The sequence below is a fragment of the Strix uralensis genome, chromosome 5, assembly GCF_047716275.1.
Source record: "Strix uralensis isolate ZFMK-TIS-50842 chromosome 5, bStrUra1, whole genome shotgun sequence".
NCBI classification, from domain to species: Eukaryota; Metazoa; Chordata; class Aves; order Strigiformes; family Strigidae; genus Strix; species Strix uralensis.
The window spans coordinates 49,277,185-49,421,363 of NC_133976.1; the positions used below are offsets into that span (position 1 = coordinate 49,277,185).

The following is a 144,179-nucleotide window of genomic DNA, read 5'->3' on the forward strand; positions in this document are numbered from 1 at the left end:
GGATGACTAATTTTATGACCATGTAACCTCTAGTAAGCACAAACCCTGTATTAAGTGTGGCTGGATTAATTGAGGCAAAGCAGAAAATTCTCCAAAAAAGCCCATGTTTTTCTACAAAATTTATTAAACTCTTGCTCTCACACAAAGGAAAGAGAGATAGACAGAAAGAAGAGGAAAAGTTAATTCTGATTGAACTAAATAAAGTCATGAGAGACAATTTTGTTCAGTGAAACATATCCCATAGGCTAAGGTGAATAACTGCATTTAATGCTCCCTTCCCCAGGAATTAATGAAATGGATTTGGGCCAGCCTGTTCTTTTTCTCTTTCTCTCTCATTTTCAGTACTACTGATGTGAAATTTAATCTTATAAAATTTCTATGGGTGTCTATATCTTAGATTTAACTCAATGTATATGCGAATGCCTGATAGGAGTTCTTTCTGAGTTTTCCTAAGATTATGAGGGAATTATTTCCATCTGGCATCCTTAAAATAATAGCCAATATACTTTACAGGAAGTATATTTTGCATTTCAAATGCAGAATTACTCAAGCAATGAGTAAAACACTGCTAACTTCATAGGCTGAGTTCATATCAGACGGTACTTCTGTATGGTTCAATGCTAAATTTCACTTAGTGGAAGAGGGTGTCATTTTTTATTAGTATGATGTGGAGTGGTTTTTTTAATCAGATAAGGCCCTGTGAATGTTAAGAGTTTCAACACAATCCTTATACTCCTGATGAAAATGATCTGATCTAGTTTGTTAGCAAGTAATGCTTGAATAAGAAGTTACTTGTATCTGAGATCTAGTTATTTTTAGTCTGCCTGTACTCTAGTCTGAGTTTATACAGCTTCATTCACTCAAGAGAAGTTCCTAAAGGTTTTTCTGGGGGGGGATAGCAACGGGAGGGTGGGAACAGTGTAGTAGTAATTCCTTAGTCATTTGCAGGCTTCCTTTCCTACTAAGTACAATATTTATACACTCTATCTGTAGTTGTCAGTTTAACACATTATGGATTCATATAACAATTTTGTTCATTTTAAAAGGATCTGATTATGAAAACTGGCAAAACTGCAGTTTTATAAATAAAAATACTTTTATTATCTTGACATACCTAATCCTTGAGCTGAGCAAGGGAAAAAAGAGTTAACAAGCTAACTATGTCTGAAGTGGCTACTGTTGGCTGTTCCTTACAGTATTCCAGAAATGTTCCATATGGAAGGAAGCAGATCTGATACGTTTTTTCAAGAGGGAACCAAAATATAAGAAGACAAAAATAGAAGGAGAATCTTCTGTCATAATTAGAAGCATTTGGTCCCTCAGGTCTGAGAACTAAAGTTTGCCAAGAGAAAAAGAGTAAGTTTCTTAGGGAGGGACAGTTGCGAGGAAGTAGAGATGACAGTAATATTATCAGTCTCAGATATGAGAAAAGGTTGTCAGTCATAATAATAAAATATGTTAAATCAGTCTTTGTCACTAAGATTTTTGAAGAATAAATGCAATTGTGCTTTTTTATTTGCCTTCATCATTTATTTTTTTTAATTTATTTTGTAGTATTTCTCCACTGGGAGGATACAGAGTTAGCATTTACATACAGAGTTTATAAATAACTGAATAATTACATATATGAATGGTCTGCTACAAATAATTGTCATTATTTGCATTAGTACCATATCTTAATCCAATTTCAATTACATTCCAAAAAAGTTTGGTTATGATTTTGAACAGAAGGCTGTGTGTCATGGTCTCAGTTAATGAACCTGTATATTCCTCTTCCACCTAGCCTGTCATGGCTCTTTTTCTGTATTTTTTTCCCTGCTTGACCTGTTGATGTCACACACCTCTTGCAGTCTGTAGGAAGCTCTGTAAAAACCTACACTCAAACCATATCCCTTCATCCCATTAGGCTGAGCTGTACATCTGCAAGCAGCTAAGTGGACCTAGCAGCCTGCCAGAGCAGGTGGAGGTCAGCTCCTGCCTCACCCAGCCCTCCTCCCAGCTCCTTGCACCCAGGTCTGCCTGGGAAAGGCCTTTGTGTTGCTGCCTCTGGGGCTTACTGGGTCCTCCTAGCACTCTTCTGCTTACTGACGTGTCTGCTCCTCCACTGTGGAGAGGAGAAACTTTCTAGGGGCTAGAGAGAGTTAAGTGGAAGGACATAATGGAGGCATTGAACATTGAACTTGGTGAGGATGAGCAAAGGAGAGGAGGGCAAGGGGAAGAATGGAGACATGCAGGACCGTGTGGTTCAGGGCAGTAGGAGATTTGGGTGAGGGGTTGTGTTGGGTTTGTGTGTGTGTGGTGGGGGTTTTGGTAGTGGGGGAGGGGGTTACAGTGGTGGCCCCCTGTGAGAAGCTTCTCAAAAATCCTCGAACACCAAGTTGGACCCACCTCTGGTCAAGGCCGGGCCAATTAGCAATGATGACCCAGTCTCTGTAATAACATATTTAAGAAGGGGAACCTGGGAGGAGGAGTAGTGAGGGAGATACATATGCAAACACAAGGGCAGGGGGAGTGTGTGGAGGTGCATGGGAGGAGAGACCCTCCCCTGCAGTCCATGGAGGTCCATGGTGGAGCAGATGCCCACCTGCGGCCCATGGAGGACCCCACACCAGAGCAGGTGGCTGCACCCAAAGAAGTACAAGACTCTGAGGGAAGTCCAATCTGGAGCAGTCTGTTGTTGAGAGGATTGCAACATGCAGGAGGGACCCACGCTGGAGCAGTTTATGAAGAGCTGCCACCCATGGGAAGGACTCATATCGGAAAAATTTTGTGGAGGACTGTCCCCTGTGGGAGGGACCCCAAGCTGAAGCAGGGGAGGAGTGTGAGGAGTCCTTCCCTTGAGGAAAGAGCAGCAGAAACAACAGGTGACGAACTGACTGCAATCCCCATCTCCTGCACTGATGCAGGACAGGGACTAGAGAAATTGGAAGCAAAGCTGAGCCCAGGAAGAACGGAGGGGCGTATTGAAGGTGTTTATAAGATATGGTCATACTTCTCACTGTTTCACTCTGTGTGATTGTTAAATTAAGTGCTGGTGGTGGTGGTGTTTGAATGAAATTGATGTTCTTTTTCTTCCCCTAATGAGTCTGTCTTTTGCCTATGACCATAATTTCTGAGCCATACCTCAGTCGCCAAGCCTTTTGTTTTATTTTCTCCTTCCCATTGCTGAGGGGGAAGGAGTGAGCAAGTGGCTGCATGGTGCTCAGTTGCACTCTGGGCTCAAACCTCAAGAACGAGGCCTGGGCATACCACCATTGAGAATGGGGAAGAGAATGGTCACTGAAAGCCTGCCAGAAACTTTCTGAGACTCGGTATTGCTTGTGGAGACTTTTTCAGTATTGCTTGTGGAAGCAGCAGTGCTGGGACCCTGGTGTCCCCACCAGCTCAGAGCTATGCTGGTTCTTTTCTACCCACTCCTATGACCTGATTGCCATGGAAAGGTTTCATTTTCTTCTAGCTTTCATTGAGATCAATGGAGAGCCTGAATGTCAGCTGAATGGATATTTCTCTCTTTCTGTTTGAAGTCTGCTAACAGTTAAGCTACCCTGAAATTTACTTTTGATCCCGTAAACTTAGTGAAGGCAAGAGATATGGCAGAATTACAGAGAGGCCTTGATTTTCTCTTGGTACTTGGGTGTTACCTCACTAAGTAGATTCCCATTTGTAGATTCCCAGGTCTACAACCTATTTCACCTATAAATGTACTGCCATTTCAGAGTTTGCCCTACTTCAGTGCTTGTTGTGGCTTCTAGCAGTAGGTGATCTGTACATATTTTTAATTTAAATCAAAATACACTTCTTGCCTGAAAAGTTTCAAACTTTAAATGACAGTTGACTTACATGTTTACAAATACATTGAAATGTGAATAGAGGGAGTTAAAGTATACAGCTCAAAATCTCTTAATCTCTGCTTTGTGACAGGGTCTGCTTTTCAGAAGTTATGGAGCAAAATGTTATGGTCTTCATTGGGTGTTTTTAATGCTTGATAATTAAGTGAAGTTTTAAGCATCTTAAGGATACTTAAATTTAATTAAATAGGTTAATTAAATCTTTTGTGAAATGACATTGCTCCTGAAAAACTTGCTGAAATTTTGGTACTAATAACAAGTTAATGTTTTTAAAATATATTTACATGATTAAAGTCCAAAGTAGGGCCTTGATACTTTTTTTTCTCTTAATATTAAAAGTTTATTACATGAAACAGCTATATTTTCAGTAAAATCTTTATTCACAATATAAACACAGTGTCTTGCTTGCCTGATCAGAGAAATAAAATACTAGTGAGCATTTTTTCTAGATCAGGAATACTCAGGCATGCCACCTGAATAAGCTTCTTGCTGAAAAACCTTTGGAGTCTTTCCTTCTTCTTAGCATCATGTTTTAACTCCATCTGCCACTTTGTCCTCTCAGAAACCCACAGCCAGTGCTGATAACATCACCCATACACTGACTTCTAGATTAGATTTGGAGAAAGCTCATGATTAGATGCTTGAACAGTAGCCCTTTTTATCTGTGGCTTATTTTATTCTGGGCTTGTTGTGCAGTCATGATGGAATACCAAACAAAATGAAGACTTACAAAAATCCTCATCTGAATGTTAGTGTCTAACATCTCAGTACTCTGGTATTTCCTTCCAAATTAGTTGATGTTTTAATATCCCAAAGAGCTTAGTCGGTCTTTTGTTGAGCTTGATGATGTGTAGCTGGGAAACTCACTGGCTGTATGAGTTGTTCCTTTTGGTTCAAGGCTCATGTCATATTGCAGCTGTTTGCTGCCTTCTACAAAACAAGTTGTTGTAAATAAACATAGACTTAGAAATACTACTCTGAATCTTAAGTAACACAGGAAAATTATTCAGAATATAAACTTTGGTATGAGCTCTTCCATGTTGGCTGTCCTAAAGCGGCATTCTATATAGAGATTCTCTTCAAATACTGGGAACTCCAATAGTTTCCACAAAGGAGGGAGGACATTCATTTTTATATGGAATATATAGAATTTGTGGTATATAAATGATAACACATAAACTATAAATTTTCCTAATTTTTTTCTACATTAGGGATCACTGAGCCCAAGCAATTTTAGTCTTTTGTGCTACTGGAAACCAGTAAAGAATTTCACTAAGTTCCCCCTTTTCCTTCCACATCACCTATCATAGTATTTGTTTTCAATTTTCATGTGTTTTTGTGGATTTTTTTCACTGCCCAGTGAATAAGGAATAGAAACCAAGCTCCACAGATTAAACTCAAACACTGAAAGCACAGTATATGAGTAGTTTTGGAGTAAGGCTGAACATATATTTTTGTTGTAAGGATACAGAGTTAAACTTTTCTATATTTTCTACACTGTGATGGGTCAGAAAGGAACATTTGCTCCTTGGGAAAATTAAGGCAATATCTGGAAAAAAAATACAGGCTATTCAAGCCCAGGTTTCTGACTCATTGTGTGTCCACTCACTGGTCACACACACTGCATAATGCTTTGCCACAATGCCACGTTAATTCACTCTTAAAAGATTTAAAGCCCTTTATTTTCTCAGTCTCCCCAGCAAATTGCAGAAAATTATTTTATGTCTCAGTGCCTATGCAAAAGCAAAAACCCGAACCCCACAGAAAACTGTCTTCAGGGTAAAACAGACTGTGCATTGGATCTGAGCTTTCCAGTCATTCTTCTGAAGGGTGAAGCAAAGGTATTTATTTAGTGTATCATATCCAACAAATCTCTCATTAAACTGGAGGAATGTAATTACAGAGTGTATTACATTACCCCACATTTAATGAAGGGTACAGGGCCACAAAGTATGAAACATAGAGAAACAGGTCCTGAAGAAAAGACATAGTGTGGGTATAGTACCCTTTAGAAAGTGTGAATATTGTTCTGTATTTTTTCCTACATCTCATTCTATTTACAATTTTCTTTCTCCACTGTGTTTTTTATTTGTTGTTCTTCACATCACTTAAATCACATCTTCACTACTTAAATCTCCCACATCCCACACCAAAAAGCACTCTAACCTTCTCTGAAAGGTTAGGATACCTTCTATCACTTTGGTAATAGAGCTGCTAAATGTCAGCGGGGGTTGGACTGGCATCCCTTCCAACCTGCATTCTTATCCTATGGTTTTGATTTGGTTCTATGGTTTAAACACAGTCAAGGGAGCATGTACCTCCAAGTAGTCCCACTTTGGGGACTGAATTGCACCTTTTATGGTTCAGCTACTGCACTGGGTTTATGTGTGGTAACACATGCCTGAGAAAATAGATGTTCATTTCTTCTCCTGTTAATCATTCAGCTTTCTTAATGGGCTGTAGGAAAAAAATCAAAAGCAAAATAATCCACATCCCGCAAGCATTTTGCAGTGTCTCTGCCAACAATGGAGAGCTTGTTCTTTCATCCTTCCCTAAAACCCTTTACATGAGACACTTCTGCTTTTTCTCGCCTTCAGCTGAGACCAGTCTGCTGTGTCCAGCCATTGCAAGCTGGCATCTGCACAAGAATGTTTTATCGGGCTGTGCATGTTCAGATGAAATACGCTCCAGTGTGCTCTGCTGTTCTTGTGTGTCTGGGTAACTGTGTGCCAGGGCAGAAGGAGAGGAGCAGGCCACTCACAAAGGGCAAGCTGGCACTTACCTAATACCATCTGAATTTTGAATGCCGGGAGGTATGTCCATGTGGTTGTGGATAGAACTTTAAGCTTGAGTTTGACTTTGCACAGGCTGGCAACCTATAGACTACAGATTAATGATGGATACTGAACACCTCCCTCCTTCCTGTGTTGTCATTCAACCCTGCACTTACTTGCTCCCTATCTCCTCTCTGCAGTGGAGCTAACAACAGCTTCCCAAATAATCTTTGCTGCAATATCCAGTTTCTGGTTAAAATCCAGCAACTAATGAGCTGCATGGTCTGCTAACATTGTCATAATTGCTGGCATAGATAACTTATAAGAGAAAGCCCTATGGTTTGGGGAATTGTATTCCTGGAAAAAAGTGTGAAAAATAAGGAAGTCAGAAAGGCGTGTTCTGAATCAGACTACAATCCTAAGGGACAGTCTCATTAACAGTGCTTGCTGCCAAAAGTTGTTTCACTTGCCTTCAGAACTGTCTGCATTAATGACTACCTCCACTTGGAAGTCATTTACATAAAGTATTGTTCTCATGTCACTGCTACGGATAGCAGTTCCTTGCTAGGTGAGATGAAAAAGAAACAGAGCAGGTTGCAAACAAATTCAGAGAAAGCTGGTTTTAACACGATGGTGGGAAGGATGAAGTATTCCTCCCATAATGTCCCCACCATGCACAAGGGCAAATACATCACCACTGGGGATGCCCTTACACAGGTAGGTATCTACAGTGAAGGTGCTGATCTGTGCTAAGGTAGTCTGTGCTTCACTAGGTCTCATCATTTGATGTGCTTACTTGTTTCCCAATGTTTCCTGGCAAACATGGGTCTATGGAGAAAAAGAAGAGGAAATCCAGAGATTTCCTTCTTGAGGAGAAGTCATAGGAAAGAGGAAATTGCAGACCTGCTCAGTCTCTGGGCTGGGCAGCACTTTTCCATACCCTCTAAGGGAAAAGTGTGGTGTCCAGCCCATGCGACTGGCAGTGAAGATCTTCATACAGCTAGAGAAGTCACCTGCCTGTCTGCCAAGTCTGCTGTTGCCACACTGCTCCCACCCCTGTCTTGAATCTGCTTCAGGTGCCTGGTGGAATATAAGCAAATACAAAATAGTCAGCCTGAAACATTTCATGCTCTCCTTGAACTTAAATGGCTTCCCAGAGAAAAGAAAACCATTCACATATGTAATGATACTTAGGTGTGCTTTACACTGCTCAAAAGGAGCTGCTTTTGTGCTTTTGGCTTGTGACACAGAATTGTTTAGAGAGATTTTGTCTGAAAAGCAAAACTTACCGTATGCATATCCATTGGTAACACAAGCCATGTTTTTACAGACAGTTCTAATATACTTTGATTAGGCTAGTGCTCCAAAGGGTGCTAGGCTGTAATGCTATCATTTGATAGTGAGTGACTCTTCATCTCAGCAAGAGAGAAACCTAGTGTAAAGCTTATGTCTGAAAACATAGCTTTCACTACAGTCATCTGCTGCTGAAATGCCAGTGCTTACTGATCTCGTTCCAATATGACTCAGAGAGCTCTTTATTGTTTCGACTTTTTTTCCTAAAATATAAAACTTTCCTTCTTTAGGGAAATGCTGTACTATCCGAAAAATGCTTATTTTTTAAAGTCACATACAATTACAATTTTTCAGAAAGTCTAAGGAAAACATCTCATGAACATTTCTGTTCAATATGTCTGATGGGTTCTTAACAGAAAACTTCAGTAGCACATCAACTATTCAATGTTTGGCGAAGATACAGTATGGCTGCTGAGGTTCACAGTGACTTTCTAGCTGAAAAGCAAATCTGAAACGGTTATGTCTAATTTAATCATAACACATTCAAAAAAGAGAGCCTCTCAATATGCAACATAATTTTGTTGATCGGAGCCACTATATGGCTGAACTCAGTTGTTGACTGTTGATTTAGTTTTAGTATTTTCTCATTTGCAAAGATCCCAACTTGTCTTGTTCTGGACCACTGCTAGTTGTAAAACAAAAGTATTTCAATACTTTGGAGAACAGTAATTTAAAGAATAAAAATAAACCATCACACATAGTGCTGTGTTCTTCAAAAGGTAACAGAGTTCACAGAAAGTACTTTGACCCAGAAAATACATAAGCAACAGGAGATAACTGTTATAGTATATATATTGTATCAGAGAAAAGTAAAATTTTGAGAGATTCTATTCTAGTGTTTTGGCATGCACTGATCAAGGCCAGAGAAGTAAGTAAATACTTTCATATTATTTCAAATAGCAGCCATTTCAAGAATGTACTGCTAATCTATAGACAACACCTTCTGGATATATTTGAATATGTTGGAGAGTCCAGAGGACAGCAACAAGTGGAGACTGCTAGAAACATGGCCTGTGACGAAGGACTGAAGTAAATGGGGTTGTTTAATCTGGAAAAGGCCAAAAAGATGCAAGTTAATAGACTTCAAAGAAGACTTCTGAAGAGAGAAACAGGATAATCTGTTCTACATTCTTTAGGGAAGTAAGTAACATACTGCAACAAGGGAGCTATAAGTGAGACACTAAAGGACATTGTTATAAGAGTAAAGATTGATGTTCAGTTGAGTAGACCCAGGAAGACCATGGGCTCTTTATCACTGGAAGGTAAAAATTACTTGCTTCAGGTCTGACAAAGATACCACTGACTCTATTGGATAGGAGGATGGGCTATATTTTAGCCTGGTTTCCTAAAATACCAAAGTAAGAAACTGACCAATTTTAAAGCTTTACAACCTAGTAGGAACTCCTGATAAAACATTTCAGAATGTATTTTTAGACACCTGGGAGAGGAGAATTTATAGATAGTTGTAAGAAGGGGGAAGAAAACAGGTGATATCTCACAAGCTGAAATGCCTGTCTTTTATAACTATGAGGCTTATTCATCTTTTTAATCTTTGTTATGCTACCTACTTAATATAATGAGGTTTATCTAGACCCACCTTAACATGCTAAACCTGAGTTAGATCCACATAAGATTAAATACTAGGTTTTTCAGAAAATTGATTAACAAGGTTTTTTGCTGAAAACACTTTAGTATTTTTGTAAAGCTCTGTTTGACAAAATGGTCTAATTTGCTATTCCTGGATGTAAGCAGAAAAGGTCAAACAAGAGTTGAAGAGAGAAACAACCAGAAGTGGCTTAAGTTTAAGAAAAACAATTGCAAAAGATTGTGAAGAAAAAGGAAAAAGGAAAAATACAATAGTCCTTGGAATAGTGCAGATACTATGCTTGGCTGAACTTTAAATGGAAAATTTTTGTAGACACTAATCGATTTTGTACACAGTAAAGTATATATTCCCAACAGATGGATAATATGTAACTGGTGTTATTTTTCTAGGGAAAAAACTTGAACCTTTGTCCTCAAGTTTACAGTGGGAAGTGATTCTGCACATCACTACTTTCAGCAAACAAACTGACTGACTCAAAAGTTTTTTTTGAATCCAGAGGGGTAATGTTTTAGAAAAAGCATTTTAAAGCTCTTTTCTCTTCTGTATCTGTTTCCAGCTGCAACGGCCAGTGGATTTGGTTATTTTTGCCCCACTGGTGTTCTGAGGTCCTGACTGTCATTGAGAAACACTGCTTGGAATGAACAAAGTGTGCCTCATATAACTGGAAATTAGGGAGGGGTTTCATCTTCTTGATTATCGTAAATCTAGTTTCTAGGGAATAACTTAAAAACTGGAGGTTGTGCTTTGATGTTTCTGAGGATCATATGCTATGACCAAGTATCAGCTTTTGTGTTGCTATGCTCAGTCTACATGCTTATTCTTTGGATGGGTGATTTGCCAGCTGGCTCTGTTGGCATGTTTGTTTGTTTATTCTTAGTAGCAGACTGCAGTCACATGATTGCCACAGGCTATGATGTGATTTTTCACATATTCAGGTGTCCATTAGCAGTCCTTTTCTGGATGTTGTCTCTCCCTCCAGAGCTGTCAGAATCTATGATGAGAGAGGTCCTCAACTCTTAGAGTGCTGTATCACCTACCTCAGCTTCATTTATCAAATGCCAGTGGGTTTTAAAGCATTTCAAGTTGACCTGGCTGACTTTGTATCAAAATGGGTGAGAAATGCTTACCTGAGCTGTTCTGCCAGCTTTGCTCTGAAAGCAGCAACCTCAGGCAGAGGAGCTGTGATAAATGGTGGGAAACTGTAACACACACAGCCTCTAGAGATTTCTCTGCAGATAATTTTTTACTAGAGCTTTAGCCTTGGTTGATTTCCAGAAATGCTAAGCTTCAAAACATGTGTTGAAACAGAAAAAAAACTTGTAATGAGACTGGAAACAATTAATGAAGAATCAGTCACGAATTAAGCTCAGTTCAGAAATGTATTTGGTGGGTTTGAAAGCAAGATAAATACCTTACTGACACAGCAGAGAAGTATTTAAGGTCAGAAAAATGGTTGTGAACAGAAAGGATATTTCACACTCTTCAAAGAAAAAAACTTGTGTTTTCTTGTTTTGCTGATTCCCCCTTGAACAGATTTTTACATTTTCAATAAGAGTAATATCTTATCAAGTAGACAGCAGGTTTTGATATTTCAGAAGCTTTATTTTATTGCCAAAATTGTATGATAGCTGCCTCTGTCTCCTGCAGTTGAACTCTTCCCTTATTAGAGTACTGTTATCACTTTATAGAACCACACAGAATAGTTTGAACTGGAAATGAAATTAATATTTTACATAATGACAGTTAATAGTTTTCTGCATTGTAAATTTGCTTTCATATCTCTTTCAGTTCAGATTAAATGGATATTTCCAATGTACAAGTTCCATTGTAAATTGGCAGATTAAATTCAGGAATCTCTGTGTGAAATTCTGTGGTTTATATGCAAGAGTGTAATATAATTAACCAATTAATACGAATTAATAATTTGCTACTTTCTCCTCTTCTTTTATGTGTATTCTTTCCTTCTAAAGAAGCTACAGAATTCCAGGACCTATAAGTAAGTATTTCTTAATTATATAATTCACAAGACTGCATGACTCTAAAAAATAAATGACCTGCAAACCTCCAAAACCTGATCTCTTGAGTGCAGAGCTGCTGTACAGCGTGACTTTTTTCTTTGATGTTGCATGCTGTCAGTATATACAGAGCTAGGCAGATTTAGTAGAATTTAAAACATTAACATTTTTGTGAAGGCTATATAACTTTTTTGCTACTGTACAGTTTCTCAGTTATTAAATTTTTCTAATCTTAAAAATGTAGAAAAGTAAAATTTTGCAGTTTATTTTTAAGTCACTGTCATGATATTTAGACACTGCATTTACAAAACCATCAGGAAATTTGACAACAATCTCAGGCTTCATTCAGTTGGACTGGCTTCCTGCATTGTTTCTTATCTTTACATTTTCTTTAGAAATGTTGCCCTTTTTTTTGTAAGTTTTTTGAATGCCCTTTTCTTTTTCTTTTTTTTTTAATATTGGATATCAGGCACCCACTGTCACTGCACACAAGAACAACAGTTATCCTTCCTGTTACTCAATAGCTTAATCATTAAAGTGTTTGCCCAGGAAGGAGGAAAAATTAAATCAAAAGGCTTCTCAACCTCCTGCTTGCCAGAGAGCAAGGCTGCGCTCCTTTCTTCTCTCCTCTCCCTTCGAATCAGGGTTGCTGTGCAAAAATATAGTGCAAGCCTTCTGAAATGGAAGATAAAGACAGGCATGGCATGGCTTCCTGCAGCCTGTGGAGCATCACTGCTGGTGCAGGGTGAAGAGGCAGTGGACACTGTTTGTCCTCTAAGGATGCTGCTTCCCTCTTGGTGTCTGACTGGTCAGAGCATGCAGGCCTGGCTACTGGATGGCTATAAGAAGGTTCAGGTGGTGTTGGGTGGGTGTGCTTCATGTCTCAGGTCAGGAAAGACATACTGCTCCTCAACCTTGGTCAACACAGGAAGGTTTGGTAATGGATATGAAGTGGTGGGAAGAGCACCAGGGTTGAGTCAATTCATGGTTGGAGAGATGAGGGTCACTGGAGGTGGTGGGGATGCAGCAAGAAGAAACACAGCAAAATGAGCTCAGGCTATAATCGTTCTGGGCAAGACCAACAAGAGGTTCATCAGAAGGAGAGGTTATAATTCAGTCAGTCTGTTCAGGCAGTTTTATCAACAGGAACTCTATGAGAACTGATCACACAAACAAGCAGCTGATTAATTTGACCAGCTGTTGCTCTTAAATCTGATGGGCAGATATTTTTAGAGGAAAATAGTGTTAACATACCTATGCAGCATAACCTTTTTTTTTTTCTCTGAGGAAAATCTTGCGGGGAATTTCAATGTTTGCAGCCTGCATGCATACAGTTGTGCAGTACATCACATTAGCAGTACCCCAGTTATAGCTGTACCATGTCCACATCTGGTGTCATGGTGACCTCACCCTTCATTCAAGTTACAAATACAGCAACTTTTGGGATTAAGCCAACTGGGACAATTTCAGAAGTCCAATCTTTTGCTAAACAATTTGAAGTGTTTTCTTCCTAAATTATGTAAAAACTGCTAATGGTGGGGCTGCTAAGGACAACTGGGATACATGAGGCTTTAATTGCAGAGTATGACTCAACAGGAGAGCATTGGGAGTTAGGGTGGTAGCTGGAGGAGGGACTGGATAGCGACAGGACACAAAGTTTATGTGTACAAGAGAGAAAAGCTGGGGATTTGGGGAGTTTCTAGTTATGGTCCAGGTTGAAATGCAGAAGACTTGTTTGAGTCATGCAACCCAGAGCCAGATTTTGACTCTCAGTGAAATAACCTTGGTGGCCTATATGGAAAGATAGATGGATTCATTATAGGTGCCCCCAGGGACATGGTAGGTGTGTATGGTTCTGGCATGTGCAGCCATGGAGCAGGAAGGGTGATGGTGCTGAGCTGTCTATGTCTGGGGAGTGCAGCTCAGGGTGGGGTGCCCAGAGAGCCTTTTGATCAGTGCATGGCACTTGGCAAACCTGAGGCTCACTCTTGCCAAGGGCTGGATTTGTGAAGAGATTCTGTAACGTGCAATCATTCCTTCAGGGTGTATAATTGAAGTTCATAGTTGTTACCTGTAAAGTTTGCTACATCCAAACACTGCCTCCTCCTCCACTCCCCCTCCTCCATCCCACATACATGCACACACTACATTATAGGTACATTAGTATGCCTGCTTAAAACTTTGCTGTGTATCAGTGATTCTATTTGAAATGCAGTGAGTAACCAATTACAGCATGTAACAGCATCGTTCATTTGCATAACTCTTTGATCCAAAGGTTAAAGCATTTAAAATCAAGAAAATGCAGTGCTTACTGACTGAGGCAATTGGATTCCTCTGGAACAGTACGAAACAAGGCTTAACAACAAACTGCTGAGCAGTACCACCATGTTGATGGGACACTTCTTCTCCACTTCTGGCAAAAGAATAATCACCCCAAAGAACTCATTGCATTATTCTTGGGGATGTGATTCAAAAGATTTAGATGCTATGTCTCTGCATTCACTGATGCTATTAATTGGCTTTGAGACACATCCCCCTTTTGTCATTTCTAAAGGTGAAGGCTGTTCTCTGTTTTGTTAATGATGACAGCATTGCCAAGAAAAAGCAAGGTCTAAAATATTTAACTTTAAGAACATGACAGATTAAATAACCTGTGGGGTCCTAATAATCATCAATCACAATGTAGGAGATGACAAGGTGAAATTTCTAAAATGACATTTTATCACTTGGAGTAGTCACTTAAACTGACAAAAGCTATACATTCTGCTCTGCAGCTTCTTTACTCTAATTGGGCCAATTTTACTATCATGCTATTATCCTGCACAGCAGAACTGGTGACAAACAAAGAGGCTTTTGTGATCTCACTTGAATATTTTTCCATGAGCTCAAGAAAATATCTTCTTTGCCAAAAAAGAATGAAAATTTTCACTGTATTTTGTGACTGGCCAGAAGCCCAAGGCTCACGTCTGTCTGGAAAAAGTATAATATGTATTTTTAGTTCCTGCTTGCTTATCGTGGGATCTTGCAGAAAGGGCCACAAGTCAGGGGAACTATAATCGCATTTGGTATTTTCCCTGTTATATGTTTAAATAACTTTCCTCAGGATATGGTAGAGGAAAAAGAGGGCTAAACTTCCATTCCCTCACTCTTCCCAATTTTGCCAGTCTGCTTTAATTTAGCCTTATTTTCTACTATGCATCAGCACATAATGATTTGCTTTAAGCATATAACAACATGAAACTTGCTTGTGTTAGCACAGTCTTCAGTGTAGTTATTGGGAAACTTAATCAATTTTAGAAATGTTGGAACTTTGGAAGAAAATTTATCATCAACAGCTACATGAAGAGTAGTAAGGAAGTGGCTCTATAAGTTGTTAATGTAGCATGACATCCTAAAACAACCCATCTCATTAAATAAAAGCATCTTATGTATTGCCATTCAGAAACTTTGGGCAAAAATATGTTTAGTAACATGTTTGTTAACATGGAATAAAATTACACCAAAAATTGTAAGTCAGACTACTGGAAACATTATGGTGGTGTCTCTTCGGCTGAAGAGTTACATCTGTTTTCCCAGACTTTCACTCTTACCCTTTACTCCATCTAAGTATATTACAGTTCACAGAATCATAGAATCATAAAGTAGTTTGGGATGGAAGGAAATTTTAAAGGTCATCTAGTCCAACTCCCCTGCAAGGAGTAGGGACATCTTCAACTAGATCATGTTGCTCAGAGCCCCACCCAACCTAACCTTAAATGTTTCCCGGGATGGGGTATCTACCACCTCTCTGGGCAACCTGTTCCAGTGTTTCACCACCCTCATTGTAAAAAAATTTCTTCCTTATATCTAGTCTGAATCTACCCTCTTTTATTTTAAAACCATTACCTCTTGTCTTATCGCAACAGACCCTACTAAAAAGTCTGTCCCCATCTTTCTTGTAAGCCCCATTTAAGTATTGAAAGTCCACAGTAAGGTCTCCCTGGAGCCTTCTCTTCTCCAGGCTGAACAACCCCAAGTCCCTCAGCCTTTCCTCATGGGAGAAGTGTTTCATCCCTCTGATCATTTTTGTGGCCCTCCTCTGGACCTGCTCCAACAGGTCCATGTCTTTCCTGTGCTGACGACTCCAGAGCTGGATGCAGTACTCCAGGTGGGATGTCATCAGAGTGGAGTAGAGGGGGAGAATCACCTTCCTTGACCTGCTGGTCATGCTCCTTTTGATGCAGCCCAGGATACCGTTGGCTTTATGGGCTGTGAGCACACATTGCCAGGTCATGTTGAACTTCTCATCAACCAACACTCCCAAGTCCTTCTCCACAGGGCTGCTCTTAATCCACTCTTCGCCCAGCCTGTGTTTGTGCTTGGAATTGCCTCAACCCATGTACAGGACCTTGCTGAGGTTCACGTGGCCCACTTCTTGAGCTTGCCCAGGTCCCTCTGAACAGCATCTTGTCCCTCAGGTGTGTCAACCACACCACTCAGCATAGTGTTGTCTCAAACTTGCTGAAGGTGCACTTGATCCCACTGTCACTGATGAAGATATTAAACAGTACTGCAGACCCCTGAGGGACACCACTCATTACCGATCTCCATCTGGACATTGAATGAGATTACCAATTACCAGCTCCTGACTTCAGCAACAGTTGTTTTGTTATCTAAGAGCTCTTACATATCATTTCCAGGTACCCTGCTGTTAATGCTGCCTTCTTGAACTTTCATGGCAAGCCTGCTTCTTTTTTGTTACATTAATGCTGCTTTCCATAGGAAGTATGTTAATTTCCAACCTCTGCAGCTACGTGGTGCTCACCTAGCCCTAGCTGAACCGAGTGACCATCGTACCTCCAACCCACCTGAGCCACCAAGGCTGCTCCTCAGGGTATGACTTTTACTGCACCATCAGTGCAGAGTTCCACTGCTCCATGGCCTTCTTCAAGCCCATCAGCTCTCCATTTCTTGCTGTGTCCAGACCAAGAGCCACAGCTTTCATTCCTGTCCATGTCCTAAATTCTGTCAGCCCCAAATCCTGTTCCCCTGTCTTCCAGCCCATAACCCTGCTCTCTGCTCTTTCTCATCAACCCTATATGTGCCTCACTCCTATCTGTAACCCCCCTATATCTGATTACTGAAGCCTCGCCTTTCTTCCAAGACTACTTACCTCTCTCTGAGGTAGGTTGAAAGCCTCAGCAGGTTTATCTCTTCCTCTTAGGCTGGCATCCTTTCATTCTCTCTCAGGAGCAGAGAGGTGCCAGAGCTTCCTGAGCAGCTGTTTTTCCTCCCAACCTCATGCCTTGTCCTGGGCTTCTTACTGAAAAGCCACAATAAACTGTTGAAACTTGAAAGGAAGGATGCCATCCTTATGGGATAAGCTCTGGTCTCAGCTGAAAAACCCTGCTATTTGTAATAAATTTTTGAGTTGGTAAATGCCACTTACTGCAAAAGAAGTGCATCAACAACATTCAGACTTTTTAATGGTAAATTAAAATCCCAATACATAGCTAATAGCAAGAATGTAACGCGAAAAACTGCCTAAAGTAGGGCACAAACAAATTTAAGCTCATTAGGGAGCTACAAGAAACTTTTAATTCTGAAGCTGGAATAATTTTCATAATCACAGATACACTACGGATCAGCACTGAAGGCTGATAATGAGTACATATACTTTGGTGGCACAAGGCTTCAAAATGCATGAATAAGAAATGAAATGTATTATGAAGGAGTCTGCATCTAGTAGCATACATCCCGGCAGAAAATTCTTCCAGGAGATGACACAACTTAAAAAAGGGTCTTAAATGGGTCTGACACAACGCAATATACTAATTATTTGGCAGTGCATAATATCTTTATTTAGAACAATAAAGTATATGTATATAATGTAAATTCCAAATTTGAACTAGTATAAAAAAGGATCTGGGAAAACATCTATCTTTAAGAGGACACATATATACATACACATCACATTTTATAAACTTTGTTGATTACCTTCAGTCAGAATGTAACTATGCAAGACTGTGCTGATATTTACATTGAAATAAAAGAATTTGCCCATGATACAACCAGCAAACATCTGCGTCTCTATCACTAAAGAGTCTGAAGTTTCTGCGTTCCATCAATTTGATAACATAATAGCAACATGCCATCATTACTGTAAATCTGCATTTAATAGACAGTTGAATTAGATTCCTGAATTGAAGAACATTGGATAATTCTTAAATGTAAATCTAACTCAAAATATCTGTATTTTACATATACAGTTAGCTTTTCAATTGAATAGTTGTATTGTGTGTACTGAACAGTTTTAGCGGATTACAAAGAGAGAGCAACAGAGAAAACAGAGCTGGTGAAATCAGAATCTAAAAAATGTGCAGGTTGTACACATACTCCATAGTATAGCACATTTTATGAGCTTACTTATAAAATGACCTTGTGAGGAAATAAGTACCATTAATATATTCAAGTAAACACACACCTAAAGTAACACATTGAGTTACTCAGTATATCACGATCTGCTTTTTACTGTCACAAGGCCACTATAATTGCATGCAAAGTTCAACTACTCCAAAGGAAAGCTAAAAATGTTAGTTTCTCACAAAGCCACAGATACCTGGAAAATTTTGTTGACTTTTGCATAAAATATACAACACTCATTTTTCCCCAATTTCATTTTAAGAGAAAGGGTGTTCATTTTCTAACTGTGTTAATGGACAGCATCTGTCTACCCAAAGAGAAGACTGAAAAAGTGATCACTCTTCAGAAGTTGAATAGCTTACAACCGGATAAAGAAGCAACTAAAGAGACTATTTCTGCCATCCCTACTTCCACTGAACAGTAACTTATTCTATTTCTATTGATTTCAAAAACATCTTCCAAGTCAGTAGTCTTTCAAAATTTCACCAAAGTAAGGGCCTCCTCAGTGGGTAGACAAATTGGGCACAGAAACTTTCAAATAATTTCATGATCACATTTCCAAGTGCCACACCATCCACTGTATCCACAAATGTCTAGAAGTGTCCTGCTTTGCAAAATGATCGTGAACACCCAACGTTTTGTTCAGATCTCTCAAAAGGGGGTGCAGAGAACAGGAAAACCATGAGCTCCAACAACAGGTCTGCTACTCCATGTGTCATATGACTTTGGTGCATATGCAAAGAACTATGTTTGTGACGTGAAGTTGGAAGGCTTATACATGAATTTTCTTTCTGTTCTCATGTAGCCTTAAATTTGCCTTGCTGTATGGAAGAGATCAAAGTATCTGACATCATTTGAAAGTGACTTAGCTACTATTTTAAGATGTTTCTTGGAAGGTGAACATTTTGTAGCAGTCTATCTGGGTTTAAATTTACAACTGATATTTTCTATAGTATTGAATAGTAGACTAAGGAGCCTAAAGCATCATGCATTTTGAATATCAACATGTAATTCGGGGCACACGAGTGTGCAACATCATTGTATATTTGATTTTCTGGAAAAAAATGCATTTAGGAAAACTAACATTCTTATGAACAAAGAACATTAATAAATACAGGATTTTTCTTTAAATGATTCTAAGAAAAATGCAGTAGAACTTCAAGCATAAGCTTGCTTTGAGGACGTATTGTATAGCCACATGAAGTATTTAAGGTTTCTGTAAAATGTGTAAGGATAATTGCTTCCATTTACTGTGGATATTTTTCTGTTCTGTCAAAACCAATACGCAGTTATTCTCTGCATTACCCATAAGGTGAAAATTTCCCATCAACTAAGTCATGCTGACATTTCTTTCAGGGTAACTTAAATAAGTTTGAAACACAAAGTCTGAGGGCCTTGCAAGTAAAGAACTACACCATGTCAAATGAGACTGAGCTGCAGATAGGGAATTTTGTTGTTTGATTTTTGCAGAGCTAAAATTTGGAAAGCGCTTCCTTTTTAGAAGTGATGAGCAAAGTTGATTATTTCTTATAAAGTGGTGAGTGCTCCAGCATCTTCTGAATAAAAATGAAGGCCTAATTCTCACAGTAAGCTTCTTTTGATCTAGTTTAAATTCCTCAGATGATGCAAACCCCAAATCTCTGTTAAACATTGATGGAACTATGCTAACTATACTAGCTGAGTAGGGCTTGAGGACCCTTTTCTGACTTCCAGGAAGTGCAAAAAGGTCTCAGTATAAATAAAAAAATAGTTCCATATGATCAAATCAATTCACAAGAAGTTCTGATGTTGGTCTCAGGAGTGTCAAAATTCCACACAGAGTGGCACACATAATCTCTGTCATCAAATACAGTAAGGTTTTTAGGTTTTTTCTTTTTGGTAAGCATGAAGGACAAATCAGTTTTACCAATAACACACACACACATACACACATGCATGCACACACACACACACACACACACACACATATATATGTATGTTATAATTTTTTTATGCATGCTTCTTAGAGGATTAATCAGATTATTAAAATTTCCACAACAATTCTTAAAAAATTAAGTAAAAATTAAAAGACCATTTAAGTCTCTATTTTAAAGAGAACTGCAACTTTATGCAAAACATTAAAAGGGTGGTGTTGGGTTTTTTTAAGTTTTCAAGTTACTTAAACTAGAACTCCTGCTGACCTGGTCAGTTTAATGACAGATGACAGTGTGTCATCTGAAGTGAGCCACCTTTACCATCTGAAGTACAAACCCCTAATATAGATAAATAATTCATACCCATTATCTGGAAAGAGCCAAGATGAAAAGATGCACAACTACACTTGTAACTTTTATCATGGTATTTTTAGGATTTACTTGAAAATGCATGTCTGTACATCAGTCCTGTACAGATTCCATAGATGCTACAACAGCAATAGATGCAGATGACAAGTGGGAAACAAAGCCTTTCTCTTTTGTTTCAAGAGAATTAACTTTAAGAGTGGAGAATTCCAGGATATTAAAGCTTACTAATCACTTAAAACACAATGCAAACATTAATTACAGCTGATGTAAGAAAAAGCTAAATACACTCAGTTTTTTTCAGATTTTCCACGCTATACATTTAAAGACAAGGTCTCAATGGCATGCATCCATCTTCAGCATTTAAAATGCATTTCATGGGTTTGTCTTTATTCTGATGTTTGAACGCAATTCAGACTCTTTACTTTCCCTTTCCTTGGCATGGCTGGAAATTTCACCATATTCACATACCCAGCAGTTACTCTTAACGCTTTGAAATTCCATGAGGTACAGTCACCTCCTGTTTAGTTTGTCTCCATCCAGTATTTGCTTCTCCTGAACAGAGACCACCAATGCTGATGAATTCTTGAGGCTTTCTGGGGTGGGCAACCAGCCACCTGACAGAGACCACATGTTGCTGTACACATGACCTTTGCCAGGCATAAACACAGCTCCTTATAAGTAAAAGGCTAGAACACAGGTCCATAGCATGACTTTGCTTTCAAGTTTTATATACAATATTGAAGAGTATATTATCTGTATCCATTTCTGCGTTTTCTGTCAGTTCAGAGAACTCCATCTGAAGACACCAAAGTAGAGGACACAGAACTTAAATTAAGGATGCAAAGGTGTTTATGACTTTCAATGATTATACATGGTTGGAGGCATTTGAAAGATGCTTTTTTTGAGGACATGTACTTTGTTTGCCAGAGTCAGTTGCAAGTAATAATGCAATTAAAAATCCCCAAATGCCACACAAGGTAGATATTCACATAAGATACAGTCCTGCTAAGTGCACACTCTTCTTGTCGTTGTTCAATTCAGTGTTGGTTTCACAGTAACAAACACAAATTGTCCTCATTTCTGTATCATGTCTATGGAGTCATGGGCAGCAACAACAGATGCAGACTCAGTCTGTCACTCCAGAAGGAATACGAATGTGCTTAAAACTGCTTCATTTATGAAGCGAACATGGAACTGTTACCTGCCTGAAGAGAAAAACAGAAATTATAATTTTGCTGATTAGTTTTCCTCTCTGTAATTAGTAATTAAGGAGTAGAGCTTTTCCAAACATCTAACATAGACATTTTTTCTTATAATTTTGGAAACAGATATATTCATGACACTTGCATAGACATTCCTTTATTCTGAAAGAAAAATTATTGTTATTATATGTACTTTCCTGGTCTAAGAACACACTTGCCTGCAAAAGCTCACTGATGTCATCTAAGGTGATGAAACAACTCTCATGGTCTTACAGAACTGTTATGTTTGTGCATTTTGCTACCTGGCAATCTCTGGCAGCAAAATTCCCGTTGAAGTCATCAGACAAGCCAATATCAAACTGAGTTTACATCTTTGGAAAAATCAAATTACTTGTCCAATGCAGTGATGATTTCCCTTCTCAGTGAGCAGATGTTAGAACAAAGCAGTTGAGGAGACTGGAAAGCTCTCAAGTTGTAGATAACTTGATCACAACAAACACTTTGGAACACACCTGAGAGTGACCGCTACAAGATGAACTGCAAAACCTGGATTGCCTGTTATACTCTTTATGCTGCTCTTTCCACTCATGATATAAAATGAACCATTCAGCGCTGCCTGACTCTTCCAGACCCTTGTCAGAGATGCTGTGGGTTAAGTACAGCAGAACTCCTGCTGTAAGAAGCCCCTTGCCAGAGACATGCTCTGTTCTGCAGAGGACAGCGGAGACCGAGAAAGCTCACTCACCTTTGCTGCTCACTCTTACATACTAAAGCAAGAATGATGTTTCTGATAACGCTACAGATACTGCAAACTGTGCTGAGCAAGCAACAATTAATAGAAGTTCAGCTCTACTTGGCCTGTTCTCCTACACTCACCTGCTAGTTTAAGGATTGTGGTTTTTAGGTCACGCTGCTTTGAAATAGCTGTAGGACAACAGCTGAAAACTCCACTGTATTGGCTCTCACGCCAAAAAGGAGAAGTAGTAGCTGTCCTTCATTTTGGAATTCTGATATCTTTCATTTTGTAACATTCAGGTTAAAAGTCAAATGCCTAAATTAATGGTACAGGATTAATTGCATCAGCTGCTAAAGATCTCAGGTGCAAATGAAGCCTACTGATAACAAGTTTTATTTTATTTTTTTCCCAAATTGGACTCTGAATCAGTTTATATTTCAGCAGCCAAGTTATTAAGCCTATGGTAAGACTCTCAACCATAACAACTTACCAGTACACGAAACAGTAACAGTGTTGAGGGAGAAAAAGCAACAGCTACACTTGTAGATGTTCTTTTTCTTTTTGCTGCAACATACTGAAAAAAAAAAGGTACTTTATTACTACAGTGCTGGTGTTTCAAGGAAATAGAATGGAAGAGTTTATCAGTTAGTTAAAATAAAAGGGAACCCAAAGTATTAGAATTTATGTTTGCTATTAGGTCTTCCTAGTTATAGTTGAATATTACAAATTTCTCAGGGAGGAGGAATTAAAAACCATATGCCATATATTTAAGAAGATGTCTGATGGAGAATGTAACTTGCTTAAATTTCCTGTTAAGGCCATCTCCTGCATTTAACTATTTCCTCTTTCTCTTTTCCTGCTATAAAGCAATGTTTTATATTTCCTGTAGAGTTAAAAGGAAGATGCATGTTCCATTTCACAAGTTTTAATACCTGTGAGGATGAAGTGCAGGATGATTTGTAGCAACTAATATACTTGGTGAATATACAATCTTCCATTCTATGTACTGTACATGAAGAACATTTGTTTTAAGAATGTATTATTCTAGAAAGTTTAAACATTGAAAATTTCATCTCTGTGACCAAACTGCTAGATCAGAACCTCACCTGTTACTGCCTTCAACAGCGGGCAGCACCAGGCATTTCACACAGTGTGAGAATCCTAGAGGATAAAATGTGACCTTCTGCTATCTGCATCAGATGTTTCTCTTAATCCCTCGTAGTTAAAATTTGACCCAACACCCTGAAATATGAGGTTAAATAATACTCTCAAAATGCTTTAGCATGAACTATTATAACTTAAAACTTCCCTATGTCCTTTTCTGAATTTCACAGACTTCTTTGCCCAAGTCATGTCCAAGCAACTTTGAATGTCTTCAACTGTTATTTCCAAGGTATATTTGATTGACTGAGCTACACAGAATTTTTTCTGCTTAAAAATCAGATAAAGCAGTGTTTACATATGAATAGGGCTGTGAATCATTTCAGGCTGACCTTAGGAAGTTATTAGGATTTGAATGAGTTCTCATTAATTTTCTATGAACATCAAAAAAAAAAACGGAAAACATAGATGTTTATATACACATAGCCTGGGGAATGTAAAGAAGTGAAAGAACATAAAAATGTTAATGTAAAAAATATTTAGAGGGATTTAGGAGCACAGTCAGGAAGACATTGTTTTTGATATATTTACATAAAATCAAACTAACTTTTCAGAACACAGCAAATACCAAAATTCACCTCTTTTTTGTTCCTTCCCCTATAGGTCTCTGCAATCGTTTCTCACAGTGTAAGGATAAGGACAGATAAAGTAAAAGTAATGTCCCCTTAATAAAATTTTGTATGCAGAACTCTCCTCCATATCAGTTTTTATATTTAAACTAGAAGCTCCTTTAAAGGACACACCCTAAGCACATGTTTTTCTGCTACAGCAAGACCTTGTGTTTGGGGTTTTTTTGTGTTTAACTTAGAGCTAGAGAGAAACCTTCAGGAAGTAGCTCTCAAAGATAAACTTACATTTGTTACATATACATATATAAAGTGAAACAATATACCTTATCTCATTTTCCTCTTGACAGTCATGACACTGTGTAGTTTCATCACTTTCTGGTCTGGATTTAGGATGTGTTTTCTAGGAAAAAAATGCATTAAATATAAATATTCTAAAGCTTTCTTTAACAACTCCTTAAACAATGGTTGTATGTTTCAGTTTGCTTCAGATTTTCAATATCAAAGTAATTTTGCAAAATGTAGGCCAAATCTTGTCCTCTAACACACATCTGCTACTGGTATAATTTTACTATCAAAGCCTTTGTATTGTGGGCAGGGCCACAAGGGGCAAAAGCAAAAGAATCCTCTTCTCTAGATATAATAGAACTGGAAAATTGGGGGAATCCCATGTTCTAAATATCCAATGAGACACCTATCATGCTGATAAAACAGGATTTGCACTTTGGTGGTGGAATTCAGGAATTTGACAACATAGATTTACATTTGAATGTCACACAGTTCAGTAAAGATCAGGACAGATGTCTCTTGTTTTCAAATGCAGAACAGTTTTGTTCTTCCTACCTCCCCATAGCTATGAAATGTAGTATCACTATGTAAACAATTAAATGCAATATTTCTTACCTTCCAGTATATGGCTCCCAAAATAAAGCCAATAAGAAGAGACAGCAGTGATGTCAGTGCTATGCTGATCCCTTGCAGGCTGGAGCTGCTAATGAAGCCAAGTGCCTCTTCTGTAATTACAGATGTTCTCATTAGTGAAGACAGATTTATAGCAGAAAACTATCTTCGGGGCAACATTACTAGCAAGAGTACTTTTATGCACCACCTACATAACAGCTTCTTAAATAGTAGAACAGATATTTCATGTACATGAGGTACACCTCATACAAAATCTCGCAGGAAATTTTTGGCCACAAGGATGCTCCTCCCATTTCTGAAACAGCTATGTTGAATAGTTCAACACTAATTCTCTTTTTGTCATTTGTAGAGAATTTTCTCTTTCCTACACTTCAAAGTTTAGGGTTTATCAATTTTTAAAGGTCTTATTTTGTAAGATGAAGGAATTCTTTGGAAGAGAATACATCTGTCACTTTGTGCATTTGTTTAAGTTCCATAAGACACATCCCACTGACTGCAGATAGACACTTTGCCTTGTCACTAATGAACGACCAACATGAGGCCTCTCGAGGGAGGTTAATTTAACAAAATAAGCCTGACTTCACTTCTAATGTCTGTCTGGAAAGGTCCTGCTGACTTCAGTAAGATCAAACGTTTGTACCTTGAAGTCTAGCTGTGTGATATTTTGTTGTAACCATTTCTTGATAGCTTTTTACACTTTATATGGAAAAGCCCCAGCCCTCGTCTTCTATGTACACAAGCAATTCCATTCCCCTCACAGGGAACTGTATGCATGCTGAGACTAAAATGTGGCCTTCCAGTTATTTAATCAGGAGCAGGATGTGAAAATTCCTACAGAGTCACCCTGGGGTCCACCTCCTGAAATGCAAAGTGAGCCACAGGAGACTGCTAGTTTAGACACCATTCACCCAGTTTTAGTTCCTTTCAAGATTTGGTGTCTGCAGCTCAAATGGTGGGTGTATCGTCAGATTACAGGAAAAAGAACCAAATTACAAGCACTGGCAAAGTGTAGGTGATTAGATACAGAAATGAAAATGGACTGGTAGCACTAGAAATTTGTGACTCATGCAAATAGTAAATGTATAAGTATGTACCATATGATATACTGGGTCAAGCAATGTGCATTTAGTACATTATTAAACAGCCTCTGAGTAAACACTTTAGTTTGGAAAGGAGCATTCTCATAATTAACTAGCAACTCATTTTCAACTCTCTGAGATTTTCTGGTTGACATTTTGCTAGTTTTTACACAAATGTTCTTTTTATCTCTGAAATTTAGCTGTGTTTTCTAGACTCATGGTAGACAGAACTAAAAACTAAGAAAACAGAAAGTCCGTATCTTATATACTCATATTCTACATATATCTTTCTATCTCACACTGTTTACAAACTGTAGGTTCTCACTATAGGGGCTTGAATTTTACTTACATCCAGAAGATTTGGCACAGTAAAAGGAAACACTGGTCAAGCAGAACTGATGCTTGCTTACTGTGAAAGAAATCTGTCTACAGAGGAGAAAGGAATGATAGCAGACAAAGTTCTACAGAGGTGAACATCAGCTGGAAAATAGAGGTCATCAATTAATCTGCCGCTGTCTGCTCAGACATTAAAACTAAGAGCAGAAATTAACTGGAGGGGCGTATCTCTTCTCAAACTGTTCATCCCAGGTTAGGCATAGAGGAGGTTTGCTTGCAGAACTGACCTTCAAGAAATCTGGACATACTCAAGTGGGGTAGAGCCAGCATGAAGATCTCTGTACTGGGTCTGGCTGAGCCAGAATTGATTTTCCCCTATAGCAGCCCTCATGGTGCTGTGTTTTATGCTGGGAGCTGGCAGGGTGTTGATAGCACACTGGTGTTGTGGCTACTGCTGAGTAGTGCTTACACAGCACCAAGGCTCTTTCCGACATTTCCCCCCGCAGTGGGACGGGGTGGGCAAGATCTTGGGAGGGGACACAACCAGGACAGCTGACCCAAACTGACCAAAGGGATATTCCATACCATATGGCGTCTGCTCAGTATAAAGCTGGGAGAAAGGAGGAAGGGAGGGGGGTCACCCTTGGTCCTCCGAGGCAACCACTACGCGTATTGGAGCCCTGCTTCCTGAGAAGGCCCGACATCGCCATTAACAGGAAGTAGAGAATAAATCTGTTTTCTTTTTTGCTTCCGCGTGTGGACCTTGCTTTGCTTTTGCTTTGCTTACATTAAAACTGCTTTTGTTTTACCCACAAGGGTTGGGTTTTTTTCCTATCTTATTTTATTTTCTCCTTTTTGCCCTGTTGAGAAAAAAAAAAGGGGGGGGGGGGAAGTGATAGAGCTACTTGGGGGGTACCTGGCCAAGGTCAAACCACCACAGTCTCAAAAAAAATTCCTGTCATTACTTTATCTGAATTGTAGTCTCAGCACATTCTCAGAAGAAAATTCCAATTGCTTCTGTGCTCGAGTCAAGAAAAATGCAACACTGATTTGCCTAATACCATTAGCCATTCCTCCCAGTGAGAGACCACTGAGTTATACAACTGAATTATGCAAAACCCATGGGTACAGCCATGTTTTCTCAATTCTGCCCTGCAAACTTCAGGAAAAATGGAAAAGTGAAATAAAAATCAAAGGAGAAACTCTTCAGGTCATACAGAGCATAATTTATTTGATAACATGTTATGGTAGAGTGTATAACCTCAAAAATCCTCTGCCTACTCTTCAATGCTGGGCAGCATGTCATGGCAAGCATGCTGATTTTTACATGATCTTCTAGAGAAATGCTTTGTATGCAGGGCAATCAGTGATAGTCTAGCACCCTCATTTTTACCATTATTTTTCACAAACTTTAGAGAGTCTTAGACAACTGAAGAGCTTCCTTTACAATGAGGTATCTAAAAGTGGAAAAATCTGATTTTTGAGAAGATATCTCCAATGCTGATGCTTTTTTCAGCATCAAAAACTGAAAAGAATTCATAATTATCATTCCATGTGGGGACCTGAAACCCAGGGACAGAGCCTAAATACAGTCAATTGTGACAGACTCCTCAGCCTACCTCTTAAAAATGACAACAGATTTTTTTTCATAACTTGATAGTGTATGAATTAATTTGAAAGTTAAGTAACCCATAACTACCTTAAAAAGCAAACAACAGATTATTTAATTTCACTTTCAAGTCCAGAAAAAGTCTCTTGAAAGATCTGGAGAGAATGAAATGCATCATGGCAGGTTTCTTCGTGTGCCTTTTATTTATACTAACATCTAAAACAGAACAGGTTGTAGAATTTTCAGTCTGGAGAATCTCCTGGGGACCTGTGTTCTAATGAAGAAAAGGGAAATAAGGAAAACAAGCTGGCTGCCAATAGGTTTTTATTCCTTCCAGAGGGACCTTTTCCTATGTTAGAAACTTTAAGAGTTCTACACAGAAAGTTAAAAAGCAGTTGTAAAAGCAGAGTAGGAGAAGGAAGAGGAGGAACCAGGTGTATCAGTAACTGTGTGAACTCCTTGGGCAATGCCAGAGGAACTGCTAGCTTTGCAGTTAGTATATTTATTCACTTAAAACAGACTCTATCAAGCAAGGTGCAAAAGGAAGCAGGCCAGCATCTCTCAGAGCTCTCACTCTGCACCTTGTGGACTATTCCCTAAGGGAGTGAGCTCATCTGATGTTGATTTATACATAGTCTTCATTGACTTTGGGATGTTAAGCTGTGAACAAAATATATTAACATGAAAAGCCACTCAGCTACACAATGAAGTTATTGAGCTGCTCTCCACCTTGAGCCATGTGTGTAGGTTTAGCAACCAGTTAAAACACTGGCTTGATTTTTTTGCCGTATATGTCTCAAAGGAATTTTCAGTTTACTTCTGCTCAGCTCCAACACAATTACCACTAGATCTTATCTGTAAAAATGCAGAGCAGCTCTCACCTGTTCATTAGGGTTTTCCATTAACTATAAAGTTGGAACAAGAGAACAAAGGCACAGAGGCAACACCAATTGCATTAAGTCATGAGTGCACATTTTCAAATTGTTGTGCAATTACTGAATTAAACTACAGTATTCTTTGCTTAATTATAGAAGGACACCTTCCTAAAAACAGTTACAGAGATCTCTGTGTTTACATGTTCTTTGAGCTGTTCAGTACTGAATAATATAGCTAAATTACTGTTAGGAAATTATAGGCAAAAATGGAAGAAAGCAACACAACTTTCCGTAAAAATATAAATAATACCATGGCACTAAATTGAGTGAGAAGGGTTAGTAACAGCTAGTAAGTTCAAGCTTTAATCAGAGCAACATGAGATTCATCTGATGGGAAAAAAACATCACTATTTATTGTTTGGTTCAACCACTGAAAGAAAAGATCAGGACTCAAGACTTCTTATTCTGACACTAGTTCTTTACATAGGAACCAGCTCATCTGAATTCTCTAGCGTATGCATGGTATAACAATCAAGAGAAATATCAATGAGATTGGGACTTAAACAGTTATTGGAATTTAAATTGGACTATAGTCATGTAGCACAAAGAGAAGAAAACAAACCAACCTAAATAAATTGGCGGTGGTGGTGGTGTCTGAGATTTTTATGGGGGAAAAGATGGAGTGGGAACATGGCACAGATCTACATTCAGTATTACAAGGATGAAAATGGGATAACTGTTCCATTTTACACTTAGTTGGGGTAAGACTTTTGATGTAGATTTAGTCAAGATTCTACTCTATTATAGTAGTTTATTTTTATTGCTGTGTAATAACAATGAAGTCAGGAAATATGACTCAACAAATGTAGCAACAACATTAAAAAATGTAATTTAGCTAATTTATATTATATACAATTTCTATGATAATTATTTCACAAACGATTTTATTAGATTATGCACTTCAGGTTTATCTAATTAGAATTTGGACTTAAGAGCAGTTCAAGTCGTCTAACTACACAGACTTTACTAATAAATTCAAAATTTATTATTAATCTGGAGGGGTTCTTTTGCAAACAGTGAATGCTTCTAAATGAACTATAAACCATGAATTTTAAATAACTCAATTTAAAACTGTTTAAAATTAGAGGGTCATTTAAAAAAAACCCAAAACCCACATTACAGTAGTTTGTGTCCGGAGATGCTTTTTTCAGGTTTCCTCTCTTCTCCAAATGTTTTGCTTTCTGAAGTTTAAATCTAGTGGTACTGTTCTGAGGACAGTACTGAAGCCAGCAGACAGGGTCCCCTGTGCTGGGGAGTCTTCACATGGGAAGCAATAAGGTTTATTCATTGTTGTTCCTTCCAAGAACGTAGGGGTTAAGTAAAAAAGAAAGCTTACTCAGCAATAAAGCCAAGACAAAACTAAAATCAGTACTTAAGACCATTTTCAGGGAGTCAGACAGAGATGCCAATAAAGATGCCACAGATCTCTCCCTGCAAAAAACTCCAAACAAATAACTAAAGTGTAACCAGGCAGCATCCAATGTCCAAGTTAATGTAATTTAATCTGATTACGAGTTCAAACTGTCCCCAGCTCCAGACATGCAGACCTCATGTCATTTCTACATCAGACGGTTAACTGATATCCAATTTTCCAATAAATTGCTTAAGAGAATGATAATCAGTTAAAACACACCTGTACAGCATATGGCCAGCCAAACAATTTTCTTACGGCATTATTTTAATTAGGCTTTTTTCCTACTTGATTATCAGTTCCAGTTATAACAAAAGATTGATAAACCTGCTTCTGTACTCCCCTCCACAGTACAGACACAGGTGCCACACTCTGTTGCGCTGCCTGGCATCCCTCCTGTTACTGTACTGGGTCAAACTCCTTTCATCTGAACTGCTCCTGTAATCTGTCTTTTGGCTCCTTGATCCATTCCCATTACTTCAGGCTACAGCTGAATATTTTTCCTCTAGCAGCAAGAGCAAAAATTATCACATGTTCAGACCTGAGAGACACAGGTATGTGCTTTTTAGCCCCCTCCTGGTGCCTCATAATTGGCCCTGGGCTCATCAGGTTATTTGCAGCCAGCTCTGTGACCTCTTGGAGAGGAATTTACAGCAGTGAGACTTCTCTGTTACAGGGAAGAAGGCTGGCAGTCAGGAGTCAAAGGTGTTTTTTGTTTCAACCTTATACTCAGAGGGTTTTGGGGAATGATGACTTAAGACCTTCTCTTAATTAGAAAGCAATCAGGAAGGGCTTCAAATATGACAGCAGCTATGAGCCAGCTAAGGGGTGGCATGCATGGTGACAAAACCCCCGAGAATAACTAGACTACACATTCCCAAGAGAAGAAGCATGAGAAGAAAGTCAGTCTTAGTAGTATCTGTCCCACCATCAGGAACTACCACCATGCCCACCAGGCTACACCATGCTGCCCCCTTGCCCATGTTTTCTTAAGCAGCAGGAGTACCAGCCACACACTTCATAATTACACATTTAGATAGCATGGATGCTTGTGAAGTGAAAGGGGGAAATTATAAAAGAGATACACATTATCATCCTGTTGTGTTCGGGAAACAAGAACAAGGGAAACAATAACATGGTTAAGCTTTAATCACCGTCTCAGGAACCTCTAAGGAAAATCCCCTTCTTTTGTTCCCATGGAAAGCTCCAGGGAGTATTCACCTTATTGTACATGTCACATGAAAGCCCCTGAAACTTCACTGTTTCTCTTCACCTCAGATTCCTATACCCTTTCTGACCTCATGACGGGTAATGTGGAGGCTCTTACAGCATCAGTTCTGGGATCTCTTATCTGTCAGTGACCAGTCATGTAATACACTAACCAAGACAGATGAGAAACACGGAGATGGCCATGTCAGAGAGAAGACTAGAGCCTGCCAAAAGTGTAGTGACCTTGTCCTTGACCTCAACCGAAAGCACGCTGCCTGTGGGAGCTGGTCCTACTGCTACTACAGCAAGGAAACATGAGAACTGCCTTCAGGTTTGGTGTCAAGCTTGGGATTGACAGTGCTCTCAAAATGCAATGTACAGGCAACCTTTGTCCACATGAGCACCCTGGGCCTGATTTAGGACAGCTATTCTGTTCATTGGGAGCAACTTTCTTTTCTGAGAGTTAAAATGAGGTGTCTGGGACAGCCAAGTTTTCTGAGGCCATATGACTAGCGAGACCTCACGACAGCCAAAACGAAGAGACCTGCCCTCTCCAAGTTGTAGAGAGCTGTCACATCATTGTAACTTGATAGCATTTCTAAATTTTGATTAGATAAGTTCATTGCATTTCAGTATGACAGCTGAGAAACACATGGTACACCATCAGGCACAAGTAACTTCCCATTAATTTGCACAATTAATGACATTGTTTTCCTCTGAGCTCTCGTAACAACCAGCTACCAGAACAAAACTGAGACACATATATTAATTCAATCACTTGTACTTACTGTTACTGCTAGTGTTACTGCCAATGCTGTCATTCCTAAGGGAGCTGGCAGCAACAGGAGGAAACAAAAATGTTTTTGTGACAGCGACTCTGGAATCTAAATAGAAAATGAGTGTGTCAGCATTATGTAACTTAAAATACAGTTCCCTCTATATAAGATGATGGGCTATAGGGCTACTCTGATGTGGCTATAGGGCTGTTCTAAAAATCTGGCTAGAGATGTTTATAAAGTGGATTAAGCCAAAAAAGGCAGTCTTATTAAGAGGCAGATGTGTCTACACACTGAGCTGCTGCTGAATAGATGTTCTGAAAAAGCAATTGCTTTAAACAAGTTCTTAGGTTATGGCACTGATCTACTTCTAGGTACCACTGGTATAACTGTACAACTGGATATGTTGCCCTAATTAAAAAGCTAATAGCTGTCACTGGAGAGGGTAAAAGAAAAGAGAATACAAAACCTCCATTTACTGGAAAGATGAGAATGAACTGCAGGAGCCTGACTTGAGCTTGTTAAAATTTTTAGATGAAGTAAACATGGCCCTTTTCAGGAGGGGTGGGATGAATATGGAAGTGACTTGAGGCTGCTGCAATTTACAACTTGTCCTAGCTTCCTATCCTCTCAGTAGTGCAATGTTAGGCTCCTTTACTACCTTATAAAACTTAAATAGAGCATTAATAGAAGATAAGAAGAACAATGTAAAAAGACAATCCAGGATATATTTGGGATGAAAAGAAACAGAGCAGAGTATTGTGAGGTTATTTGGATTATATTAAGGAATGACGTCACTAAGAACGATGGCACTAGTTTTACTGCCAGATAGAACTCGACTTCAAATAGAAATACAAGCTTCGGTGTTGGTAGTAATTTTAACTGGCAGTAAAAAGGAGACATGGAGATACAGCGTCAGATCCTTAGCATCTCTGAAATCAAAGGAAAATCACCGATTTATATCTACTTAGATTCTGTTCCCTCAAATGACAGCAATCTTACCGTTCTCTGGTGTTTCTACTGTTGAAGGCAGAATGCAGTCATTCTTGTCCAATGTATCTGCAAACTCCTTGTAGACCTCAATGGTACTATTAAAGTGCCTAAAAAAATCCTCAGGAATGAAGCGACCTTCTTCATAAAGGTGATCATTTTCTTTTATAAAATCCTAGGGTAAAATATAGAATTCAGCTTGAAAGAAGGTCAAGAGAGATGCTCACTTCAGCACCTCAACAGATAATAAAATATTCAAAGATGACACAAAATAGTTTAAATTTTTAACCTGCAGAGGACCAAATTTGCTGTATACAATCTTCATAAAACATACAAGCCCTCTGATCTGAGGATTTCAAATTAGCTTTGCAAATAGAAATAAATTATTCATCCAGTGTTGTAAAATTGCCAAGCAATGAAAGGCAGTCTCCCATCCTACACTGAAAATGAAGACTATTTTTTATTTTCCTCATTAAAAAAATTACCTTGATTTCACATTACTTTGCAATGTTCCACATGATCCTTTTAATCTGAATACAGGAACACAACACAATCATAGCTATTATCATAAGAGTACAGGGAAGAGAATACAATAGCTGGGATACAATACTGCACAGAAGCAGGCTGAGATCCCTGATAATGGACCTAAAAATAAGAGCAGGACTATAAACAAGGAAGCCAAATCAGTCTGAGGTCTAACAGACAAGTGTGTTATGCCAGACTAAACAACCAGATTGAGGTCCATGTTAAGATCATTGACAGTTACCTTTTTTTTTTTTCTTTCTTCCTTTTTACCTGACTATGGCTTTCATAACAACTGTTTCTTATGCCAGCAGGTCAAATTTGGCATGGGGTTACTCTGTACTCCCAAGAAGGAGGACAGTGGTGAGAACATAGGTTAAATATGTACTAAGGAAAACTTCCTACCTTTGACTCCAAAATGATTTTATGTTTAATGCTAAAAGGACTAGATTTAAGATCACTCTTCTCTGAGGAAATCGATAGCAAGTTGTTTCTCTGAGTTACAGGATATTTACTTCTTCCTTCTACAAAACAAAATTCCTCTTCCCTAACCACATCCCAGATGAGTGCTTTGAATCATCAGGACAGGAATAGAAAAAAAAAATACATTGAAGATTGGACAGAATTCAGTTTGAAAGGGAAAGGTAGGGAATGTCTAAATAGTGTCAGCAGTATAATGCTGGTATATGACAAGGGTATGCCACTCTAAACGAGACTGAGTGTTTTAGTCCATTTGATTCATTCTGGATGTTAAAAAGGTGTAATTAGAACAGCTACGGACGTACTTGACAAAAATAAACGTATATGGAAGATGAAATCCTTGCTCTAAAGAACATGATGGATTTTGCCCATTTTGTTCAGTGGGACAAAATCTTTGATTATAGAATTTCTTTTTAATTACTGATAGACTGGTTAGAGCTGCGTAAGGGATTACAAAGTTAATTTTTTTTCCCCATCATTCTTGCACAAGAGAATCAGGCATCTCTTTTGTGAGACTCCTGAAATCCTTCCAGCTGCTGTTGGAATTCAGAAACACATGGAAATGGGCCGATATACTCTAGTCTTTGCTGTGTCTTTGTATATAAAAGTTCATTAAACCATGGTGAAGCTTTCAGAGCATCACATACTGTGATACATACTAAGAGTATAATAATAGTTTCAACCACATCATCCTTAAATTTACATTATGATCACTAGCAAAATGAATAATTTAAGCTGGATGCACAAGGCAGATTTCTGCCAGTTTCAAACAGACCAGAATTAATTATCTTTAAGATGATGGTTACATTTTTGGCTACTTAAATAACTGTATACAAGTTATTGTATATACTGTAATTCCTTGTAAGCCATTTTCTTTTGAAACAGGAGATAACAACTAGCCAACGTTAGCACAGTGTACTCAGTGCATTTCTAAACAAAGTAGGATTTCAGATGTACAGAAATAGAAATGAGAACAAATCTAATGAAGCTTTGGACATTTTTAAACTATTACTGAATACTGTGCAACAGAAAGTTCAAATAAAAATATCTAGCATAAAAGTAGAAACTCTGTATAAGATTACCTTATTTTTATCAAAAGCTAGACATGCCATAAGATCATTAATTATCCTTGTGAGATTATTGATGATTGAATAGTTGCTTAGAACATCAGACATATCTGAAATATCTGAAAATTTCTGGAGAAGATTATGTAGACTCCTTGAAAATTCAGGCACCATCAAATGCAACCAACAGTGATTAGGCTGTCAGGGGATAAAAAGAGAAACAGAGAGCTAGATTAAGTATCAGACTTTTGCAAAAACTGGTTAAGCAGTTCAATGTGCAAAAGTAGATTAGACTGGTTTCTTCAATTTAAATTATCTTGAAAGTCTAAATTAAAATTTGTCTTCTTTAGTGTGGCCAACTTTCTCTTCAGTCCTTTTGGTAAAATTTCTATTCTCACTGATACTGACATATTTATAGTTGTCTGTTAAACGCCATCCCTTCATTAAATTCTTAATGAAAGCTAAGCATCAGTCTGTTGAGAATTTGAGCCTTGGGCCTACTATGAACCCTAGTCTATGCTTTCATTAACCTATTTATTTTTTTTTTTAATAACTACTGCTTTAACAATTTTCTCCAGACTTTCTTAAAACAAATCTCAGTTTTCATTTTATTATTGTTACCCTACGTGACTCAGTTAACCCCCAAAATCCTTGATTTAAAATCTCTTCTGAGGAAGTTTTCCATAAATGTTTTGCATTAAATCCATGTGTGCTTTTATTCACCTTTGAACTAGTTAGCTTAGTTAACTCCTTCCCTTCAGCTTTTTCACTAAATGCCATTCCTCAGAACAGTTTCTAGATCTAAAAGTCTTTCTTTTCCTGAGTTTTCACTGACAAAAGGGTGTACAGCCTGTCATGGTATCTGCTACATCTGTGCCACTGGAATACAGTTCAAATCCTTTCACTGACACCTATGCATTTAGTTTGCAGGTAAGTTTGTACAGCTGTTCATGTGACTGAAACCTGGCCATTCATCTTACTGCCTTACAGGGAGTCCTTAACTTCTTTTACTTAGATTTACATAACAGTAGTGAAGCAAATAAAATAGCCACCCAGCCCAGAAAAAACCCTAACTCAATATGGTCAGTAAAAATACATTAGTCACACTGCAGTGTGTACCTGGAAATCCCTTCCCAATAAATGCTGAATTTTTAATGGCAAATGTCATGGGAATTTATTCCATATGTGAAGCTATTTTTTCAATGGTTGAAAATGTCTCAGGATCATTAAAGTCTGCTATATATGAAGATCTTGGTCCAGCAACCCCTAAGTACTCTCAGTGTCACTAAACCAGTTTCCAATTGATGCCCAGTGAATGGGCAGCATCCACCGAGTCCATCCACTCCACCTTCTGTAATGCACAATAAATGTTTGGTGATGTATCTGCTTCCAGACTTAATCTCCTTTTACTCAATTTCTGCAATAAACCTGCATACAGATTCTTTTATTCAAAAGAGATTTATCCACTACTATCAATATCATCACTTGGCAACAAATTACTTTCTTGGTGACACAGGTGTTCTGCCTTGATGTGTAAATGTTTTTGATGAAGAAAACCAGAATGCTTTCAAAGACTAACCAGACTATTAGGCTTCCAAGCTTAGAGAACCAAATGTAAATACATTGTTCAGCTCCACCTGACTTTTTACTTTTGTGTACAGCGCTCTCACACACTGACAACAAGTGCAAATCAGTATTATCACCTTCCGTAATTATCTCAGCAATGACTTAAAAAAGAATTAAACAAAATGTGAAATGGATGGTGTTTGGCTTGATTCTGCTTCTCTTTTTTCCTTCAAGCACAATAATGGGAGGGGAGAGGCAAAAGCAAATAAATCAGAGAAAGCTTAGTGAAATGTATTCCGTTCAAGAAGCATGTGTTATGCCATGTCCCATTGCTCTCATGAGACAGACAATGCAATTTCCTCTGCTTTGGTGCAGGAACATGGACACAGAATTTCTGTGCTTCCCTGAACTGCAAAACTGGAAACTGTTTTCCTCCGAGGTTTTGCGGTTGTGCATTCTCCTTTGGCAGGGACTAGCAAAAGCTTGCTGCTTCTCCTAGTGAGCATTTGGCAATTCCAGCAGGGAATCTATTTTGTTGCTCCCACGGTTTAGCATGTGTGTGGGAGTGTCCTCTGATTGAACCGTTCTGACCTACAAAGCTGTATTTCAGAAGAGCTTCAAGTTTTCTTTTCAGTAATAGCAAGCTGTGCTATCACTTGCTATCTCAATACCTATCAAACACAGGGATGAAACCGCTGAAGTTGAGAAATGTGACATTGTTTGCAAGGAGAAATGGAGGTTTAACTCTGCTTTTGACCAAGATGTATGTTTTAGGGCAATTGCAAACCTGACTTCCCTTGTACTTCCAGTTAGTCCTCAATTAGCTTTTTCTTTCTACATCTATCTAAAAGTTTGAAGTTTATCTCCTCTTCTGAGTTCAGCCCCTGTTGCTGTCATTTTTGCCTTTTAACCTCCAGGTTAGACTACTCAGTTCACTCTATGTGAGACTACTTTTAAAGCCACTCAGATGCCTTGACTTAGTGCATAATGCAACAACCCTTCTGTTTAATGGATTGGGTCAGTCTGTTCCTGTTACATGCACTACACTGGCTTCCCATCTGCTTTGCAGTCACCCTGCCTTCTTACCTTTAGTCATCTGCATTTGAGACTTGCTACCTTGGGTACATTTCCCACTTTATGCACGCACTGAAGATTGAAATCTATTGAAAAAAATCGAAGAGCACTGTTTCAATCCTTTCAGTGCTGAACAAAGGGCATTCAACTTACACAAAAGCCGTGGGTTTCCCAGCTTTCAGGGCCCTTGCAGAACCCAGAGCAAAACCTACTTATTCAGCCAGCCTTTGCTGTGGTATGCGTAACACAACCTGAAACCCCCAGAGAGGAATTTGTCAAAGTGGGATGTGAATACCGCTGAATACATCCTCTTGCAAAGACATGTGGCCAAGAGCTGAACCATCACCATGACTGAAAGTCGTGTACGAGCAAACAGAATATGGAAATCCCAGCTCTGAACTTCTCATCTTCCTATTTATTTCTTGGCTGCTTGTCATAAATGTAAACTGGATCTAAGTTTCTGGATATGATGCAGCAAGATGACATGGCATTTAAATTATAGAAAAGAAACCATGTACTGGCAGCCAAAACTGAACTGTGGAGCGAGGTAAGAGTTAAGCGGTGAGAACAACCAGGACTCATGACTCAAGCAGGCTCCCTGGCCTTCTTCATCCGCCGTGCCAACCTCCCCAGGAGCACGGCGAAGGGGACAACCCCGACCCAGCCCAGCTCTCATCCATCAGCTACCACCCTCATCCAGAAAGCTGGAAGCAGCGCTTAGACTATGGCTGTCCTCCACAGACAAGAATCTCATCACATCAGGCACCAAAATAATAGAATTTCAAAAAGCACTGCAGCCAGGGGATGGTGGCAGCCAGTCTTACTTCCTTTTTCTCTGGATATTGGCTATTTTCCGAAATGGAAATTTTTCCATTAGTTTAATTATATTATATAGTATCTAGTACCTGACTCCCATAGCATTTGTTCTGCGGAGATTTTCTGTCTAAGGAATCAAGTTTAAACCAGGTTTTCTGAAGTACTCTAAGTTTTAGTAAACATCTTGAGCTCCCAACAAAACTCGTAAGAACACTGCCAGATCTGCCATAATACCTCGTAACCTCACAGCTCAGGGCCCTTCTCTGTCCCACAGCCTCCTTTTCCTCCAGCCATCTTATTATTCAGGACTGAGAGAATGTTGCTTCTGGCATCGTTCTCAATAGGGAATCATTTTATCAATAGGCAATATTGCTAGATTTGTAACGATGTTGTAGGATAGAATGCATTTTTACATGTGTATCACACAAATTGGATTTTCATAATAAAAACTTTGTACAGACACAAACTTACATCTACCAGATGATTTCCAACTGCTGATGCATGTGTACAGTTCTTAAGACAGGCACAATAGTGTTCAGTTTAAATGATAAACTAGTCCTTTTCTTACTTTTTGTCTTTCCTTAAAACAATAGAGTACAGTATAGCGTTCAGCATAATTTCTACTTTCACCTTGTTTCCTTCTCTCCTTTTTCTTGCAGTGTATGCAACAACCATGCATCATTCTAATAATATTTTTTTTTAATTAAGGAAAAACATCAAAAATATTTAGTAAAATAAGCAATAAGATAGTACAAAAAAGCTTTTAATACAAAATGTTACAGAATTTTAAAGAAGGTAGATGATGGTTATTTGAAAGTATCACTATGTATTAACTATGGGATTATATAGAAAGAATAATACAAAGCATGTTTGAATGAAATAATGTCCTCACTTTCTACCAGTTTGTTTAGTTAGTGACACTACCACTTGCTGAATTTAGGGTTCTCTTTATTGGCTACTCAGTATTTGTTGTGCTTTAATGGCATTTCCAGTGGCTGAAACGAGGAGGACATTCTACAGTATATTCCAAAGTACAATTATAGAGAAACTATTTCTTTAAGCAAGCAACAATTTTCAATTGACATGATGAAATAATACCGTAGTCTGACTTTTTCCAGAGAAAATGTTAAAAAATTTAATATGAAGAATCATTTTTCTAAGATTCCTGTAATTAAAAAGGGTTTAAGTGACTCCAGGAATCTCTACATTTCTTTTAAATGAATACTTGCAAAGTATATGAAAAGTGAAATAACCATTATTTAACTGTAACTTACTAAGCTATAGGACTAGGTACAAAATGCTACTGCCATTACTGGTTCCAGTGGGCTATTTTATTGGGATTAACTTGAAGTGGTTGTACATACCAGACTATCCATCTTCGGGACATATTTAAGTGTTATCATATAATCATTTGGGAGATTTCCAACCTACAATAAACAGATAATAAAAAAGTTATTGCTGACTAAACAAAGTAAGGCTTAATTTCCATGGCCGTACTCAACAAAATCTATCAAATATTCAACACAAATTTTCAGCAACCTACCAGGTGCAAAAACTTACATACTTCGGTTTCCAGTGGAACTGCTACTGACTCTTGTTTGCTCACAAATGAAGCATCCTTCCACACCTCTGTAACATTCCCAGATCCGATCTGATCATGTTTAATGCTACCACTTCCCAGCAGAATTAAAATCAGTAATGTGGTAAAGAGACGTGATATGAGGTTATTCATTACTGCAGAAACTCCACTGCATTTTCATCTTTTAGTGGCATGTCTTGAAGTGTTTATGTAACGATTTCTATCTAACCCCAACCACTGCAAACAGTAGAGGACTTAGTAGTCTCTAAGGCTCATTCCTTCAAATAATTTCCAACTTCAGCAAGCATCTGAATCTTCCCTGCCTTGCCCTTAGTTATGTACCAGGTCAGAAAAACACTTGAGCACATCTTTAATTTTGAAGCTGTGCCTCTTACTAACAATAAGCAATATAATTATATCACAGCAATGTCCTGGGGCAAAGAAGAGCTTCTGCACATGTAAGGTGAATGTGGCTTTGCAGATGTGGGTGAGTATGGGCTGTGTTGAAGCAAGGACAAGAGTGGAAGAAGGGTTCTCACTGAATATACAATGCAATCTGCCACAGATGGAATCCAACACTACTGTGAGACGTGGCTGATCATCTAGGGAATGTGCTGAGTGGGGAGATGAAGAGGGTGACACTGACAGGATCCACAATCTCTTGAAGTACTTTTTTCAAAAGGTTTACCAATACTATGATACTTAGTGATAGAGCAAACCTATTTTCTTTTGTATCAGTGAAAGATTCAACTGATATTTCTCATCTTTGTTTGAAATCCATTCAGTCAAAACACAATAAGCACACACATAATTTCTTTGGTGAACCAGAATCTGTACTTTGTTCACCAAAGCATTTCTTCTTCTTCAGGTGAAAGATCATTCTGTTATGGCTGCTTTTGATTCTGCTGCTATAGCAACCAGCACAGGGATTATTTTTTTTTCCTGTGCAGTTTTTAGGTAGTGTTTTGTTTGGCACAACAGAATGTTTTATTTGTTAATTAAAATTTAGTTCCAATTAAAAATTAAAACAACAATTTCAAAATATTGTGGTTCTAGAAATGATCAAGGACAATACTTACGCACAGTCAGTCACTAGTGAATTCCAAACAATTTTTTATTTACAACGTGGGCTGAGCCACAATCTTTCAGTTCAATGACACCTAGCTTTCTCCTACAGCTTTAAAAAACAAGTTTTATACAAATGATCCTGGTAAATTCCTTTCCACAGATCTTTTTTTTTTTTATTTTTATACCTACACATTCCCAAAGTAGCAGTTGCAGAAGTCTCACTAGAATTCCCTGTATCAATTTCTACTTACCTGGCATTTTGGGAAGTTGATTCAAGATACTATAAATACTGAAAAATATGCAATACATTTGTTTTTTATTTAGAGCATCCAATTTATTTTAAATCCTCACCCACAATTTTTTGTATATTTTTTCTTCCTCTGAAAACATTCTGACATCATGACACATTAATAGGTAATCCAGTTTCTTTTCCAGCTTCCTTTGTGTGCCTAGAAAGGTAGGATTAGTAGCACTTCAATCAGCAAAGATAGTGAAGATGCTACTGTATGTGCAAAGTTTCCCATACTCACTCTAGAGGGATTCAATACTTAGCAATGTCAGCAAAAGCACTGTTCTTTAAGAAAGGTCACTGGAAGATTAAATTTGTTCCATATCAATGAACACTACAAGAATTGATATGCATTATGTATACAATCTACTGTCATCAGAGCCTGTCAAGCACTTTGCATGCACAGTTAAAAAAATGTAACTGCCCAAGAGCTCTTACAGCTTCTCAGACAAAGCCAGAGAATACAGCTCAGCCTCAGGTATTTTTCTCCTTGACAGACTGTGAATCGGAAAAGATATTTTTGAATTTACTACTAAAAATGAAGATCATTGGGGGGGAGAGTGTCAAACACAAAATATATGCCCTGCCTCAAGATGAAACAACTTGTTAAAGTTTTATTGATTAAACTCCACATGCCAGATGCTCTGCTGATGGTAAATGATGGAGCTCAGTCCAAGTGAGGGAGTTATATTTGTGTCCCAGTTGGACCTCTCAACTCACATGCAGAAAATAGGGTAGAGCCCCTGATGTAAGAGTGAAGAATATGATTATACTAAATCTGTGCATTTGGTACTCTCTTGCTTTCCTGAAATGAATCTTGAAATTTCATTGAAGACTAACCACCAAGACTACGATCCAAAACCAACCGCTTGATTTTCAACTGCTGAAATGATCCAGAAAGGAATGAAAGGACTCTGCATACCCACTCTGTGCAGGGTGCCTGACTGCTGTGGCTCCCAGCAAGGGGCAGACGACAAGAGGGCTTTGAGCTACCTGAGCAAAGAGGGACTGAAAGGGACTATCCCATGAAACTCCCTGCGTCCTGGAGTGGCTTTTTTGGTTCCTGTACTCAACTCCTTAAGTACAATAACAAATTTGGGGGCAACAAAACACCTGCCTCCATGACTTACCTTGGTTTAGACAAAAGTAACAGTTTTGATGATTATAGAGAACATCACCTGATAACCTTGGAAAGTAGTGTATAGAACTAAAAGAACCCTGCATTGCAATTAAAATGCCACAAAAAGTTTCTCTGATTTAATGGGTGTGTGGGGTTGTAGAAACCCTATCAGGGTCTGAGAAGAGATGAAAAACAGGGCATCTTGACTTACTTATTTAAATCCATATAAAACCAATATTAAGTGCTATATTGCCATTTGTAACAAAATCTCAAACTGGGAAGTGTAAGATTCCTTTTAACATAGAGACATCTGAATATTTAATACAGCACTGTTGTATTGCATAACCCAAATATACTTTTAAAATATGATCATGGTCACATATACAGGGAGATGAAAAAGGGATGTTGTAAAAGTGATTTGGGTTCCATAACCTACTCTTTCATTGCAACAGCAGAACATGAGAGATGGCCTAACTGCAGTCAAGTGTTTTGAAATAAGGACTACTGCTCCTGGAAATTCTCTTTATTGTGACTGTTTTAAAAATTTTAAGGAGACAAGTGTAAATATTTTTTTTTTATACACAGATCAAAGATAAAGTAAGTTAATAAAGTAAAAATTATCATTTACAATTGTTAGTGATTTCTTTTTTACTCTGGGGCATATGATGGGAAAACCATACTTTCCTTCTGGCTACCATTTCTACCTTCCGTTTCTCTCGTCATCATTCCCCTTTTCCTACTCATTAATAACTCTGTATCTCCCTTCTTTGCATCTTAGGCTTTTATTTTCCTGCAGGAGCTTCCACTTTCTGTCCATCATCTCTGCAATCTACTCTATCTCATCTGCTAATGAAGCAGTTAATAAAATCCTCATCATTTGGCTTAAGACAACATGCTAACGATTTCCATTCACACTTCTTATAGTCACAGTGGCAGATTATTTGCAGGTTAACAACACTGGATCATTTTTATAACCCCTTCACTCAGGAGAGTTAGAGCCATTTAAAAATAAATATCAAATGTTGCAGAGACTGTAAAGTACACATTTACAGAAAAGATGCAATGTGGAGGCAAAGTGTATGAAACAGCATGTCTTGAACAAGCAACCTGGTCAGTAAATGCTGGGTATTGTTTGGGCTTCCAACATTGAAAAGAAAGAAATTGCATTAAACAAGTGGATCATGGAGGAGGAGGTGAATATCAGATTTTGTTAATGGATGAAACCAAAATATATAGAGTATATAAAGTACATTCTATAAAAACTGCACAGCCCAGTGAAAATTCTACCTATATGTAGGTTTGATGTTCATATTTAACAAACACATACAACAGATTCCTATTCTAATGCAAAATCAGAGTCACAATTACAGCAATGCAGATTTCTGCTGACTTGCTGTGCTGAAAAGAACAATGGGGACAGGCTTTATTGACAGGTGTTGCAATTAGAGTTTCATAAAACAGAACATTTGTTCATGAAGTAACGTGTTTCCCTCCAGATATCTTCATTTAAAAAGAAGCAGAAGTTCAAGTGATTAGTAATGCAGAATGGGTACTCTGTAAATACTTTTGTTCTCTACAGGTATGAAATTATGCTCTTTTAAAGTTCTCACTATTAAAAGACAAACAAAAAATGATTGTTCAATTGTGCTTTGCTTCTTAAAACCATTTTACTTAGAACACATTCTTCATATGAGAAAATTATATTATAAAGAGTTGAATAAATTTAATCTTACAGAAAATACAAGTCATTTTTGTATGAAGAGATACGCGTTTGGTTTGGTTTTGGGTTGATTAATGCTCAGAAGCCTTATTGTTATTGAGTCTGTTCTTTCTTTCCAATTCCAGTTTGTGGTATGAGTCTAGTATGATGCTAGTGAAAATCCAGATTAACACCACTCAAAATAAGTTATACCATACATCTGTCCTCAATTTATCACTCAACACAAAACTGATTAGGCAAATGACCCACATTTTCAGGCACCACTCACTGTGCCTTATTTATTTTCCAATAGCTTAGGCTTAGTAGACATCCCTAGTCTATATTCACAGAAAGTATGACTGAGGCATGTTCTTCTGATATTCCTAGAATACAATGCAGTCGAACAGAACCCAGTTGCAGCCATGCTCAGGGGTTTTCTACCAGTAATATAGGGGGTTTACAGAACTTGGAACAAGAAGCCCAGAACCAAATAAATGAAGACTAGGTTGTATCAAGCTACAAGCAAAAGAGTTTGGTAGGCAATTGTGGCACTGTTTTGCAAGCAGTAGGTGAACTGCAGTAGAAGTCAGGAAGAACAGAGTAGGAAAAAGAAAGAAGGGGGACATGGATTCATGCTGCAAAGAATTTTAGCATGCGATAGGAAGAGTATGAGAATCTGCCAGGAGTTCATCAAGCAGCATTCTTCTGGCAGCCACGAAGAGCATAACAGATACCATGGAAATAACGAGGAGAAGCTAGGACAAGAAGGCAAACTCAGTGCATGTTAAGACATCACAGGCAGTGTTAATAGTTAGTGCCTTTGAAGGCAAAACCAAGAAGCTTGCCATTGGTAATGAAAAAAAGGAGGAACAGCTTGAAGGAAATAAGTAGAAGATACAGGGTCAGAGCAGCAAATTAATAGACAGAAGGGCAAAATTATAGAAATAGAAGCCAGAAGAAGACTTTTCAGTAGACTGGATTTTTATCCACCAAGAATCTGGAAGAAAAGCCAATTTGTACAGACAGAGAGCTACAAAAACAATTTTTTCTGTTATGACAGAAAAAACAATGGAGGTTTTAAAAGTCAGCTTAAAAGGGTCTGTGAAGTGTCAAGAGCCGAAATGAACACCTTCATTATAGACCTGAATGGCTGGTGAGACATGGTGATATACCTTTACAGTGAGGAGAAAAGGCCCAGGGAAGACAAACATTTTGGGGAGATGAAGAGATCATAATCTGCCTCAGTGGAGGATTCAGGCCATACTGAATCTAAGCTGATGTCTGAGCATTTTTGATGAGACAGGAAGAAGAGAGGCCAATATCCTAAACTGGGACTTGTGTACTACTGCTGAAGAGCTAGTTTATTGCACACAGATATGACTTTGGACAAAAGGGTTTAAAGAACACGACAGCGTGGCCAAGATTAAAGCCTTTAGAAACAACTATCGTACCACTCTCAGCAGATGTGATAGAGCTTGTGGATAACATCACAATAACTATGGGCAATAACATTAACTTCTGTGAAATCCTCGGTGTTACCATTTGTTCTCAGTGTGAAAGGCAAGGACATTTATTAAAGACATATGTCCTACTGGAACAAAGTCTTTGGATCAGTGGAGAAATAAGACTTTTAAAGGCCAATAGGATCAATAAAGAACCTAACCAACCACCTATGGATTCTATGTCTAACTCTGAAGACATAAGTCATCAGAATATCATTCCTTAATTCAATAAGGATATTTTGTTTCAAAAAGCAGAAGTGGTACAAAAACATTTATAGTAATTTACAAGAGTTGTAGGGTCTCCTGCACTTATTTTTAAGCAACATCATGTCGGAGTCCATATTATATGTACTAAGGATATATTTCATATAGCATTAAAAAATTGTACTTTTTAGCAATGTAATCAGTCAGCATTCTCTGTGAATTTCTCCCTTCTTGTATTTACACTGTCAGCTAATGTTATTTTGTTTTAAAAGTACTTTAACCTTTTTGTGTAGTTGTCATGGTGTGACATTTCAAAAGAGAATGACCAACCTGCAATATAGTCAGTTTAATGGAAGCCAAGAGTTCTTATACTAAATTTAAGATACTAAACTTCTTCCCATGTTATCCTTTCAATTCTCAAGTGGCTTTACGGAAATTATTTCCACATGAAAATTCTATGCAAATCTTAACACAGACAGACAAAACAGGGATACAGACTTTCCTCAAAACATTCTTAGAGGCACAACTCAAAACAGAGAGAATACAGGTGTCTGGGCTTTGTATTTTCGCATCTCTCTGTTATCTCTCCAGCCCAAAATATCTTTGAGCTTGCTAGTTAACTTCACCCAAATTTTGCATTTGGCAGAGAATCTGAAAGGTATGGTTCTAAGTCAGGAAAAGGACCGTACAGCATCCTTACTGAGGCCATAGCAGCTCAGCCCTACCCGACTCTGCTCAGGCTTGGGAGCAGTAGAAGCACAGTGCAACCTGAACAGTTGGCAGAGGTTTTCTTCCAGGACAAGCAGCACATACACCAGAACAGTTGCCACACAAAGTCCTTCCTGCTCAGTCAGCAGCCCAAGCGAAAGGGGATATAAATCTGGCAAGTGCTTGAAACATTGCTCAGGTAGACATCATGCCTAGGGGGCATGGGAGGGAGCAAGCAACCATGCTGCATGTGGAGAACTAAGAAGGGATGAGAAGGAGGGTGGGGGTATGGAAACAAAGTGCTTGCAGGGATATGTGCAAGAACTGCAGTTGCTGGACTAGGCTGGAGGAAGATGTAGGAACACAATAAAGTCACAGTCAAATTAAAAACTAACCTAATTTTTATATTAGGTTTCTTTCATAGTATATCTCAAAAGCAAAGTGTGATTGCTCAAGCTGCATGCAAATTTTTGTAACCTGTATTTATACATTCTTGAAGTTTAAATTGCACTAAAGGGCAAGTTAAAGCATTTGTTCTGAATATACATAATTGACAAAATGTTATTGCTATTCCTGTACTAGACAATTTCACCAGCTCTCACAGGAGTTCTGTTATTCTGTCATGCTTTCAACAGGTTTAAATCAAAGCTTAATACTCTTTCAAGAGTTGAAATATTATCTTGAATAAACATGCCAATACTTCAGAATTCTGCCTAGAGGGACTAATGTGAAACAGTAAGCATCTGAGCAGGACTACAGAGCACCCCCAGAGATTTACACTATGTGCCAATGTATATAACAATGCCCAAAGAAAACAAGTTAAGAACACTGCACTGGCAGCAAATGTAAGGGACTCCAAATTAAGTGTTTGATAATATTAATGCTGGTATTGCAACTGTTTTTTCCATAATGAAGCCATAATTTTCAGCTAAAGTCAGTATGTAGATGAAGGTATGGTTGTTATTTCTTAAAAACTTTGGTGTTAGATCCTACACTACTGTAAGTTAGCATAATCACTGACTTCAGTGGAGTTAAATACCAACTGACTTCACACAAGGAGATGCAGTTTTTCAGGTTAATGCAGTGTTCAATTAAGTAACAGTTAAAATGTACTTAAATGGATTCAGTTCTTATATGAAGCCATGAGTCCTTCAGACCTGAACTTCTAGGTACAGCAAGTAGAGAAACACGTAATGAGTGTAGCCCACTCACATCTAAAGACTGTAAGAGCTGTTCAATCATTATTGCCTTGATTGTTACAATGATGTCTAATATGATACTATTGTTATATATGGCACAAGTTTGCCATGTACCTAAGGTAAAGTCTTCTGGTTCAGTTGTGTTTGCCGCCAGTCTGCTCCACGCAGATCAGTAACACAAAGACAATAATCTTTCATCTGCACGAGAGGCAATCTAATTCCAGACAATGTTTGAGGAAATCAAGACTTTTGACAATTTTTATAGAAGTTTGGAGGGAGGAAAACACATATGTACATACACTCCAGCTTGGTCAAGAAGGTCATTTCTTCAATGAACTCTGAAACTATTCTCCAGTCTCTGCAACAAAGGTTTTGGTTTTGATCAAGTGACAGATGTTGATGGAATTTTAATTTTTTTAAAAATATTACCCTGGTTCTAATATAGATTTGCTAACTTTGCTTAAAAATGTGTCATTAGCCACTGATTAATTTTAACATAAAGAATAATATAAAAGAAAAGCTACTTACCAATTTTGCAATGTCATTCACATCATCTGTCACTGGATTCCCGCAGGAGCTTTGGGCTTTGACAAGAGGATTAAGTAGGAGTAGTTGAAGACAAAAGCAAGTGATAATCCAAGTCTATTTAGTAAAAAGAAAAGAAACAAGAAACCCCAAGTAAGCAATCTCCAAAGATGAAGTAACAAGAGATTGTAGTAAAGTTTTTCATTGAAGTCTAAATGCAACAATACTCTTCATCTTTCATGAGGACATATTCGTACCACTATAGTATAATCTTCACGGCAGGGAACCACAGAAATGCACTTAATTGATCTTTTCTGGAAGCAAGTACCTTTAGACTAATAGTGGAAAACCTGGTATTGAGCCATCAGGTTACTTGCACAGGATTCTGCTTAGGTGGGTTTCTGCAAAGTTTACAGATACCAAAGAAGAGAAAGAGACAAACTTTGCAATATTCTTCATCATCAACATAAAGCTAACTAAATACTTGTCATTTACCTGATAAGGTATTTGATAACCTTGTGCCTCTAATGCGATAATGGTTGATAAGGAACAAAATGATACCTGACCACAGCAAGATAAAAGGAGAAAGTTCATGATCACAGCCATTACATTTGGGTACTTAAACTGCAAGCTAAACCACAACTGGACTCTGCCCAAATGTATTTTCTCTAAGTGACGTGCCCTGGCCTCTCAGGAGCAGCAGCTTGGCTTTGGTACTACATTTTCCTCCTAAATCCTATAGGGAACAGCAATGCAATGTACTCACACAGGCTTGTGAGACTCAGCCAGAAAACCACCAGATAACTAGCTGCGATGCACCTGGGTGTCTCCTTGGCTACACTGCCTGAACTTCCTCGCCTTCTGTTGTTCCTTGTGCTTTGCTGGTTTCCCACAGAGCCCCGTGCCAAGTTTAAGCTGCAGATCTTTATCTCCAGAATGTTAAAGCATTTAAGTTATGGATAATCGAAAGTTGCCTCGGGTTGTGAAGCTTCTTGTGCCAGCTGACTAAAGCTGTCAGCAAGAGCCGATGATGGTGTACATTTACTGTAAGTATGGAATTTGCCTGTGCAGGCTCCTGAGCCTCCACGAGGGCAGGACTGAAACCAGAATTTGCTTTTGCACAAACCAAGATACATCTCATTCCTGTCTGTTCCCTGTGACAGGTAGAGAGCTCTTGTCTCCAGCCTTGCCTTCAAACACTATTCAACCTTTCAATTTATGACCAAAGCATATCAAACAACATAGATGAAACTCTCTAGGAGAGCAAAGAGACAAAATCAAAGATTTAAAAGAGTAAGTGTCATTATAGTAACCTAGAGGGGCTAAGAAAGCATGATGATAAAGGTTGCTTGGGAGCTACATAAACATGATGGAGCATTGCCGGGCACTTTACCTAAAGCTGTTAAATCACAAGTAAATGTCTCTCTTCTATATCTTAAATCTTGTATTCATCTCACCTCTCAAGTAAAACTGGTCATTTGCTTTCTTAGAATATGGCTTCCTGACTCATTTAGGTAAAACCAGTGTGGGCTGCTGCTGGAAAAGACAATCCAGCCTCCTCCCCCTACGTCTTGCACTGGCACTGGTGAGATGGTTTAGCCAGCTGTACCAGGCAGACAACTTCCATTTTTGTTTTCCTGTGCTATTTTTCAGGCAGACCAGCTTTTTGATCCAGGGAACTGAGACAGCAGAAATGCTCTGTTAAAGATGGGACAAGCCAGGATTGACCTTTTGGTGAAGCCTGCATTTGGCTTTCCCTAAACTGTATCTTCAGACACCACAGGATCCCGATGATGGGTAGACCTACACACAAAGAAATCAACAATATTCTACACAAAGTACATATTCAATATGCAGCACGTCTTTTGAAAATGCCTCTTGCTTCAACATAACTAGCATTTAGAAATACTTTTAATTTAATATTTGTACAAATAATTATTGAGAATAATTACCTATGTGAAGAATTGAGAATAAGTACCTAATTTGAAGTTAGGTACTTAACACTCTTTCTTACAAAACCTCTGTATATTATGCTATGCAAAGCTTTGTAGTTATACATATATGAACAACTGAATCTCTGGAAAGATGCAACAAAGATGCTGCTAGTCTCTGAAAGGACCTTTGAGAGCTCCTTGCAATGTGTAAGAGCTCAAAGTTGTTTAAGAGCTAGCTTTAAGTGGTCAGAGAAACATCTCTCTCTCCTCACATAAGCTCCAAAATCACAGAGGAAACCGAAGTGGACCTCAAATTAACAAACTTCAGGTTAACTTCCCCGCTATGATTTTTGGAACTGTTATAAAAAAGACAAGATATTAATGACAACCAGCTCCAAAATGGACTAACTATACTGCTTTTAAGAATTAAGAAAAAGTATTTCTACCTTTAAACAGTAGACTAGCAGTTACACTCACTGGAGTTCAGGAGCGTTTCCCTTATGTGTGCTTTGGAGATGAAGTTCATGCCAGAAATCATCCATTTCTTTATTGGGTTTCTCAATACTGAGTAGTATGTAAAAGGAAAATGAGATTTGTTCACTAACTTGTGTCACTGTCATAGGACAATGTTTAACCTAACAGTCTAATAATCAAAAAAGTAACAAAACTCTTTAATTGGAAATACTTTTTTGCCAGAGTGACTGAGTAATATTAATAAAAGCAGCAGCACACTCCAGATAAAACCAGAACTCTGATGTATCTTGTCAATTTTTACACTTCTGGATCTAGAGACAACCCATACATGACCCTTAAAATAACTACGCATTTTATAATTATGCAAATAAGACTACACATTTTTCCTATGTAAATAATGTGATCTAAAAGCATAATAATTTTTATAACTGCTATTAAAAACAAATGTTTTGTAAATTTTGAGATGATTTGAGGTTTTTCTTGCTTGTTTGTTCCCTGTGTCATCCAACAGGAACTGAAAATCTGCAAAATACTGCTAGTTTCAACATGCCTACTATCCAAAATCTTTTAATTATTTGCACTTACAAATATTTATATTACACATGCCTACAGGCACATTGTATGTAAGGACTGTATAGATCAAAGAGCTAAGCTATTTTTGTGTTATTTACTAATGACCAAACCTGCTGTTTGAGCAAAACTTGAATAGACTGAATTAAATCAAGCACAGAACAAAAGGGAAGCTTAAACAACAGCTTTATAAATAGATTCCAGTTTTACACTTTACTAAGCATAAATGAAAGTTACCTCTACAGTACTCTTAACAGATTTCCATATATAATTACTTCTAAGCAAAAATGGGATTTTCAAAGCTGGCCACAGGATTTAGTCACACATCATCTACCAGCATTAAATTGAAGATATATGGTAGACAAGAGGCAGACCAGTATACCAAAGTGCCTCTTCCTATTTTTGGCTCAAGAATTATTCGATTGTTTTTATATTCTGAAATCTCTTAAATACTGAATATTTAAGTTGCTTTTGTGAAAGGAAAAAAAATTATTATACTAGAAAGGATAATTCAAATTAAAGTTTTCAAGTATGCGCTTTTGATCATTCTGCAAATGATTTTTATTATTGCTTATGAGTCACAATCTGTAATTTCAGTTAATAGCATTTCAGAGACTTAGCTAGCCATCCAATGGGTTGAAAGCCATCCTTTCAGTTGTAAATCAACAAATATTTCATTTATGTTCTTCATTTATGATCTAGAGTGTTGACAAAGGCTGCTGAATGAGTGCTTTAGCATCTTTTTCACAGAATGCTATCTAAGATACTCAATCATGCTGGTTAATGTTCAGCTAATTGCTTAAGTGGAAAGCAGCAAGGGGAATACCACATTGCTAAATAAGCCAAACATTGGAAAGTCTGGACATTTCCAAATATCTAGTTTGTACTGAAAACAATTTGAATCATAATTAAGGAGAAATCATCCAAAAAATTTAAAAAAAAGGGAAATAATAAAATGCAAAAAATCTCCACAGGGAGAGGTAGTAACTACACAGATGAATGGGTTCTTCATTACAAAATTTCTTCCATTCAAATCATGTTAGCCACGGATTTTTTCAGCCCAGTTTCTTGAGCAAATCATCCAGTTAACCACAACCAAACCATGGCTACAGTAGGGTTAGCTGACAATATGGAGAAATATTCACCCTGGGACAGGCTTCCCAAATTTATTTTTCACTTCTGTTAATGCTGGGGTAGAAGCATTTTTCAATATTGGCTCCTCAGGCAGTGTTTGCATGCTGCTTTGCAGAGGCACAGCTTGTGAACTTCTGCCATAGACAACATTGGTTGGTCAGTCATGGATAGCTAACTTAATGTTCATACTTACATCTTAAAAAGCCTTTTGTAAGAAGATTCAGAGAAAATTAAAATAGAAAGAAAAGATCTCTCTTGCCTTTATTTTTTTTAACCACAAAGCATCCAGAAGCATAAAAGCATAACAATTATTTCATACATCTACTAATCTATTTAGTTATTTAGCTGTGATAGAGATAATTAAAGTCACAGAAGAATTGTCTTTAACCAATTAAGAAATTTACTGTCAGCATGGAAAAAATCTTAAAGTGAAAGAAGAGCATTTATACGGAATGTAATCCATTTTACCTTCACCCGTGCAAATGGCAGCACTAACTTTAGTACTCTAAATGGCTGTGTCTAAATACTGCTTAAATGCTAAATATTGCTCAAGCCCCAGAAGAGTGAGTTTGGTGTGGAAAAAAAGAGTCACCCACCCATCGCCCATGACCACCTAGTTCTGTAAGCAGTGGAGTATTTTGGCAAGCACATTTGGAACTGGAAAGGTCCCTACAGCTCTCAGGTACCATTGAGATTACTTCAGTGTAGTTGGAAGAAACACTGCGTTATTCCTGAACAACACATAATTGAAGCATTAAGTCCAGTGTACACCCATCATTGTCCTTCAAAAGACTGGCACTAGTCTAACCAAATATAATAGCCTATCAACTAGGGTGCTCACTAATGAGTGACAGACCTGGGTTAAATTTCCTCTAACCAAGGTAATTCCAACTCACAAATATCTGTATTCCTCTTATCTACCTCATAATTACCACCGGAGGCACTTTCCCACCTATGATGTCTTCCTAGTCAGAAGGGGCAAAATGGGGGTACACTGGCATTCCTGACCTTTGTTTTTCAGAACGTTTATGCATTTTACACTGGCAAGCCATTATATAGAAAAAAAAAGACATGTTCGCTGCACAGGCATCAGAACGTTTATGTGTATCCTCGTCTCACACATGCTCCTCCATCTGGGCACCCTAACTTCTGGGAAGCTCCCCAGTCAACATGCGAGTTTTCTTGAACAACCTTTTGGCAGTCTATTGAACAAAATGGAGGCTAACTACAGCTCAGTGCGTCACCCTGCCGGGGTGAGACACCTAAAAGTTTCTGGATCACACCCTAAATGCTTTGTTATGATTACAAAAAACAGATGCATACTTTTCTAGTGACTGATACCATTCTTCATTTTTTTTAACAATGATGCGTAGTAGGGAGAATGATTATAAGAGTAAACAAAATTCATCAGGGAGTGAGTGATTTATTTGGATTCTGATTTAAATACAGACTACAGAAGTGCTGGTCACTTCTTCAGAGTAAGTTTTGGAGTGCTTTAGACACAGAATGTTTGAACACATATTCAGTTATTTACAAAATGCAGAATACTCTTCTACCCAGTTCTTCATATAATAGCTAAAATATGTACTACAAGGGTACTTCATGGCATAAAGGGGGAGGAAATTAATGAGTTATTGCTACAAACATAAGCAGGGAAAGGTGCCATTGCCCCCTACATTCAAATGAGTTCAATGGGCAACCCACTTTCCCAGCTGTTTGATCTTTTTCTTACAGTTCTGTATTTGCCTTTCCATGAGGTTTCCAGCCATAAATCTTCTTCCCCCTAACCTTTGCACACTCACTTGCTTTCTCAGACTTCTGGAATGCCAGACAACTGACAAGAACAGGATTTTCCAGCTAATTGTCCATTTGGTAGCAGAATACTAAAGTGGCTCTTGCTGGACTCCACCAGCCACATGTGCAAAGGAAAAGCCAATTGCTGTATCCAGATGCTTACAGACCTTGTTCCCTTCTAAGGTATGCTGTTAATGAATCAGAAATAACTGTATCCAGGTCAATGGATAAAAATAGTACCTAACCTGTTAAATGCTAAAATGCAGATCTACTTTTTCTTCACTACTTTTTCTTCAGCTGGAAGGAAAAACCATTCTCTAGTTCTGCTAAGTTATGCACATCTTTTTCCTGAGACAGACAAATTTAAGATACGTGGTCTTACTGTGCTGAGAAAATGACTCACACTATTCTTTCCCACCATCCAGATCTTGGGAAAACTAGGAAGCTACATAGACTATATGCCAACTTCATTTCATGCAAACTCAGGCAATTGCTATCATCCTGTACCCCTTCCAGTTCTCCCTGACAGATGCAGAAGCAGCAGGCTGCTCCAGCCAATGCGCTACCGTTGCACTTAGTAAGGTGCAACCCAACTCCTGCTGCATTTGGTTTGTGTGTTTCAGCTGGAACCAAGACAAACATGATAAGCAAGAAGTGTAAACTGATATAGAGTTTGCCTTGCAAATCAATGTAATCCAGGTATTTTGTAATTACATTCAGTAAACTACAAAACAGTGTTTTTAATATGTAAACGAATGTGTTTATTTTCCATTCCTGTAAGGATACCAATGTAAAATATTTGGCTGTTCTAAAAATGTTGGCTTTGCCTCCTTAAAAACGTTATCTGTTTCATAATAAATTTTGTCTACTTTTTATTCTCACTTGACAATCAAGGATTCAGGCAGTTTCCATGCATCCTAAATCTGTCCTGGATGACAGCGAGTTTGTTTAGTTCCCAAACACTGGGAACTGAAGTTACTAAGAGACAGGTAATTATATACGGATGTTGCCTCTGGAGATTGTTTAATGGCACCCAAATAAATATTTACTGATAATCATCCATCAGGTGGCATTCTAGTTCTGCAAAGAACCAGGAGTTTTGTGGACAAAAACTTTTCAATTGGAAGAAAGGTTAAAAATTAAAAAAAAAAATGTTTTGAAAGAAATCTTCCTGTTAAATCATAATCTAAGATTATGAGGACCTTCAGAGGTCCTGCACTTAGCACAGTCTATTTAGGACATATGTACTGGCAAGAGATATTTCTTCCCCTCCTTGTAAAGTTCCATTACAGTCATCCAGGATTGGTACTGAAATTTTACATTTTTTTATACCACTTTAGAGTGATAAAGACCAATATTTACTTGTTCTGTTAACGAAGACATTGAGATCCAAAATACCTACACAATCAGAATAGAAATAAGCAGAAGAACAGACTTCAGTTGACTCAACAAAACCTCCCACAAACTCCGAAGAGGAAGTTTTTTGGGTTTTTTTCCCCCTCCCCCCTCCTGGGAACTTGTGAAAGAGTTTTCCAGCATAAATCCAAAAGCATTTTTAAGTAATTGAAAGGGGAAGGCAAAGTAAGATACAAGATTATCTTGGCAGGGAGGACAAGATTCTCACACTGTATGGAGGTGGATGATGTAACCTCCTCAGGGAATGACAAGACATTCTCTTAAGTGAAATACTTAATTAAAGATTGTTTTTAAAGATTTATTTCAGATGTCTTGCTTGTTTGCCAAGTTTGTGCAAAAAAAATGCACTATCCTGAATATTCTTTTGAATTATGATGAAAATGTACACAGAGTCATCCTTTTAAACCATAGACCTTCAAGCACCAGTAAAGGAAATGGAATAAGAGTTGTTACAGAAATTCTATACTGGATCTTTAATTCTTACCATCTGCTACAAAGTACATGGAATTTGGGTTGGGAGAACTGTTACACTGACAAAATTAAAAAAAAAATATCAAGAACAGCAAAAACATAAGCTGTTTTAATACTTGGCATACGATGAAACTCATGTACATGATCAAAATGTCTCTATCCTGCCTAGTATTTAATTTGTAGTATGAAGTAAAACAGGTTAAGTGTATTCTTATTCTTTCATGCACATAAACTTTTCTATAAAGTAAACTGTATTATAAACATGAAGAGTTTTCAGTTCATGCTTGAGCCTGTGGAAAGAGAACATCCCAAAGAAAATATTCTTATACAAAATTAAAAGGTTTTAGGTGTTTTTTTTTTTTCATTTTCCTTTTTTCTTTTCAATCCTTTTATATTTTCTTGTATAAGCAGAAGATGATTTTTGAAATATAAATCACAGACTGATCAACTTGATCTTAAACTGAAGACATGTCCTCAGAAAGACACTGTTCTGTTTCTGAACTCTGAATTTCTCTATTAACATCCCTGATAGGCCCTGTATCTTTATAGGGATATAAATTCAGCACTAATTTCTGAGCTACTCGATATGAAAGACCTCATTACAAAAGGATTAGTGCTGAACACAGACTAAAGCTGGATGCCAGTGCAGTTGAGATTGTGTTTCATTCACCTACCTTAATTGTATTACATCCTTACAGTTATGAGCTTAGATGTGATTAAACACCACTGTTTGGATATGCCAATACCAGTATAAGCTTTGACACTGCTGAAGGATGACAGTTTTTTACATCAGTATTGTATTATAATATCATGAGACTATTCATTCCTGATGTTTTACAACTGCTATCTACATTGGTGGTCTACAAAAGCACGCAAGATAACTGAGAAACAGAGGTTGCATAAATTATATGGTTTGCATCATGATAAAGATCTTGGGATTGAGCTCCAGTAGTTATCCTCAGTCCCTCTGCCATTGTGAAGTTTTCATGACCAACATCAGGCAAATGTGGTACTCTGCAGTCCATCCAAAAAAGCTCTGGCAAAGCTCTGGCATCATCTGCTACTAAGGCAAATGATATCAGTAACCTGAATTCCAACATACAGGGAAAGGTCTACACAGTCCTCCTCAACAGGCAATCAAAAAACTGGTATTCCTGGACTTTATTTGCCCTGTTCCACAGCAGGTACCCGTTTTCAAAGTCACTGTGGGCTTCAGGTAACACCTGGCACAGGTAGGCTCCAGATAACAGTCCTGTTATATCCCACACCTTTGATGCCGCAGGTAGGTTACATTTGTAATAGGGCTAGATAAAACCAAATAGAAAGAGTGGACAAGTAAAGTGGGAGTGGAGGGAATAATCATAGAATCATAGAATTGCTTATGTCGGAAAAGACTCTTAAATTCACCACTAAACCCTGGCTCTAAGTGCCACATCTACACATCTTTTAAATACCGCCAGGGATGGTGACTCAACCACTTCCCTGGGCAGCCTGTTCCAGTGCTTGACAACCCTTTCAGTGAAAAAATTTTTCCTAACATCCAATCTAAACCTCCCCTGGCACAACTTGAGGCCATTTCCTCTTGTCCTATCACTTGCTACTTGGGAGAAGAGACCAACACCCACCTCGCTACAAGAGCGATAAGGTCTCCCCTGAGCCTGAACACAGTTTTTGAGGTGAATCTTGGGAAACTGTTCCAGATCTTTACTTTTCTGATGGTTAAAAGCCTTCTTGTACTGTACAGTTTAAGTGTACTGATAGCAGTTTATATCAATGTGTTCTCATGGCAACACTGCTTCTTTGCTTATGTAGTTATACTCCCGTCTTTCCAGTTTGTTCTCTTGATATATTTATGGAGATCAATCCTACTATCCAAGTCTTCATTATGCCTAACAAAAAGCCCATCTGAGTTCCAGTGCTCCATGACACAGAAGCAACATAAAAAAACACTAATGGAAAATAAACAAAGCACTGCCTTTCTCTTACTTCTTTTCAGATTACAAATCGTATTTATTTACTCTCTATAGTACCTTAGTTTCACAGGCTCCCCTCTCCAGGAAATGTAAATAGAGGATTACCCTACCTCTTACTGAGCATTGTTGCAGCTATTACAATGGATGCAGTATCCAGCCAGGTGGTTGCTTCTGAAGTGGAGCAAACAACTTAAAATCAACACTTGAAGTCATGCAACTTCTAAATGGGATCACTCCTCATTAGTCAGAGCAGTTTCTCCCATTGATAAATAACTAAATAACAGTTGACATAAAAAGTATTCCCAATTTACTCACACAAAACCTGGCTTCTCTGGATATATTCCAGATAGTAGCACCTGCATCAATTTTAAAAGGCTTGGAACAGGAAATTTCAGTGCACCAGAACTGAGTTTTCACTTTGATATTCCAAAACCTCAGTTGATAACTTTTCAAATTATGATGTAACATGTATTTTCTCTTGTAAAATGTTGGGGAGGAAAGTGATTTTGATGGGATTAAAAAGTCCCAAAACAACCAAATATTCAGCCAAGCCTTTGGTCAAAGTTTTCAACACCAATGACAACACTGAAGAAGGTCATTCTGCTTTTCAGCTGCTTTAAATCTTTTTGGGAAATACTTAAGGGCTATTTCAGGTTTCCTTCCATCATCCGTAGTGACACCTAAAATTTTTAACATAAGTAATAAAGGCTGTCACTCACTCTTTTGGAATTCAAAAGATACTTTTATAAGCACTATTGTAAACCTATGTGATTACCTTGGAGCATGTAAAAAGGATGAAAAGTAGTCTTCACACACTGCTCTACTGTAGGATGAAAGAGTCTCTATTAATGATGTGCCTGTATACCATTCATGATTTAGAAATGTGGGCTTACAGATTTAACACAGTGTTTTACAAGCATCTTGCATACAAAACCCTACGCTAAGTCAAAAGAAGACCTAGTATGCACTGTAAATATTCAGAGAAAAATTTAACATAACAGTGCCTAGTTTGTTAGAAACAGTTTGAGTTTTAAAACACATAACCCTTTCCACACCATGTTCTATTTTCAACAAAACACATGTTGTTAGGCAATGAAGTCGGCTTCTGGCCCCATAAACAGCTGCTGCAGACATTTTAACAATAATCTATAGTCAACTTTTACAAAAACTGCAGGAGGTTTCTGGAAGGTAATTTTTTGGAGGAAAGGATTAAAAGCACCTAAAGGCAAGTTGTTCAAAAGTAGCATACAACAAAAACAACAAAAGCGAAAAATGAAACCTGCATCTCCTGGCTTTGGTGCCAGGTTTTCATCTTCCTTTATCAGGAGAGGCAGAAAAAACCCTGAGGACTTTGAGCATGTTGAACTTATTTGTCACAATAAAAAACCTATTATTCTTTGTTCATTTACATAGTGTTTCTTGATAGAGTAGTTAGCTAACCAGAAGGTCTGTTGTGATATTTCCCTGGGAAATGTGTAAGGTTAAACCTTCACATTCAAAAACTTGGAGCATATGACCACACATTTGTCAGTAATGAAATGAAGTTTCAATGAGCACATCAGAAACAACACTGCTAGGCTGACATTCTCCCTAGACCTATTTAAAACGATTCATTTTTAAAATTTCAGTAGAACTTGATTTTGTACTTCTTATCACTGTACCTGAGAAGCTGAGCTGTATACATTAGTATTGAACCAAGAAATGTTTGTGAGAATCATGCTAGCAGTTTCCAAATAACACAGAGTAAAACAAAACCAGATTTAAATCATTTTCTGACTGGGGAGAAAAAAAAAAATTAATTTCAGATCCTGATTTCAACTCAGTTCTCTCATATGTATTCATGAAAGCTATCCAGTAAATAATTTTACTTCCAAAAAATGCTCTAAGCTCTTAGCATTTAATTTCCTATATAATTTGAATCAGATGCTTTCCTATACATACTCAAAACCAAAGTGAACAATTTAGCTTTAAGGTAATGATCTGTGAAAGAATAACACAATCTTACATTTACACTGTTATTAAAATATAAGTACAATAAGAATAAATCTATTTATTTTGTGAAAAGAATATTTATGCAAAGTGATACACTGATGGATGAGATTAATCTCAAATGCCTTGAAGTTAATGCTTGTGGGACTGCAGATAAATCAGGTAACTGACACATCAAATTAGAAACTAATCTTCAAAACATTTAAGTATGGTTGTAAGACAATGTAAGCACTGGGCAGGCATTAAGCCATTTACCTCAGCAAGTTGGAATTACAAATATATTATGCCTCGTTTTAAAGCAATTGAGTTGGGATATTAGTAGGAACAAATCAACAATATTTTTTTATGTTTTTGATCTAAATTTAAAACATTTTCATCTGTCAAAAATATCTAAGTGATTATTATTATTCCATCTGTACATCTTTTTACCACAGAAAATAAACATAAATTCGTTTTTCAAGATTTACTAAAATGTGTTGTGCCATTGTTAATTCTAAAAGTTCTTTCTGAAATTATTTTCATGAGATATATACATTATTTATTTTTTTAAGGAAAGCAAATTGCCAGAACGGCCATTTTAGTCATTTCAAGCAACATATGAGGTTGTTTCAGGACAATGTAAGCTGAAGATAGCAAAACTGGGATGGGACTGATCAAAATACTTTCTACAACATAAAATGCCAGCGACTGTATTACTGCATCAGAAACTCAAGAATATTTTTTTATTCCTGTGCACCCCTAAAAGGGGAGGACATCCTTTTAAGTACCTTTCCCTGTCGATGTTTAAGTACTAGACAAGAGTACCTTTCAGGGATGGTCCATGGATACTCCACTGTCTTTCAATGGCTAGAGCTACGCAACATGTCTGCATTGCATAAAATTTTATTAGTTCTAACCATTCATACTCACATGCTAAAAGAAAGATCTTTCAGTATAAATGTCTCAGCTGTCATTACTTTTCACATGGAATTGGAGTTCAGCTACAATATATTTCAAAGGGTTTTCCTTTTCTCAAAACTAAAAGCTGAATTTTTACAGATGGTTAATTTTGGCAGATGGTTGTATATGAGACTGAGTTTATAATTAGGCCAAATCTGACTTGTGCAATTAAGGCAATGAAGATTTGGAAAATAAGAGGTGTCAGATCAGTACATGATCAGCCTGGTAGCCACGGAAAAATGAAAACTGATCATTCACACTTACAGAATATATTGCCTGTATGAAAATTTCTTCCTAATTGCATGAATTAGAAGACAGGCAACCTTTCATGCTCAGAGTGTAAACTAAAGTAACCATGGCTTTCTACCTACTTAAGTCTATAATCCTTTTTTCTTCAGTCAAGGTTAATGAGATGGTCTGAAGCAATCTAACAGCTCCCTGCTGCTGAGAGAGGGCTCTCAGCATCTCCCTCTCTGCAGCTTCCCTCGTTCTGACATTCACCTGACCCCTCTGCAAGTCAGTAAATTCAGACAGTGACTAGCCAATTCAGCTCAGAGACAGAAAACTAATCCCTGAGGAATGAGTGGAGGAGGAGAAGAGATACGCAAGGGTGAGAAGACTAGGACTACCCCTTTCGGTGGAAGTGACCTCTTGGGTTCACTCTAACATTTATCAAGCGGCATTTCAAGCCATATTATATCTAGTGTCAAAAAGCCTTCCAGACTGGTAATTGTGTGTAAAGGTAGCATTGCCTGTTTTAGCATCTTCTGACTTTCAGTTGTGCTAAGTACTGCTCTGCTCTTGTACCAAGAAAGGACCAGTAAAGTCCAGTAATCATTCCCTCTACTACTTCTTGCATACCACTCAATAGTTTCTTGCCCTCAGCTTTCAGTCCCCCTTCATATGCTCATCATTTCCACATAATGCTTTTGCCTATTTTAGGACCACTATTTCTTCTGAGAGTCAACCAGGACATTTTTCAAGATGGTCGACTATCACCATCGTAAAAGCGTTACAGCTTTTATGTTTCTCTTCCTGCTCCTACTGCATCCCAATATGTTGGTTGATTTGTTCTGTCACAAGTACAATACATGGCTTTTTCATCCATTTTTCCTGACCAAGTATTGCTACAAGAACATTAAAAAAGAGCTTGTAAGTAGTTTTTATAACTAATGAAAACTGCTGTAGTAATGTGGTTACAATTAGTTCAAAACATTCCTTCCAAAATGCATCCCCCTTGCTCTTCAACTCCACAAACTCCAGTTGCCATCATGCCATCTGTTCTCCTATCTTCTCTAAACCTTTATAAAGTTCCTCAGAATCTCTTTTAATTTCAATTAACCTGAGTAATTTATGTAGCTTGCGCATGTTGTCATCAATCTGTGAACCTGCTTACCAGATTGAACTATATGAGGTTGCTGACAATTAGAGAACATTACCTCTTAGGTTTTTGCCATGTTACAAATTAATGACTTATTTCTACACTTTGCTTTCTGTCCCTAAATCATTTTTTCCTCAAACTGTTATGATAAGGGAGATACAATATGGGGGTACTTAGGTTTTTTCTTGGATTTTTTTTTATAAGACATTTCAATACTTTCCATTTATTCAGACATTCTGAAACACGAAGAATTTGAGTACATGGAAAGCATTTCTTTTACAGGAGCTAGGCTTTTCTATTCCTTTCACTGAACTCTATTAATATAGAGTTCCACCTTCCTTCTACTGACTGATTTTAACACAGCAAGACCTGCTGACAACAGAACAGAACAGTAAGAGGCAAGCTGCTATGAAAAATTACTTTTTAAACTCTGGATGTACTCATTAACTCTAAAGACAAGAATTAAGAGTTAATGTATTAAGAGTTACTATATATTTCAGAAAATGGAGGGAATACCATGATCACCTATTTTTACCAAGTTATGAACACCATACCTTTACTGTAAAATCAACCTGAGTTATAATTTATATCCTGCCCCGCACTTTAGACCTGTCCACACAAACTGTAATTCTAATATCCTGGTAGTTTGTGGGTGGGTTTAGGTTTTTTGATTGGTTTTGACTGGGATTTGCATAGCCTAATGACTACAAACTCCATCAAAGTGTTTCTAGTACTTCAGTGTCTCCCACAATTTCCCTATGTTTCCAGGAAGAATAGGCACATTCCCGTGGTCTATATCAGCAAGCAGTGCTCTCAGCTTAGAGAAAAGAGACACAGGAAATATCCCAACTAACTTCATTGTCTCCAAATTGTGACCGCCGGATTAATATGAATGTCATTCAAATGCTGCCTCAAGGTTTTTTGATTGAGTTATGCTAACTAGAGAGAACTGTAAATATCTAATTGTAAACCTGAAGCTCCTTGCAGCTTTCCTTAAAAATTGCGGAAATCTTGGGGTAAACACACCCAAAGAAGTTGAGTCAGTTTGCAGCTCGGTATGACTATGGAGATACAGATACAACTAGAAGAAAAATAATCTGAGAAAAAAGCTCCCTAAATCTGTACAATTTTGAAGAAATATAAATGCCTATTAAATCTATATGCCTATAAAATATAATTCTAAAGACACCAGTAATATAGTACATAACTGATAAGAAATGTTAGGTAACCTCACAGCATTTGCAACAATGCAACAGAACACAACTGTTTGAAAAAAACAGCTATTTTACTTTATTTTTACTGATTTTCACAGGGGTTACTTATTAAAAATGCAGTTTTAAATTGTGTGTGGTGTGTTTACATCCTATAGAGCTTTACATTTGGTCAAAAGTATTAACATGAATAAGAAAGAACCACAGTTGTCCGTAGTGAAACTATTCTTATGATATGTGTTCAGCAGAGTCCTTGTTACAGATGAGCTGATAGAGAAACTCATGCAAACCTTCCCACAGTATAGTAAGATTTCTTAGATGTTTTATACATCTAGTTCTCACAAGTTTCCTAGGATTGCTCTTCTTAAAGAGGACACATTAAGTTGCCTGGCTTATCATGAAATTTTTTTGGCTTCTGTAATTAATCTCATAGAAAATATATCACATCACTGAGAAGATTTTTGCAAATCTCCTCAGAGTGTACACTTTTCAATGTCTACACTCTAAAATTCCAGTAAGACTAGTTAGGTATTTTCATAAGTGATGCAGTTTCTTAGCAAGTTTACTTAAGTGATACTTATCAACTTGTGCAGGAAAAAAATTCTTCCCAGTTTCATAGGAATTGTGCCATTTAGTCTGCAATGAGTAATGGAGTGTGTATGTTAAGAAGAATATATAATCGTGAATAAAGCCAAAAAGCACATCATAGTTTGATAATTAGCACTTACTTTAAACAGGTACAAATTCAACAGTAACTGAAATAATGGACACAAAGCAAGAGGGACCCACTTTAGTAGAAATAAGCCAGCAGGCTAAAATCAAATTAGCTTCACATATATCTCAGACCATTTGTAAATGTCAACAACATTCTGTTACAGTGGGAAATGACCAAAAGTACTGTAGACAATCTGACCATTACTGGCAAATGTCTAGTTGATCACTAAAATCTGTGTGTGAGAAGAGATTTTTAAAATGTGCTGAGGAGAAAGAGAAGAAAGACAGGAAATTCACTCCAGATGATTTAAAGAATGTTTCAGGCCAGAATTTTTTTAGGGTCAAATGAAAACACCAAATCAGATATTTCTAATATGGTTAGGTGACAAAGCTGAGATACAGGAGAAAGCAATAACAATTACTTGTAAAAGGATTTCCTTTGGTCTCAGTAAGTATTTGACCCTTTAAAAAAACCAAAACAAACAAACAAACAAAAACCAAAACAAAAAACAAGCAAGGATTTTCTTAATATATTAAGAAAATTACTGATGTCAGAGGAAAAGGTATTGTTGCTTCTAGAAATGCAGACCAATATTTCAGAGGGCTCTTAATAACTATTAATAGCTTACGAGTGTCATCATTTAAACAAACAACATATTTCACAGAACAGTGGATTCATTCTAATTCTGAGATGCTTAGTTTTTACAGACAAGGCGAAATACAGTAAAAACAGGTTATTGAGAAGATTAATATTTGAAGTGGGCCTCAAAAAAATTGTGGGAAATAAAAATGGCCACTGGACAGACTACTACAAAAATCGTAGAAAACATTCACCAGAGATGAAGCTTAGGCTATGCGGGGGAAAACAGCATGGTGACAGACACCTTCAGTATTTTGGCTGCCAGAAATGCTGAAGTTTTATTGTCAGAGGTGAGGATGCTGACTCGAATGCACCCAAACCAGGAAAGGTTCACAAAGAAATGAGGGGTAGCACTGCTAGTTTTCTGTCTGAATGGGAAGAAGAGAAAGAAACTTGAAGAAAGAACAATCATTTTCAGATGTGGGCTTGAGAAAAAACATCCAGAAATTTTAGTCACAGACATGGAGGGGAACAATATCTTCCCGCACCCGTGGCAGAAGAAAATTGGTGGGGGATTATGAACACCACCCTGCTTGGGAACGGAGTCTAATTTTAAAAAATAGCAAGATTTTCACTGGATTTAGCAGCCTGAAAAGAGGGCTTTCACTGCCCAGCTTTACACTATTAAAGGAACAAATACTGAAAAAATTTATCAAAACAGTTTGGAACAGACTATGATTATGGTCAGAATTTTTAAAGGACATGGATTTAGAGAATGCATGGCAAATCTAGAGCACATTCTTTGCCGGGGACTATAATACAGAAGATCAAAGCAGCTTCAGTGACAGTATTTAAATTTAAGGTTTATAAATAAGGTTCATATTTCCTTGAAAATAAAGAATGCAATACACATCAGAAGCATTTAAACTGTTGTCAAATACAGCACTGATAGTTTTTGCTATTAGCATAGAAATGCAATCCACACGTTGCAGAACCACACTAATTTGAAAAAGACAGCAATTATGAATATTGGACATATATTTTTTTTCCTCCTTTTTAAAATAACCACAAAAAAGCTCTGTTTATTCAGGAACATATTTTTTAATCCAAACGAAAGAGGGTGCCAAGCAGTGTTATACAAGCTTCCTAAATTCATTTGGCTGACTAATGTTCCTATTCCTGCATGCTTCAAAGTAGTAAAAGAAAAACAAATCTCCAGAAGAACTGACATTCAGATCTACATCAGTTTAAAACATAATGCATAATATTGTCTGCTTGCCATTTAATGCAAAACACAAATTTTGCTGAGTTCACTTAATAACGAGCAAATGGAGGCTGGAAATTAGAGGGCTGGAACTTAGGACTTCTTTACAATAAACCATTAGCATGTTTAAATTTCAACCTCCCTCAATTTCTAAGCATTTCTTTTCATTTAGTGAATTATTTTGCATATATGCAGCACATTAATTTCAAAGTATCATGTCTGACTCCTCACTGCCTTACTCAGTCCATTACTTCAGTTAGACCACAGAAGTCAGCACCTTGATATCCTACTCCCATTTTAGACTCAATTATGAAATCTCCATAAACAGAGAGGAATATTTTGGGTCAATATGAAATGGAGGAAGAAACTTCCCTCCACACTTTAAAACCTCCACATTTACAGGCACGGTTCAAAAATCACACTTTAAAATAATGAACCTTGTACATCAGTGTATTACTCCATGTTTTCAGTATGTGCTGTAGACATCGCTAAGTTCATCCTTTTGTCCAGGAGCAGCTCTTACAAAAAGAGCTGCTGTATGATTTGCAGAGTTAATTTTCTGTTCTAAACGGAAATAGATTGCCAGGACATGCACAACTTAGTTTTACAGTCTGACTTATACTGCCAGAATAACTTTTTTCAAACATAATTAGAGGTCATGGGTTACTAAACAGACTGAAGAATCCATCCAGTAATGATGTATCATACTGCAAACACAAATGGAAGACATATATTGGATTGGTCTGCTGCTACTGAGCAAGCACAAGGTAGCATGGAAAATTTTACACTTCTTCCTCATACTTCCAAATTCATATAAGATGCATATACCTATCACATATCATCACAGAATTCCTTTTGAAAAAATGATTAAGCATTATTAAGTTCTTCCTCAAAAAATGAGGAATTTATCTGTCCCTGAATTCTGAGTTTCACAGTAAAGAACAAAAATACACAAAGGAAAAGCTATAGAATCATTTGACAACAACGGGTTAAGATTATCCTGTACAGGACTCAGATGAGCCTTTATTCCAAGGTTCTGTTGTGCTATCCTCTGCCTTACTTCTTTCATGATAAAGCATGGTGTGAATTCACATACAGATTATGTCTCTACTGTAAAGGAAATACACTCTGTTGGCATGTATTTCTGCACACATCTAGGCTGAAACTGGACATCCCCAGGGCTCAGCTGTGCCCACATTACATACAGGTTTTCAAATCTCTTGGGCAGAAGGTTTGCACACCACGCTTAGGATCTTCACTGCACACAAGTTTATGTGCAAAGAGAGGCTGGCATCCAGAGAAAGAATACTGGGTATTCTTATTCTGTACAGCTTTTTTGCACGGTGTGTGTTCCTCTGTGTTACGTGGACACTGGTCCAATGTGGTCAGACACTTGGATTCCCTCCTAACTTTCATTAGTTGCAAGGAAAAAAAAATATAAATCGTGTTGTTCATTTAGGAGAAAAGACACTGGCAAACTATCACTACAAGTGATCCTGCCTACATCAAGTAGAGAGATTCCAGTCAGAGCAAATGAAGAATGTAGGTCCTATCATGCAATAGACTGCATATACCTAACGTATTCATAAAGGTTTATTTAGGGTGCTTCTAAAAACTTCTTAAGGTACTTCTAAAGAAGAGATGGTAAACTGGACTACGCTTATCCTTGGCCTTAACTGTCAGTGAACTGATGTCCCTCAAACTGATGGCAGCAGAACACACGAAAGCCATCTGAATAAGACATTGGATGAGGGTTTATTGTCACTGACACGGCTAATGTGATTGTGTTGAAGCCAGGTTCAGTCACATGGGATGGCCATGCTTGGAAGCACCAAGCTACACAGACAGATAGGACTGGCAGACTGATGTTTTCAGACTCTGATTTGCAGGTGCCTAAATCTTTCTAAATGGAGGTTCAGAGCTTGGCATAATTCACAGTCTGTGGATTTGGACCTGTGGCCTGAAATACATTATCCCCTACATTCTTAGTTCATGTGTCAGCCACCCTCAAGACTGAACAAATAAACATACCGGCTCAGTTAATCTGGTCTTAAAGTATGATTTCACTCAGGGGACTTAAAATCTTAATCTGCGTGGACCCAGTTCAGATTTGGAGCAACACTGAAGTTATACTTCAGATTCAGAGTCTGGACTTGATTTTTTTTTTCTTTTCTTCCCTCTGGCATAATGCAAAATTTCTTATACAAAGCAGAACAGCTTCAACAAGACAGACTGGATGGTTAGACCCTTCCTGGAGACATAAGTTCCTACGTAAGAAAAGATGTGTCTCTCTCACTCCAGTGAGTATGCTCAGGTAAATTCTTTTAGGTTAGCCTTTTTCTGTCTGGATTGAATCAAGGCTGTTTGCAAACTCAGAGGTAATCTCTGTAGACTGTATACTCATCCTCTTGTGACAGTCCAGTCCAAACCTGCAGGCTTTGCAGAACATCCATCTGAGCTGAAGTGTGCAACCCACCCCTGTCCAGGTGCCAAGGCTGCCAGCACACTCTCCTCTCTGACCTCCCAACTCTGCTGCCCAAAACCAGTGAGAAGCCAGTGAAGGTTGAGGAGTACCAAGATACCCAGACTGACTTCTAGAAACTGTTTACTGGAACATTAAGAAATACCATGTGAATGGCAGTTATAAACAGGCGCCAAGTCACAGATGAGAGAAGAGATAGCTCTTGAGGTTTAGGCTAAATATGACCTTGAGGGTCATTCCTGAAGCTGAAATTCTCCATCCAGTAGGTTTTGCAGCAAAAATGCTGAAAAAGAAAAATAACCAAATGCTCTGGTTCCTGCATGCTTACAAGTGCTCTTCAACAGCAGTGAAGGTTTGGGGCTAGCAGGTGGGTCTATAGCAGACCTGCTTGAGAGAGCCTTCCAGAAGCCCCGACCACTGCCAATGAGCACAGTTGGCCCTGCAGGGGGGAGCCAGCACTCACCCCCCGCACCCTCCGCCCCCCCCAGCCTGCAGCACCTGGTCTCACTTCTAGCATTTGTTCAAGTGGTGATGGAATAGCTGGAAGCTCAGGACTTACCCGCTTTGCAGAACTGTGTGCTCCAAAGCATGACTGCAAAGCAGCAAGTACTGCAGTGGCCTCCTTCAGGCAATACCTGCAGTGACATCTTAGACCTGATACTATTGTTGCCTTGCACCTAAACTTAAGTCTGGTCCATGCAGCAATGATAACGCAAAAGTATGTATAAAGCAGAAAAGTCTTAATCAGATTTAAAATGGTTATCACATCTATCTACATTGTGTAATTTAAACATTATTTAAACAGAAACAACAACCAATCATTCACCCAGTGGTTATTAGATAACAATAGGAAATTAGAGGATAATTTATTTCCTGTGTTATTGTGATCCAAAGTGGTCATTTATCTGAACTCCTAAACTGGCTTTTATTTAGACATACAGTAGAAATAATCTCTTCATTAGAGTATCTACTTTCACTGACATCAGATATTATGCATGCTACCAGCTTTAATCAAATAAAATACTTAACACTGTATTTGTTTTCTCCGTTTGTAACTCTATTTTCAATTTTCGCTCTCATACTAATAAATGTCTGATACTATTTACATTTGTCAATAACTAAAACCATCCAGCAAAATCTACATTTTACGTGCTCCTGGCAGTCAGTTATTTCAGCATCGGTAATATTTATGAACGTTGGTTTTGCAGGTTTACATATGACTCAGTACGCAATGCAAACATGGGCCAATCCACAAAAATAAAGAGCGCTACCCCTCTTCACTCACCTTACATTGGTCCATGTCCTTTTTCCACAAGTGCACAGGAAAAAAAAACAAAACAAAACAAAAAACAAGCAGATTTGCAGGGTGTTTAAAAGGCTGACCAACCTCAGGTTTGGCATACCAAAGACCAGGGAGAGAACAAACGCTTTCGTTTTCATCTGTCAGCTCCCACACCACTCAAATGGAATTGCGTAGGGAGATTTTTCCTGCCTTGCTTCAAATAAATGGGTGTTGTGTTTACATACTGCATACTGAGCATTGCACACCCGAAGCCAAGGGCTGCATCTTGCCAACTCTTAACTTTCGTACAATATGGCGATTACATGAGCCAGCATACCATTAAGTCACATAACAAAACTTGGAGAATGGTACTGTCAGCTTGCAGAACTGTACCTGAACGACTGACATGCAGTGCACAAAAGGAGAAACTAGATTTCAGTGTGATGGCAGAACTGGGTCAGAAGCAGACAGGGTTAGCAGCCTCAGTCTAAACTGCCAAGCCAAGTGCCGCATAGTTCATGGAGATAAAAAACTTACAGGCGCACAATACAAGCAGGCGAAGGGAAAAAAAAAAGATCACTAAACACGCCTTATGAAATGCTCCCCCACCCTAGAGTCTTTCAGGTCATCTGCTGTTTATTCTCCATATGACGCTTTACTCCAGGATGTTCTTTCCAGCTGCAGTGCTTGCAAACTGGCCTCCCCTAAGAGTCAAAACCAGGGGAAAAGAGAAAGAGACCTTAGTCCACTGCTCAGTGTGAACAGCACATCTTTCTGGCTCCATCAAGTTCTCTTTTTCTATCTGATAAGCAGCAGATCTATACCTATCATGAGCTCCAAATGTCTTCCAGGTCATTTTTTTTGCAGAATGAGAAAGATTGCAGATCAGAGCTCACTATTTCCCCTAAAATAATGACTCTGCAAGCTCGCACCAAGGTATCAGATTTCTGCTTTGCGTTTTTGATTTAGCCTGCCGATATCAGACTGGAGTGGGCAATTTGTGTACTAATTCTTTTTCCAGGTACGATTCCATAATAATTTTTACAGAGGCTCCCACTTCAGTGACACAAACATACTATGGATAGGACAACCTTAGAAGGTCATTTAACTACCAGCAGTAATGCACAAATTCAGAGGTAAAGAGCCCAGCTGAGATCTAACACACTTCTAATACTGAGATTTCTAAGAGGTTGTGCATCTAACCCACTGCTGAAGATTAAGTGCCTGAGCCAAGCATGTGTGATACCTTAACACCAGCAGCCTTCTGAGCTAGCCCCATGGGTGACCCCTCCTTGCAGCATATTTCTTAGTAACTTCTTGTAGCATATTTCTTAGCAACTTAATCCTATTTAGATTGTCTTCAAATCAAACAAAGAACAAGCAAATCAGAAATCTGCTACTTTTTGCAAGATTGTATCACACTAGCAGCACTCATCTTGTTTTATTAAAAATGTAAAAGGATGTCCAGACATCAGTGATATTTTATTTGCTGTAATATTAGCATGCAAAATGACATAAACTCACTTCTGATAATAGTTTTAATTACTGAGCCTTTTTTTTTTATAATTATATAAGCCTGCAAATCCTCTCATACAGGCAATCCTTCAATAAGATTAATTAATGGAAATAGTCCCATTGAAAAAGGATTTGTATGACTGGACCCTAAATGTTTAATCACATTTTGAAAGACATTATTACTTAAAAAAAAAAATACCCAGGAGGTGTTGGTATGTTTAAACCAGGAGGTTATATATTTATCAAACAGTATAGTTTCAGAAACCATCCTTCCAGGACTGACACTGTTGGGGAACATGCTTCTGCAGTTCCTGTAGTTTCTCAGGTCAAGACTGATTTAAATAAACTGACCAACCTGCTCACTTCTAGTCTAGCATTCAGCACGCTCCTCTTTCAGCACTTTTATTGCACTGACGTATGACTCAGCTACTCCTTCAGCTGCACTAGTTATATTTTATGTCTGTGTAACATTTCTTCAAACTTCAAAATCCCTGATTTATCTGAAGGACTATCCAGGTACTAAGTGTTTTTAAGGCTCAGTGATGTAGTGGTTCTCCCCTTCTGTACTATGTCTGTCACAGACTATTTTATTACATGAAATGTTAACTTCTTTCCTGGCTTCCCAATCCTGTTCTTTTCACTATGCCAGTTACCAGTCTAGACAATGGCAAAAGTAGCCACAGGAGAGCATAAAGACTGTAATTTACTTTAATGTGCTGAGTGCCCCAATGTACTTAAGTCCTCTTTCTTGTATCCGCTTCACTTGCTCTCTCTCTTTACACATGGGTCTTCATGGTTTTAGTGGAAAGTCTTTCTCAAAGTATCTCCTGCTCTGATCCCCTCAGAATGATTAATGGTTTGGTATCATATTTGTTTGCTAATCCTTAAAATGAAGGAAACAATCCTTTCGAGAGCTAGGAGTCTGTCACTGCCTCCAAAAAGCAGGAAGCATAACTGCTTGAAGGCTGACAGATGCTTCACCACCATGACAAGAAGCTGTTCCACAGGCTACAGCTCATGAGCCCCTGAGTCAAGCCATATGGTCCTGAATGCCAAGACTGCCTGTCTTTCCCAGTTTATCAGGAGAGAGGGATTATTCCTGCTTTGCTCTGAATTTGCAAAAGTACTCTGTTGATCTTAGAAGTTTAGAGCTTGTATGAAATAAAACACTTGACTGCTTGCACTCATAAATCCTCATTTGTTTGCTGAACAGTTTTTTCTTCTCTGAAGAAACAATCCTACATGTATGCTTCTCTGCTAGGATAACATCTTGTGACTTTATTGCTATCCACTCCGATATCAAATGAATGCATATAACTAAGCACACATAAATACACCTCATACACTTTAAGAGACCCTTCCCAACCAATAATCTTCAGCATATTTGAGGAAATTTGTATACATGGTCTAAAACAACATCTCTGAGGTGCAAGGCACCTTCAATCATCTAAAGGCAATAACAGCAATGGATATAAGCTATTAGAATTCAGAACTGATCATTTAAGATAATACTTCACTGTACTTCAGCATCACAAAAATTAAGTCTCCCAAGTTGTAACTCCTTAAGCATGGGTACATTCTCCAGTGCTTTGGCCAGCTGAGATTTAAATATTTCAAAAAGCCACTATTTCTACTTCCTGTCATCTCTTGAAAAAACTATTTAACTGCCCAAAAGACTTCAGTAAGGTCCTTCCCTTTTATTTAAAAATATATTTTACGTCTTTTCCAATGACTATATGCTGAAGTGTCCTCAGGCTACTGGTGCGCGGGCGACCCAGCAACCGCCAAGAAATAGACGAAGGCAGAAAGTCTCTTGCTTCTAACCAAGAGGCGGAGGGGAAGGCAAAAGCCCCCAGCGCAGGACCAGCGGGGTGCGAGTCCACGCTTTGTTCTCCCCCCGAGCTCAGCCTCGGCACCGAGTCGCGCCGGCTCTCACTGAGGTCAGCCAGGATGCAGCACCTTGCAAAGTCAAGCCTTAAACTTTTTCTCTTTCGAGTTTCCCTGAGCTGCTCTTGTTATAAGAAGATTTTTCCACTCCTGTCTGTCCCCATCCTTCCTTTTAAGAAAATGCCTAGCACAGTCACCGTAATCTCTACAGAACTTGGAGAAATAACGGCAGGGAGCCCACCCCGGTACAGAGCGGCTCTTGTAGTGGGGGCGGGAGGGCAGGGGCGCAACGCCGGGGTCTACCCGCAACACGCTGGAGAGGCTTGAATGGAGCCACCGAGCACAGCAGCCACGGCACCGCTGCCTCCGAGTAGTTCATGTTTCCGCACTCAGCTCGTTAGTGCAACACAGGCAACTGATTTATTAAGCCGATTTTTCCAAGCGCCGTCGGAGATCTCCCACGGCTCAGCCGCCGATCCGGCCGCTTGCTGCAACTTTTCCACGGGCTGTGGGCGCTGAGGGTAAGACCGGGCAGTAGGTTGGGGTTTTTTTTCTCCCCCCACCCCTCTCCCCCAGACCGCTCATCCAACGGCAGCAGGTCCCATCCCCGGCGCCCCTCACCTCTCGGGCCGTCTGGGAGCCGCCGCCCCCGCGGACACCCCCACGGACGCGGGTGCGCATTCCACGCCCGCCGGCTGCCCCGACTCGCGTACCCCGCTCCGCTCCAGCCCCCCCACCCCCCCCCCCCACCCCGGTGCGGTCCGCAGCGGAGCTTCTCCGCCGGCCGAGGAGCCGCGGTCCAGCCCTGCCCGGCAGGTAGGTCGGGCCGCCCCTCACCCCCGCCTCCCGGCCGCACTCACTTGTGCCTTCTTCATAAGGAACGGCAGCGCTGCAGTCCGGCCCAGCCGGCAGTGTGCAAACTCCCTTCAGCGGAACTGTAGCTCCAGCATAATGCAGCAGCCGATAGTCCACGCATTGGGGTTGCCCACGGCGAGCCCCGCGATGCCTCCGCCTGCCCCGCCGCCGCTCTGCGCGCCCCGCTGCGCCCCGCTGCCCACGGCGTGAGCGCCCGCACTGACTGGAGCCACGGCCGGCGCCCGGCCAGGTCTTTTATATCTCCGATCTGCCTCCGGCAGCGGCGGCGGCGGCGGCAGCGGCAGCCCAGGCAAGACACGCCTTTCCCCTCCCCTCCCTGCCGCCCGCCCTCCCGGAGGACCGGCAGCCCCGGCAGACCCCGCGGGGAGGGGGAGAGCCGGGTAAACCGAGGGGAGGTTGGAGGCAGGAGCGAGCCGAGCCTGCCCCTGCGCGGCGCGACGGGCGGGGGGGCGGGGGGGGGCGCGGGCCGGGGGCACTCGGAACTGGCCCCCGGGGGTGGGAGGGCGGCAGAGGGCTTCTTCCGCCCGGTGCCCGGGGGCTGGGCGGTGACTAGGAGAGGCCGGCCCAGCCGACCGGGACGGGGGTCTCCAGCCGCCTCCGCGGAGGGCTCCGGCAGCTGGCGGGAAGCCCCCAGCACCCGAGATCCGTGAGGCTGCCGGCGCCGAGCCAAGCCCTGGGGTCGGGTCCCCCCACTCACGCCGGTGATAAGGGGAGGGGGACGGGGGGGTCCCTCCCGGGGGACTGACAGAGCTCCCAGCAAGTGCGCGGTATTTCCAGAGCAGCACCTAGCTGCGGCGGCGGCGCGCACAGCCGGGAGGCAACTCCGGATTCGCGATTTCCTTTTAGTGGTGCCTTTCCATAATCGGCGAGTACAAGTTAGGCACTGGAATCAGCCTTTCGAGTAGAGCTTGAAAACTCCTTTTACCTGCTCCAGCCACAGAAAAGTTGTTCAGCAGTGCCTCCTAATGCTTGCGTAAAGGTGATCCTGCAGGTCGTTTAACATGCTGTTACAATTTGCATCCTCTGTAAATCATGTATTAGTGTTGAGCGTGGAAAAACGTCACTTTTTTACTGCGTGGAGTCCTGCTGGCAAATCCATCCCAGCAGCAGCAACAGAATTTGAGTCCTCCTCGGAGAAGAGAGCTGTCAGGCTAACACAGACTAAATCTTGAGCATGCATTAAATGGAAAGAAGAGCAGTTCATGGAACTAGCATTTCCTGAGACAGCAATCTTTGGTGAAAATTAAAAAGCACGTTAACATGGAATGAAGAAAGAATAATCTGCCTAAATCAATGGTCATTTCCTAAGGGAGATCAGATATGCTCAGAGTACACCGTAAAATATTTCATTAGAAAAGTTTGTGTAGTTTTAACCTAGAATTAATGGTAAGTTTTCAAAAGACTAGGTTTCTGCTAAAGTAAGGATGAGCTGTTCAGGCACAGAAAGATTTTGAACCCATCCTCAGCTCCACTATATATCCGGGTTTTGGTGTAGGGCAGATAAACATCTAATCTCTTTGTGCCTCTGCATCCAATCCAGAAAAATGGGTTGATAGTTTTCTCTTACAGCATGACACTGCTGATGAATTAATTACAATTTTTTGCATTTCTTGATTATTACTGTGCCGAGTTATCTTGGAGTTCTTGTGTTACCCTCTGAGCTTTGTCAGACTGTTTTATATGCAGTTAGTCTCTTCCTCTAAAAGGTTGTGATTCAAGCAATAGACAAGCAGTGAAAGGGACAAAGCCTGTAACAACAAAAAAATCAAGGATCGCGCTCACTGAAAGAATAGTTTGTATATCACCTAGTGGTGATCAACCAAAGCTGCTTCCACAGTCGACGCGTTTAGCAAATAGGGCCAGGAAATTAAAATGTTATGGCATATTTCCTCCTTAGAACAGATGACAGCTTTAGTCTCCTGGGGAGAAGCCCCGGAAAGTGTGAAAGAGCAGTCTGTCATAGCAGTTACCTACCTTATGGAAAACACTTCTGGTCTTTCTCCACCTTGAGCTCTGTCACAGGCCACCGTTAGTCATGACAGGAAAGCTTTAGTGGATGCCCTGCATCCAGTTACCTTACTGATAGTTGTACAGAGAGGCTAAGATTCTCTGGGCCTCATTAAATTTCTTTACCATCCTGGCAGCATGTACCTTTTCTCTCCATCCCTGATCTGAGTCCTTGAACCTGCCCTTGTGTTTAACCAACCTCAGCTATAGTGGAATAATGCCCTTTTCATCTCTCCTTTTATGCTGGCAATTTGCAAGCATATTGCTGCTGACATTGACCTCAGTACGGTTTGGGAAGTCTTTTCTATGAAATTCAGAGTTTCACAGTTTAAACTCATTCATAACTTATGTCCATAACCCATAAGAAAGCATGTTTTTATTAGTCTTTCCCATTTCCAACATAGTACCAACTTTTGACTTTCTAATTGAACCTTCTTATGCTTAACAGTTACCAAACTGACTGTTGGTTTCTTTTAAGCACCATGCATCCTTTGTGCTTTATACAAATGACAGGGAGAACTTTTGTAGTTATTCAATATTACTAATCAGCAAGTAAGTGAATGACTCAAGACATAGGTCCACGGGGACACCTACACCACTATGGAGCCACTTTTATTTCACTGAGCACCATAAGAGCACAGGATTCAGCTGCATATTTTTCATTCACATGATCTGGTTCTGAAGATTAATTTGCAAAAAGCAGTTTCCATGTAACTGTTTCATTCTCCATACAGACTGGGATTTTAGGGATAGTGATGTTATTACACAGTAAAATCACTAACTGACCGGTTCATTTGGCAGACTGATTGGCAGACCAGCTAGGGGTAAATGCAATATTCTGGATAAATAGTGGTATCTCCAAATAAAAAAAAAAAAAAATAAAAAAATTGACATTTAATTGTTTATTGAAATGACAATATGAGTAGCTCAGTACCTCATTACGATGCTTCTTTAAAAACACTGTGCACTCCATAAGCCATCTAGATACAGGAGAAAGAATAAGCAAGTAGTGTAGTATAGGAGTGGAGCCAGGCTTCAGACTATTGGAAATCTGTTCAAGAAATACCAGTAAAGGAGGCTAGAGTTGCACAGTTGTGTGTGAGACAGAAGGAGCTATGGAGACAAACAGGTCGGCAAAGCTAGAGTGTGGTCTTTGTTTTGACTGGAAGGAAAGTGGGCTTTGTTCATCTGACTACCGTCCTGGTCTGAAATACTGATGAAGAGAAGAAATGACAGATTTTTACTGAAAGTCTAAAACTGCTTCTGTCTATTAGTGTCTTTGCAGGTTTACTTTGCAGTGAAATGACAGATTTATTTCCATTAAGATTTTACAGCAGGATAGTTAGCATGCAGAAGATACTCTGTTTCACTAAGAACATTTTTTTTGTTAAGGAAGAGAAGCTCAAAATAGGAAGTTTCACTGATGTTGTTAAAACCCAATCAGAGCCTGTAAAAATATAGTTGTAGCTGCTAAAAAGTAAATGTCCATTTCTTGACTTGCATGAAAGCCTCTTTCTGCTATTCTTTCAACATACTATACAGTTTTAAAGCAGTATAAAATGAGCAGCTGAAGATCTCACTGGCATGGGGAATTCTCAGCTAGAAAAAAACTGGTACATCGAGAACATAACTTGGGAAAAACTGATGCTGCTAAACTTCTGTGATCCTTGGCAATCCCCCTTTGGCTTCTGATGACCCTCTGGATGTTAGTAGACGTAATAGAAATGTGAGGCTCCTTGAAAGTCTTGTAAAATTTTGCAGCCACTAAGGTTCCAAGAAGATCAGAGGACAACAGCAATTCAAAGATTTTTTTTGGTCTTAACTCATGGGCTTTTTTTCATATGTGTGCTAAGAGGGGTCTGATTCATCTGGTATTGCACTCAAAAACACTACGTCTCCTTTTGAGGAATTACTTACATATGTGATCTTGAAAGTTATTCAGTTGTCCAGATCAGGGAGACCTGCTGGAGTGCACTGTTTACTCTGATGGCAGGCCTCTGTTTCCTTCTATGGTGAGGGAGGTTGCAGGGATGAATGGTGCCCATCCAACTCTGGTCTTGGCATTCAGTCAGAAAGAGACCAGAGTATATATTGGGATGGACAAATTGGCTGTTTTCCAAGCCTCAAGTTTGCTGTATCTGTAGTACACTGTGCTGTGGTAGTTGCTAGTGGTAGTTCAACAGTGTTCATCATGGCTCAATTTACCAGAGGCCAAACAACACCTTTGTACTGTTTCTGAAATGGTGGAATACCCAGCCTACAAGGACAATTTACTCTTATTTGTAGAGGTTTCTGTACTGGGTTTGCTTGGAGGACTGGAGAGCAGTGCTCAATTCTCTGTTCAGCAGATGAAGTTAGTAGTCCTAACTCTGAAGAATACTCTTTTCCTGAAGCCCACCAGCCATCTACTGTGGAGTGTCCCCTGACATATTGGATGAAAAAAGAGCAGTCATTTATCCTACAGATACTCATTTCTTCAAGATGCTGTAGTTGATATGATTTCTAGAGATGAAATTCTATCCCAACATTTGTACTAGGAGATATTTCAGTATCCACAGGCTTCCATGCACAAAGGAACATGGAGATTTGTCATTACTTCTTAAACAGGAAGGCACTGGCATGACTCCTCAAAAGTGCTGGAGCTCATGCTTCCAAGGAGCACATTCGTAGACAGTGTAAAACACACCGCCTACAGCATTACAAGGAATTATAGTTACTGTATTAAATAATTATTTCCCCAACATTCATATGATGTGTAACTTTCCTGACATTTTTCCCTGTTTTCCACTTTGGGCAAAAAAGAAGACTACAATCACCAAGCCAGGCAGTGTTGGACGTAGGCAGACTCAAGCTGATCCATCATCTCGGACATCGACAGTGCAACTAGATGTTTATTACAGGACGAGACAACCACTGCTCATTATGTCTAAAATTCAGTTATTTACCTGTCATGAGATCAGATTGTGTAGCCTAATGCATTAATTATAGTTATACAAGCTCAAAAAAACCCCATGTTATTTTGCTTGTACAATTTATTTCTGAAGAAAATAACATAGTTTATAATTTTTACCATACTTAAGTAGCTCCTTATTATATTCATATTTTGATTCCAGTAATTTAGAGGTGATAAATGTATGAGACATAAATATTTCTGCTCCCAGATTTGTTACCTACATCTCTCAATTTCCATTAGTCTATTTCATCCTATTCACAGTAATTACAACCCTAGGGAGTTTCATGATAAAATGGGTTCATTTGAAAACAAAATACTGTGTAAGTGGGATTGGATATAAATATTCACTGTTTACAGGGAGAACTGAGATTATTCCTGTTGAATGAAAAATTGTGATTTTTTTTTTTTTTGGTACAGTGCCTTTAGTCTGAAGAAAGGGAGAGGTACGGTGAATTCAGAGCCATATTATGTCGTCACTTCTCTCTTTGATGAAGTCTGATTGCATAAGGAGTGTAGGAAGGACTAAAACGTAGGTAGGAATAAAAGGACTTCCTAGGCTGAGCCCCCTGCCGTCAAGAGAAGCTGTATCAATCAGTCCTTTTAAAGGTTTATCCATTTCCAGCATAAAATTAGTTTCTTGCCCTTGCTCTTCTATGGGAATGTTGTTTTAGAATTTGACTCACCTCATGGTTAGAAACCTACTTTTAATTTGAAGCTTAATATATTCATTGTTAATTTATACACGTTTGTTCTCGAGGCAAAGTTATCCTTTACCATAAATAGCTCTTTCCTTTCTCTACTGCTTTTTGATCCTCCTGCCCAACCTGCTGGCAATATATACACTTGAAGCATTAACTCGAGTAGTGGCATGCAATGGTCTCTGGAGCTTAATATTTAGCATTCGGTTTGGCACAGTTTTGGTCCAGCCAACTGGTGTTCTCCAGGCCTGAGCTCAGCCAGAGGAAGAGTACAAGCCAGGACCCATTTCCAGCAGGCAGTTCCCCCCTGTTCTGGGGAAGGAAAAATTTTGTTGCGTGGATGCAAATCATCCCCTACCACTTACCCTGGGGCCGGAGTTGCCTCTTTTAATGCACACACTAAAAATAGTATTTGCAAATTGAATTGGGAAAAAAAAAAAGAGTTTGGTAAAACAGGTGTTCAGGAAATGCCCAACCACAGCACCTGTGCAGTAAAAGTCAACCTTAATTCTGGAATTTCCTCCCTTTTGAGGTTTTGAAATGCAATCAAAGCATTCAATTAACATGAAAAAAAGGGAGAATGCAGAAATGACCTCATGTTGAAGTATTCTTTCATTGTCTAGAAGGTCCTCTGCTGTTGGAGCTCACTGAGGGAGTGAGATCTCACTGCACCAACAAGAGGTCATGGTGCAGAGAAACTGTCTGCTTTTGTTATCCCTATGTTTTACTACAGAGAAACACTCAGTTAAAGCTTTTAAACTGATGAAGAAGGGAGGATGGGGAGACCAGGCAGAGAGTCCAGAGTTTTTGCAGGAGACTATGGATATGCTTTAGATATCCCTTTAAAGACAGAGAGAGGAAAGGCAGAAAGTTAATGATTTTTCTCCATGTAAAAGGACTCGGCGTGACTAGGGTGTTTTTGGTGCAGCTGTAGAGAGAGACCCTGTTCAGAACTGGAGGCCCAGTTAGTATGATAGGAAATGTTTTAAATTAGTTTTGTGCAATAGTTTAAATCCCCCAGACTGACTGTTCAGTTTACTATGTGTTTACTTGCATAAGAAAATACAGAACTAAACTATTTTGCTTTGATTGTCATTTTCATTAAGATGGAAGTGCTAATCCACACACAAGCCCTGAGCTCTGACAGGACAGATAAGCAAGAAATATGAAAATGAGATTTCCCCCCACCACCCAGTTTTGGAAATAATCCAAACTGGAGAGCTGTGATGGGTACATAAGTCTGAGTCGTTCCTCAGATGGGTTTCATGAGGGGTTAACACTACATTGCTCTTCTACTGGACATGAAAAAAGCGCCACATGTATAGTGAAAGGATGATGTATTTTCCTGTTCTTTATTCTTAAAATTTTGTAAACAGTAGCAATTTTCATTTAACATATTCAATCTATTAAGTCATTCACTAATTTTAAAGAGTAGTTATAAAAAGGAAATGTAGTTTAGTCAGCTTTCATTTATGAGGTAATATAATTTCAAAGTACTGTTTTGAGAAGGACAGATTCATGTGACAACTCCTTCCCCAGAGTTTCCAGCTCTGGAGGACTGTACTTAATAACTTTAATTTCCTTTCTTTTTGTCTGCATCATGCATTACTGTCTAACAGTCATCATCCTCAGCTATTTCAGAAGGATGATTTGCTATATTTTCTCCCTTAGTCCTAGGTTTAGTGAATGATTATTTCAGAAAGCATTAGGAAACCAAGTGAGAGAGAGAATGGGAGAGTAATGCAGATATCCATTTTGTTATCCATTTAATTTTAGTCTTATTTAAGTTTTCTGAAGTTATTCCTCAATTATTGTATTGCTATCAATTTCATAAGCTAACTATGCATCTTGTAAAATATAAGTACTTTTCTATTTTAAACCAACTGCCTTTCAATATCATTTAGTTACCTTGTGTTCTTTAGTTATTGTAGAATTTACAAAAGAGCACTTAGTATATTTTTGGTGTTTCATTATTTGTTACATGTCTAACACTGCTTATCTTTTCTCTAGACTAATAATTTAACCTTTTTAGTGCCTTTTTATAGGAAAATCATACTATGACTTAGATAAATTCCTTTCTCTGTCTTTTATCATAGCTTATCCTGTTAAAAAGAGGCTGAAAGAACGTGTGTTTATTCTGACGGACAGGAGTCAAGCTTATGTAGTGATGTGGACATCTCACTTCAGGCTGTACTGGAAATAATGTGGTTAAATCTGACAGGAGCCAGCTGCTAAAAATTGCCATCAACAAATTCTGCTGCCCCTAATGGCTGCCTTTCCCCAGGAGCTTTGGCTCTCTGTGCTCAAATGGCCCTTCTTCCTCCTCTCTTAGACTGAGCCCTAGCCGTCCCCCCTTCTCTGTATGTTCATTTGTCTGTACAGGAGAAGGAGTGTATCCTTGCCAACTTCTTGCCTTCTGGCCCTGGCCCTGAAATTGGTTGCTGTTCCCTTGGCAGCACATGATCCTGGAGCTCTATAGCTGTACACTGCCGCTAGTGACAAATAGACAGCTTCAAGCTGCCTGCTTCATCTTCTCTAGCACATTTATTTTCACAACACATTAATTTTCTTTGTAAAAATGAAATATTAAATCCAGTTCTAAACGGCAGAAATCACAAATGTGGAAAACAGTTGTTTTCTTTAGTGTTTGAAATAACACTTTTTCATGAAAAAGAAGCTTTGTAAATGAAATAAAACAAGATCATCTGTGGTTTTTAATATTTCAGAGACACTTGTAACTGTGGAAAAGTAGATACGGTAGTTGGTCTACCATCCACTCTGCAGCAATAGAGAAGTATCAAGGCACAAGGCCATCCTAAGTTCTCACCTTTAATAATGGATGAAGAGTTCTCTTTACCCTGGCTTAAGAAAAGTAAAGAAGGTTTATTTTGGAGAGTGGAGTGTCTGTTTTGTGGAAGAGGATAAAAAGTGCTTGGTTTGCTTGGTCTGGTAAGCTAAAGGCTAGGACATACTTTTCTTTGGAAGTCAAGGAAATAAGGAGGAACAATAAGGTAGTAATATTCACACAAGGATGTGTAGATATAAACTGGCCAATAGACAGTTTAACCTGGAAACAGGCAAACCACACAGGACTGATATTCTGGATTGGCCTTCCAAAAGGAGCAGGGGGAAGAAATCATACCTACATGGAGTTTAGTCAGTCTATGAAGGGGATGATGTTGTGCTTGTGGGAGAGAATAGCAGGTGGCAAGAGCTGGAGACCAAGGCTGTCTCTTGCTATCCTGTCAGTAGGAGTATAATAATCCTAACTGTCTGGTGAATGTTAGTGCATGAAATTCTTTAACCTCCGGTTTTCCCAACAAATTAATATCCAGGCATGTCCCTATAGACAGGTATGTGATGCCTGTTTGCAATGATGAGGAACATATTCCTTTCAAGCATTGTCACTGATGTCCTTTTTGATCTCCTATTACTTCTTTCAGCAATAGAACTAACTGACATGATTTTTATGTGGGATGTAGAGGGTGATTCAAAGGACACAAGAGAGTTTTCCCTAGCCCACACAAGGTAGTAGCACATGTCTTTATTACTGTAAGGATCAGTAGACGTTGTAAGTTCTTTGTAAGTCATCTGTTACCATGTGCTGAATCAGGAAAAAGACCTCACTATGTAGTAAAAGTAAGCTACAAATGGAATATATTTTGTTGGAAGGAGTTGGGAATATCTTAAACTTGTTTTTTCACAAGACAATAATGCTGGCAAGAAGTGATCTTTCAAAACATGTATGAATGTGTCCATACATTTATAATAAGAGAGACTGATCCTTTGTTGGTGCTGTGATGTAAGCAGTCTAAAACCCTTCTCTCTGTGCTTTTCTTTTGTCTAGGGAAGATATGACATGTGTCAGGCTTTGGATGTTTCACACACATTCAGATATCCTCAAGCAGGCCTGCCTATTTCAATGCCTTGACTGCATGGAAGAGTACTAGAAACAGAAGAACTAAAAACAGTCTTGGAAACTGATCCTATCTCTAACCCAGGGGTGAAATGTTATGGGACAGATTTAGTAAAGGGTCTCACCTCTGTTCATTTTATAAAATCTACACTAACTTTTGGCCAAAGCATGGGATTAAAAAAGACTGCACTCAGTTTTAAGAATCTGTTTTCACAATTGCCAGTTTTCCTGGGGTAAGTGGAGTAGTGCAAAAAGGCTGCAAAACTAAGTGGGTTAAAGCAAAATATATTCATCCTATTGAAAAATTCCTTTAGCCAACTGAAGTTCTTATTTCAAGCAGTTTAGGCTCCATATTGGATTTTCTTGTATGGTAAACTAATGAAAAATGCCTTTCTATTCTTGATCTTTTCCCATTTGCTTTTAAGAGAAATTTAAATGTACAGAGATATATTATATATTCTATTCACTGTATGTGTGTCCATGTATTTATTTCTAATTGCTATTTCTGTGGGTGCCACAATAATGAATTAGGTTTTTGGCCAGCTATTCCAACAATTTAATTTTACTCAGTGGAAATAGTCTTGATTTATATACATAGTCACATGATCAGAATTTGACCTTCTGTTTAGTTTTTTCTTATGCTGTATGTACAATAACAATATAATGAACTTGTGCCATTTCAATGGCCATGCTGACATTAACAAATGGTCCTGGAACACAGCAAAGATTCCTCAGCACGATAAGATACTATAAATTTAGCTACTAGAGCACTGCAAGTGATGATGCCGAGGTTTGATTTTTAAACAGAATAGCTGTGTTAATCCAATCTCCATTGAATGCACAAAGGAAGAATTCATGGTAATTAGGAAGAGACAAATGGCATCATTCACTTCTGGAATTCTGGGCCCACATAAGCATCCAGTAACCACTTTAGGTCTTTAGGTTTCTTATTTGGCAGGAAAGGAATTATATACAAGGGGAACTTGCATACTGGAAGGAGGCTCCACTCTGTCTCCAGCCATACAGAACATCTACAGGCTGAGTGGAAACAGGTTTATCATAATTATACAGGGAGCTGGAAACAGCCTGGTTACCTAATATGTTCCATTTTCATTTTACATTTTTCTTTTATCTGTGTTAAATGCTCTAATACTCCTCTAAGGCTGCTACAAATCAACAATTTAGCCTACAAAAACATGTTTTCCTTTGTCTCGTGAAAATCTCTTTGAGTGTCCAAATTAGAAACTGAAAGAAATGCAGTTTCTTTTCTGAGCCTTGTATTGCCCAGGAAAACTTTAGCAATCTGCTAAAATACTACCTGAATATAAACAACCTGAGAGTGAATCTGTTCCGCTCTGTACAGGTACATGCAGAACTGCAAATTCCCTCAAGCTTTTGGAGCCATGACAGTAGAAGTGGAAGGTGAAGGAGAAAGATGGGTATGTTGTCTTTGTTTTCTAGACTCGGCAAAGCACAAGCTTCTAATGATGGGAAAGAAAAGGAAACAGGATGGACTTGGCTTTCTGGAATGGTGGTGGCGGTGGTGCCTCATTTTCTGCTGTGGAATAGAAGCCAGCCTGAGCTGCTAACTATTCAAATGAGACTGGCAGCTCAAGCTCGGGTCTGCTTGTATGCTGAAGAAATATGTTTAGGGGTTTTCCCTGGACGTGTCAGTTAATTTACGAATCAGAAAATTCTCCACCCTCTCTCCCTTTTAAAAAAAAGATAGGAAATTCTATACAGAAACTGTGACCATTAGACCGTATTGGATGAATGTTCCAGAATTTAATGTCACATACACTGTGTCTGTTGAAACCATACTTATGTGTCTTTGATGAATTAATTGTACTGAATGTCTAATTATATGTCCATCTACTGTTTCTCCTTTCATTTAATGTGTGGGACAGAAGCATTAAGAGATAAAATGTCCTGACTAACCAATGCACAGCTAAACATTAATTTGACATTTCCTCAGATTCTTAGTCCTCGATTTTGCATCCTAGAAATATTTTAATAAAAGCAAGGTATCATTGGTTTTAGTATTTCATAGGCTGGAAAATGCATGCCAGAACAGCTGCAATCTCTGCATGTGATTTAAAAAGATAACTCAAGCTTTGTAATTCTGGAGGTTCCTCATATAGTGACACTTTATATTATTAGTGTTTCTTGAGACAGCAGAGAAAATAAAGATGCTTTGCCCAGAACATAGTTTCCCTCCCCATGTGTGTATTTCTATTTATTCCTGTCTCTTAGTATGTATCACATACTACAAACAAAAAAGTTAGCGTATGTTAATTATCACACAGATTTATTAGTGATTTTGAACAGAGTAAAAACAGAGGAGAGAATGAAAATAAGCACTTTAGAACAGAAATCCCCAGGAAGCAAAGCTAAACACCATCATTTTACAAATTTTGAAACAAGCAACATTTTTACCACATTGAGTGTCAAAGAGCAGAATATGATAACATAAATGCACCAAAAGGAATTAATTGCCTTGTTTGTCAAATACAGTTTGAAATGCCTCCTGAGTATGGAAAGAGTGGTCTTTTGCAAAAGGTCACTAAATCAGTGCATTTTGAGTCTTGTTTGTATGTTGATATTCATATCTTTGTTTTTGAATCCTATACTTTGATCCTGGTGTAGAAATTATTTGAATTTTTAAAATGCACAATAATGTAAACTGACATTTTAAAGAATTCTGTTGAGGGCTTATATTCAGGTGGCCTAAATTCCAGTATGGAGCCTCATGCTTATCTCAGAGTGCTTATCTACTAGGAAAGACTCATTATATGTTGGGTGTAGACCAGCTTAATGTTTGGCCCTGCTTGCTGTTAAATATGGAATTAGGAACCTCTCAGACAGACAGGAATGGAGTATGGGTATTTGTCCCTATTCTTTCTAACTTTTATTCATTGGGAGTAATCCTTATGTAACTATTCTGTTACTATTCAGCTTCTGTTAAGAGTCATCACATGAGTGTTTATTTTGTTAGATCCTTGAATTGTGATTATAAGTCAGTTCTGGTATAGAAGTAAGTTAAAAACTTACTACAACCTAGCTATTATTTACATGCACTGAAATGGGAAAGAAAATGTGAAAGAAAACATGTTTCTTTTGACTTAAGCCTATAATGCCAGGATCATGCCTATTCAGAAATTCACTCAGAAAAATAATCACCCGAACATACCAGTTGTCCATATTTAGAAAATAAAGTGTTCTCACATGAATATGCTTTTTAAACTCTGCAGTGATTACAGCATGGGAGTGAAGAAGAAAAGGCAGATTCAGAAATCCTTCTCCTAGATCTGCAAATGTCTTCTTGTGAAGCACTGGGAAAATAATTCAAAGTGGTAAAATGATTAAAAATTATAAAATTACTTTAGCAGCAAAGTTTTATAATAAGGAGTTACTAATTTTGTTCATACATGTTTCAAGATGCTTTTATTCATGAGGAATTTCAAATTAAATAGTACCTACTGAAATTACTTAAAAAGATATTCAGTTAAGGACTACAAAGAAGCCTAAGTATTTGATGCTGTTCCCACTGAAAATTTATTTCCTTGACTTCCATGGAAGCAGGATTAGGCTGATAATATTGATTTTGTTTGCTCTAGTGATCAGGTATAGTTGATTTGATTGACCTATTGGATCAGGTCTTAAGCAGCTTTCAGATCTGCACTAGCTGCAGGTCTGGAAGGAGAGCTCTGGAATACCACTCTGCTCTTTTTTCATCATCATGGCAAGGATGAGCCAAAAGGCAATTCAGAGGTGAATTATAACTTTTTTTAAAAAATTGTCAAACCTCCTCTCTGATATCCCAGAAGAAACACTTTGTACACTTTATGATGAAAACAGTGTAATTAGTGTCATATTCTAAAGTCAGCTTTAGGAAACTCCTGATTTAGTCCTTGGGAACTCCATGGTGCTGGCTTGCTGCTTCTGTCCAGGGGACACCAACAGGGCTGCTAAAATCTTCTGAGACAACTGCTGTGTCAGAGGCATGTGTGATTCTTTTCTAATGACTGTTAAGTCAGGACGCTTACTGGAATTAATGGAATGGCATCCTCCAGCAATGGTGTTCTCTCTGTGCCTCAGTAGAGAGCTCCTGCATGCACAGCCTGGCTTTCTATTGCAAACCTAAAGAAACAGTATACCTGTCATCACAAGAACTGCTCTTTAACTGCCTGCTTTCATTGTCTTGATTTATGGTAGTTATGAGTTCATTCCCTCTGGCAGAGACTCAGACAGGGAAATCTGCATCTCCTCTTTCAGGATATCTTTCTTTAAAAATATTGTAATCTTTTTCTCCTGGAATTTTACAAAACAGCAGCCAGAACCTCAGTCAGTGTAAACTGGCCTCCTGTATTGACTATGTTAGAGCTCTGCTAGTTTACATTCGCTGATTATCTGAACTATGTTTTCTAATTTTCAAAAATGCAGAGGGTTTTTCAGGGACCAAAAAGGCTGTGCTTGACCTTTAAAATTACTTACATGCAAGGGAGATGAGAAATGCCTCTGTTTGTTCTTAATCCCTTACTGCTTTAAAATTTAAACAAGTGCTTTAAAAATAGTTTAGGCCAATGTTAAGCACTTTGATGGTAGTAACAACATTCTCACCTTTTTTTCATTTTTTCTGAGACCTTCTCCAATTTCATTTTAGTCAAGGTTAGACCTGTAAGCGCTAAGCTAACTGCACTGGGCAATAGAGGAGTCATATACTGAGAAAGACATTATTGTGTTTGGCTTATTACTGATGTCTAAATAAGGCTGTGAGTGAAAAAAAAAATGAGGACAGTTGACCTGGAAAAAGATTCACAGATAAATTGTAGATTTGTCTAATCATTGTACTCAACCTGAGAAACAAAACTGCTCTACAACCATCCTGTTTTTCCCTCCCCTAGCTTTCATTCCATCAAGTCTTCCAGTTACAATCATTTTATCATACAGCTGGCCTTTAGCTCCCACCTGACTTTGTTGACAGTTGAAGTGATACGTGTCTGACAATTTTTATTGCCTGTTAACACAAATTGAGTTGCCTGACTTAGAGATTGGGGGCTTTCACTTCATTACCTTGTACAGCATTGAGATGTCCTCCTGGTTTCCAAGTCAATCCTGCTTGGCCAGGATCAGTTGTACCCCAGATTAATTCTTCCTGTACCTTGTTTCCACAGCACAGGCAGCTATCTTCAGGGTGACTTCTGTGGTCCGAGAAGCACAGAATTATAGTAAGTTAAGGAGAACAGGCAACACTCTTCTAGTTGTTTTAGGGCTAACCTGGAACTAACAGGAGCAAAAGTATCATGGCTTGCTACAGTGGCATGATTCTCCAGACATTGTCCTCCTTAGACAGGACCAAGTGGCTTTTCTTGTTCCGGTAACAGGCAGCCATAGCCCTGCTGCTTGCAGGGATGATCCTGCACTTGTCTGATCACTCACTTCTACCCTGTCCCTTCTGTGCTGGAGGGGAGGCCTGGAAAGCCAGGTGATTCCTGGCCATAAGTCCTCTCCCCTCCTCCTCCCCTGCAGATGACTGCATTGCAGCCGCACCAGCCCTTTTACCAGGGTTTTGCCTCCACCCTCCAGAAAGGCGTTGTCAACGGAGTATGTCCGTTTCTCATATGAAGGAAATTTTGCTGATCTGAAGATGAAGGTAGAATTTGGTTTTGCTTGCACAGCTAAAGTTTTGAGCTAGTATTTTACCAACAGAAATTTTACTTTATGTACAATCAGATGAAAAGACCATTTGATTGTCCTGTATGGATGTAGGCTTCATGCACCTGAATGTGTTGATTCAGTGCAGTAGTGTAGTTTTGAAACTAACTCTCAGTCATCCCCACTTAATGCACGATGACTTGATTTCTAGAGCAGCTTTTGTGCATGTGTACTGGTTTCCATCTGTGTGAAAATACAGCAGACACTTTTCTCCAGGAACTTACAGACGTGCTCTAACCCCTAGTGGGTGTTCAAACCACTGACCAGTCCTTGGAGCATCTATGAATCATGTGCATGATGGAGATGTTCAGTTCAAGGCATCAGACCAGATCTAGTCTGAAGGACAAGTCCTGAAACATGTATAATGTGAATGTAGGTGCATCAGCAGCTTCAGTCTGCCAATCTGCTTTTGTTTCCTGAATTACATGTTAATGTAGATGTAACTTTAGCTGCCTGAAAGAAGATTTATGGGCTCTTAAGACTTTCCATGGAACTAGCCCAGAGCTAGAAGGAGGAAAGTCTAAATAGTCTGTGGTAGATGACTTTCCATGGAACTAGCCCAGAGCTAGAAGGAGGAAAGTCTAAATAGTCTGCGGTAGATGATGTCTATGGGAACACCTAGAGGCTTATATTTTAGAAAGTTGTTTGGTGGGAATGCGTGCTTCATGCCATCATTTCCTGGGAAGCAAAAAGCATTCCACAAAACAGATGCATTTTTAGACACCCTTCGTTGCACAATTGGAGCTCTAACTTTGATCAGTTCTTGAACTTGCCAGTGGGTATAAAAAGCATATACTTTATGTACTCTTGAATCTTTTTTATTGGTTGAGCTCAACATGATGAAAGTGAAGAAAACCATGTCACAGAATATAAAAGACAATAAGTTCTAAGACAATATTTTTATTCACTGAATAATTAAGCTCTGCTGCACAGGTCCTGAATAGCTCTGGTGTTTCACTCCTGGATAGTTATACAAATGATGCCATTTTTCTATCCTTATCTAGAAAGTAGTTATATTTAATGTTATACAAATGTGTTAAACATATGCAGAACAAACAAATAGAATTTTTCACTTACATTATTTCTGTTATAATGTAATTATTTTATAAAATTCTGATTGCATAGCCCATATAAGAGAGGGGGAAAAAAAAGAAAACACAGATGGGGAAAGAATAAACTTACTCTTTTTAACTTTTTTTTTCCTTGTTTGTTTTGATTTTCTGTTGTATCCAGTGAATTAATTCCAGATGTTTCCACAGTCTTCTCACTTATTTCTCATACTATGCTAAGTACTTAATTAGGCAATGTTTGCTGTGCTTGAAAGTTTTTCTCCTTTTGGATCTGTTTTATATAATACATATGATTATATAAACACATATATGTATTGCATATTTGCATGTTAAAAATTATATATTATATGTTTTATGCTATATGTTATATATATTTAATATATAATGTATAACATATAATGTTCTATATAATTTTCATCATTACATCATTACAGTCTACACACAGATGAGAAGAGAACCACATACTGTAATGGCATGTATCACATGGCATAAAATTTCAACTGGTGACATGACTATAGCCCAGCAAGTTGTGTTTCCTCTGAATGGATCTTTTTGATAACAACTTAATAGTGATTTGAAAATCAGAGAATCACAAGCCTTTTGTAATTTATTTCAATAGAAAAATCATACCTTGTCCCTAGAACAGTCAATCATTTTGGGAAAAGAGATCTTGCTCTTGCATGTTCTTCACAGCGTTGTAATTAGCAACCTGTGTTTTTTATAAAATGAACTAGAGAACATGAACGCTGTCTGTGAACACATAACTTACTGGAAGCAAGAAACATGTATTCCAATGCATTACTGCTTTCTCTATTTGAACCTTAATTGTGTGGATTTATCCAAAGTAATGTAATTTTTGAGTTTATGAAGAAGCTGATGAATTTACCAGTAACATTCTCCATCACTTGACCACTCAGTGCAAGTGTGAACCTCAATATAAACTCCTTATGGATAAGGCTTCATTTTTAGGTCATGGTGAATGACCTAAATTTGTGAATGCTTTCCCTTTCTTTTGAAGGGAAACACTCTTTGATGTTGGTGACATGCATACATTAGTAAGAGTGGTTCCAGTATCAACCAGAACTGGATGCGCAGTCATGAGGGCCACATTAAGAAGACAGGTGAAACTGCAGGAGCCTTACCTGTTGCACATTTTCATTCTCAATAGAGTTCTAGCTCACAGCTAAGATGACTCTTTAAATTTTTAAATTATCACTAGACTAATAAAAAGACTGCAGAGAAATTGCATTATAGAAAAAGAACTATATAGCTTTACTTCTAAATTCTAAGTAGAATGAATAGCTTAATACCTTAACGCTCTTTTACAAAGAATTGTTTTTTACATTAACTCAGATTTGATAGATTTTGTAAAGTCTTTGTGTTTTTAAAAAAGCATTTAAGCAAGATAATTACTCATAATTAGCATAGAGAAAAAGGACAGATAGCTACAAACTTGGGACATAAATGTTGACCTAGGTTTTTGACAAGGCACTGATTCCTGAATTTTTAAATGTCATTAAAGAGCTTAGAAATGGCAAGGAGTGAGAGTGCTGTTTGCCTGATGCTGACAAGACCAGAAGCCTTTCTTTTCCTAAACAAGTATATGTAATACTGCTGTTTACAGTACTGCATATTTTACATTTAAGTGAGACCTGTAAGGCAATGACTTTACAGAATATGTTAAGATTTTGCACTTTGAAACATTTTAATAGCTAGTTTCATATATGTGAAGGAGGTATTAAAGATTTCAGAAAATACTCAACTTTCTTAAAAGAAATGTGATCGAAACACTTGTATGTGCCCATAAAGTGAGACACATATCACTGAATCATAGTCATGGATATGACTCTCAGTCTACAAAAAAAGTCCCATAATTAATAGTACTGCAGGTACAAACAAAATAAAGACTGCTGGATTTTGATGAGTCATTCCTGTATTGGGCTGGAGTAACTTTGGATACTGCTGCATAACTCTGTTGTGTGGCCTTCCCGTAGAAGCCATATATGTGTACAGAATTGTCTACCTTCTGCTGTGATGTGACACTACATGTGTTCTTCAAAATGCGAGTCCAAATCACATAATTGCCCCTACCACAGAGTACTCAAGCTATGCTGCTGTCATTCCTGGGGGCTCCAGCCTTCAGCCAGCAAAAGGCTCATCGGTCAGTTCAATAATTTCTGTGACAAACATATCCTTCTAGGCACTCACCAGCCCAGGCTACTTTGAGCAGATAACTGTGCAAGAGAACTCGAGACAGATTATTTAGTTTACTGTGCCTTAGGGGTGTCAAGTCGGACTGGATTCTCGTTCTGCACAAAATGGCAGAAATCCTGAAATGGCAGAAAAATGTCATATCCTTAATATGGCCCAGGCCTGCAGTTTCAACACAGCTCCTGAGTATTTGCCCATCTCAACTCTTATTCTGCACAGCCAATTTTCTGTAGGATTGGGAGTTATGGGATTCATAGTCTGATGGTCCTATGTTGGCCTTCATTTAGCACCACGTTGCTTTGTCTTTTACCACCTCCGCTAAATCCTTTCTGTTCTCATCCAGTTCTCTTCACTTGCTACTTCTCTGTCTTAACAATAGCACTTGATTTACTCCATGCACTTCTTCTGTTCCTTTATGTCGAGTCTTTCTGATGTGCCTTTTGTCATGTTCCACCTCTTGTATGATTCACTTCTGCTTCAGTTGCGCCTACTGAAGCAAAAGCCGTTCCTCCTCTCTTCTTTGTGTCTCAGGCTAATTGTGTGTTTGATAAGGTTTCTTTCAGTAAGTACTTGCTTTCCTACTTTACTTTCCCCTTCCTGTACCTTCCCAGGAGATCAAACCTACAAATTCCTGAGTTACATTTTATAACATCAGTTTCACTGTCATTATTTTGTTGCTTTTACTCCTTCCCTTCCTTGCTCTTTTTAGAGTAGTACTGCAGTATTCTCTGATCACTTGCATACAAATGATTGTCCATTTTCATATTCTCAATGGCTTCCTCTATCTGTTAGTCTTCTCTTAAGCCGCAGCCCACTAATAATTCCCTCTATCTCCAAGATAAAATGTGAGCCTGAGTGTATTGCAATATCTTACTGGAGAGTCTGGGGAAAAAAACTTCTTTCAATAAAAGTAGCTATAGTAGTCTCATGATGAGTAGTCTCTTCTGATAGTTACTGAGCACTGAGCATAGAAACATCCACTATAATCCTTGAACTCATTTCTGTGGGGTACTGGTCTGTTAGCATTTTTGTTTTCTCTTGTGCAGCACTTTACATTTATCTTCACTGAATCTTATCATCCATTTTAACATCCAGTCAATATGTCTCATGCTTTCCTTCTACACTTCATAGATGATGCTTATATTTACTATCCTTGAATAATGTAATAGTCACAGAGAACACTGTCACCTTGCTATTTTCTAAAATTTTGAGCATCACAGTCCCAGCATGCATACATGTAGACCTTCTTCCAGGGATCAGATTAATCCTACATGGTGTTTCCTGTCTTTATCCTGTCTGTAATTCATGAGTAAACATTCTCTCTTATTCTAAGTCCCCACAAGGGCTATTGAGGAAGCACCTCACTGGATGCTTTTTGGAAATCCAGGTAGACTGCAGCAGCTGTGTGGTTTAACCCCAACCAACAAGTAAGCACCACACAGCCACTTGCTCACTGCCTCCAGCAGGCTAAGGGGGAAGAGAATTGGAAGGGTAAAAGTGAGAAAACTCATGGGTTGAGATAAGAACAGTTTAATAGTAATAATAATAATAATAATATTGTAATGAAAAGGAGATTAACAAAGAGAGAAAAATAAAACCCAAGAAAGACAAGTGATGAAAATGAAAACAATTGCTCACCACCAACCAACCAATGCCCAGCCAGTCCCCAGCCAGTGGCCCCTCGGCCAACCTTCCCCCTAGTTTAATATGTTATGGAATATCCCTTGGGGTCAGCTGGGGTCAGCTGTCCTGGCTGTGTCCCTTCCCAGCTTCTTGTGCACCCCCAGGCTCCTTGCTGGCAGGGCAGTGTGAGAAGACTTTGAAAAGACCTTGACTGTGTGAGCACAGCTCAGCAATAACCAAAACATCCCTGAATTATCCAGCACAAATCTAAACCAGGCCCATGCTAGCTACCATGAAGAAAATGAATTCTACCTCAGTCAAAACCAGAACAAACTGTATGTCCCCTATGAGTAAGTCTGTTGCCTCCCTCAAAGAATGCCAGGAGGCTTGTAAGGCAAAGCGTCCCTGCCCAATAACGCCTTGAGCTCTTCTGCAGTATACTGTATTTGTTCATGTATCTGTTGATTCTGTTCTTTGCTGTAATTACCACCAATTTGTGCAGACGATAAGTTTACTAGTCCCTAGCTCACTGGGTCTGTCCTGGAACCCATTTTAAAAACTGGCATCACATCTGCCCCATTCCAGTCCACAAGCACTCTCTAATTCAAAGGTTGCACATAACACTTACTAGCTAAACTACTTTATCCTTGAGTTTCTTGGTGGTATGAATGATAACATCTGGTCCTGGCTGTTATCATTCATTCTATTTATTTCTTCCATAGCCTCTTCTACTAACAAATTTGAGTCAACTCCTGTAATGAATTCCCAGAAAAGAGGGTTTCTGGCCTGAGAGTTTTTTCATGTGCATCCACAGTGAACACAAAAATAGAGAATTAATTTTCTTTTTTATGGCCCTGCCTTCCCTCTGAATATCTGCTGGCTCTCTGGACTCCCTGACAGACTTCCTGTGCCTGATATCTTTGAAAAAATATTTATTGTTGTTTTTTCAAACTTTCTTCAAGTGGTCTTCTTGTTTGCCTTACTGTGTTTTTATATTTAACCTACCAAAGTTTCATCCTCTCTAGTTTCCATATTTGGACACCACTTCAACGTTTTCAAACTTGCCTTCTTGCATTTATTAATCTTTCTTGCACTGTTGTTTAGCCGTGCTAGCTTCCTTTTGCTTTTCTCAAATCTTTCTTGACAGGAAGTATGCACATCCTTTTTACCTTCCGTATAGTCTCTAAATTGTGCTTATGCTGCTGGCAGATTTAACTATTTTAGTCAACTTTCTATCGTCTTTTAGCTACCCTTTTTAGCATATTTTTAACAGGCTTCATTATTCTTAGGTAATTCTTTTTGGAGTTGACCACAGTCATAATTACTTTTTGTTGTTGCTGTTGCCAATATTTTAGAGCATATTGTGGTCACTTTCACAGAGTTGTTCTTTGTCAGTAAATCATGATAAAGGCAGCTGAGTTGAATTGAAATAGAACATATCTCCAGAAGATAAAAACACACAAATTTTTTCTTAAGTACCATTTCTCCTAAAAGCTTTCCTAGAATTCTTCATTTTAGAATCAAGCTTCCCTCTAAGCTCCAGTCTGGAGACAGACTAAATGATTCTATGTACAGCAATCTACTGCATCAGTGTCTATCTGTTTAAGAGTGTGAGTGAAGCATACAGGCAATTATTTTAAAAATGCTTAGTATATCTGGTTAAACTCTGTTGCAGAAGCATCCTGCCTATGTCTTGGCACAGTTGTGTGCTAGTAAATGTCAGAAGAGTAGAATAAAACAGGATGCTTGGACCCTAGAGACTCACCTAACCTGGAGGAATCTTCATGAGACTCTTTAAAACACAGTTATAGCCCTTTTGTGTCACTTTATTCAATCTGACTAATTTTATTTTAATATAATTATAACATATGTTCAAAATACATAAAACAGAGTGTACAATTTTTGAATGGATTGCTTCTATCTACCTTTACCCTCTCTATAAATCTTCTCTTATCTCTCATAATTGACTTGGTGATATAACCTGCTGAAGTTACTCTAGGAAGCACTGTGATATCCACCAAAAAACTTATTTTCACTCTTGTCTCTAATTAAGCAGAGAACTGTTGTTTCAGTAGTGTTGGCCATCTCTGACTATTTTTATTAATATGGGATGTGATTCACTGGTGACTGAACATATGGTGCAGAGTACATCAACTTGTTTTGCTTGATGTTGCTTGCAGAATTAATAACCTTCGTTATTTTTCTTTAAAAGGTAAACTGCACAGCTTCATCTTTTTCCCAAATATGTTCCAAGTTCATAATACAGCAAAATAAATCCACAAAGGTATGTTAATATTTTCCTAGTACTATTGCTCTAAAAAGTTCCTTCTTCAGCTAATCAAAATATGACTGCACATTTTTAACAAGTCTTCTTCAGGCTAGCTGGAGCCCTTGCTTAGATAACACTGTATAGCCCCAGAAAGGGACAAAAGATAGAGTGTTTAGTCTGAGTTAAACTGTTTTAGACATTTCATTCAGAGGAATTTAAGCAGGAACATAGGGCTGCAGCATAACTTTTAAGATCCTCTGTACCGGCATTGCCAGGATCCCGCTATTCATCCTCTCCAGCTCCATATTGCAGACCCCTCACGTCAACACTTGTGGTCATCTGACTGCAAAGAGTCAGTTCAAAAAGTTACATTAAGAAAAGGACATTTCCCTTTTTTTTAAAAAAAAAAAAAAGAAAGAAAAGGAGTTAATTGTCTGCTGGGCTGGCTCTCAGATCACCATGGAATTAGAAAAGAATGGGAACTGGTGGTAAGGGCAGAGGAGGAAACAGCAAAAGTAGGAGTTTCTGAAGCTATATACAACATATATAGACTTTGACTTCACTGTTAGCTAGATCTTTGTAACAATGGGCACTAGTAAAACCTTTGAGATATCTTACTGCCATTTTCCAAAGCACCATCTATCCATCCTTAGTGGCAGTCACTACAAAGGTAGAGAACCTGAAACAAAAAAAAAAAGCTGGTATGAACAGGAAAAATACTTGCTGTAGTGACTGTGGTAGAAAATTGTATTTTGAAGAGTGGAGAAAACTTTTTTTGCAAAAAGAGGAGAGGATTAAGCAAGAGTTTTCAGAAGTGCTTTGCCTTCAGTTATAGTTTTTCCTACCTGCTTAATAAAGCTGGAATTTTCCCCAGTTTCCACATTCTCTCACAACCTTGCTAGAACTGATATATTCACTGACACACCACAGTTATTTTCCCTGTATCTGCAGTTGGCCGAAGACATTTTTAAATAAATCAGGGTGAAGGGATTGGCACTACAGTGGTTTACACTGTGTATTATATTTTTAGGAAAGAAAAAATAAAAACATTTTCTTTCAATGAAAGAGCAAGCTATGAGAAAACCACCAGAAGTTGTGCAATTCAGATGATTATGAAATCTTCACATTTTTGCCCAGGATGTGATGTATCAGCTGCCAAGACTGTAACTCATATCTGTTTGTGTCACAGTAGGCAAAGTCCCTATATACCACAGAGAATATTCCATAGAAAATGAAGCTGAAGCAGGATTGTAGTCTACAAATGCTGTTAGTTAAGATGGGAAGCTCAGCAAGTAAATATCAAATCTCTCTTATTTCCTGTCATGTACTATCTTTGTAATTGTGTGTGACAATTCTCTGAGTTTTACTTTAATTTATTGCCTATTGAATCTGTACCTTCTCTTTCTTAGGAAAAAAAAAAAAAAGTTAACTTTTTTGTGTTATGTGTTTTATGACCACAGTGGATCAGAGCCTACTGCAGCAGCAGCTACTTAGCAGCAACAGAGCAGCATTTGAGAGAAGAGTTTACCAAAATTTCCTTCTTCCCACTTTTTCCTCATGAGAGTCAACACTTAAGGAGTAATAGTGCATGTTGCCCCTGCTCTTAGTGGATGATTCCTTTGTCTTTCTTGGTGAGTGGGGCCTTCAGCCAAAGAACACTCTAGTGACTGAAGAAAAGGACATAAACTGGTTGCATTCAAAGCACTGTTGGCTGTACAGTGTCCCTGGTTGAAGTATGGAGCCATTAAATAATAATTTTATTTAAGCTCATTAACTGCTGGTTTGTACCATGTGCATCTGGATGACTGATCTTTGATTTTGGCTGCTCCCACTCCCAAATGTTTTGGATTGGATCTTCGTGTGCAGTGAAAAGAGAATATAGTTCTTTGGCCAACTGTTATCTTCCTTCCTTCTCTTTTTCTGTATAATGAAACAGTCTGCTTTAGCCCCTTGTTTTTAGGATTTGAGATTCACATAGGAGACCAGTTTGCTGTCCAGATGTCTATGAGAAACATTTGAAACATTTTAGTTTGATTAGCTTGATTGCTTACCCAAAATATATTGTAATGTTCTACAACTTTAGTTTGTGGTGTGGTGCCAGAAACAAAAGCTTCTGTTTTCAGCTAAACTACCTTCCTGGTACTTCTTTAATGACTGCAATGCAACGAGTCTGAAGGTGTTATATGAAGGAAGCTTATGGGGAGATGCATTCAAAAACTTCAAATCTCTTAACATCATTAGATTTAGTTTAATTTTGGAAGTGGGGAAAAAACTGACAGAAAGAGGAACAATATTTTACAAAACACACAAAAGAATTCTAAATTCTAACAAACATTAAGTTTTGTTAAATATCAATCAGTTGAAAAAAGGACTTTTGTTTTGGATGGACTTTTTTAATGTGAGGTATTAGTGATCACATTTCTCTCATGTTGTTGTGTTAATAGCGGTAACCTCACGAGGAATTTCTTTGTCTAATTCCTCTGAGAAGAAAGAACTCTTTCAGCATCCTGCAATTACTTGGCCTGGCCAACCATCCTGCAGTATGGAGAAGGCTGTCCCACAGCAACCCCACCTGAGGAAACAGCTTGCAATGAAGTGGGCTGCAGTGCTAATGTTTGAGACAGACCTGAGAGGTAGGAGCCTAGTAGATTAGAAGTGTGACTCCTGATATTGCGGGGAGTGAAATGGGTGCAAGAGGAGAGCTTGGTTCTTGTGAGAAGCCTTTTTACAGCCAGTTAGTTGTATCTTGCTGGTGAGCTGGGCTTGGTTTGTAGTTTGATGACATCACAGCTAGAGATCCATCTCTAGCTGTGATGTTTATCATCATAAGAGAGAGATAGAGAGAACTGCAATTTTAATTAACAATGAATGGCACTGTGAACATAGCTACTGAGATGACGCGTGGCAGGCTGATCATTGTAGGGTTTTTTTTCTCATTAAGCTTAAAAGCTTGTTCTTAAATTTCAGTTTTGGATTTCCTAATGTTAGTGTAGAATTACAGTGACATTAGTTATGTTATTTTACATAACCATGTTTAAGATATCGATAAACATGTATTTTATTATTTTGTATAACTCATGGAAATACAGAGTCTTGAAGACTGGTGTTGGAGAGATTTTTAATTAAAATTAGACTGTAAAATCAGCACACTTACCCCATGCATCTGACCTCGGCATATGAGGAACTGTTTACTTTAATGTCAAAGCCATTTTTTTACATGTTTTTATAACTGTTGCTGTGCAAATTAAGTATCTGGTTTGTGAATTCAATGATGGAATTTTTAAGATAAAATCATATCATATATTAATATTATGTCATTTCCTCTGTCCTTCACATATTGTTTTCCTATGATTGTAAGTACTTTTGCACAGGAGCTATGGGTTGTATTGCACTCCAGGCTGCAGTGCTGTGTGAGGACAGCCAAGACAGCTCTAAAGAATACCAGCAGCAATCTGGCACAGCACTCAGGGTGGTTAAATCTTGGACATACAAAGTACAGTTGTTTGCACTGGATCTGTGCACTAGACTGTGGCTAGATATGTTCTGATTCTTGTTTACAGCTAGCTCATGTATCACATCAATACACCACCATCTGTGTTGTATGTAAGGATATTTTTCTGTGTTTATTCTGGACACTTGGACAGCTCATTGAGATCTAACTGGGTCCTAAGGGGATACACACACACATATTTAATATTTATCTTGTGCATCATGACAAAAAAAATTAATTCATATTCCACTGTGAAATTCTGGGATTATTTAAATTTATATACTCCACTGAAAACACTGTGATTTTAGATGTAAATTTTATTGTTGGAATCTCTAGGTCTAGTCTTAAGCCTGTTGAATATATTTCAGTGGATATATTTCTACTAACTTCAGATTGTGTTTGTGCCAGTTCTTTGACATACACATGAGAAAGCCCACAGTGCGACATTTCAGAATGAGTATGCAAGGTTGGCACAATTACAAGAACATTTATTATTTGTAAACTGAACAGATACAACACAAAAAATTAGAAGCATAATGCCAGTTCCACAATTTTTTTAAGAACAGAATCGTACATTTAAGACTGAAGATCCACGTTTATATATAGATTTAGACAGGAATAAAATAGGTCTTTCAGGTATGTGCAGATGTCTGAGGTGAATTTTAACAGCTTCAGTTCATAACTTTCTTTTGGAGAGGGTAGACTAAGATTCTTGATGTTGTCAGTGTAGGGGATTACTTCAGTTCCTTCCTCCTAAGACAGGAATGACAAAAATATTATATATAACCTCCAGATATCAGAGGAGGAGGAAGTTACACCTATTAGTAGTGTGAAGAATAATATAATCATCCTTGGCTTTTCCTCCCTGGAAATGACTTCAGAGACAGAAAACTGTAAAAGTACTTATGACTGTGTGGATCTCTCCTTTGGCCATCTGAGAGATTAAAACAATGTTTAGTTCTACCTCTATTACCATGCTGTTCACATACATAGAGCCATGCATTTTGTAGCAAAAATAGTGGAAACCTTTAAGATGCATACTAGTATTTATTGTGTGACCACCAGAGCTGTGTTGCTAGAACTGAACCACTTCATTATGGGATTTTATTTAACTCTGGCCAAGAGTATAGCAAAGCAAGTTGTGCAACATTCTGGTTTTATGGTTTCTGTATAGACATATTAAATAGATTTTTAATAAGAACTTCATAATACAGTCATTTATTAATAAACAGAATTTATACGTCTGTTTTGTTAGTGACTTTTAGAAATTCTGATTATGGGAAGCTTGCAATATTAAACCTAAAGATTCTAATTCTAAACATTACCAGGATTAAGTTGAATGAGACTCAGGCTGTGCCAGCTCCACTTCAGGCTTTCAGAAAGATGTCTTTTATGAATGCATATGTTTCTGCCCATTCATTCAAAACATGTTCTCTTTTCTTTTTTTCGTATGTTCTCTAACTTGAAGCCAGGAGCATTCCTATCTCTTTCCTACCCTTGATTTCTCTTCCCAGTCCCACTTTTCTGTCACAGACAACTCTATTTCCTTCTTTCTGTCTTTCTTCTCATCTACATATATCTTCCTTACAATTGTCTTCTGCTTATAGTCTTTCTCTCTAGACTCCACACTACCCCTCATCAACCCTTCTTCATGTCATCAGATGATATTCCTAGTCACCACCACATCTTGCCTTGTCCCCATTGCTTTGAGAGTTGTCTGTCATTTACTTCCAGCCCCCCAAACCTTCCCATCTCTCTGTACCACACTCCCCCAACTGCAGCTGTAGATCTGGCCTAGTGCCAGACTTCCAAATGTCCATAGATCCTGATTCCACTTTTCCCTTTTTTACTCAACTAGAGGTTCACAAAAATGTGATTACTTGCCCAAGTACTCTCCTAGTAGGCACATAACTAGCATTACCTGCTGGTTAAATATTTGGATATTTATAAACTGTGTGTGCTTACATTTCCCTTGTCTCCTGAGTGAGGTTCCTGGGTACCAGTCCTTTAGAATTGCTACAGTGTTGATAGGACTGAGTAGCTGGTTGCTGTGCTCACCTGAGATAATCTATCAGAGTGTCCCTCTGCACTTCACCCCTGTAGAGTCCAGGTCATTGTGCATTCCCAGACCACACCTCTTGTAGTTAGCCTTGCACACAATGGAACCTCCCCATCTTCTTGCTCAAGGGCAGAGTAGTCCAAATTCTCGTCCAGGATGTGGGACACCTGGATTCAATTCACACCTCTTCCTATGGCCCAGTCTCTGGAGCCCTACAGGAGTAAGGCTCTCCTTGCTGCTGAGCCAGTTGGCTAATGCTAGCCTTGAGCCCGCAGTTTGATTCCATGCATAAACAGTGTGCACAATGGGAGAATTTGGACTCAAATGTGAGCTGGAAGTCTGTGCTAACATGGCAGAGTAGAGGTACTCTCTCAGTCTCTCCTGTTGCATCTGTTCCATTTTGTAGGAAACAGTTATATTTTACAAGGGCAGAGAGGGAAGAAATGAGTGAGTGAAAGAGAGAATGTCTTCCAAACTTGTGAGTCTGCCAGCTGGAATGGCAGCATACCAAAAAGAACATAATACATATGCAACACAGTATAAATGACTAAGTGATATGACTGTCACAAGGGGAGAGTGCCCTCCTTTGCAGGCAGAATTCAGATTATGGCAAGCAACAGTGCTGCTGCAGAACACTTCTTACAGGTATTAGACAATAGTGTCTAGTGAAGTTTTAAAATATTTTCATTGTGATTTTCTAAAACATGATCATCTGTTATTGTTTGTATAAATGTCAGAATAATAATTCCAGAGACCACAAATCTGTGGTGTTTATTGCCATCTAAAAATGTGTATAAAAGTAAGAAAAACACATCACAGCCTTAAAATCTTCTAATTCAGTCTTTTCATTTGATGCCACAAGTTTGTAATAGGAAAAGAAAAAGCCAGTCACACTGGTGATGGTCTTCATCTGCACCATTAAGAATTACAATTTATAACACTATTCACTTCGTTAGTCATAGTGGTCCCCACTGTTCCAGTTCTTTTGGGACTCTGCTCTAAAATGTAATGGTTCTTTACAGGTTTTTTTCTTTATACTCTACTAAAATTCTCTTACTACATCCTCATATCAACTTAAATTTTGCTTCTGTTCTTCGTGTCTTGTCCTCCACTAATATAAATCGGTATAGCTACTCTGTTCTTAAATAAACTGCAGTGATTTATACTAGCTGAGGTTTTGTTTCCAAGCATTCGGACATAAATAATAACTGTGAATAATAGTCCTTTTCTCTAACCGTATCTTAATAAAGAAAAAAAAAGCTCCATTAATTTCTTCTTATAAATCTTCCTCCTTTAAGCACTTCAAAAATTTGTGGTTCTCTGAACACTTTCCAGTTTGTCCATGTTTTTATTTTTCTGACATACATTTTATTCCACATGTAGTGTCACCATAGTAATGGAGAAAGTAACTGTCACTTCCCTGTAGTGTAACTTGCTTCTCCTCTGTGTGAAACCTAAATTGTGCTAGCATTTTTGCTGCCAAATCTCTCACATTTAATTTGTTGAACATGGTGTCTTTTAGACATACAGCACTCAACAAGTATCTTGTCTCTATATTTTCTTATCCAAAATTTATTGTAGTTATATGCGTTTGGATCAGATTCTGATAGTTCTAATAAAGTTGGAACAATTAGCATTTTATTTCAGTAACATAGTAACATAAGATGATATTCAATGTTGGAAAGTCTAACAATCTGTTTCTTGATATACTCTATCCATGTTTCTACCCTTACACAGATCTTTATAGTAATCTATTATTCTCAAATGTGTTGGAATTCCTAAGTAAGTATAACTTATGACTTTTATTTTAGCTTTTATATATTGCTGATATTCCAGTAAATGGTATTTATAGAGAGCTCAAAAGACTGAGAAGGATGTAATATACAAAAGCTAGAGAATACAGATAAATTAATAGATGTATGATTATATATTTTTATATGTTGTCTTTATGTGTACATGACAAAATAATAATATGACTGCCCTTTAACCACTTCTAGGCTGTCCACTTTCTTGAAGATATCATGAGGAGTCTTAAGGAAAATGTTGATGGATTCTTTAAAGAATATTTGGGTATTGTAATGAATTAAATGAATTGAAAGGAATTCATTTTTTTTTAAAGTGGAAATATAGAAAACAGAAAGACATCTGTAATCAAATGTTGCATTTCTGGAAGAGCAGGAGGTGTCTTAAGGTATGGCATGACACTAGACTAGCAGACAGGAGTAAAACCTTTGATGCTGAGAAGCAGCAGCTTGAATTTTATTCAGTAGAGAATTCAGAGTAGGCATAGGAAGGTCAGAATGGTAGAAAAAAAATGTATCTGTTTAGATTGAGTAAGATGGGTGTCAGAAAATTCAAAAGGAAAACATGCTTGTTTGAGTAAACAGTTTCAGAGATGAAGATTTGAACAAATCTCAGTGCATTCAAGAAGAAATAAAAACTGTCTTCTCTAAGGTAATTGAAGTCACTGTGCAGTAAAAGAACAAGACTTTTTTAATAGAGAACAGTGGTTTCAGCCTGACTAATAAATTTTGTTAAAAATTTTGTTTTAAAAATAGCTAAAGTGACAAAGTCCGTGCTCAAAAGTTATGAAATTATAGATGCAAACGTTCCTGTGAAATTTAATTCACCCTTCTCTCCCCTTTTGACTTCACATTATGACATAATATTCATTTGTAGAACAGCATGCCTTTTTTTTTTTCATCTGCTGCTTGTCAGCTAGAGGTAAGGATTTCTGGAATTTTGCCAAGGTAGAAAAAAATCCTTTACTGAGGGAATGAAAAACTAAAGTAGTATTAGCATTCCTAAAATTTCCTGGAATAGTGTAAGAAATTGTAATTTGTGCCACAAAAGTAATTGAAGGACAAAAAGATATTGAAGAGTGTGGGTGATTGGCAGTGTCAGACCTGCTGCTTGAGTGGGTGTCGCAGGGAGACTGAGAATGAAAAGGTGTAACTGGGTGTCCTGTCATCACTGATTTTGGTTACTGGTGATATGTAACAAAAGCACAGGCCTTGATGTAAGCAAAAAAGAGCTTTAAAATTAACAGATTAGCAGAAGTGGGAGATAAACTATGAACAACAAGGGAGCTTTGGGAAAGAGTGTAAAGAAAAGTCTGCAGAGATGAGAAAAAGCCAAACCACATGTTTATCATCACAGCCAATGATGACAAAGATTTTCTTAGCATGAATACTGCATCCACACAAAGATCCTGAGTGCTCACTCCCCCTTTCTTGCCACCCATTCCTAATCCTGGTCTTCTGTCTGCTTTTGGACACTACAGCCAAAGGTTTCTATCAATGAAAGCTGGGAATAGAAAACTGTCTAGCATGCCTCCTACTCAAATCTCTCAGGATGTAAGAGTAAAAATACCAATAGCATAAGTTAGATTGGAAGGCATTCAAGAGTATGTGATATAATCAACAAAGTGTAAATAATGGCTATGCTGGGTTTATGTGTGTGGTGAGGCTTTTGGTAGTGAGGGAGGGGGCTACAGCAGTGTCCCCCTGTGAGAAGCTTCTTGAAGCTCCCCCAGCTCCAAGTCAGACCTGCTTCTGTGACAAGACTGAGCCAATTAGCCATGGTGGCAGCACCTGTGTGATAACATATTTAAGGGAAGGGGAATCTGGGAGGAGGAGTTGGAGTTATGAGGAAGAGTTGCAAGAACATCTATGAGAACACCCAGGTCATTGCAAGAAAGGAGGAGAAGGTGGGTGGAAGGTGCACCGGTGCACCCCCCCTGCAGCCCATGATGAGATGGCAGGGCCACCGCTCCTGTCACCCGTGGAGGTTCACGGTGGAGCAGCTATTGACCTGTGGCTGGTGGAGGGAGCTATGCCGCTGCAGGTGACTGCGCGAAGAAGGCCGGGACTCTGAGAGGAAGAAGCTCCCACTGCTGTAGTTTGGCACTGGGAGGACTGCGACACATGGGGTGACCCATGCTGGAGCGTCTCAGGGAGAGCTGTAGCCCATGGGAAGAACTCGTGGCAGAGAAAGGTTGTGGAAGGCCGTATCCTGTGAAAGGGAAACCACACTGGAGCAGGAGAAGAATGCAGAGAGTTACCCCTCCCACCGAGGATAAAGAAGCAGCAGGACTGACCACACCCCTCATTCCCTGCCCCCTGTGCCACTAAGGGGAAGGAGGTAGAGAAATTGGGAGCAAAGCTGGGCCTGGGAAGAAGGGAGAGGTGGGGGGGAAGGTGTTTTTAAGATGTGGTAATGCCTCTCACTGTCCTATTCTGTCTATTAATTGTTGTTGTTAGTGTCTGAATTAAATTTATGTTTTTTCTTCTTCCCTTAACGAGTCTGTCTTTTGCCTGTGACCCATAATGGGTGAATCATCCTTCTCTGTCCTTATCTCGCTTCCTGAGACTTTTGCTTTATTTTCTCCTTTCCAGCGCTGGTGAGGAAGGGGGGGAGTGAGCAGCTGTGTGGATCTCTCTTGCTCTCTGAGCTCAAACCACAACAATGGCAAAGCACAAGGATAAATTGCTAGAAGGACAATTGCTGCACAACCTCAGAAGGTGACTCAGCTTCTTGACAGGGAGGCACTGGTTACTAGTAACCTTTTACTAGTCACCATCCCTGGTGACAGATGAAAAGGCCCAGGAGCAGACAAGCACAACCTAGAGCATGACTCCTTAGATTATGGTACTGGGAAAGGCTTTGGTTTCCTCAATCAAGAGTGAAATTCTAAGAAAAGGAGCAGAGACAGAGGTCATGCCATGAAGAAGAGGAAGAACACAGATTAGCTAAACTTGTGAAGATGGCTTTAAGATTAGTGGTTTCCAATAACACAACATCAATCAATATTAACTAGGCAAATGTGTAAACAGGACTAAGAACTAAGGGAGCTGTGGATACTCATAATAAGGTTGTAAAAGACACAAATAGGAAAACAGTATGAGAATCTGAAATATCCTCAGTGTTCAAGCAGCACAGGCACTATACAAGAGGGTTTGATGATCCTAATACATTAGTATTTTTATTATTTAATTGACTAAGAAAAGAACACAGTTGGAATGTATCACATGACTACAATAACATAAATATCAGTACAGATTGTTTAAGTACTCTTTATAAGGAAACAGAGGGGAGGTATGTCACTATTGATCCATTTTCTCTGAGTAGAATATAGAATCATAGAATCATAGAACAGTTTGGGTTGGAACAGACTTTTAAATGTCATCTAGTTTAACCCCGCTGCAATGAGCTGGAACATCTTCAACTAGATCAGGTTGCTCAGAGCCCTGTATAACCTTACCTTGTATAACCTCATCCTGTATAACCTCACCAGGGATGGGGTATCTACAACCTCTCTGGGCAACCTGTTCCAGTGTTTCACCACCCTCATTGTAAAAAATTTCTTCCTTATTTCTAGACTGAATCTACTCTCTTTTGGTTTAAAACCATTACCCCCTGTCCTATTGCAACAGGCCCTACTAAAAAGTCTGTCTCCATCTTTCTTGTAAGCCCTATTAAATATTGAAAGCCCACAATAAGGTCTCCCTGGAGCATTCTCTTCTCCAGGCTGAACAACCCCAAGTCCCTCAGTCTTTCCTCATAGGAGAGGTGTTCCATCCGTGTGACAATTTCTGTGGCCCTCCTCTGGATCTGCTCCAACAGGTCCATGTCTTTCCTGTGCTGACGACTCCAGAAGTGGATGCAGTACTCCAGGTGGGGTCTCACCAGAGGGGAGTAGAGGGAGAGAATCACCTCCCTCAACCTTCTGGCCACGCTCCTTTTGATGCAACCCCAGTTACGGTTGGCTTTCTGGGATGCGAGCGCACATTGCCTCTCATGTCCAGCTTTTCATCCACAAGCATCCCCAAGTCTCTCTCCATAGGGCTGCTCTCAATCCCTTCATCTCCCAGTCTGTATTGATACCAGGGCTTGTGCCAAACCTGATGCAGGACCTTGCACTTGCCCCTGTTGAACCTCATGAAGTTCACACGGGCCCACTTCTAGAGCTGGTATATATTGAGAAATAAAATGTTGAAAATATCTAGATATTGATCAGTTGAGAGAAAAACAAGCATACTTATGCTCATATCTTCTATTACACATCCACAAATTAAGGTCTTTGTGTGCCTGTGTGTAGCAAACCTAAGACTCAGTGTTAATGTATAACTTGAAGAAGTTTACTGTGGAAGAGGCACTTCCTGGAAAATCAGTCTATGCCAGTATTCGGAAACTAAACAGTCCCAGGAGCACTCCAGGACACAGGGACCCATTCACTTCTTCTGTGGAATCAGAAAGGTCCTTGACACAGTTTTGGTCCAGAATGTGGCTGGAAGTGCTCTGATACCTATTGGAGTGGCAGCCATTTTGTGGTGCAAGTCACCCCTTTCTGAATCCTGTAACAGACTGCTATGGAGTGGGAAAAAACCCCAGTGTGTGGCCAGGACTATGGGCAAACATTTGCTAGTGAGGAAAGGGAGGTAGAGGAGAAGGTTGCATGCTTCAGTCAGCCACTTGTTTTTGTGAGAAGAGGGAGAGACAGACACACACAAGGACCATGCAGGGGAACAACTAGGGTGCAGCATAGTAAACAACAATTCTGCCAAGGTTGCTGTTTTGGAGAACACACAGTGTGGTTACATCAGTGCTATTGGAAACTGCCACTGGATGTGGGTGGCTGTTGACAGGATGAGTTGTCAACAACTGTCCAAGTACACTTTGATGCCATACCTTGTGTATGGATGGTGTGGCCTGTGGTTGACAGGCAGTAGTTGAGGATGGGGCATGTTTAGTTACCAGGAGGAAGAGACAGACAGTGCCTAGTCCCTCTTGGGTTGGGTCTGCATTTCCCCTTTAGAGCCAGCAGCAAGAAGGGAGTGGTGGTGAGAGGCGGAAGGGAGTGAGGTGTACCAGATGTGTTCTCTCTCTGCCAGGATGCCGCTGCTTTTCACCTCCTGGTTGCCAGACCTGTTCAATGACTCATTCAGTGGGTGTCCCTGAAGCAAAGCTTACATGTCATCAGCTTTTTGAGCTTCTAATATGTTTTTGCCCCAGTACAAGAGTATCTACTGCAATGCACTTACCAAAGCTCATTTTGCAAGAGTCCCATATACCTGCACAGTCCTACTTAACCTAAACCCATTCTTGAGGAGAACGGAGTAAGAGCAGGGCCCCATCTAGGCCTCTGGTCACCCCAGTCTGCAGGTGGAGAGGAAGGCCCATCCTTGGTGTCCTCAAGCCTTTCTCATGTCATGTCCACTGGTTTTACTGCAGAGTGGATGGAAGAGGACAAATTAGGATTTTAGAATGTCACTAGAAGGGATACATGTGTTGTTGTGGGCTGGCAAGGGGTGCTGCAGAAGCAGCTGTCTGGATTTTATGTCTTTGGTTTTCTAAAAGAGCAGTGATGTTCCCTATTTCATCTGCACTTCCACTATAAACAGATTATAGTCCTTACTTAATCCCAGAGACCAGTTGATAGTGCACAAGAATTAAAGAGCGGCAAGTCAGGAAGCAGGAAGATGTGTTAATTGTTAAAAATACCTAAACAATGGGACCGTTTACTAGCAAAGGTAAAATTTATGCAAGTGACAATTCCCCAAAACAGGTTGGAAGAATATACATGAAGAATCTTTTTAAGGATGTTTGGTTTGGCATTGGGACAGTGGTCTGATTTAGGTGATACTTCTGGGTTCCTTGCTCTTGTTTCTTTTATATCTGTTGTCCTATTCTAAATACAATGTATGCAAGAAAAAACATTGTTTTGGTCTCTATTTTAGCATTATTTCATTTACACAGCACCAAAAAATGCTGACAAGGAGCAGCTAAGAACAATGATTCCCTCCAGGAAGACCAAGTCCGTATGTGGAAGAAACATGAAAAGAGGCAAAAGGTAATAGTTTAGTATAAATAATTTATAATATTCTCATAATTATTATAATATTATAATAATAATTTAGTAGTGAACTGCATAGTAAAATAAAGGGTAGAAAATTTGTTTGAGATGCAGTTACTATTTGCTATCAATAATAACCATAGGAATATATTATGAAACAAAGCTCTCAGTTTTATTTGCATAACCAAAGCTGGCTGTCATTTCCAGGATTATTAAATGAGAAAAAGCTTTAAAGTATATATTGCCAACACTCTTTTTAAACAAGTTCTTGCAGAACCTTTGATAAAGAAGTCAATAAGCCTGCATAAGCCTCTGGACATCTACAGTTAGCTAAACTGAAGAAGATGAAATAACTAATGAGGGACAAAACATTGCAAGTATTTTTATGTGTTTGAAAATTAACTCCGTGTTTATTTAGCATATACTTTTGATGCTAGACTATTACTGTTATCATATATCTAACACTTACCCAAGAAGAAAATATTAAAACACAGCATTTATTAGCCTCTGTATGTAGTATCTGGAGTAAGGAGCACATAAACTAAAAGACATTTTTATTTGAAAAAAACATTTTTTCAACTTCTTTGGCTTTAATAACTGAAGAAGTAGAAGAGTTGTAATATAAGTTTCATAGAAGTATATGAATAGGCACAGTAAAATCTTCATCTCCCTTGTTTAATACAACACTCTTTATCCTGACCTGCAGCAACCTTGTATTCATTTTTAACTAATTCTTGCTTATTTGAGGAGAAAAAGCCCATCATTAAAATCAGGAATATAGTTTTGCAGATCGGACAAAGGTAATGTAAAGCAAGATCAGGGCCTCATTCGTAGTATTGAGTAAAGACAGAGCTACCTTTCATCTAGGAAGTTCAGTCATGAACACTGTAAACCTCAGGTCTACAGCCTACAAGGTTCTCCCTTACATAATTTTTTAAAAATATGTCTGTGTGGGACATGAGAGCATTTCTCAGTCTATAGCTAGTAGCTAGCGTATGGTAAACCATATTAAATTTTCTTAATAACAATGAGAAATGTGTTAAAACAAGAAATGTCAGAGGTGAAATGTCAGAGGTCTTGTATTTATGTAGCTTATGAACACTGTAGAACAAGAAGTGTTTATATTCTAAGAAAGAACTGGATTTAAATTAAAAATATTTTCTGGATGCAAGTCTGAACAGTGTTCAAAAAGATGTACTCTAAATAAGACCCTCAAATATAAATATTAATGCACTAAACTAATGTGTTGTCTACAATTCCACCAAGGAATCATGATGGAAAGTAGATGGTTGTCCTTCTGCTAAGAGCAGACTAAATCAGAACACTCCAAATACAAACACTAAGAGAGACATCAGGACAGAAGGACCTTGAAACTCCAATACATGTGGCTCTCATGTCACACTGGGCACTGTAGAGCAATGAGGTTGGCCTGGGGTGCCATTCTCTTCCTCTTCCACGGTATGTCTGGACTACAGTAATTTCCCCAAAGCAGGGACTGCAATACTTGACCCTTTTGTGACTGGATTAAGTTAGGGATCTTTAAGGTAAGGTTTCCACACAAATTCTTTTGGTTTGCTGGATAGGTAGCCCAGGGAAATTAGCCTCTGAAATTAGGTATCAGGGTTAAGTATTTAAAGGTCAACAATGTAAATATCTCCATTATAATATGCTGTAAAAAGAAAACACAAGCAGGCCTATAATATTAGGGGGTTTTATATTTGTGAATGAGTATACATAAAGTATAATTCCCATATATTTAGTTTAAAATGCGTTGAATGAGTTTCTATTTACAATGACTACTGAATAAAGAGCAGGGGCATTGTCCTTAAGCAAGGAATTTCTCAAATAAAAAGTCCTGACCGATGCTTTAAAGCTAAATCCAACCCAAATTTGGTACAAGGTTGAGTCCAGCAAATAATCTGCTCTCCTATCGAAGGTGACAAACAGAGTCAAGAGGCAAGAAGTGTTGCCCATCTTGAAATATAGTTTTCTTGAAAAGCCATTCCTGCTGATCAGCACCTGCTCTCCCTGCTTTGCTTCATACAGAATCACTTTCTCCATTTAAACAATTTGATCTAAGAGAACAGCAGATGTTCAGTGAATTACATTTTCTGTCTATTGATAATTTGATTTTAGAAAGGAAACAGGAAATATATTCTTTTGTTTAAAAGAAAAACAGTTGTTCAGGCCCCCCCTCCATCTTTTTATTCAGATACCACAGATTAGAACTCTTCCCTCCCAGAAAAATATCTAAAAATATCTGATGTATGTTTTCATTGATTTTTTTTTTGTCTCTCCTTTTATACTAGGACAGTTGAATGCATATATTTAAAGATTAAAAAAAAAAAAAAAATTCACAGAGAAGAAAATGCTAAGATTAATAGTTAAATAATTTATTAAAGTTTTTGTCTTAGAATGAAATGAAAGGAATTGCAGTAGGAATCTGGAAAGCATCTCCTTATTGTTTTTATAAAACAAGATTTTCCATTCATTTTAATGGTTTCCTCTTACTAAATGCTTAGCGTTGTATTCCAATGCTTTTAGATGGAGAGAACAAATGACCTAGTCAATTTTGAAATACATTAGTGAATGCCAGACTCTCATCACTGTAGAAAATTGTATTTCTGTGTAGCTACAATGGAAATCTAAGTACATTGTCAAGTTTATATCTGAGATCATCTCATACCTACAGAGGCTCTAGATTGGCCTGAATTCATGAAGGAAGCATAATTAAATGTAGGTTTAAAAAGTAAATAGTTTACAGAAATCACTACACAAGTATATGTAGAACAGTTTTAAGCCATGACTTTTAGAAGATTGTCAACATGATCTTTTAAAAAAATCTACCTGTGCTAATAAATAACACATTATAAAAAGGTAATTAATTTGTTTTATAGCAAGTAAGTATATTACTGAAAATTCTACTATGGTGGAAGTATGTTAAATTAAACCTAGAGACTTCTCTGTAGACTTAGCTACATAAAGTCTACAGTATGTCTCAACTTGCTGTGCTTAGCGTGCTTTTCATGCAGCAGATCAAAAATATTTTTACAAAAAAATGAAAATATCTTTGGTATTTGAAGAATATGATTGGCATAGTTGTCTTACCTATTTTAACTTAATCAAAAGTGTTTGAGTACATAACATTTAAGCAGTAAAGGATCTGCCATCAGTCTTCCTTGTAAAAATAATGAGTTAAACACACAGATCCACCTTCTGGGCAATAACATGCTCTCTGTGAGGTGGAAGGCTGTGCTGGTTTTCCCTGGGGTAGAGTTCATTTTCTTCATGGTAGCTAGCATGGGCCTGTTTTAGATTTGTGCTGGAAACAGTGTTGATAATTCAGGGATGTTTTAGTTATTGCTGAGCCGTGCTCACAGGGCATCAAGGCCTCTTCTGCTCCTCACACCATCCCACCAGCTAGTAGGCTGGGAGTGCACAAGAAGTTGGGAGGGGCGCATCCAGGACAGCTGATTCCAGCTGACTGAAGGGATAGTCCGTACCATATGACATCATGCTCACCAATTAAACTAGGGGGAAGGTTGGCCAAGGGACCACTGGCTGGGGACTGGCTGGGCATTGGTTGGTGGTGAGCAATTGTTTTCATTTTCATCACTTGTCTTTCTTGGGTTTTATTTATCTCTGCTTGTTATTTTCCTTTCCATTACAATTTATTACTATTATTATATTTTATTTCAATTATTAAACTGTTCTTATCTCAACCCATGGGTGAGAGTGAGTGAGCAGCTGTGTGGTGCATATTTGCTAGCTGGGTTTAAACCACGACAGAGGCTTAATGGGAAGATATTAATTACTTTGCAGGATGTCTGCTTTCATTTTTATTATTCAGGATGAAACTTCTTTTTCACCTTTGACTGGATATTAAGTGTGTTGGGAAGCTTAATAACCTTGTAGATGAAAAGCTTAATAACTTTGGAGATAAGGTAGCATGTATGATGATAGAAGTAGCTAGAACTTGTTATTAATGTTCCACAGCTTTGTCTAATCCTTCATCCTTATCAGAGAGTCAAAGTGCCTGCCCACATCTACCTGCTCACCTTTTCCTGTGAAACCATGATAGTGTTGCTTAAAGAAGGTTGAAGTTCTGATATTTTTCAGCTGTGGAATGGGAAACTGGGCAAAGGCCAACAACTCACTTTCATACAGCCTATTGATGCTACTTGTGTATTGTCCCCGAAATGTCTTTCTATCCTTCCGTCTTCTTCCAGTTTAGTCTTTGTGGAACACTTTTTTTGCTGTAAGGACATGTAAAGAATATTTTCCTAGCCACTTTGATCATATTTCTACTTCCTCTCTGTATATATTATAGCTTTCTTCTCCCCATCATACTGATAAATGTTTGTAGAAGAAATATGATGTAGAAGGTGGCCCAGATGCTAGCCAAAGCTCTGCATGGGTGCCCTCACTTTGTCAGTCATGTCTCATTTAGTCCTGAAAAGATGGTTCTTCACTCATCAGTTTACACTGCCAGCCTCCATTGCACAGTTGCTCAATTTCTTAAGAAGTACTTCTATTTTTCTTGGCCAGTCACACACACACGAATTGCTTCTCTGAAATTTCTGAATATCCAACTAATTCTTCCTCTTCCCAGTTCTCCTTCAAGGTATGTGTTGCCATATGTGAAAAAGGCTAGACAAACACTCTGGAATGAGTTGCCAGCACAACTGTTAGGGGAAAAAAACCCCTATGTCTAGATATAGAGACTATATAAATAAAGCAGTAATAAGTTGAAGAAGAAATTATGTTTACAGCATAGTTGTGCCCCATAATGGAGTACCTTATTCAGTCTTGTTATACATTTTAAAATATCATTTTAAAATACTGTAAAAATTAGAGAAAGTAGAGCAGTAAAACACAAAAAAATAATTTAGTACCAGAAAACTGTCCTACACTGAGAAGCTCAGTCTGTTCATGTTATTAAAATCAGATCAAGCAATGGCTTGATAAGACTTACCTCACGTAGGAGTCACTGGTTCATGCTATGCCTATTACTGAAACTTGAAGTGATATATTTTCTAAGAATAAGGCTCATACTTTCAAGATATAGTGCAATGTACTATTAAAAGTCCTTCCAGCACTTAAGAGTTTTTATTACAAAAGCTGAATGCCTTTATTGGTTATGCTCTGGATAAATGCCAGTTATGATAACTCTAATGGAGTGACTAGATTAAGTTCTGCAGTCTCTATTATACAGGAGGTAGGACTCATTGATCTAATAATATTGTATCATTTAGTTACCTTTTGAAACTAAAGTAAATATTTCTGTAGGAACTGTATAGTCATCTGAAGTATTTATTGTTGATCACTGCAATTTTCTTTGTGTCCCAATCATTTCCATATGACACAACAGTCAAGGTATTTCTTAGAATACAGACATGAATTCATCTGCAATGCTTGTGTTTTTCTACATTAGCTCTCTTCTCTGTTGTGAAAAGTGTATTTGATACTTTAATTCTAAGAATATTGTTGGGCTTTTTTTTTTTCCCACGTGAAGCTATGTTCTAATTTACAACAGGGCATTTCCGCAGAAACAGTCTGCATATTCTCACTCTGTGGAAACATGAGAGAGTGTATCCTTTGGAGAAAGAGAAATAACCTCCTAGTATTTAATGTGCCTCAAGGTAAGAACATTGCATATGGGTAGTTTCTGAAGAGAAACTGATGTGGCAAAGATTCAAACATTGGTGTACTTTGGAATAACTTGTTTGTCTGCTTATGTCTTTAATTTTCTAATTTCAGGAATGTTTTCTAATGCATTTGTTCACAAGCAATATGAGGGCTACTACACTTAATGAATTTGAAGTATGTAGTAGTGTGAAGTCAGTAGTTTGAAAAATATTTTTGATAAAATGAGAGAGCCATTAGTTCATTTTCATGGGTCTGTATCAACTAACCTAAGACTACAACTTTTCAGTAAAACAGAAAAGAAAAAAAAAAAAGCAACTTTCTCATTATTCCCATGTAAACCTCATAAAATCAATGCAAAAATAGGTATGAGGGTAAGATTTGCTCTTCAACCTCCTGTTGCTCCTACAGTGCTTCTGGTAAATAGAAGCAGCTTCATTTCTATTTGTGCATTTAAAATTTGTGCTGCTATCTTGCAGTGTTTCATTGCAGTACAACTAATAGTCAGCTATTCACCTTGAAATCAGAGATGTGTGAATTTCCTTGATTTTTTTGTTTTTGAAAAATACATCCTGTTTGGTCACCTGGAGTACTCAATTCTATATACTTCATCTGTCTGCCTAATTAACTCCTTTTGATTTGTGGTTTTCCAAGCTGAAGTATCTTACATCCTTCTGTTAGTGCTAAGCAATTTCCTTCAGGCTTTTTTCCCTTTTAACAGACAAGTACTACAGATTCAGGATGTTAAGTGAATCTTTATTTTCAAAGGGTAGTTGGTATTTGCTCACAATTGTGCTTTTAGGTAGCATTAAGGTCTTCACTGAAGTTGCTTATATCATTCACTTCACTGTTTTCATTAATTAGCATCCAGGAGATATTCTTTCCAGTCTTGTCTATTGTAGAATTTTTATCTCTAAAATTATGACCTCTAACGTAGATTCACTTGCACAGAAGACTTATAGCTTAGGGTTTTTAGGCATTTAAGTAGATAACATAATTTAGAAAATATTATTTTCTAAAACTAATTTTAAAATATCACACTGATCGGAGTTTTCAGCATAATACAATAATACTGTTGTTATCCCTAATGCTAGTGGAACTTCAATAGTGTTAAGGAAGGAGTTCAGCAAAGATCTAAGTTGGAAGAGCGTATTTCTGTGACCTTGCTTCAGATTATTTTTTGGTGTAATAATGGCCTTTCAAATGTAAAAAAGTGCTTGGGGAAATTCTACAAATGTTGCAAGAGTTGAGAGCTCATGCATTTATTTGGTTTAATGGACCTAGTTTGTAAAGAGGTAGGGGAAAAATTTTACTAGTTTGATAGTTCAAGGGAGGCAGCAATATAGGGAATATCTCATAGGCCACCGGTTTTGTCAAGGCTCCACTGAACAGATGTTTTGCTTTAATAATCTATGTAAGAAATGACTGTGTAAGAAATATCTATATTATTATTACTTTTTTAACAATTTGGTATTTGATAAAGTGTTTTGTTTTCATCTGAATTGCTATTTATATGTAAGGAATGAAAGTGAATTGTGATTTTATCAATTGTTTCAAATCAGCAGGAGGGCTTGTTAAAAGCCACGTAGAATATTTTTCTGTGATCTGAAAGGGACTATTTTAGAAGTATTATTGAAAATTATTTCCAGTAATGTAAAACTTCACTTGCCAAAATAGATATTGTCTAATTTTTCTTTACCTTTTAATTTACTTTTTTTTGCATTTAGTTAACAATTCTGTTTTCAGATGTAAGCCTTTTAGTGTTAGTTGTTTAAATGTCTAAAAGGATATAAGCTTCTTTTATGATGTCAGTTTTCAAGTGGCTCATAAGCAAATTGTCTAATACTTACTGTTGGCATTGTTGTATAAGCAGCATTTTTTCTGATATAGCAGTGCAAAATCAACTGACCTTTTGATAATTGTCCAGGGGATTATAATGGCTGAACAGATAGGGTGTCCTGTTTAAGAGCTCCCCTTGTGAATCTCAACTGCCAAATCTGTCTCTCATGATTAAGATGAGTCACTAAGGCAACTTCCGACAATATTTGTTTTCTTGTCGGTAGAGAAGAAATGGCTGGATTGGAGATACTTGAGGAAAGACTTGAAGAGAAATGCTGTATTTGGGGATATTTTGTCACTTTAAAGGAGGTGTGCTAGTGCTGGCCTGGATGTGAAGGCAGAAAGGGAGTTGAAAGCTTTTCCAAAAAGATTGAGCTGCTGAGGTCTAATGAGATGGTTGTGGGAAAGGCATCGATACCATGGAATGGTGCATCTTCCTGTCCCATCCAGGAAAACAACGAGGTTTCAGCCCAGTCAGTCTTCAAGGGAACAGCAAATAGTTTCTCTTATCAATCCTCAACAACTTATTCATTTCCTGGAGGGTCAGGAGAAGCACTATCAACTGTCAAAACTTTTGGGGTATCCTGGACAGAAAATTAGCTCTCCAGGGTATAAATGCAAAATCTCAGGCTGTTTCAACCAATTAAGAGTGCAGACTGGCAAAGTAATGAGCAGTTGCCTATGACTATGGATAACAAGGTAATACATTTTGTAACATGGGGAATTCTCACCCCACATCTTCGTGACAGTTAGCTTTATTAGTATTTTATTTAACTGTTTTCCTTTTTCATTTTGATCAAAGGACATTAAAATATTTCTCTTAGCCAATAGTCTTGTGTCTGCATTCCCATGCATATTAGAAGCACTGGGATTACATTCCCATCCAGCAACGCCTCTTCTGTGTTCTTATTTACCTTAGAATCCACATCTTGCAATGCATTTTGCAAACTGATTTCGAAAGTATTCTTCAAAGTTCTGCCTTTAAATTATTTTCTGCTGTACCAGTAATAAATCTTATCCCAACAATTCCAATAGGTATCCCATCCTCAGCCCTGGTATGGGAGCACCTGTTGCTAACAACTGCAGCCATCAGCCAGTATAAATGTGAGTTTACACATCTGTGAAGCGAATACAAGCAAAAATGTTAAGAGGTAGTGAATATCTTTTGAAAATGTAATAAAGAAGGTATTACACCTATATAAGCATTATCTTTAATTGGCTTTTTAAAATGTATTTATGTAGACAAATGGAAAGGATAAAATACTTGCATAACTTTAAAAAAAAAAAAAAAAACAAATAACAAACAAAAACGTCTTTTGTAAGTACAGTGTAACATGCCAAAGGTAACTTGGAAGGAAATTCTTCCTTCTTCAGTATCAAGAACTTCATCAAACATTTTCTTGATTATTGTGGCAATTATACCAGTTTACATGTTAACTAGATCTTGCTCACCAAAGAAAGGGTGTATTGTACCCATTTTGACCTGATAAGGAAAATTGGATGGCACCTAAGTCACCTAAGCACAGGAAGGGAAAACAGAAATGTGATAGGAAATCTACAGGTGGAGAACTTATATGTGTGTTAAATAGTGGTTTTCATTTCAAAACTGGCCTCATGTAAGGAAAAACCACTAAAAGAATCACTCAAGTGTTTTGGGGGGCAAGAGAGAAAAAAACTGTTTTAAAACAGCAGTTTATTCTGGATTAAAAAAAAAAAAAAATCACATCAACCAGAAAATAAACTTTTCAGCATTTTTAATTTGCCAGATTTTCTCTCCTCATTTTTCTTTCCTAGTTCAATATGAACACACCCTTGAATTTCTCTTTATTGTTCTATTATCTCTGTTCTACCAGTGATAATGATTTCTTCTCTTGTTTAATGTCTGCATGCTCAATTTTAAAGTAAAATAACCAAAATCAGTTTATGTTTCTTTCTAAGCTCTTTTTCACTTATTTTTCTCTGTAGTTGTTGGCAATACTACTGTTCTTGGATTCACACATATATTTAGTTATTTTTTCTTTACTAAAGAAATAAGTATACAAACTTTATAGAAAACGTAGTGTCTTTTTCAGTAATTTATTTCCAGTATCTAAATTTACCTGTCTAACTGCCTGACTCTTTTTTGCTTTTCCTAGAAATTTGCAGCTTTTCATCAAGGAACTGAACTCTTCCAAATCACCCAGATTTAAGATGAGTATTTCAGAATTCAAATGTCTGCCCATGACTGTCTTAAGTAATCACTCTATACATTGAATAAGATACAGAAAGCTCCCAAGTTGGACACAAAATGAAGTTTGTTTTGACTGGGGTCTATTTGTGTTCTCTTTCCCTCTTCAGTGTTGGATAGTGGGCTACTGTCTTCAGATGGCGGACCCTGCCTGTGTAATCCTCTTGATTTTGGAGATGGTTGCCAGTTTTTAAGATCAAGCTACAGGGGAAGATAACAAAGAAATAGCTATCAGCTTTAGAAGTTGATTAAGACAGTGTGAAGTAGTCTTTCACTGACCAAGGTGTGTTTAAGAGAAAGAAGGGGAAAGTACCAGAAGCAGAAAACTGAATACACAAGTGAGACAGGATCAGATTGGGAATCATGAGCTACAGGGGCAGAGATCAAAAACAGCCTAGGGGAATCTAATCTGAGATCAAAGAAGTGTTTCAAACTGCTGAGGAAACTGAGAAAGGGAAAGTATGTAGGTGTTTTATCTAAATCTGTATGCTTACCCTAATGTAGAAGGTGTAGAGATTCGGTATCCTTAAAGAGCCTGTAAGGCTGTTTGCTGTAGCTATCATTTGCCCTGAAGAAGTGAACTATCTCTCTTGGATTTTCTTTTCTTTCTTTTTCTTTTTTTCTATGGGTAGACAATCCCAGTCTAACGATTGCAGTGCTCTGAGATTGTGTGGTCTTTGTTCCGTGAAAAGTAATGGTGAAGACTGTGTTTCACAATATTCCTTGGTGGAAGATGGAAACAAGGAGTCATCAGATCTAGCACTGTGGGAGGGACTTTAAACTTTAGTGTGGCAGGACCTAAAGAGAGCAGTCCAATGAATATCCTTTTGATACAGCAGTATCAAAGCTCATTTGTCTCTATGTGCGTGGTAGTCCTTGGCACATGGGTCCCAATCTAGGTGGCTGCTGCCCTGAGTGTTATTGCTATACTTTTTCTGGAGATTAAAAAATAAAAAATAAAAAAATCCCAAACCACCAAACCTGGACATTTTGCTGGAAAACTTTAATTTCTCTGACAGATTACCGAAGCAATATCCCAGAAAGCTCCAGGGGTGATGCAATGCTTTAATTTGCTCTTTTCAAAGAGAACTGAATAAGATTGTTCATTCAACATGTCCTCTACCTTATTTGAAAACACATACTTAAAAAAAATCAGATATAGTTTGTAGCAATTCTTTCTATTTACAGGAGAGATTTACTAGCCCCCAGGAATTTCAACACTCATTTTAGCAGCTGGTAGATATGAAAGAGTAAGAAACTTGTCAGAACAGGGGACATGAGGATGAAATTCCCTAAATTTGTTTTAACCTGTGGAATCACCTTTTGCTTGATAGCAATCTCTCTGTGATTTAGAGAGGCATTATAGTTTGTAATAGTCTGAGCCCCTATCCAGCAGCCATGAACTCCTAAATTCTATGGAGGTTGTAAAACTGACTTGCTGTTAAATCCTATTTAAGCCATTTCTACGTATGTTTCCAGATATCAAGTTCTATATCACCACAATATTGTAAAACACAGATAATGTGTGTTTGCAAACTATCCTGAAACTGCAGAGGGACACATATATAATCTCTGTGATTTATGGCACATGTCAGCTAGCAGGACCAGCTTAAATAAATGTTTCACAAATATTTTGTAAGTTTTGGAACATATAACTAGAAAAAAATAAGACCCCTTTTTTCCACTGAAATAGCAGCATGACTTTCTGGGAAACAGATTAATTTACAAGACATTTCTGCCTTGAAAAAAATCTCTAAAACCAACATAATTATGCTGTATTCTGTCTACAGATAATTCAGATAGCCTTTTGTAAGTGATTTCACTGAGTATTTATTTGAATAGAAAAAAATCATACATCTAATAATTCATTTATATGAGTCCAATGACATTAAAGAACTTGTATGCCACAGTTTAATATTTTATATGCAACTACTAACACCCTGCAGCATTTCATTTTGGTGTGACATAACACCATTGCACTTTTAAGGGAACTCTTAGCAGTGTCCTAGAAAAGGTTGGAAAACCTTCAAATATTTAAGAAGGCCACATCATGATGCTTTGAAAATGTTTTGTTAACTGCTAAGTTTGTCACCATACAGATAAGCTTGTACATTTTTATAAAAGTTTTTTCTTCCTTTTTGTTTCATTTATGAGCTCGTAATAATATGAAAATTTATAATAAGAATTGTAACTCCTTTCTGTTATGACTTCCTTCTGTTTCTTTATATACCACGTGACATTGCAACTGTGTGGAGCAAGGTTGTTTATTAGAAATTCCAAACCAATAGAAATGTATATCCTTGATACTAAAGTTTATTATATCAACATTAAAAAAAAAACCCAGTACTGGAACTATTTCCAGAAAGGTTCTTTAACTACACCCAGAAATTTACCCAGTATCCAAAAATTACAGCTACATGTCTGAAAGAATGCAAAAACTTTTGGAAGAATATTTGAAAGAGTTTATTATGATTATCAAATTATTAAATTATCATCATTAAATATGTTAAGCGCTTTGATAAATCACTTCTCAAAATTATATTGAATAGACAATGACATGTTTCAAAGATATTCCAGGAGAAATGAACTGCTTCACACACTTATAGTAAGCTTCTAGACTAAGATCAGAAGTGAAATAAAGAACAGAGGTTTCCATAGCTTAATTCTGTTAAGATACTTATCTTCTAGCAATTGATTCATATCTCTCATGATAGTCTGTAAAAAGCTCTCTACAGGTATATCATTCTCATAGTTAAAGCATTACTGGATGCACTTATACGTGAATTTGACAATCTTGATGTATTGCAGGCAAGTCAAATGATTGTTGAACAGGATGATATCTGAATTATTGATTGTCTAAATTACCCAAAAGTTTAACTGTCATTACCACTCCTTATTCAGGAGAATGTATTAGTGCAGAAGTACCCTGCAGATCTAGGCCTTCCTTAAATACCTTTACCCCATTCTACAAAAAAGAGTAATCAGTAGAAATCAACTCTTCAATGATTAAATGCTTTCATTTGAGAGACTGTTATTGCAAAATCTTTGTGATGTGTGAATGAGGGGCTGTTCAGAATGAGATGCCATTAATGTTTTAAAAACAGAGACTATCAGTATGATAATCTGCATCTCTTCCTTTTCTAGATCGCATAAAATATACTGAGGAACACTGCTGATTACTGAATTTTCAGTTTGATGTCTGTGGAAGTATGTCATGTGCTGGTGGAGGGAACCTGCATAGTTGTTTGGACATCTAAATTTGAGTCAGCAAAAAATTGCTGAGAAATTATATGTAGAGTTGATCATTAAATATCTTTTTAATGTTATTTTTTATTACTATTTTTAGATTACAATGTTAGGTTTGTATTATATACATGTATTTAAAATTATAGACTTACCCTTTGATACCATAATGGTTCTCTTGCTGTGAAAACATTTTTCGTAAAGTGCTGTTACCATTATTATTTTCTTTAGATAACTATTGAAATCAAAAAACATGTAAGCCCAAAATATAGTATCAGGTTACATATATAATGTGCTTTCATTAATTAGCTATCAACTGAAATGGAGAACAGGAAGAAGATACAGGATTCACCAAGGGCAAATTGTTCTTGACAAACCTAATCACCTTCTATGACAAAGCAACCTCCTTGGTTGATGTTGGGTGAGCAGTAGATGATGTCTACCTGGATTTCCCCAAGGCTTTTGATATGGTTCCCCATAGCCTCCTCCTAGAGAAACTGAGGCATTACAGTCTAGACAAGTGATCTGTATGGTGAGTGGGAAACTCACCTGGAGATTGGTGGGAAATAGCTCTTTTTCAAACTGGCAACCTGTCACAAGTGGGGTCCCCCAGGGATAGATATCGGGCCCAACACTGTTTAATATCTTCATAGTGATCTGAATGATGGGATCAAGTGTACCCTGATGAAGTTTGCTGATGGTACCAAACTGAGTGGGAAATGGACACTTTGGAAGAGAGAGCCACCCTTCAGGAAGACCTGGGTAGGCTGGAAGAGTGGGCTAACAAGAATCTTATAGAGTTCAACGAAGACAAATGTATGGTCTTGCACCTGGGAGAACATAACCCAGGAGTGCAGCACAGACTGGGATCTGCCTGGCTGGAGAGCAGCTCTGTGGAAAGGGACCTGGGGGTCCTGATGGACAACAAGCTCAATATAAGTGAACAGTGTGCTGCAGCAGCAAGGAAAGCCAACAGTCTGCAGGGTTGTATCAACAAGGGCATCACCAGCAGAGATAAAGAAGTCATCATCCCACTCTACTCAGTGCTTGTCAGGCCACACCTGGAATACTGTGCTCAGTTTTGGTCCCCGCTGTACAAAAAAGATGTGGACAGGCTGGAGAGGGTCCAGAGAAGGGCCACAAAGATGATCAAAGGACTGGGAAGCCTGCCATGTGAGGAAAGGCTGAGAGAACAGGGTTTGTTCAGCCTTGAGAAGAGAAGGCTTAGGGGAGACCTTATCACCATGTTCCAGTATTTAATGGTTGGCTACAAAGAATATGGAGACTCCCTTTTTACAAAGAATCACATGGAAAAGGGGAGTGGTAATAGGTACAAGTTTCTCCTGGGGAGATTCCAATTGAACACAAGAGGAAAATTGTTCACAATGAGAACAATCAGCCATTGGAATAATCACCCCAGGGAAGTGGTGGATTCCCCAACATTGGACACTTAAGATTTGGCTGGACAGGGTGCTGGGTCATCTGTCTAGACTGTGCTTTAGCCAAGAAAGTTTGGACCAGATGATCCTTGATATCCTGGCATTCTATGATTCTATAATTCTATGATTCTATGATATCTTTCTTCTTTAATCAACTGTTGTCACTTTCCTATTTTTTAACATTTTCTGCTGTAAACCTGTTTGTTGTTTATTCCTTCTGTGTTGTACTTTTCTTGTATTTTATTCAAGTGTCTTCCCTTGCACAGTGCAGCTTCTCAGCTGCAAGTTCTCATCCTATTCCTAAAATGTCTTCTAAAATCCTACTTGTTCTTTATTGCAGTGAGAAATCAGGAAACATCAGATCAAGATAGCTAGTCCAAATTTAATTTATCCTCCCTTCCTCCTCTATGAATATATATTAGATGATATAGTCTTTAATTAGCTGTTTAGCTTTTTTCCATATTTTCCGTCTTCCTTCAGTGCGTAGGATGGCTGATATCTCTAAAAGCGGCCACCCAGTGTTTTATTCAGTATGTGCTTCATTACAGTAAATGGGACTACTTCTAGGCTCACTTCTAGAAAAGAACTCAAGGTTCTAAAACTTGATTTATGTATGTGTCTAAGCCTGACATCCTAGAAATCTCCCTCAGGTGTTAAAAAAATCCTGGAGCACCAAAAACCTACCTCAGGGAACTCTACAGAACACAGTGGTTTTCAGGGCTCCTGAAGGAACTAATCTTTTGCTTTTATTCTGTAGGGCACATTTATTACAGGCTCTTCAAGAGACACAAGCTCACCCTGCTCCTGTTCCAAAGAAAGTAAAACCAGGAGACTGTGTAACTAACTGTACCATCAAACCCGATCAACCATGCTGCAAGGTAGAGCTTGTTACCCAAGCTCTTTGTCTTTTCACAAGGTCACATGGCTCTTGTATAGCTCAAGGCAGTTCACGTTGTGTTTGCATTTGCTGAGTAACAACATAGCTTTTGAATGCCAGCACTATGTTGTGCAAGTATAAACTTTGAGAGCTAACTCTGCTGTAGGGGTCTGGCAATTCAGATTAGCCTGGTTTGCTGTCCAAGTGCTTAGTTCCTTCTGATTTGAAAGTGTAACTCTCTTTCTCCGTCCTGATTGGAGAGGCAAATGTGATCCCTTCCATCATGAATTATCCTATGATCCTTTGTCTTCTATTAGTACTAACTCTGGAGAAGGGGAAAGATTTGGAGCACACCCCTCAGGTTTTCTGAAGCCTTCTGCTTGCTTAGTGTACTGTTTTTACAGACATCAGTCTAAACCACCTAATTTTCCCTGTGCATTGTTTGAGGATACTGAACGCAAATTTTCTTGCCTTACAGAAGTTGCAAGTGATGCATCACACACAGTAAATAGAAATTTGCAGAGAAACATGTATTGTCCTAAAAACCCCTTCTAACAATATTCAAATAAACTATGTTGCTTGTTCTGTCCAGCTATTTCTTAGAGCATGTATATTTTTCTTATATTTCTATCCAGTAACTTTATGGAACTCATTCATGTGCCGTAGAAGAAATACAATAATAGTTTTTGACCCAGCAGAAGAAACCCACAATTTTCAATGCAAATAGGTCTAACATGTTTTGCACATTTAATTAATGAAAATGTTTTAGTCTATCACACCTTCATATTTTTTTTGTGAAAAACAGTGGTCAGATGCATTTTGAAATCCAAATTCTAAAATGGTATCTAGAAAAAAAAATCTTTTTATTGATTGAAGGAAAATATGGAGAGTAAGATACTCCTCTGGAACATATTATTCTCATCTTTTGTTGGAGAACACTGGAGTCTCATTTCATGAGCCACTGTAAAGGTGCCTTTTAAAGAATTTTAGAAGAAAAAGCATAGAAATCCTCTCAGAAAGTTTCTGCAAGGTGAACTTTCAGAAGGCAAAAAGGTCAAACATCTTAAGTAACGTGGACCCACCCTCTGTTTTCACAGGACATGTTCTCATTCAGGAAGTCTGGTGCTAATTACTTTGAATCAAAGAGCCGGACAAGCATATCCTTCCAGTTTGGAAGATATGCATCTGGTGGGGTTAAGAAGGGATTCTGCTAATGCTCAGGTAACTGCTACATGGGAAAATATTACCACTCATTTTTCTGTTTAGCAAAAGTTATTACTCATGTGCGAGTCACAAATAAATGAGGAATAAATAGATGAGGCAGAATGATCTTTTAACTCTTCATCTTCTTTTTCCACATATTTGTCTTCAAAAATTTTCTGGGGTGCTGGATGCTGTGGCATAGGAATAAAAAAATAACAAAAGAAGGAAACAAATTGCTTTTGTTAGGTACATTTACTGGTGATTTGAATGAAATTGAGTTACTCTGCCAAATCAAAAAAATATGGTCAGGATCTTGCAGCTAGTCTTTAGGAATTCTACTGTGAGAGGCTGAAGGATGAGTCCTATATTATTCTCAGGTTGTCTCTGTGTTTTTATTTTTTGTTGATAAGTCTTCAAATGAACAAGGAACATTTCATGCTCTGATACTATCAAATGGTTGAAGTTTTTCCTATAAGACCTTTCCCGCATAACCAGAGTCAAAAATTGCATAATTTCACATCAGATTTCTTACATGCTTTTTTCTGACATTGACTAATATAAATCTGTGTGTTTGTATAAATATTGCTTGCAGCTATTGGGTGCTGCTGTAAAGGTTATGTCCCTGCCCATCTCACACATTACTTTGTAGCCTGAAACCAACTCTACTCTTCTTCACCACAACAAGATATTTGGTTTTACTTTCAAAACTACCATTGATTTTATCCAAGTATTCAGCTTTCATTAATAGAAAACATAATTTGCGACTTTCAGTCAGCCAGTACTGCAGATTCTTCTCCCGTTTAGAATAATAGAATCATAGAACATCTCTAGTTGGAAGGGACCCTGTTGTGGTTTGAGCCCAGAGGGCAACTGAGCACCACACAGCTGTTCACTCACCCCTGCCCCACCAGTGCTGTGAAGAAGAAAAGGAAACAAAAGGCTCAGGAATCTAAATAAGGACAGAGAGGGGTGATTCACCCATTACAGTTACAGGCAAAAGACAGACTTGTTAGGGGAAGAAAAAAAAAACACTTTCCTTCCAACACTAACAAAACCAACATTTAACAGACAGAGTGGGACAGTGAGAAGCATTACCACATGTTAAAAACACCGTCCCCGCACCCCTCCCTTCTTCCTGGGTTCAGCTCTGCTCCTGACCTCTCTACCTCCTCCCCACTACTGGTGCAGGGGGCAGGGGATGAGGGGTGCAGTCAGTTCACTGCTTCTTCCTCCATGCAGTGGAGGGGTGGGCCTCCACACATTCTTCTCCTGCTCCATATGGTTCCCCTCTCATGGGAAACAAGCCTCCACGGACTTTCTCTGCCATGAGTTCTTCCCACGGGATGCAGCAGTTCCCATGCTGCTCCGGCATGGGTCATCCCATGTGTTGCAGTCCTCCCAGCACCAAACTACAACTGTGGAGGCTTCTTCTGCCCTCAGAGTTCTGGCCTCCTTTAAGCGCAGCTTAAAGTGTGGGGTCCTGCACAGCCACAGGTCCGCCTCTGCTCCACCCTGGTCCTGCTGTCTCACCACAGGATACAGGGGGTCTCTGTTCTGGCACACCTCCCCCCTTTCCTCCTCCTGCCTTCCACTGACCTTGGTGTTTGTATAAGTGTCCTTGTAACTCCTCCTCATAAGTTCCCCCCCACCTCAGGCTTCCCTTCTTAAATAGGTTATCGCAGAGGTGCAGCCACCGTCGCTAATTGGCTTGGCCTTGGCCAGAGGAGGGTCTAACATGGATCTGGGGGAGCTTTCAAGAAGCTTTTCACAGGGGGACACCACTGTAGCCCTCTCCCCCACTACCAAAAACACTGCCACACAAACACAGCACAGATGCATAAGGATCATCGAGTCCAACTCCCTGGTCATAGAATCATAGAATGATTTGAGTTGGAAGGGACCTTAAAGATCATCTACTTCCAGCTCCCCTGCCATGGGCAGGGACACCTTCCACTAGATCTGGTTGCTCAAAGTCCCATATAACCTGGCCTTGGACACTTCCAGGGAGGGGACATCCACAACTTCTCTGGGTAACCTGTTCCAGTGTCTCACCACCCTCACAAGAAAGAATTTCTTCCTAATATCTAATCTAAATCTACCCTCTTTCAGTTTAAAACCATTACCCCTCGTCGTATCCCTAGACTCCCTGATAAAGAGTCTCTCCCCATCTTTCCTGTAGGCCCCTTTTAAATACTGGAAGGCCACTATAAGGTCTCCAAAGAGCCTTCTCCAAGCTGACCAACCCCAACACTTTCAGCCTTTCCTCATAGGAGAGGTGCTCCAGCCCCCTGACCATATTTGTGGCCCTTCTCTGGACCTGCTTGAGCAGCTCCATGTCTTTCTTATGTTGGGGCCCCCAGAGCTGAATGCAGTACTTCAGGTGGAGTCTCACAAGAGCAGAATAGAGGAGGAGAATCACCTCCCTCAACCTCCTAGCCACACATCTCTTGATGCAGCCCAGGATATGGGTGGCTTTCTGGACTGTGAGCACACATTGCTGGCTCATAGTTGGTTTTCCATCCACTAATACCCTCAAGTCCTTCTCCACAGGGCTTCTCTCAATCCACACATGTCCCAGCCTGTATTTGTGCTTGGGATTGCCTCGACCCAGGTGCAGGACCTTGCACTTGATCTTCTTGAACTTCATGAGGTCTACAAGGGCCAACCTCTCAAGCCCGTCAAGGTGCCTCTGGATGGTATCCCTTCCTTCCAGTGTGCCAGCCGCATCACACAGCTTGATGTCATCAGTAAACTTGCTGAGAGTACACTCAATCCCACTGTCCATGTTGCTGACAAAGATGTCAAATAGCACCAGTCCCAGTACTGACCCCTGAGGAACACCACTCGTTACTTATCTTCATTCGGACATCGAGCCGTTGACTGAAACTCTTTGAGTGTGACCATCCAGCCAGTTCCTTATCCAATGAGTGGTCCATCCACCAAATCCATGCCACTCTAATTTATAGACAAAAATGTCATGTGGGGTAGTGCCAAATGCTTTGCACAAGTCCAGGTAGATGACATCAGTTGCTCTACCTTTATCCACCAATGCTGTAACCCCACTGTAGGAGGCCACCAAATTCATCAGACATGATTTGCCCTTACTGAAACCCTGTTGGCTGTCACTAATGACCTCCTTATTTTCCATGTGCCCTAGCATAGTTTCGAGGATGATCCACTCCATGATCTTGCCAGGCACAGAGGTGAGACTGACTGGCCTGTAGTTCGCTGGGTCTTCCTTTGTTGACATAACCACAGCCACAGACACTTCAAGATGTACCTGCTCTGGCATGGACTTAACGATGGCCACAGATGCTTTGGGGTGTCCTGCTCCCACATGGACTCATCCAGAGGTCACAGTCCTTTCAACTTGAGTTCACACTTGAGTTCCAGCCTGTCCAGTACAGCAGCACAGAAGCAGCAGCGATACCCTGGCCATCTGCCAGCCGAGGCTCATGGTCATTGCTGTTATCAAAATGCTTTCAGGCGCAACAGAGTAAGATGATAAGCAGTACAGCACTACACCAAGTAGCAGAAGCAAAAAGCAGTCACTAATGAGCACAAGACTCTTAATTTGCAGTAAGGCAAGCAAGCCCCACGGCAAGCACAGAAGCCTGCCGATTAACAGCTAAACAACAACAGCTTTCACAAGCTGCTGAGTATCACTTAAATACAAAGCGTCTGCAGAAAAAGAGCACAATCCTTTTGTGTATCCACAGTGAAAAGAATTAAAAATGATAGGATTAAAGAGCAAGAAAAGGTCTGGTTGAATTTTAGGGAAAAATTTTTATCACTAAAGAGATTGAAATGTTGGAGGAGCATAAATTCTTCATTCTCAAAACTATGTGAGGAATGGTTAGACAAAGATAAGTTAGAGGTGACAGAAAATGGGCTTTGGCCTCTCAGGAGCCCTTTCTATTCTTACTGTAAATTTTGCAGATAGGTACATATATGATATTGTTAGTGTGACATGGTTCCAGATTTCAAACCACCAGGAGAAAAACCATGTTTTTTAAAAAAAAGCAGTCTTCAAGAAGTGAAATAATGATGAATCAAGCCAACTTCAGAGTCAAGAAATTTAACGTAAATTATTATTAATTTGATGCGTAATATTTTTGTGGTCTTTATTATGTTTTAATTAAGGGGTGTTGGTTTTAATGTTATTTTTATGTTTAGTCCTATAAAGAGGTCTGAAAGTTTCTATTTGAACAAGTCCTTTTTTTTCTTCCTGTATGTCTATCTGTTTTCAAGCCAAATCCCCTGGTTTTTATTACATATTTGTCAGTCTCAGAGAAGGTATCTGGGAGTTTTGCAAGCTTCAGCTAAAGGAGAAGCACAGAAAACCTTTACAGAGATACTTTTGTTTCTGAGACTTTTGTTTAAATAGGCTGTAAGCAAAACAATAATGAAAGGCTTGGGTTTATAGACTCATCTCTGCTTTGAACATCTGAAGCTTCACAGAACAGATAGAAAAATACCTAGAAGGATGAGAAGATTAGTTTGATGAGAGTCATGTCAGAAGGTGAAGAAACCACTTCCATTTGTGAAGATCAGTGTAAAAGCTAACATTAAATTCTTGGAACTTTGGCTACATCAGCCGTCTGCAATAGTCAAAGCAATGTGGATGGAATTAGTCAATGCAATTAAATGTAATTCCTAGGTTGCTTTGCTGTAGGCACTGAGCTGTTGTACTTTTGGGCAGCAGTGATTCAGTGGAATGGAAGTTAGTCTTGATAACTGACCTTTCCCTGTATTTTCTTAGCTAAACTGAGGGTAAACTTGGCATAGCTGATTTTCTGAATCAAACAATTTCACTGAACTGAATAAAAATTTCTTCCATTTTCTGCTAACCATATCTGAGATAGCAGATGTTTTAATTTCTTAAACATAGCCTTTTGTTCATCTTCTGAATGTTCCCGAATCCCTAGTACCTTCATTTTTCTTTTGAAAAGGCAAAATGGAGATAAAATTATGTTTTTTGTAAAACAAACTGAAGAAATTTATCACAAGTCTATTGGTATCATGTTCATACAACACTTTCTGTGATCCACATTAAATCACTATAAACTGGCGCTGAGACCGTGGGAGAAGAAAATAAAAAATGAGAGTATGGTAATGATTTTTGTTTGATCTTGAAAGGTTTTACAATTACATGATTCCTATCACCACTTTCTTAATGAAGGGTAAATGACAGTGTCAGCATTGCTATTGTGATATTTTTAGGGATTTTATGTTTTTAAAAAAGCTGTCAAAGAGATAATTCTAACAGATTTTTCTACAGTTTGCAGTATGTTCTTTATCTGTTGTATGTTGATTCTGAATACAGGTTAGTTACTGATGTTCTTATATTAGCTATTTAGCTATTCTATTTCCATCACCACTGACAACTAAGAGCTTAGAAAATATCTACTGGACAATATCTCCCTGGCTTCCACTGTCTCCCTGGTCCATTTGGAGAAATAAATATTTAAAAAAAAAAATCGCTTTATTACAGCTCTGTTTCATTTAACCATTGGCACACCTCACCAAGACAGTGTGGGCAGAGTCATTCTGGTGTTAACTAAGTAACAGTAAGAATCTTTAGAAGTGAAATTATCCTTCTTTTATTGCTAGAAAGGCAGAAAGGTTGAAAAAAAACAAAGTTATTAAATACTTAGCAAAATATTAGTTTAAAGCTTGTACCTGGTACTTTTTTTTTATTTATTCCATAATATCAATTGTAATTATTTGGAGAATAATATGTATGCAGGGTAAATAAATTAATCCATAAATCTGGCTTATGATGAAATATTACTAAGCAGGTGTTACTGCAAAGTTTATAATGTCTGTTAGGGAGGTGTCAGACCCAGTAGCCCAACAGAATTAAGGCTGCCACAGCTCCATGCCCCCAGGTCCCACAAGTTATCAAAGTTGAGTGTGTATTCCCAGTAGGCACACACATAAACACACATGTACAACACCACAAATACACACATACACACAGCCAGCCACACACATAACACAGACAGACATGATCAGCACTCACACAAACAGGACCAATGGCCTCATCCATCTCCTCTCTCTGGTTGATCAGGATCAAGGTCTGCTAGTGGGAATGTATGTACAAGGTGGGTCCACCTAGCAGCTGGATTCAGACAGTCAATTGGCCCAGCAGCAGCCCCTCAGTCTCAGTCCTCCCAGCTGCTGTCACCTGGACATATGAACGCCTGAGTCTTCAGCCCCACTCCAGTTGCTGCTACAGATACACACACACAAGCATCCACAACCTCCAGCTGATCTTGCCCTCAAAGCCTCCCAGACCCTGTGATCCCTCTGACAGCAGAGACCTCTCTGGTCCCTTCTGTGGCCAGGTCCTCCTGTGACCTCACCCTTGGAGATGCACACATCTGCCTTGCTCCCAGGATACTTCACGTACTTGCTGGCAAGTCCATCTTGATCCCTGTTAGTGCCCACACACCCACTTGCGCACCCACACTCGCCCCAGGTGCTGCGCCAGAGGCACATGGGCCTCTGACCCCTGGTCCCACTACAGAGGCTGGTGTTTGCTTTCACTCAGGTGTCTCCAGATGCTGTTACCTGGAAGATGCTGAAAGTTGCTCCAGAGTTGCTTCTGTTGACTCATTTTGATGGGTTTCACACCTGGAAACTGGGACTGACAGTCTCCTGAGACAGCCCTGGGAGGGTCCCAGACAGGGCATAATTTGTCTGCAGTTTGGGGTCCTCTTCCTGCTATCATATCTCTGTGCTCCTCTGTGCTTGTGTACATGGGCCTTTGATGGGCTGAGCTTTCCTGTGATGGGCCTGTGAGTGGCCAGGTCTGGGTAGGATTTGAGCTCCCCTACCTACCATTCTTCCTCTGTGCTTCTTGGTGTCTGTGGAGAACAGTATTTCATCACATAACCTAACAGTTTTATTGCTGCTTTTCCATTATTTGGTATAGCTATTAGCAGAGAAGTACAAAGGAGTTCAACTATCTTTAATATTCATTGACACAGAATGGTTTTGTCAAGACAGAATTGGGAGAACTGGATTTTTCCATCTCAGATGTAGGGATTTAGGAAAGTAGATTGTTGGACCTGGCTGAAAAAAGTAACTTGATGGTTCATAAACTAGGCAAATGCTTGCCAACACATGTAAGAAACTGAGGACAAAATGCTGAAAGGCATCGAACTTCAACAGTAGTGTGTTGAAAGGTATGGGAGAAGGCTCTCAAGACCATGGATACTCCCATTACTGAGTCCCCAGAAGGTGATTCCCTATTATGTAATATATGATTGCATGGTGTGATTTTAAATGTGATATTCTAAGTGTAAAGAAAATCTAGATGTAGAGGAAGTAAACAGAAAAGGGTATGAAAACTCCTTAGTGAAAAAAAGTAAGGTAACCTAACTGAGTAACCATGTGTCGTGGTTTGAGCTCAGAGCACAACTGAGCACCATGCAGCTGCTCACTCACCCTCTCCTACCTGGGATATGGGGAAGTGAATTAGAGGGGTGAAGGGAGATACATAGGTTGAGATAAAAACAGTTTAATAACTGAAATATAATAAAGCAATAACAATAAAGTACAAACAGATAATACACAATACAACTGCTCACCACCCACTGATTGATACCCACCCCGTTCCTGACTAGCAATCCTGAAATACCAAGGTCCTGCAATCGCAATCCTGGAAGCGAGAGAGAATCCCTTCCTTCCCAGCCGCCTCTCCTTTATATACTGAGCATGGCGTTACATGATACAGAATATTTCATTGGCCAATTTGGGTCCAGTGTTCTGGCCATGCTCTCTCCAATCTTCTTGTATACCTGCACATAGGCAGGACAAGGGGAGTTGGAGAATCCTTGATCTCTTAGCAACAACTGTAAACATCAGCGTATTATCAATCAACATTCTTCTCATACCAAATTCTATACTGAATCCAAAACACAGCACTATTCTAGCTACTAAGAAAAATTAACTCTACCTCAGCTAAAACCAAGACACCATGCTAATTTGTTTGAAATATTAGTTAATTTTAATCCATTCACTTTAGTATTTCATTATCTTAATATTTTTATAGGCTCTTAGTATTTTTAAAATACTAAGCATTAGTCTACTAGAATGAGTTCAGCAAATTAATCAGACAAATCTTTGTGTTAATAAGTGGCTTATTTTGACTTAGATGAGCCATTTGTTCACAAAAATGAGTGTTATTCATTTTAGTGGAGCAAATCTGGCATATTTCAGAACAGATTAACATATCATTATGATATCAGGATTACATGTAATGGAGCTTCACCTGCCTATTTCTCTACTTTTTAATGGATTACACAGTGAAAAAAACCTAATCTGTATAAGTGATACTTGCTATGCTTGTTCAAATACTTTGGTTGGTTTTGGTTTGTTTAATTCACTGACACTTTGGAGGTAGGAGTAAAAAAATTTTGTGTAATTAGTGAGCAACAGAACCGACCTCGTCATAACCTTAAACTCAGATACAAAACCTAGAGCAGTGGATGCTGGAGTGTTTGGGTAATACTACATGACTTTTATCTTGTATGAGGGAGTGAAGTCCCTGCTACTATGTATTCTGTGTAAGAGTACGAACCATATGTGGGTATAAGCCCCACCCAGAATATGACAGTATGGTTAAAATCCTGAACCTCATGTTTTATTTAAAAGAAAGTGAGCCTATATAGCACGATGTTAAATCAGAATGGCTTCTGAACCAGGATCTTTTTTCCAACCCCGTTGGTTCAGTTGGGTGGGATACTGCGCTGCTCAGAGGGAGACAACAATTTAATGCAAAGCTCTGGTGCTGGTGCCATCGAACAGAGTTGTCATTGTGAATAAATGCAACGGTTGCATGAGGTGATGCTGCTAGGATGGTGTCAGCTGGAAGTCAGCATTTTCCCAAGGGAATAAGCATGGCTAGTTGCACACTGCATCTCTTGGACATTAAGTGTGATTAATATGCTCTGAATGTGACAGGTTAGAAAAGTGAGGAATGTTCAAGGAAACAACTGTCTACTGGACATGGAGTCTGTAAGGTAGGACACCAGATACAGTGGATTTTAGCCCAACACATCACCAGAGAGATTATTTTATTTGTAAAAATAAAATAATGTATTTGTATTTAATTGACACCTGGTGGATCTGTTCTTGTGTCTTCCAATATTAATGCTCTTGAATTCTCCTGTTTCAGTAAAGTTGGTTTTATTTATCCACAGATATAATGCTTTTAAGAGAGGATTCAGGGCTTTCTTAATGACTCAAAAAAGGTGTCTATGTTTTCACAGATTTCTGGATAGGGCATTAGCCACTGGTTCTGTTAATTTTAGTCCAACCCTAGATATTTAAACCCAGCCTTTGTTACCATTGTCAGTGCCTGGCAAGAAAAGCACAGTTATACACTTGTGAAAATGAATGAGGAAATTAATATTAAAACTCCAAAGGCAATTATTACATGTCCTCAAGGAGTATGACAAGAATAGTAACATGTCCAGTGATGCCATGTTGTATTAATAGTCTTACATTTTTTTCATAATACTTTAGAAATTAAATGTGTTGGCACTTCACCTTCAGCTAATCATACTCTGTAAAAAATCCATTTGGTTATCCAGCCAGACTGCTGAGCAATCATTCATCAGAGCTTCACTCATGAACAATTTATTATTTTACCTGCGGCAGTATTGCAAAGTAACAAATTATTTTTAAAAGAGTCTTGATCTTAAGACTGTGTAAGCCCCTATTATTAGCTTGTCAACTATAAACAGAAACTGGCTGCTCTGTGTATGGCGATAGCTCTTGAGCTAGCATTGACTCAACATCAGTCAGACACACCTATGGTTTGGTTTGTATTTAGATGAGTTGATTGTTCAGAAATTATAAAATTGGGTTTTATATAAAACATTTATGTCAGATAGACATATGAGGATATTGGAGGTTTTCCTCTGAGAAACAGATAATGATCAGATATCCACACTGATGTTTTACGAAATCTGCTGATCTCTTCATGAACCTTATGATGCACCTGAAGACCTTGACAAAAGCAAACAGAATAATTCTTCATTCTTGTCCTTAGATGAAATCTCAGCTAATAGTCTGTCCCAAAAGAGGTATCAGGCATAGATTCCAGTTTTCCTCTTCAGTGTGTATTCCCCATTGTTAGGGGAGTTTTTAGGAGGCAGAGGAAATTATATTACGAGTAAGCTGCTTGTATGTAGTCCTGTGCCTGCGGCTTGGACACTACAATGAGGGACTGCAGTCATTATCTATGTGAGCTAGAGGCATGGAAGGGAGTGACTTGTCTGAAACTTAGACCAAGACTGAGATTGTGATAGTGAGTTATGGAAACAGATGCAGAAAAAGGAAACAGAAGGTGACTAAGAATAGGAGTCTGCCATTGCTTACTAAAATTCATGAAAAGGGGAATTTAAGACAATTCAGGCTTCCTAAATTGTTTGGTGATCTTATTATATGAGTTACCAAGTAAGCTTATTATGATCTGTGTTTGGTTAGTGAGCTGCCATCTTTTGAAAGCAGCTCTTTTTGTTACTCTTTTCTATCCTTTTGCTATTTTGAAATCAGACTGTTGCACCAAACTGATATAGAGAGTCAGGGGCTGAAACTGATAATGAATGCAGAAGTCAATTTAGTCAGCTATCTAACTGTGGGAAGCAGGCAGCATCCCATCTTCTAAGGTCTGCACTGCTTGCTTAATTTCTTCCAGAAGCTGTTTAGGATGTTATAAATCATGTCAGCCTACAAAATATTGTATTATCCAATGTCATATTACCACAGCTGCTACTAGCAGAGAGCTCAATACTGATTTCCTTGCACTCTCCCCTCCCTTTCTCCTTCACTTTTCCCTTTTCCCTGTACACATACATGCAATCATATGTGTTCTCTATAAATGCTCTAGGACTGTAAACGTTAGCTCTAGCACCACCTGAGTCTGAAACTGCCTGAGTACAATAATCTTCATTTCAGGTTGCACAAGACATTCTAAGAGGGCAGAAAAGAGGTGTTGGAAACTTTACTCCCACAAAGATGACAGGATGGAAAGGAGTGTCTGTATCTTTCCCATTTGCTGAGTTTTCAATTAAGTTAATGTTGATGTTATTTTGTGTATTGTTAGGCTATAGTTAGTCTACTTAGAGCTTTGGATAAGTGCATATTATTATTTATATTAAGTAAACATATCTTAAATTCTGGTTATAATGACAATGTATAATGCCATTCATCCTTAAGTATTTACCTTGAGCTCTAGACCCAGTGGAATGAATTCTAATAGTTGAGAATAAATAATGTTAAATGTAAGTTTCATAGCTTGTACTAAATTATAATTGCCAGTCATGTACTACTTTTGGAGAAAAACTAGAGTATTTTTTTATTTTAATTTCCCTGGTTGAATTTATTAGGCACAAGAACTATGTGGATATCATTACATATGAAACAAATGGCATATGCAATGATAATAATACACTTTAATAAAGAATATTTTTACAAACCATTGATATATTTAATAGTAGAATACATTATATTTAAAACCAGATAGTTATTATGATAATTATAATATAAGACATATATCCAAAAGGAAGACCATGGTACTAGACAGAGTTTTCATTCTCATTCCTTTTACACATTAACATTCCTTTAGAGTTATTTGATGGTATATATTATAATTTTATATTTTGTAACAATATTACATTAAACGAGCAATGAAAATTACAAATACAAAAATTTAGTGTTGTTTCTTACAGGCTAACTTATTTCCTATGTCAAGGTTTTTGTAGAATAGAGATGGCAATTATTACAGTGGAATACCTCTCACCTAATATTAGCGCTTAAAAATTAGTGACCTACTCTAAGTAAGACATCTAGACTTCCTCTACAGTTAATGGAAAGAGATGAGGAATTTCAGCACACTCACTTCAGGCATATTTTAACACCTGAAATTAAATAGGATGAATTTATATTTCTGTATTCATATTTATGGCTTTACATGTGTTAATATATGTTGCGGATGCAGCATGACAGCAGTTTTATGACTATACAGCTACCTAAATGAGGAAATAGTTTTGGACTAAGTTGCGTTTAGATTGGATTCAGGTCTGTCAATAATCTATGAATTTCATTGGTGAGGTCTTGTTTTTGTATTTTGTTTGTTTCAATGCCCTTATGAGATGTCCATTAGTGTTATCAATGGGATTTGAAGGGTAAGGATTAAAAGCCAGATTTGAATGCCCACATTTATTATTTGCTTTTTCCTTTGTTTTTTTAACAAACAATGACCAGTGAAAGATACTATTTTTGTTTGCATAATTTATAGTAAAGATTAAAAAATTAAAATTTCTGTAATTTCTACTTACTTGTAAAATGTTTTTTAAAAGTATAGTGGAGAGGAATAGCATAATAGTTTCAAATGCAATTGGATACACCACAAGGGGAAAAAAAAAATTATATATATATATATATATGAGAACACTGGGTACAATGGCTTGTCTTTAGTGTGTTGAAATTGTTTTCTTCCAGTTCTTATTTAAATATGCTTTAATACTATCAATCTCAGTTCTGTAGCCCAGTTGTAAACAAAATGTATAGTAATAGTAAGGCACAAATATTTTTTTAGGAGTTACAGGTGGGTGATCATAAGAAAATATTGCAAATACTTGGGAGTTATTAAATTTTCCAAGGCTTAGATATTTTAAAAACAGAAGAATGAAGTTATAATCATGACAGTAAGCAATAAGCATGTATCATTTTCTGTGTTCCAGAAACTTTGGATAAATAAAAAGGTAACAGAATATTGGAGGTATCACATAATACTAATGTTTTACAGCTGACAGCTTCTCTCCAAAGGGTGGTGTATGCGCATTCTTTTGTAACAGTGATGGAAACATGGTATAATGATACGAAAACTATTTGTATTATATCAGAGTTCTGAAGAAAATATACATAAAAAATTGAATACTTACCTTCAGTTAGTAATGCACCTTTCTATAACATGCTTTGCTAACATAGAAAACACATAGGTGTGAAATACTGTAGTAGACAGAGCACAGGAAATGTCTAAAGAAAGTTTAACAGTCATTAACCACAGGACTAATGGTCATTAACCACAGGACAGTGTGTTCTGCTCCTGAATCTACCACTTAACATTCTCTTTTCATAGAAATCATAGAATGGTTTGAATTGGAAGGGACGTTAAAGATCATCTAGTTCCAACTCCCACTGTCCATGTCACCAACAAAGATGTTAAACAGTGCCAGTCCCAGTACTGACCCCTGAGGAACACCACTAGTTATTTATCTCCACTTGGACATTAAGACATTGACCACAACTCTTTGACTGTGACCATCCAACCAGTTCCTTATCCATTGAGTGGCCCATCCATCAAATCCATGTCTCTCCAATTTAGAGACAAGGATGTCATGTCATGTCAAAGGCTTTTCTCAAGTCCAGGTAGATGACATCAGTTGCTCTTTGCTTATCCACCAGCGCTGTAACGTAGAAGGCCACCAAGTTCATTGGACATGATTTGCCCTTACTGAAGCCCTGTTGGCTGTCACTAATCACCTCCTTATTTTCCGTGTGCCCTAGCATAGGCACATAGAGGGTCCACTCCATGATCTTGCCAGGCACAGAGGGAAGACTGACTGGCCTGTAGTTCCCCAGGCCTTCCTTTTTTCCTTTTTAAAGATGGGGGTTATGTTTTTTCCCTTTTCCAGTCAGTGGGAACTTCACCGGACTGCCACAACTTCTCAGATATGATGGATAGTGGCTTAGCCACTTCACTCACCAGTTCCCTCAGGACCTGCAGATGCATCTCATCAGGTCCCATGGACGTGTGCACCTTCAGGTTCCTCAGATGGTCTCGAACCTTCCCCTACAGTTCTTCATTCTCCCAGTTCCTGCTTTTGCCTTCAGTGACTTGGGTGGTGTGGCTGGAGCACTTGCCAGTGAAGACTGAGGCAAAAAACTCACTGAGTACCTCAGCCTTCTCCATGTCCTGGGTAACCAGGTCTCCTGTTTCTTTCCAGAGAGAGCCCACATTTTCCCTAGTCTTCCTTTTTTCACTGACGTACCTATAGAAGCTTTTCTTGTTGCCTTTGATGTCTCTGGCTAGATTTAATTCTATCAGGGCTTTGGCCTTCCTAACCTCATCCATGGCTGCTTGAACAATTTTCCATATTTCTCCCAGGGTATCTGGTTTTGCTTTTGTAGACTTGTTTAAAAAATCGTGGCATAGAAAGAATTTAATTCCAAAATGGAAATTAGAAGTATAATGGACCCAGACTAACTTCTTAGTTGTATACACCAAATATGGTGACCCAGCTGCTAAATTTCAAATATGGTTATAAATTATGCAGCTATGCTCTTGTTTCTATTGTTTAGCTATATAACAAAATTCTTATGGAAAGAAATAAAATTATTTGAAATTTCACCATTAGAACAGCTTCCAAATATATCTCCAGTTATGGTTTTCTTTGTTACAGAAACATGCATTTTTTTATGTGTATTGCTGGCTGTACTTTAAAAGCAAAATGTAATTGCTAAATTCTTATTTGAGCATAAAACTTATTTTGAACTTTTAAAAGATATAGCTATGTGTTGGAGAAGTAGTTACACTTAAAACTCAAATTGTGGCATGGGAAAATACTTTTTTCATTATAGCAGATGCCTTTCAATGTCTTCAGGGGAAGTTAAATGATTTTACTGACATCAAAAGAATGTAATTAAACACCTATGATGGCTAAACAAAATAATAGCAAGTAGAGGCTTCTTCACATTACATTAGGTAACTACTCTCCCAAATGGGTTGGGCATTTCCTCTGACAGCTCATATATGAAATTTGATTTGGATTAATTAAAATTTGTGGTGAAAATAGCATGTATATTTATTCACATCAAAAAATGAAAATAATTAACAACTTATCTCTAAGTGTGGGCTTGCTACTTTGAACAGCTTTCTAGTATAAAAGGTGTTGCCTGTCTACTAAGATGTGTACTGTAATTGAAAACACAAATAAAAATACAGAAGAGAACATCATATGGCTAACCACTACAAAAGCCTGCTAGACAAGAATCCTCAGTATAGAATTTAAGTAGAGAAGAAATTTAGGAGCCAAAATTTGTTTGTCCAGAATTTTGGGGCCTGAAATTTTGATTCCTCAATTAATAGTAGGTGTATTTTCTATCTTTAACTTATTTTATCCTCCAATAACCATGATCCATATGTCTTTTAATATTTAGTTTGTCTCTAAATGTACCTTCATGCAGAGATATGCTCTGCAGTAATATATGTATCAACTTCTCCTTACTACTCCCAACTGTTTATGGAGAAGGACTATGTGTAAGACAATTTGTTTAGATGCTTAGCTTTTAGGTGGATGAAGTTACCTGAGACTGGTATCATTTTAATATGATTGGAAAATGTACATCTTGTCTACAATTACTTGATCATCTAGTAACTGCCACAGGTTAACAGAGACCCCTCTTTTTCTGTATTAGCATGACATCTTCATTGAAGAGGTAATAAAATTTCATCTAATTCATGACATTACTTTCCTAAATTACTTTTTTGATTTTCAAGTCTTTAAATGTCAGATATTATTCCCTTATTAATTCCCCAAGACATCATAAGAATGTAAGACTTTCACAGTTTTCTGCCTCTGACAATGGCCAGAAGATATTTAGAGAAAAACTATATACAGAGTAGCTGGATGCAAATTCTTTCTCCCTGTCTTCCTCACCTCCCCCCCTTCCAAGGCATCCATGAGTAAGCAGGTAAGGGATTTTCATTTAGCTGAATCAGAGGGTTCTGAGGATGTAAAAGTTATTTTGCCTTGAAAAACAAATCATGTTACCTAGTGCTGTTTGATGAGATTCAGAATGAAACCAGTTCCTTGGTTTTGAATGCTTTGAGAACACTGCAGATACGTAGATCTGTATCAGTGCTATACTAAAGACAATGCACTCCTTACTTCCCACAAGTGAGAGCAGTGGTTTATGTTTTTCCATGAAGTAGAGGCAAAGATATTAAAGGGAGCCTGAAGAGAAGATCCATGTCATGGAACAGAGGGAGATAATGTTAACCAAGATATTCATGTGCATTTAGAAAGTGCTGAGGGTGTGCTTATGTGCATGCTGTGACAAAGACATACTTTCTTGTGTCTGTCTTATGTTACAGTGCAAGATTTCAGATATACGGTATACCAACACCTCCTTCAGTTTACTCCCAAGGTACATACAGAAAATATATACCGAGTGTAGACTTTGAATAGCAAAGCCAAAGCCTGGAGAATTAATGACTACCATAGTAATGTATTGCAGACAAAATCCTACAAAATCGCAGGCCATGTCCTGTCAAATGTCTCCATTTCAGCTGGCAGACCACATAACAGGAAAAGTTTTGTGCTTCAATTGTATGTAGAAAGTTCTGTCTGAGTTATGGTAATAGGGTAACACTTGCCAATCCCACTTTTAGTACCAACTACAAAATGAGATTGCTAAGTGTGATTGGCTTTATGGGAAGAGTCACAAGCCTACAGGCATATTAGTGAAGTTGTTTATGGCAAGGAGTCACGAATTCTGACATGAAAGCAAAGGAATCCTCACTGGCATGAATATTTAGTCACTTTAACATATCAACATTAACACCACATTGAAAAGGTCAGTATTATGGGAATAATCATCTTTAAGGTGTTGGCTTAGACATTTTTCTGATTAATAAAAAGAAGACTGAGTATAAAGCCTGTAGCCAAGCAAAAGTGACTGTTTGGAGAAGAGGCAGTTGTTCTGTCTTTTTTGATCATTATTTACTCTCTAAATCCTGAAAACAAAATCCTTTAGTAGCTCAGAGAAGTGAATCTGGACCACCTGGGCCCTCATCATGTCAGCAGGAAAGATTCAATGTAAGAGAATGTTGTATGTGCTATGTTCAATATCAGCCATCCTGTGGATTACAAGACAGAAAATAGACTTCAGCCAAGAGAGATAAGTGTGAAGGAACTGTCCCAGGGCTGGGAAACCAAGCAGTTTTTGTCAACAGAATATTCCTCATCATACATTACCCTAGCTCTACTGACAAGGTATTATCACAACTGATAAATGTTACTTTGTGACTCTACCACAGCTTGCTATTGGCAATTTACACAGTTTTTCAGTTTTTTAATGATTGCTTGACAAAGGCCTACTGCACATACAATGGTGATTTTATGATACAGAGAATAGTCTATTTGCTATACAAAACAAACAGCAGAGAGGAAGGTTGGAAAAGGCATTCACATGTTTAGTGAACTTGTGTTATCATAGGTGATCTACTCATAATGACAAGAACT

At 38.4% G+C, this 144,179-nt stretch overlaps 1 protein-coding gene across 2 annotated transcripts; it reads right to left on the minus strand.

The window, feature by feature from the left end:
* Nucleotides 1-17,410: 17,410 nt before the first annotated feature.
* KITLG (KIT ligand) lies at nucleotides 17,411-74,732 on the minus strand. Of its 2 annotated transcripts, XM_074870709.1 has the most exons (10): nucleotides 74,497-74,732; nucleotides 48,630-48,743; nucleotides 40,098-40,160; nucleotides 35,296-35,475; nucleotides 33,224-33,386; nucleotides 32,234-32,329; nucleotides 24,849-24,958; nucleotides 24,272-24,348; nucleotides 22,709-22,792; nucleotides 17,411-21,485 (listed from the first exon to the last, which is right to left on the minus strand). In XM_074870709.1, exons 1-9 carry the CDS (start codon nucleotides 74,509-74,511, stop codon nucleotides 22,753-22,755), a joined length of 858 nt encoding a protein of 285 aa, XP_074726810.1. In that variant the 5' UTR covers nucleotides 74,512-74,732; the 3' UTR covers nucleotides 17,411-21,485; nucleotides 22,709-22,752. The 2 variants fall into 2 exon arrangements, with proteins under 2 accessions (XP_074726810.1, XP_074726812.1); XM_074870711.1 differs by lacking the exon at nucleotides 32,234-32,329.
* Nucleotides 74,733-144,179: the final 69,447 nt, after the last annotated feature.

Coding starts and splice junctions, on each gene's coding strand:
- KITLG (XM_074870709.1), bottom strand. Junction 40,161..48,629: donor TGAATGACATTGCAAAATTG/GTAAGTAGCTTT, acceptor TGTTTATTGTAG/GTTGGAAATCTCCCAAATGA. Junction 33,387..35,295: donor TAGCTTTTGATAAAAATAAG/GTAATCTTATAC, acceptor ATTTTACCCTAG/GATTTTATAAAAGAAAATGA.